Genomic DNA, 144,179 nt, shown 5'->3' with positions numbered 1-144,179 from the left:
GAAAATCCCAGTAGCATGATAGAGCATCGCCTAACGAGTGTAAATTGGCATAGCACCGCTGATTTGGTGATGGAACCTTGGTCGATTTAGGATTCACGGGTCCGGGCCCAAGAAAGGAAATCCTTGTGGAATTAAGTTTTAGAAATAAAATGGATAAATACCTTTTTTTTTATTTCTCCCATAACCGACCACCACCTTCATCTTCTTCCTCCCTTCACGTCAACAGCAGAGGAAAGCAGGAAAAATCGCCTGAATTCTTGCCGTCGTTCATCGCCGATACCGTCCGACCATATTCCGGCCGGCACTGACCAGGTAAGCAAAAAAAAAAAAATTGTTTCATGAGTTGTTCATTTACTTGTTCATGTTAAAAATTATATATACATGTATAGGCTTGAGTTTTGTAGAAAACCCTTGTTTTAGAAACGTACGTTCGTTCGATCTTTAGTTTAAGAAACTAGCAATAATCCCTGACTTAGGAGAGATTTTTTTACATAAATACCTGTGTCTAGTGATAAAATTTTGTTTATGAGCTTTCATGAAAACCAAAATTTATCTTAAAAGGTGTGAATTTTCACAAAATCGGACTAAACCCTCGTTTCAAAGGCGGACGACCGTACAAAGGAATTTTTGTTTTATTTTTAGTTGCAAAAACCGTGAAATATTCACGATTTTTTTATGTTTACGTGAGTTTTGCTCTCGTCAAAAAAAAATTAAAAAAAAATACGTGAGTAAATCACGCTTTTATATATATATATGTATACATATATTATTTTGTTGAAAATCAAATTTTGATTTTGAGTAATCATTGAAAGCAGAAAATTATTTATGATGAAATATTGCCTTGTTGTGAGTTTTTTCATAACATAGTGGTGAATGTTCACATAGTGAAAATTATGTTCATGATTTTATGAAAATCAGGTTTCGATTTTTTGAAAGTCAACGTTTTGTTTATTCTTTGCAGGTTCGAAGAAACGAGCAAGTTTTGAAGTATTAACTCTTGCATCACAATCACTATTGTTAGTGGAATCATAAACAAGTAAGAGTTAAGAATTACCATTTTGTAGATGCTCGTATGAGCATTTTTATCATCCAATTGCTTTATTTCATCGCTTTGTCGAAGTTTGCATCTAGTATGGACGATATGCTGAAGTAGAGTATTGTGTGGATGTTACAGCTACTTCACAAGGATGTCTGACTCCCAAGATAATGATGTCTCCAGAGATGATACATGTATGGATGAAAATGAAGAAGGGGAAGAAGAATCTCCTGGAATCAAGAATATTCCGGAAATACAGAGGATTCTTTCTTCGTAGTTCATCATAGACCTGAAAGGTGTGTCCAGACCCCGGAATTTCGTCTTCTGATAAATCCCAGATATATTTCTCAGAAGAAGCTGGTAACTCCTCGGGCGGCCATCCGATTCTGTCTTCAGTGAAGACTTTTTTCTGCTTCAGTTATTGAATTTAAGCTTTCTCGACGACCTTTAGAAAAGTTTTCTGGATGGGCAAGGCATATGCTGGGATTTCCTCATGTTCGATCCATGCTGGATAGTGCACGGGTAACAAGGCTATTCAAGCATCCGGAGACTTATTTATCTTTCACGATGTGCGAGGTATAGAAGCTCTGCTTGCTCGCTGGTGCATTCCAACCCATACTTTCATATGCAATTGGGGGGAGTTTACCATCACTTTAGAGGACGTAGTTGCTTTATTACATCTCCTAATCACGGGCAATCTTCCTGAGAGTCTTTCGGCAGAAGAGAGGGAGTTCTCTAACATCTTGAGAGCTGAGATGGAGGAAATTAATAAAGTATCCATAAAATGTTTTTATGCTCATTGGTTAACGTACTGGTGGCCGAGAGATAATGCTCCTGACAGGCCTGTCGACGGCACATTATCTATTGTTGCTTTCTTGTGTTTATGGTGTCCAGAGATGTACTTGAAGATAGTGGAAATTTGTTGAAGCCGTTCGTGATTCCCTTTGCCATTAAGATAGCCAAAGGTGAGCAACTTCTGATAGGTAGCCTATTCTTGGGTTCTTTGTATTCTAACTTAGACTCCTTGGTTATAGACTCTGGTGTCTCAAACAGCTTTATGAAGATTGAATGCTATGTCAATACGATGTTTCTCCAAGCTTTGATGTGGGAACACTTCAAGAATTATGCACCCATTCCTCATACTATCTTACAAGGACCCAATGCTGACGCTCATCATGTTTTCTATGAGAAGGATAATGCCAGGATTATGCGCTGGTCCACAAAACAGCCTCGAGTTAAGGCACATCTCGTCGATGTATTAGACAATGAGTCTGAGTTTAATTTTCGCCCATGGGTGTCAATTCATTCTTATATTTCTCAATTGAGAACTTTCAATGCTGGATAAAGTATTATTTTAAAATCTGGTGCGGATCTGAGTGATGGCGAAAGATCTTTTATGCTGAGTTGCACTCCTGGTCACTTAGTATCAACGATATATGGAGATCTTTCAGTGGAAGAATACAACATTGACAGAGAAGCTCGACAAATGAGTATGGATCAGTGTGTTCCAACTATTCGAAGGAGAACACCATCGGTTGAACAACTCAAGACCCGTTTAAACCGTACACATGTACTGGTTTCCTTGTTCTGAACGAATTACGTATGTAACTCCAGGTTACATAGACTTTTGGAATCAACAATTTGATCGCTTATATGACTTCGAGACGGATGTTCAACCTTTGGTGAAAGATCCTCCCTCTGCTGAGATGATTTTTACTCGACCAAGATTGAAGTATCTCTCCGGCGATAAGCGAAATACATCTCCAGGGTGTTCACAAGTATGTATCCTTCTTATAATCTTCATAAGGAAATAGTAATTGTATCTTGATTATTTCATCAATTTTTTTTACAGAGCGGTCGTATCGTGAGACCTCGAATCGATGTAGACTTCTCGTAAACGGAAGCAATTATTCACGGCGGAGAAGGCAGGAGAAAAAATTATAAGATGTTTCCTAACACCATAAAGTCCCCAGTGGTTTCTTTGGTGCGTTGTCAACATTTCTTTCGTCGTGACTTCTTCTTGTCCGTGTAATTAGGATCACAAAACCAATGTTTGTTAGTCCGTTGCAGAACTTTACCCTGTTAAGTATCGATGGCCTTCAATTCTCAGCTGGGCAAACAGTTTCTGAATCGAGTGTTGAAGAAGAAGCTGATATAATTATCTCTTCGCACATTTAGTCACAACGTTTGTGAATGAAATTCTAATTATTATGAATGCATCCAGGAGGATGATGCCATGGAGGTGGAGAGTACTGGTGATGCTCGTTCATCTTCGGAGGATTGTGATGAAGAAAATTCCCAAAACTCAAGACCGGATGAAATCAATGATGCCCCTGATGCTGATACGGGCAATTATGGTTCTTTGAATGCTTCGGAGACCACCCAAGTAAGTATTTCTCTTGTATTTTATTCGTAGAAGCATAAACTTGTTGATTTGTAAATGAATAAATGAATGATAATCCATGTAAATATACGAAAAGTTTTGCGGAAATACGTCACCAGAAAATCCAGAATTCAGCCCTTTAGTAAAAATGTTGTAGAATATTCGTCCGATGTCCGATTTTTACGGTTTACCCCAGTTTTCTTATGCCCAGGAAATTTCCAAGCTTTACGAAGGAATATTTTTAAGTTTTAAGCATGTTTAGAGGTCGAAATCGACGAAACAGTAAACTTCCAGGAGACTTCCAGAAATTATCAGTTGCCATGTAGTCTAATGTTTTGACCACATCTCTCCGCTCGCTTATCCAATTGTCATGAAATTTTGATATGTTGTGGAGGACATCCATACGAAGAGAATGGTATATAACTAAACCTTAGATTCCTCACCAATTTCTCCCAGTTCGTCGTCTTATACAGGGCAGCGTAAAGTCTCTTTAGACGAGCTTGTTGTAAAACGTGTTTTTATGACTTTCACACTATTTTCTCATGTTGTGAATGCATAATGATAAACTTTGATGATGTTAGACCACTTACATCTTGAATTTATGATTGCCGTTGCTTTTCATGCTTGGAGTTCTCTAATCTCATGTATTCATCATATTAGGTGCCAAATGATGAAGTTGAGAATAACCGAGTTGTTGACGACGGTGCGAGCAGCCTTATGAATCAAATTGATAGCACAAACATTCATATACCTCAAGATCGTGAAGAGGTTGTTGATTAATCTATTAAGGAAAGCGAGGCTCAGATCGTCATTACTCCAAGGATAGAAAAACTGCGCCTCGTATGGAAGAAACTGTGATAAACCAAACTGATCTCGCTCCGTCGATGGTAGTAGAAAAAGCTTCTCCAATGAAAGAAGAAAACGCCCCAGAGATGGAGGAGACTTCTCTGGATATAAACGAGACTGTTCCAATGGTGGAGACTCGCATAGTGGTGCATGAATACCTGAGTGCAGGAGTTGCTTTTGAACCTCCATTTGGCGAATTACTCCCATACCACGAACTAGTTGGTGGATTCAGTGTTCCTACTGGATATGCAGGCTTGTACGAGAATATATGGAAGAAGTTTGGTCACATCATCGTTACCAGAGACCCTAAACGTGTTTATTCTTTAACAATGCAAGTAAGTGTTATCTTTCGTGTTATAAATGACATATGCACTAGGGCTAGAAATACTGTTACTCCAGATGTACTCTTTGATTGGGAGTTCAACTTGGAGAATTCTGAGAGACTCGAATTCAACGTAAAGTGGCTTCGTAAGAAGATAAATTCTATCAAGAACTCATGCGAGAATAACATACCCTTTCCCAATGATGTTGTGATGGAGAAGGAAGATAAGATTGCTAGATTGACTAAAGTGCTGGAAATGGAGAAGGCGGCTTTACAAGTCTTTAAATTGCAGAGGAGCAAAAATCTTATTTTGCTGATTTTCTTTGATTTCCTTTCCATGATCTCTTGAACTTCTGAGAGATGTGAGGTTTTATTTTTGGTTTTGATTTTTGATTGGTTTTGGATAAGTATATGATTGCGGATTTTCTTTTGGATTTGATAGAGATTTTCTTTAAGTAAACTGAACTTTGATAAATTGTTGAATTCAAATTACTGAATGCAAGTATTGCAAATGAAAAAGCGGGGGTACAACAACCACACCCAATATTTCGATTAGCAATCTGTATGGACCAACTCCAATATAATTTCAAGAGAATCAACTAGACTCAATATTAATAAAGTATATCAAAGAGTTATATCTCTCTTTGTCAATTCAATTCTTACTCAAGCAAATAGAAATCTGCGAGTCTAATTGAATACAAGAGAAATCACTTGAACAGTACCAAATACCAATGTTCAAGTATCAATCAATTTCAATCAACAACCAAAGGTCGGATTTCCAATTGATTGATCCTAGCGCACAACCTGTGATATTTCAATTATATAACAAAATATAATGCAGAAACGAAATAACACAGACACCAGAATTTTGTTAACGAGGAAACCGCAAATGCATAAAAACCTCGGGACCTAGTCCAGATTGAACACACATTGTATTAAGCCGCTACAGACACTAGCCTACTACAAACTAACTTCGGTTTGGACTGTAGTTGAACCCCAATCAATCTCACACTGATCCAAGGTACAGTTGCGCTCCTTACATCTCTGATCCCAGCAGGATACTACGTACTTGATACCTTAGCTGATCTCACCCATAACTAAGAGTTGCTACGACCCAAAGTCGAATAATTTAATAAACAAATTTGTATCACACAGAAATTTCTAAGATAATAGATAAATTTGTCTCTCACAGAAATACCTACAAGTTTTTGTTCCGTCTTTTGATAAATAAAGGTGAACAGGAACCAATTGATAACCCGGACTTATATTCCCGAAGAAAAACCTAGTATTATCAATCACCTCACAATAATCTTAATCGACGCGGCGAAAGAAGATATTGTGAAATCACAAACGATGAGACGAAGATGTTTGTGACTACTTTTATATCTTGCCTATCGGAGATATTAATCTCAAGCCAATCGTTGCGATTGTACTCAACACGATAGAATATGCAAGATCAGATCACACAACTACGAGAAAGTAGTATCGGTCTGGATTCACAATCCCAATGAAGTCTTTAAGTCGTTAACCTGGTTTACAAGAAGAAACCTAAGGTTGAAAGAGAATCGACACTAGCTAATAAAACTAGTATCACACAGGAGGTGTGGGGATTAGGTTTTCCAGTTGCTAGAGTTCTCCCTTATATAGTCTTTCAAATCAGGGTTTGCAATCAATGTTAGCTTAGTAACAAAGCATTCAATATTCACCGTTAGATGAAAACCTGATTAGATTCAAGATAATATCTTTCAACCGTTTGATCGAAAACTTAGCTTGTTACACACAAATGAGATGCACGTTTTTAGGTTTGTGTAATCGTACCCAAACAAGTACATTTGTTGGTTCAACAGTAGTTAATTAAATGGTTAGCCATATGAGCACTTTCATATCAACCATATTCTTCTTCACCATAACTAGTTCCAATGACTCAAATGAACTAGTTAGAGAGTTGTTCAATTGTATAAATCTTATATAACTATACAAGACACAATCGAAGCAAAAACGATTTGATTCACTCGAATCGATTCATGAACTTTATAGCCACGGTTTCCAATTTGCATTCCTTAGTTTATATAAATATAAGTTTACAGATAATCGTCTTTAGATATAACCAACTCAAGTTCGCAGACTTAGTTCGCGAACTTAAGTTCCCGGAAGGAGTTCATAAACTCTAGCAGATATTCTTGGGATGAGAACCTCCTCCAGTTCACGGACTGGGTTCACGGACTGAGTTCGCGGACTGAGTTCACAGCTCTTGTTCCGGTTTTCCTGATCAACAAAGTACGCATACTTTGGTTAAAAGAATAAGGACTTATACATATATGTATTGCTACACAATGCTTATATCTAACATGGTTATATAATCTAAACTCTCATTTCAATCATTAGAACATTCTTAGAGGACGTTATATAGTTGTTATTCACAAACTATTTTTCGTCAAAGCCATTTTCAAAGTGATTGAAACATAACATGACTTTCGTCACTAGGTAAAGATGAACTTGGCCAAAGAGAAAGCTTACCAACACATATTTCGAGAAATAGATAAACGAGATAAACTCGGCTCGAAATAGCAAATGTGTAAATCAAAGTCTATATAGCAAAAGGACTTTTATCTCAAGATAAGAGATAGAGTAGATAGACTTTTGAGTGATAGATAAGTTCAAGTCTCTACATACCTTTTAGTCGATGAAGTTCCACTAGTTCCTTGAGTAGTTCTTCGTCTTGTATGATGATCGCCATGGAGTTCTTGAGCTCAACTACACTTTTTATCCTAGTCCTAGACTTAGCTATAGTAGACTAGAAATCAAAACTTATAGTTTTGATCACTGACATTGACAAACATGCTTGAGATAGCAACGCATGCGAGTTTGACCGAGCAGTGATCTAACAATCTCCCCCATTGTCAATTTTAGTGGCAAAACTATCAATACATATGGAATACAAAAATAAATAAATAAACTTTTGTAGCTCTTAATCCACATGCCTAATCTTCAACATTACTCGAAATCTTCGTCACTTCCAAGTACTCTAATGATCCTAAAGGTTGTAAGTTCAGCATCATCGTTGTTGAAAATCCGTAGCTATAACAATGAGACAACAAGTATTCTTAATCATTTTTATACAGTGTCATAGTATCATTATGCAACATCAAAGTTCAATTGTATCACAACTTCGACAATAATACTATGGTGATATGTATCGCTCCCCCTTAGTCAATACTCCATCTCACATGGAAACCACTCCCCCTTACATAATGATCCGAAAACCATATGTATTTGTAGTGTGAACTACATATTAATTCTCCGCCTTTTTGTCAATAAATTTGGCAAAGGTACGAAAACGGGATCCTAATGAAATTTCCAAAAGAGACATTTCATGACCAAAAGAAAGCATATATCAACTTGTTTAGATGCAATCATAAATCCGGAGCTAAATGCATTCATCAAGGAGTTATAAAGATACAAGATAACCCCTATAATATTCCATAGCCGCACTCCCCATAAATATTTGGCAATTAAGCACAAGTTCAATTAAGAACTCTCCCCCGTAAAATGTCATTCCCGAAAGAAAAACAAGAGCGACCTTATTTTCAAAAGAAAAGAAGGATTTCTTTGGACATAACAAATCACATACGAATATGAATTTGAATCCAAAAGTACTCAATCAGATTAATCACAAGAGAACCCATAATTAATCTAATCGAAAATATGCAACCAAATTAACCACAAAAAGTGATGAATTTAATTGATCATGCTCTACATAAGAGAACTTACGGAGCCTCACAGTATATATAAAATATGGATCAGAGAAGATCAATACTGCGGAATATACAAGGATTCATTCTATTTTCCATCACTATTCGCACAATGACTTCATCCTATCTTCCATCAATAATGATATAATAGGCTTCAAACTTTTGTGTTGTCAAAAGTCCATTCATTCTTTTATCAATACATGCATATAGACATATGAAAGACTTTACTTTTGACAAGATATGGGACAATCACAGTTCACGGACGCAAACACACATATCCCATAACAAATTGCAATATATGAAACCATAAAGATTAATACTGCAAAAATCATCTTCCAAACAATTTTAGAATTTAAGAAAATAAACCTAAAAACATGAAGATGAAAACGTTGGACATAGCTATGTGTAATCACAATAATGACTATTCCAAACTCTAGTTATTCTTCTAAACGAAACAAGAAAATAGAAGATTTACTAGACATTAAGACCTTTGAAGAATTCTTTATCGTCCCCGAACTCCTTGTCGTCAACAACCATTGGGACATAAGGTTCATGAAGATAGGAGTTAATATCAATAAACCTTCTTGACTGATATCGAACCAGGGCCTTCTGAATCTCATGAGTCTTAAACACAAAATCCTTTATTTATTGAATCTCCTTTTACATCTTCTTCAACACTTCAAGAACATCAGAAAACTTCTGAGAATTTGAAGGAACAACTCTAGGCCTGCTCACATTCCTTTTTTTTCTTTTCAATGTTGGAGCTAATGGAGATTTCTCTTTTTCCTTCATGATTGATGGCTTGACAATCATATTAACATCTTTTCCATCAGAAGACATGATGCTTGGAGTATCCATAAACGTATGGGTTTGTGAGAGGAAATCACAATTTAAACTCAACAAGTAGTCTTGAGATAAAAAGAGGTTCCAGGGAAGGGAAAAGGAATGTAGGGTTATGCAACCTTTTAACAGGTTCGTGCATGCACAACTCTGAACCCTAAAGAGAGTAGAATTGTCGATAATAACCCTCATTTATTGATAGACACAAAACTAAGAAAAGAAGAAAACCAAACTTTTCTTAAACCTGAGAGGTACACAATCTTGTCTCTTTTGATCAGGCACATGAGACAAGATTTATCAATCAACACAATCAAGTTGTGTTGCGGTGAACAAAAATTTGTCCACCATTTTCTTCTTGAGAAGAATCCACAGACCTCTGTCTACCAAATAGATTTGACCATACTTTCTTCTCTAATGGTCTTTTTTATCCATTGGAAACTAACTTCTTAGACGAAGATAAAATCCTACATACCTCAGCGGTCTTCTGAGCAAAGTTTAAGCTTATTTGCTAATCGATTTGCTATTCGTTGAAGTTTGTTGACATGCCTCAATTGGTGTTTGTAATTGTAACACTTTGATATTTCATGACCCTTTGCAGAAAAATATGAGCACGTCAATCTTGGATAAAAATCAGGCATCTGAGATGTCCAAGCAGCTAGACACATAGTGGTACCTGAACCATCACATACAGAGTTTTCGAGAAAAGGGTCAATTTTTTCTTCCATATTGGTTGAGTTTTCTTCTGAAAGAATATCAAGACTGATGTATGTATTGCTACAATTATCAAAATCGATATTTTCACCAAGAAGTACAACGCTTGATTTCTCATCTTCATTAGAATCATAGCTGTCAGACATTTCATCAAGAGTTGCAGCAAGACCTTTGTTCCTAGTGTATTTCTTCCGATTTGGACACTCATTTGCGAAATGACCAAAACCTTTACACTTAAAGCACTGAGGCATATCCTCGTCATCAGTTTTATTTGTGCCCCTGTTTTTAGGAGGAATACGATTATGAGGTTTAACTGATGACTTATGTTTGTCTCTTGAAAACCGTTTACTTCTATTCAATAGAAGATCTCTAAACTGTCTTGTGATCATAGAGACTGATTTGTCAAGATCTTCATCTGATGAATCAGTCTCAGAAAGATCATCCTCAGAGACATCAACACTTTTACTTTTGTCAAGTAATTTAGTGTTCTTTTGTGCTTTGAAAGCATCATCCTTTCCGATTTTGGATGTATGCTCATGATCAAAGATCATTAGCTTTCCAACCAACGTGTTTCTGGAAAGAGCATCAAGGTTATTTCCTTCAACGATGGCATTCTTCTTAGAATCGTATCTAGATGGCAGTGATCTGAGAATTTTCATCAAAATGTCCTTTTCAGAAATAGTCTTACCCAATGCAAAAGATGCATTAACAATTTCAGACACTTTTTGATTCAACTCATCAAATGAATCTTCATCTTCCATACGAAGGTTTTCCCAAACGGAATTAAGGTTTTGAATCTTGGATTCCTTTTCACTGGTATTACATTCGAATACGGTTTCTAAGATATCCCAAGCATCTTTAGACCTATTGCACGTAGTCACATGGTGCTGAAGATCTAGGGTAATGGCATGTATGATGGCATTCAAACCGTCAGAATTTTGCTTTGCAGCAAGTATCTCGGCAGGATTGTATTCACCAATGTCCTTAGGAACGTTTACATTTCCTACTGCCACAAAGAGAGCATCATAACCATTAACTACATATACCCATGATTGAAACTCACGTGCTTGAAAAAAATCTCGCATAGCAATTTTCCACCATAAGTAATTAGAGTCATCGAAGACTGGTGGTACGTTAATAGAGATAACACCTCTGTCCATAAAGTCAGATCGCTACAAACACAGACTTGTAAGGTCTTTAACGTGTTTGCCTGCTCTGATACCAATTGAAAAGGTGGGGGTACAACAACCACACCCAATATTTCGATTATCAATCTGTATGGACTAACTCCAATATACTTTCAAGAGAATCAACTAGACTCAATCTTAATAAAGTATATCAAAGAGTTATATATCTCTTTCTCGATTCAATTCTTACTCAAGCAAATAGAAATCTGCGAGTCTAATTGAATACAAGAGAAATCACTTGAGCGGTACCAAAGACCAATGTTTAAGTATCAATCAATTTCAATCAACAACAAAAGGTCGGATTTCCAATTGATTGATTCTAACGCACAACCTGTGATATTTTAATTATATAACAAAATATAATGCGGAAAAGAAATAACACAGACACCAGAATTTTGTTAACAGGGAAACCGTAAACATAGAAAAATCCCTGGACCTAGTCCATATTGAACACACATTGTATTAAGCCGCTACAGAAACTAGCCTACTACAAACTAACTTTGGTCTGGACTGTAGTTGAACCCCAATCAATCTCACACTGATCCAAGGTACAGTTGCGCTCCTTACGTCTCTGATCCCAGCAGGATACTACGCACTTGATTCCCTAAGTTGATCTCACCCACAACTAAGAGTTGCTACGACCCAAAGTCGAAGACTTTAATAAACAAATTTGTATCACACACAAAAGTCTATGATAATATATAAATCTGTCTCCCACAGAAATACCTACAAGCTTTTGTTACGTCTTTCGATAAATCAAAGTGAACATGAACAAATTGATAACCCAGACTTATACTCCCGAAGAACATCCTAGTATTATGAATCACCTCACAATAATCTTAATCGACGCGGCGAAAGAAGATATTGTGGAATCACAAACAATGAGACGAAGATGTTTGTGACTACTTTTATATCTTGCCTATCGGAGATATTAATATCAATCCAATCATTACGATTGTACTCAACACGATAGAATATGCAAGATCAGATAGACAACTATGATAAAGTATTATCGGTCTAGCTTCACAATCCCAATGAAGTCTTTAAGTCGTTAACCTGGTTTACAAGAAGAAAACTAAGGTTAAAGGAGAATCGACTCTAGCTAATACAACTAGTATCACACAGGAGGTGTGGGGATTAGGTTTCCTAGTTGCTAGAGTTCTTTCTTATATAGTCTTTCAAATCAGGGTTTGCAATCAATGTTAGCTTAGTAACAAAGCATTAAATATTCACCGTTAGATGAAAACCTGATTAGATTCAAGCTAATATCTTTCAACCTTTAGATCGAAAACTTAGCTTGTTACACACAAATGAAATGCACATTTTTAGGTTTGTGTAACCGTACCCAAACATGTATATTTGTTGGTTCAACATTAATTAACCAAATGGTTAGCCATATGAGCACTTTCATATCAACCATATTCTTCTTCACCATAACTAGTCAAATGACTCAAATGAACTAGTTAGAGAGTTGTTCAATTGTATAAATCTTATATAACTATACAAGACACAATCGAAGAAAAAACGATTTGATTCACTCGAATCGATTCATGAACTTTATAGCCACGGTTTGAATTTGCATTCCCAAACAACACGCGAGTTGTCATAACAAGGACACTGAGTACTGAAAATGGTACTTATGCGAATGTAAAATTCATTAACAGCTATTATTACAGGGAGATACAATAACACTTATCGATTGCGGATTTATTTCTGCACCATTGGGGGACATTCATCTTCAAACGCAGTGATCTTTTTCTTTACGAGTCCACAACCTAAAGATTTTACTATGTTAGTAATTATTGTCCTTAACTAAATCATTCTCAGCAATGCTTAAATTCAAAGGGGAATTAAAAAAAATCACCAATTGATAAATTTCATTCCCCTGGCGGCAAAATCTTTTCTTGACTCTCTTACATCCTCCTCATCTTCTATCTGCAGCAGACACATGACACAAAGGTTGTAAGCTAGCTGCAAAGCTTATTCAGTTGCAAAATTCACTATCATGTCAATGCGATACGTGAATTGTGTGTTAATGGGATCCTATAGAGCATCATCAGATACTTTCCAGTGAGAAATCGATTGCTGGAAAGATGGTCAGATACTCGGATATACTTCTCCTCCTATCATATGGGGGAACACCCTGTAGTAAGAATTTCAAGTTAGAATTCAATCTCTCAATTGTTCAAAGAAATTAAGATTAAGAAAGAAGAAATCTCCATAAATATGAATACGAAATCTTTGAAGATTAAAGTTTCCCACTCCAACTCCGTCACTTGTTTGTTCAATGCTAACCATACAAAATCGCAAAAATCAAAAACTAGATCTCAAAAAACTAATAATCCAAACTTAAAAATATGTAAGAAATGAAGAATCACTCATTTGTTACCACTACAAACCCCAATTTTAAATCCCCAATTATAAAAACCTAGGGTTTCATTCTAATGAAAATCCACAAAATCGATTCCACGAAAAAACTAAATTGGTTGATTCTTCAATTACATCTGAATCCAAAACAACTAAACTCAAAACTAATCATTAAACTTACCTTGCTAATGATTTTTCATCAGTTATTAAGAGCAGTAAGTTAGTTGATTCTTCAATTGTTGGTGAACGTGAATCACTGTGAGAAAGAAAGAAGAATGAGAAGAAGAATAAAAAGAAGAAGAGGTTGTTGTTGGTGGTGGTGAGGTCGTGGTGATGGAGGTGGTGGTGGCGGCTGGAGTGAGCGGAGAGGGAAGAGAGTCTGAGTCTATGAGGAGTAAGAAACTAGATTTAGGGGAAGAAACTAAAGGAAATTAAGTTTTGTTGGTTAGTGGTGATGACTGAAGTGAGTTTCATTGTTTTAAAATTTGCTGATTCCGTGGATGAGAAATAAAGTTGCAGATCTGGTATAGATTTAGGTTCGGTGTGAGGGAATGGTGGGATGAAGTTCTCTTCATCTGTGAAGGTGAGAGAGAAAAAGAGATACTAAAGTGAGAGGAAGAGTGTAATATGTTTTCTCTCTCTGCGTTGAGATAAATAAGGTTGAGGTGATCCAGTTGTTTATCACTTTTGAGAGCAAATCCTGACCGTAGAGGTGGAATATCCTACCAAAGAAACTATACTACATGGGTGACGTTGTCTAAGTCAATAAAAGTCATAAACCAAACAACGGTTTGACTTTAATCAAGGACACTATAACTAGTATTGTTGTCTAAGTCAAAAAAAGTCCAAACACAACGACATTTTGACCTTAGTCAATAACAGTTTAGTATGTGGTTGAATCGCGACATTCCCATTTGTGTCATTTCATTGTGTCTCTGATAGGCCATTTTCCACTAGTGAAAGCATTCAATATTCACCGTTGTTAGAGCACTTCTCGGTCGAACTCGCATGTGTTTCTATCTCAAGCATGTTTGTCGATGTTAGTGATCAAAACTATAAGTCTTGATTTTTATCCTATTTATAGATGTCTCGAACTAGGACATAGTTTGTGTAGTTGAGCTTAGACTTCACGGCGCTTATCACTTGAAGACGAAAAACTACTAAGAAGAGCTTGTGGAACTTCATCGACAAAAGGTATGTGGAGACTTAAACTCATCTATCACTTGGAAAGTCTATTTCTACTTTATCTCCTATATTGACACATAAGTCATGTTACAATATAGTTTTCTCTATAAACATTTGAGATTTCGAGCTGAGTATATCTCGCTTACGTATTTCTCAAAATATGTGTTGGTAAGCTTTCTCTTCGACCAAGTTCATCTTTTATCATGAGAAAATTTCCGAGTAACATCTCACATGGTTTGTGTGATACAATCATTTGGTGTAAAACTTGGAATATTTCGATGATGATTATTTCAATATCTTGAAAATTTCTTTGATGCTAATAGTGTGTGAAAATGGCTATTGTCATTATAGAAGAATGTTTCAATGATTGAAATAAAGAGTTGATATTATGTAACCATCTTTGGATATAAGCATATATAGTGTATTCGCACATTAATGAATAAATCCATAAACCGGGAACCAAGAGTATGCATATGTGTGTATACGAAATTGGTGAAGGAGACATGTTAAGTATGCGTACCCTTACGCATACTGGCAGAAGTTTTCCAACCGAAAAATTCTGCTGAGTTTGGGAATTAACAAGCTCTTAACTAGGCACCTTAAGTATGCGTACCCGTACGCATACTGGCGGAAGTTTTCGAACCGAAAATTTCTGCTGAGTTTGGAAACTAAACCAACTCAAATTCGGTTGCTTAAGTACGCATACCCATACGCATACTTAAGCTGGTTACTTTATCAAATCGTTCAATTCATGAACTTAAACATCTAAATTATAAGGAATGCAATCTTTGCAAATCGTGGATATAATGTTCATGATTGATTCAAGTGAATCAAACCGATTTTGCTTCAATTGTGTTCTTGTATAAATCCATGAGAATATAGCAATTGAACAACTCTTTAACTGGTTTCATTTGAGTCATTTGAACTAGTTATGTTTAAGATGAATAAGGTTGATATGAGAGTAATCATATGGCTAACCTCGATTAACTATTTGTGAACCAACATGGTGTACACATTTAGGTACGGTTAGAGGGTACATTTCATTTGTGTGTGACAATCTAAGTTCGATCTAACGGTTGAAATATATTAGCTTGGTTGAATCAGGTTTTTTATATAACGGTGATTATTGAATGCTTTATTACCAAGGTAACTTGGATTTCAAACCCTGATTTGAAAACTATATAAATGAGAACTCTAGCAACTGGGAAACCTAATCCCCATACCTCTCGTGTGTTACTAGTTGCATAACTAGAGTTGATTCTCCTTTAACCTTAGGTTTCTTCTCGAGACCCTGTAGGTTAACGACTTGAAGACTTCATTGGGATTGTGAAGCCAGACCCAACTATTCTCTTTGTAGTTGTGTGATCTGATCTTTTTGTTTCTATCGTGATTGAGTGCAATTGTAAAATTGGCTTGAGATTTATATCTCTGATAGGCAAGATAGAAAAGTAATCACGAACACCTTTGTATCATCGTTTGTGATTCCATAATAACTTGTTTCGCTAGTCGATTAAGTTTATTGTGAGGTGATTGATAATACTAGGCTGTTCTTCGGGAATATAATCAATTGGTTCATGTTCACGTTGATTTATCAAAAGACAGAACAAAAACTCTTGGGTATTTCTGTGGGAGACAGATTTATTCAATCTTATAGACTTTTCCATGTGAGACAAATTTGTTTATCAAGTCTTCGACTTTGAGTCGTAGCAACTCTTAGTTATGGGTGAGATCATCTAAGGAAATCAAGTGCGTAGTATCCTGCTGGGATCAGAGACGTAAGGAGCGCAACTGCACCCTGAATTAGTGTGAGATTGATTAGGGTTCAACTACAGTCCAGTCCGAAGTTAATTGATAGTAGGCTAGTGTCTGTAGCGGCTTAATACAGTGTGGTGTTCAATATGGACTAGGTCCCGAGGTTTTTCTGCATTTGCGGTTTTCTCGTTAACAAAATTCTGGTGTCAGTGTTATTTCTTTTCCGCATTATATTTTGTTTTATAATTGAAATATCACAGGTTGTGGATTAAGATCAATCAATTATAATATCCAACTTTTGGTTGTTGAATTACATTGATTGACTCTTGAACATTGGTCTTTGGTACTGTTCAAGTAATTCCTCTTATATTCAATCGGGCTCGCAGATTTCTATTTGCTGATTGAGGATTGAATTAAGAGTTAGAGATATTAAACTCTTTGATATACTTTATTCTAGATTGAGTCTAACCGTCTAGTTGATTCTTGATAAGCATGTAAATGCTACATTTTATACCCATATTAAATTAGCTAGGAGACAATATTTTAGTGCTTTTGTAGAAAGTACAAGTGAATTCGATCATCCAGTGAATAAACAGCAAAATGTGAGACTTAATGGTGTTTGCGACGAAAATGGCAAAATGTGGTTGGCTTGGTACTTCCATATATCAGCAACCACAATGATGAAATATGGTTGGCCTGGTATTTCCATGTATCAGCAACCACAATGATCAAATATGCTGGCCTGGTATTTCTATATATCAGCGGTACTTATTATGCTGGCCTGGTATTTCCATGTATCAACAACAGGGTTGGCCTGGTATTTCCATATATCAGCAACCACAATGATGAAATGGTTTGGCCTGGTATTTCCATGTATCAGCAATCACGATGATGAAATGGGCCTGATATTTCTACATATCAGCAACTATAATGATAAAATGTAGCTGGCCTGGTATTTTCTATATATCAGCAGCACATAAGCCAGCTCGACACCACCTGCTTGGTACATACGCGGCCAGAGAATGATGGAGTGAGCCAAAGAAATTTGGCTCTATGTATGTGTGATTCACGAAGAGATTAACAGCCACGTGTCCTGCTCTTCATCTTTATATCATTCTCTGTAAGTACCGTTCTTGGTTTATCAAAATCAATTTTGAATCATATGATAAAGTAATAACTAAAATCAAGATACAAAATCAAATCATGAACAAGATTAAGTACAGTGAAATGAAATAGAAATCAACACGAACGTTTAACGTGGTTCGGCATAGCCTACATCCACGGGAGGGTAAACAGACAGTTTATTATGTATTTTGTTCTTTACATTTGGTAAAAACTCATGAGCTCATGGAGTTCAGAAAATGAGAGGAGGAAAGAGGTCTTGTAAAGTGTCGATGGGAAGAAGAGAGAAAAGCCCATCCCCATCAACCCTTAACGCCTTAGCTTATAAAGGTAAGTCTAGGTTTTGCACATTACTCTTCTGCCCTTATCTTCACATTGAAGTATTCTTGGAGTTGATATTGTGCACCGCATTTCCTTGTAGTATGTTGCTCCAGCTATTATTGCATGCCACGTGTATGATGAAGATTATAGTGTCTACAATTTGCCCCTTTTCTTGAGGGTTGTCGATGAAACAATTTTTAAGAAAATCTTCTTCAATAGTTTCTTTGGTCTTGGCTACACATCTGGTCTCGACTGCTCCTTGTTGAAAGACTTTTGCACTCTTCATGGAGGACCTTTGGTGAAGAATATAACACGACAAAGTATTAATACTTGCCCCTATTCTTTACCGAAATTTCGGAACACCCTGAAACAATAAGATTCATACGTACCTTGGATTGATCTTTCTCGGTATCAAATTTTTAGTATTTGGCTTGCTCCATGTATGCTTCAAGTTGCAGGTACGTTCTTCTTCGTAGCTCCAATTTGGCGGCAAGGTATGCTCAACGACATTGATGGGTACACACCTCGGATACACGTCTATATGGCGTCTGGTATGTCCACAACAATGATTCTCCGTCGATCGATCGGTCATCATAGCAACATTGCAGCACCGTGTTTATAGCATGAGCACCAGGTGAGCAATAATAACGAATAGCATCATCGTTTTAACTATGCAGCATCTTGTATACCACAACGATGCCCCATGTTCACAGCAAGATTATGTTCGCGGCAGCAACAGCAACCAGGCCTGCCCCAGCAGTAGCGATGAATCTCCATCGGCACGCAGCGGCTCTAGTCGTGTAACAGCAAAGTATGTACACAGCATCTCCCCCGCTCCGTATCAGCAACGGGTACGATTGTGTTGATTTATGCCACGTATGACTGGATCTTCTGATTCATTTGTCCTCGCCTTTGATGAATGAATGACATTCGTAAATAATTTCTTCTGTACTATGTTGTCTGATTGCCCCGTGCATGCTTCGAGTTGAAAGTGCTTCGCTGCGTTGGTTTCGGGACAGCAACACTCAGCATCAGCTTCGGCTATGCCCCTACACTGCCTGGTGCAATTTCTCGTCGCTTTAGCAATGGGAAGGTGTGCATTGTTGCATCTTCTTGCAGCATGGCTATTCCTAGCATCAACAACAACTTGTACATCACAACGTCATCAGCTTTTATATCGCAGCAACCTTACTTCACTGGCACAGTAGCATCGGGTATGTCACTGAATTCAATAGCATCGTTGGCAGCTAATTTGTATAGGTACTGGGATACAACAGCGTCATTTGCTGCAGGTCCGTAGGTGTATGACATCGTCTCCGGTAGCTTTGTAGGTAGTAATGACAACGGATATGGTCACAACGTAGGTTTATGCCACAGCAACAACGGTGGTCCGACGCAAGTCCGCAGGTACATTGTAGCAGCTTGTCCTATGCCTTCGCCGAGTTGAAAGAGTTCCTCAATACCGGCTGGCAGCAGCTTTAGATACGTCACATCTGGACTTGTTTTGCAGCAACAATGTCCCCGTGAGTGCAGCGTGTAATGAAATATCGTCTTTGCCCGATTTGTCTGTCAGATAGTCTTCGGTAGGTAGCTATTCCAGGAATCCACTCTACATATTAGCAGAAACAATTGTGGTGGACTGTCTGCATCGGCATCGACATGTATGCTTTTATTGATTGTTTGGGATGGGTCTTTATGTGTTTCATGCCGAAGGTAAGCCTCATATCGGAACATCAATTGAGCAGCGACGATGGTTGGTAACTCCAGCCGGTAGTAATAGCTATGCCCATCACTCGGTTGCAGCATCTTGATCACAACATTGGCAGCGCGGTAGCAGGTAGCAAGCATTAGTGGTGTCACCATTCTTATAGCAGGCATGGTACGCAACAGTAATAGCAAGGCGACTTCGGCGGATTTAACGACGGTTGACGACTCCGGTGGGTGGTAATGGCTATATCCATCGCTTTGAGGCAGCCGCTCGATTGCCGTATCTTCAGTGTGGTAGCAAGTAAGAAGCATCAGCACCTCTTTTATCGCGACGCCAACTTGTGTGCAGCAACTTCATGCACCGTTGCAGCGACTAGACTGTCCCTAAAACGTTGTTAAGTAGTGGCGCCATTGCTTCACCAGCTTTTATTCCGCAGCAACATTGCTTCACCGGCAACTTCATGCATCGTAGGCACACCGTCATCGTTTTTATACCGCAGAAACATTGCTTTACCGGCGAAGTATCATCGGCAGCGGGTATGCAGCTCCTCAGTTTTATGTTCGTGTGGTAACTAGTATACCGCAGCATCGGCTTGTTCAAAGCAACAGTAGTTGGAGTCTGTAGTAACTACGCCGTTAGTGCTACGGGTTTGGGGGGATCACCAGGCTTGCAACGTGCATTTGGACTATTGTCTTCAGATCCTTTGTTTGGTTTGTACATTTATCTTTGCTATGTTTCATCAAACCACGAACCCTAAACCTGCGTAAAGAGGACTTAAAAAAAATCATTCTAGACTTACTAGCATCGGTAATAGCAGTTGAGACTCCTTTCGCATCAGCGCCAATGAGTCTTCTTTCATTTTTAGTTCTAAACTGCGGTTGCCTACAAGCTTTGAACTGCGGTTGTGGTTGCAGAAGACTTTCTTTTACTCTGCGACTTATGTGTTGAATGATGTAAGCTTGTTTGTCCTTATTTCGGTTGGTTGACTTGGGTTATGCTCCGCATTCTGCATTTGTACTAGCTGAGGTGCATGATCTTTGCTTGACTGCTCGTTGTTTTTCTTGATAATTCTCGTGTGTTGGTGCTTGGTATCAGATCAAGAGGGACCCATCGTTCTTCTCTTGCTCTTTGAGTCAGTGGCTGTTTCGTCTTATGTCCGTTGCAGCATTTTTCGTTGTCATGAATCGAGCCTCTTTTTTGCTGTGCATTCACACCCTCTACTTGCGATTCTTTGCTGAGCTGTTAATGAAAATCTTACAAAATTCCCTTGCCTCCTGCATGTGTGGTTGGAAGCAACTGTTTACAAATGAAATGAAAAATCCATTAGGGGTTCAATGTCAGCTTCAATGGGTTGATTCCGTCTACAACAGTGTTTATGAGTATGATTTGATTGGTTGTTTGAGATGCCCCATTTGTGTTCCGTGTTGAATTTGAGCTTCACACAGTATAGTCAAGTGAGCAGCATCCGTAGCAAGTACATGGCAGCAGGTGATATCGGTAGTGTTGTGAAGTAGTAGCAGCAGCTATTGGTGTGAGCTCAACAATGGGTAACAACCTGACGTTGTAGCAAGCATCCGTGTGTCATCATAGCACCAGGAGAGAAGTATTAGCGCGAGTGTTATCAGCAGCATTCGGTAACGAGTAGTAGTGATATCTCATTAGCATCAGTGAGTATGATTTCATGTTATATGTAATAAGCGGTAAGATGAGTTCATGGTTTATGTAATCATGAATAAATGTAAGATGCTTAAGCAGTAACAAACTTGTTAAATGTTTATGTGGTTGTTCTTGCCCCTGCCTTGTGCAGACTTATGAATTTGTTATCGCTGAGCACAGTGAGTGTTTGAGACCATAGTGTCACGAAGGGATTGCCTTGTGCTATGTTTGGGACCTGTCACCCCGTTGGCCAATCCCGGGGAAAGAGATTACCGAACGGTGGGAGTCTAGAATTTATACATGATGGGTATCTCTTTCTGCTGGATACCTTCCCCTGGTCATACACTCGTAGACACTTACGGGGGAGTCCAGAGAAATTATACGCAAGTGCTTTCCCCAGTATGATGGTTTGAGACCGATGGTGTTTGCCCCGATTCTCCATTGTATGCATTCAGAATGTAAGAAATGAGTTGTCTTTGAAAAATGCATGAAGCGTTATCCTATAAATGGATGCGTTATTTATAAAAATGTATGTAATGTGTTGACTGTGCAAAATGTATGCAACTTATAAACATGTGTGAAACGTATTGAGTTTACAAAATTTATGCAATTTACAAAAATGTGTGAAATGTATTGAGTTCGTAAAATTTATGTAATTTATAATTAAAAATGGATGAGATTTTTTCATGAAAATGTATAATCATGAGTTTAGATTTGCAAACTCTTTGGTTCTGCGTGATGTACGTGTGCCCCCTTTTGGTTTCGGAAGCTGATTGCAAAGCTTGTGAAAGCAAAAAGTAAATGTCCTTGAAGAGTAATGAGCTTTAGTTGCTACCGAAAATTGCTCCTCCTAAGTTTTGTTCGTGGTGAATTATCTTGTAACAGTCGGCAGGTGTGATAATTTGCCCCAGATTCACGGTATGGTTTGGTACGCCATAGCAGCATTAATGCAGATTTGTCCCCAACAGCATCTAGTAATCCCCATCAGCTGATTGGCCATCGTGGAAATTTCACGGCGTCATGGCATGGTGGTGCGCACAGGTATGTCTGTAACTGGCATATCTTCGGAATAATCACCCCGACTTAGCTTGGTGATCTTCAGCTTTGCGTCGATGAACTTTGGATATCGTAACAAGACTCTAGCTATTCGTTTTCACAGATTATTGTCGTCGGACCATGGATCTTCGTCTGGTGTTGCACCGGTTTTGATCGTTAGTAACAAAATTTTGCACCACCATCATTGGATTTGTTCTTCGGATTTTGTATCATCGTTCCCAGAATTTGCATAGCGGCTGTACTGCAACGTTGGGTCGGACGGAAGCTAGCTGGGAAATCGGAGCTGAGCTAAGCTGCATGCGCTTTGTAATCGCCATATGAAGACTTTGAATGACTCCACAAACTGAACTTTAGATTCTAGGATATCTTGTGCTTTCCAATATAGGGATTGAACAGCATGGCATGACAGTAACTTTCGAAGATTACTTGAACTGCAACTTCTTTTAGTCGTACTCCACTGTTCTTTTAGCTTGGCAATCTATCTTGGAAGCTACAGCATCGGATTAGGGGATCGTAGCTATTGTCCGAGTAAGGGACCGAAGCTGCGTCATCGGGGTTATCAACGTCATCAGATTTGTTCTATAGATACTTATGTCTTTGAACTTGCTTGCACCATCGGGTGGCCTTTGGTTGGCAACTAATCCTCCTTGTGTCAGGACCCTGCACTTGGATCGCCAGCGGGATGTTGGTTGATGTGAGCAGCTTGTATGTCAGGTGACTTGTACGTCTTCATTGTACTACCTTTTGGATGTAATGATACTCCTCCTCAAAGATTATGTACCTACATAAAATCAGAATTGAAACAAAGGGTCTTTTTGCTTGGCTTGATCGTCCAAGGACTTTGCTTCATCGGCACCAGCCCTTGCCTCTTTGTCTTCGGTATTTGCATCATCGTCATCAGCATCGTCGGTTTGCTCACACCTTTGTCATTAGTGACGTCATCCAGCTTTGGTCCATCATCTTCGTATTTTGGCTCTTCATTTTCGGCCTTGGATCATCGTAGCGAGGCTTTGTCTCTTCGTCATCGGAATTGAGACATCACTGCAAGACTCGCATCTTCGGCATCAGTCTTTGTTTCATCGTTATATTTTGCGCCAACCTGGTCGTCGGACTTGAGCTGTGCTAGGCTTGGGTTACGTAGAGGGACTTATATGTGCACGGACCAAGCTTTGAATGCCTTCGTCATCCACAACCGACTTTGGACCATCGCTGCAAGACCTTGTACCACCTTCGTCGTTTGACTTTGTATCGAGTGGTTGATCGGGATTGCATATTCAGACCAAGCCTGCGTTGTCAGACTAGGACTACATCTTCGGACCAAAACTGGGCTTCGTTTTCGCAAGACTCTGCACCATCGTCATCGTTGACCTCCAACTTTGGTTCATCTGCGCATAACCTTGTATCATCGGCTGACTTTGATTTGTCTGCATGAGGATTTATATCATCGGGCTGCTTGCATTTTTGTCATCCTGGTTGGCCTTGGCTTCTTCATCTAGCTTTGCAGTCTCGTCTTGTTTGTAGAAGCATCATCGGCGGTTAGCATGTACGAAGCATCTATATCATCGGCGCCGCAGGCTTCGGATAATTGCAAGTTACTCGTACGTCGAGTCATACTTAAGTTAACTTGGTTCATATTACAACATTTCTGCACGTCGGCTTTTACAGCTCCAAATTTGCAGCAGCAGTGACGATGTCTTGGCTTCATGGTGGCTTAGCTATATCTTTCCACAGCAACGGGTATTTGTTGTGAGTCACAAACCTGCATAGAGAATGAACACGGAAACTTGGACTGACTGAATCCATTAAAGTAAATGTATCACGATATCAGCTTGTATACTTCGTTTTATTTGCATGTCAGCTGCATATTTTTGGTGACTTTGTATTTCAGGTAGCCTGTGTATTCAACTTATACAAGTTGTTGGACTTCGGGTTCACTTGGATCATCGGCATCACTTTGTTCGTCGGAAAGGAGCTATTATCGGCTTCCTAAGCATTTGTTGATCGTCCTACTTGAGCATCATATTTCGGATCGAAGATTTATCATCGGATTTTGGATCGTAGCTCTATCTTCATAGATCCTTCGTTGTGATGTTGGTACTGCTAATTTAAACTTAAGTGATGCACTGCAGTGGAGGGACTATCTTCCGGTTGTTTTTTTCCTCATCGTCGGGTTAAGCTTCGTCGCACTTTGCACCACCATCGTCATCGCCCTTTGCACCACCATCGTCCTTGAGCCAAGGTATGTTGCTGTTATATAGCGGCTTTACTGCAACATTATATTGGGTCGGAGCTATATTGGGAGGATTGGTACTAGCATCGTGATGGAGCTTTCCAGAATCATCTGGAAACAAGACTGTGCTTCCGGCTTTGCGCCAAATTGTGAATACCGTTCTTGGTTTATCACAATTAATTTTGAATCATATGGTAAAAGTAATAACTAAAAGCAAGATACAAAATTAAATCATGAACAAGATTAAGTGCAGTAAAATGAAATAGAAATCAACACGAACGTTTAACGTGGTTCGGCATAGTCTACATCCACGGGAGGATAAACAGATAGTTTATTATGTATTTGATTCTTTACATTTGGTAAAAACTCATGAGTTCATGGAGTTCAAAAAATGGAGGAGGAAAGGGTATTGTAAAGCCTCGCGTTTTTAGGGGTCACTCAAAAGGATTTAGGGGCCAACAATAAAACAAAAAAGGTCACTCAAAGGGAAAATGTAGCCAGCCCTTATCTCGCGTAATTCGTAATGGCAAAATTACCCTTATATATTCGGAGGATATGATAACATTTTTATCCTCCGATTTCAATCGGAAGACAAAAATTTACCCAGACTTCCGATTATAGTCGGTGTAGTATTAGAATGATTTATGTTTCATTTTTTCCATTTCTTTTTCATTTTTGAGTTGTTAGAGTTATAGAGAAGAAGGTGAAGGAAAAAAGGGAAAACCCATTTTATCACTACAAAAATGGATGGATATGAAGAAGAAGGTGAGAATCATGGCGAAGAACAAAATGTTGAGGGTTCACGACCGTTTAGAGAAGACGATTTGGGGTATATGTTGAATGATCCAAACTTTTGTGGAGAGGAAAACCTAGACGACCCTTCCATGGAAGAAAATGGAGAATCGCCTGATATTGAAGCTAATGATGCATGTAAAACACAGGTATTGTGTTAAGAAACTCAAATACTCGATTTGCATGCGTTTGTGTGCTTTTGTAAACAAGAAAAACCGATTATTGCATGCATTGAATGCCATGAACTACCCAGATTCGGTAGATAATTTCTCGAATAAACTTACGAATATAACACACTGAGTACCAAATATGTATATTCGGTAGTTCAAAGATAGTAGTTTACTGCCGAATATGAAAAAAAACCCCAAACTGGTTTTCCAAAAAAATCTACATTCGGTAGTTATGTAGAGTTATTTACCCCCGAATGGCCCCAAAAACGAATTCCTCAAAAAAATTCAAAACTCAGTATTCTTATCCTTTACAATCGGTAATAGTTTAACATTATTTGACTGCCGAATATAACAGTGGACTCAAAATAAAATTTCCGAAAACTTGAAAATCGGATGTTTATCGATTAAAGTTATCTCCTGGTTATTTATATTCGGATGTTTTACTATATATTTTAGCTTCCGATTATATCATTTTTTGCACTCAGTAAACTGTGTACATTCATTTGCATAAATCGGGTGTTCTGGGTAACTGATAGGATTCCGAATATAGTATATTCGGCAGTTTGACTTATTTAATAACCTCCGATTATTGTATAATAATTTGTTGCTTTCATATGCAGGCCGTTGAAGAGTTTGTTGATGATTTCTATTTGAGGTCCGACACTTCCCTATACTATGCAAACGATTTGGTATACTCATTACTACTTTTCTTTTTTTTTCAAAATTTATATGTTAAATAGTTATGCTTATTATATTTGTTTTGTTTTATGCACGTTTAGACATTTGGAAGTAAGAAGGAGGCAAAGGAATGGCTTATGAACAAGGAAAAAGATAACATGTGCGTGGTAGTTCAAAATAATCATGTTAGTGACACTCGATTTGAAATGATTTGTGAGCGAGGTGGGACGCGAAAGAGTCATGAGGGAAAGAATAGTAAGTACGTACGGAAGACGAATAGGAAATACCGAAGCAATACCAAGAAGATAGGATGCCCATTTAAGATTGTCTTCTATAAGCCCGATGGTATTAAAGGTAAAGAGTATAAAATATATAGAGTTGATAACGGTTGTCACAACCATGATGATCCGTTGGATTTAATTGGACATGTAATGGTTGCCAAGTTAAAACCACATCAAATGCAGACGGTGAGGTCTATGCTGATCCAAAAAGCGAGTGCGATCTTAAGTAAAATAAAGGCGTACGACCCCGACAACTTGTCTTCTTTGTCTACAATTAAGTCGGCCCTAGCTACGATCAAAAATACTGAATGGGATGATAGAACGGTCATGCAACAATCGGAGTGGTTAGCGGAGTTACACGGCTACACCTTGAGAAGGGAAGAAAAGGATGGTATAGTGGTTCGTATTTTCTTGGCACATCCCGAAATGATCCAATTGGCTCAATGCTTTCATCAAATTTTGTTGATAGATGCTACTTATAAGACAAACAAGTATAACATGCCGTTGTTGAACATTGCTTGCCATACTTCGGACAAAAACACGTTTACCATTGCATGGGGTTTAATGGATCATGAAAACAATGTGAGTTTCATTTGGATGTTGGAGACGTTGAGGTCCATTTATAACGGTGATAATTTTCCAAGGGTTATTGTAACGGATAACGATCAAGCCTTAATGCATGCAATAGCGGTAGTGTTTCCGGAAGCCCAAAACTTGCAATGTACGTGGCACATTCAATGCAATCTCAAAACCAATTGCCATCATCATTTCCAAGCTAAAAGACCAAGGAAGGGTACCAAGAGGTCAAAGGAAGAGGATGAGCGCATTATTAAATTAACCGTGGAAGAACGTAAGGAATAGGATAGGTTATTTGAAGAAAAGTGGAAGGAGGATGGAATTATTTGGAAAATGTTCATGAAAGCATGGGACAAAATCGTTTGTTTGGTGACCGAGGAAATTTACGAATGTAACTTGAAGAAATTTGAGGATGAATACGGCACGGACTACCCAAAACCTGTTGAGTATTGTAAAAAACAATGGTTAACGATTAAGGAGAGGTTTGTGTTTGCATGGACATATGAATATCGTAACTTCAAGAACGAGGCGACAAGCATTGCGGAGGGGTCTCATGGTCGACTAAAGAAAATACTAATTGGTAGTCAAAATGGAGTTGTGTCGATCCAAGAAGCAATCCATGAATTCACCAATCGTGATCTCGTAAAGATTAGGAAATGTATGCAATTTAGTGTACACCAATTCCCGATGGAACATATTAAGGAAAAATTGCTTCTAAGGGGAGTTGTTCATAAAGTTTCAAGATGGGAAATAAATCGCATGATGAAACAATTGAAGTTATATAAAACTTATGATGACGAGAATACGGTTTGTGTTTGAAAGGATATGATAGGTATTGGACTCCCGTATCGTCATAAGTTGGGTAGGTATGTTGAAGTGATTGACATCAATGATATTCATCCATTCTGGAAGCAATTAAATTTTACTCCGAACACCCCGGTAGTTGATGGTACGTCTTTCTTTGAGTCGGAATTGTATGCACGAATAGCCGAGCGCTACGCTACATCAAACGACACCAAAAAGCAAATATTGATGCATAATTTGGAGGAAGTCCTTCACCCTTGTTTAAGGGAGGTTGATGAACCTATTAAGCAAAAGAACACCGGTATGCCGAACACCGAAGTGTCGAGGATCATCCAAAGAAAAGAGTTGAAGGAGTATTTGTCTAATAAAAGAATATTGTCTAGGCATGAGCGTTCGGAAGCGGAATTTGAAGATGAGCCGGAACCTAAGAAAAGAGGTCGTCCAAGAAATGATCAAAGTGGACCAACCACCCGACAAGTAAGGCCAAAGATCTCTACAGAGCCTTCTCAAGTAAGTCAACCCAATGTTGTCGAAGAAGTTGTTGAGCAAATGAACGCCTCGCAACAAACCCAACCAATGGAAATTCTTACTATAAAAGAGGACAAAGGTACTCTTCGTTGCCCTAGAGATCTTAATGGAAGACCAAATCGATCCACATATACAATATACAAAGAGTATTTGGAACAACTCCCTCCACTTATCATTCCATTTGTTTTGTCGACTGACGAGGTTGATGGGGATGGAAATTTTGGGTTTCACGTTGCTACGGAACAAATGGGTTATTTTAGAGAGGCGGATATCGAAGATGTCACCCAATGCCAATATTTAAGAAATAAGATGGCGGTACAACTAGTGAATGACAAGGGTTTTTATATGGAGATGATGAGGCGAGGATATAGATACAACAAAGAACAAGAGTTCAAAGACTTAGTTGCGCGTGTGAAGTGCCGAAAGGGATTGAAGACAATCGGATCCAAGTATTGGATGACAATGCCTAAATTTGGATATCTCCTAGCGGACGTTTTGAATTGAGTGGTACATTTATTTGTTCCTCCTATGTATGGACTTAGCATGACGTTTGCACCCACAATAACGGCTTGCGACGAGTCGGTTAAAGATAGAAGAATCGTAATGGCATTTGTGAATGAAATGCATTTTATCGGTTTAAGAGTAAAGAAAGATTGTCCGTTACCTCCGTTGAGTAAGTGGCATGATTACTTCCCGATGAACCATTGCAAGGATTGGGTGAAACAATATGAGTCCAACATGGTTGATTGGGATCGCGTTATGGACAACAACTTTCCCGCTGAGTTACTCGAATTGATCCCCTCGGATGATGACGATGTTTGATCGTTTTTTTTTTCGAACATGTAATTTGTACAAGTTTTTTGGAAATTTTTTTGTGAAGGTATATGATTTAATCGGTCGCAATATTATAATTGGTTGGTAATGATACACGTTTTGATTCCGAATGTAGGAATCAGGCTCTTTGATACACGTTTTGATTCCGAATATTATAATCGGTTGGTAATGATACACGTTTTGATTCTGAATATTATAATCGGTAGAACTCTTAAATATCTATCTACCGATTTGGTGGGTATTTCGAGGCACGGCTATAATTTTTTTTGAAACTATGTAATCAGAACAACAGTATTATAACACTTCAATCCGATTAATCATATTTGGGAATTCCATATTTTATCAAACCGCCAATTAATATTAAAAATTTGAATTTACAGCACTCAAACATCACATGTTATTCTTTTTTCCCAGTCCGAGATGCAACAATCAACGCGGCTTCGAAATGTAGAAACGACTCTCCTCTCCACTTGGAATAAGCATCTTGTGCCGCAAACTTGTCGTCTCTGTGCCTAGCAAGAATACGGTTGTACTCGGTGCACAATTTTATAACATGGTGCATGATGAGTGCTAAAAAGTGCATATTTTTATATATTTTCTTGCCATTTAACTCATCTTTTGTGCATTAATTCTACATTTTATCCCATATTCTGTATTTTCATTGTTTTCAAGAATAAATATTTTTATTAATTAATTTTGCATTTTTAGGTAATAAATAAAGACTAGATGAGGTGCGGAGCGAAAAGTGCAAAGACACGGAGAAAGCCGGCGGAAACTCTAGAGGAAAAGAAGTGCAGAATGCGGTATGGAAGACTCAAGGATGAAAATGGGCTCACAAAGGAAGAAATTGTTCTTAAAGAAGAAGTGGGCTCAAGATTGTTTAAGCCCAAACCCATTTTCTAAGCCTAAAATCAATACCCAAACCCGTTTCTCTCCTTCACCGTCAGATTGAATCCATTCCATCATCCAACGGTCGCTCTATCAGAGTGCATCGAGTTTTGATGTTCCTGTCTAACAGTATAGCACCTAACTCCATCTCAGACCGTCAGTTTTGATGTATCCCAGATCCAAAGGTCGCTTCATATCCATTTCCATAGATCCGTTCGATCATTCTTTCATCTTTTCATCCTACGCCTTTCACCATCCAAACATCAAGACTTGATGAGCCTTCTCAACACCCAAGAACCCAAATCTATTAACCCAACCAAACACCCCCTACTCCAAAAATATCGAACCCATCTTCTTCTCCTCCCTTCTCTGCACAGCGACGCTGTCGCCATCACCACCACCTGCTCCGTTTGCCACCACCACATCCACCACCAAAGCCATCATGGCTCCTACCAACTAAACCCATCCCCTATATCCCTCTCAACGACTAATTTCACCCATTTTAACACCTCTAATCCCTAGCTGTGGAGTTGGTGAAATAAGTTGATGAGATGGATGTAATTGAAGCATGGGAAGGAGCAGAAGACGATGAGGAATCATGGGTCGAGACTATTGGGAAGAAATCAGAGCTGTTAGGTGAGTAATTTCGATTCCTATTTCTCAACAGGAAACCCTAATTTTACAAATTGGGGATTCTTAGGAATTGATGATTACAACTAGAAATAGAGGCCTGGGTGAGTGTTATTGAGTAGATTCAGTGACATTAGGTAGGATTATTTTGATTTAATTTTGATTTTCATCAAACCCTAATTTCACTGTTTTGGGGAAAATGGTGTTAACCCTAATTTTGGATTGTTGTATAAATAGGGATGATGGGTGTGTGTTAGAAGTCATGCCTGGATTAGCCAGAGCACCACCAAGAGGCCTGGAATAGCCAGGACCTCAACTGTTAATGTTGTTTCAATTTCAGTTCAAGTTCAGTTTAATGTTTTAAACAATTTCAATTCCATTGTCATTTAATTTCATTATGTTCTAACTCCATTTGCTAGGGGTTAGATGATACTCTTGAATTGTAAGCTAGGATAGTCCTTGTTCATATCACTGTTCTTGTAGTGTTGAAACTAAGTAGGATTGATAATTGGCTAGTTGAGTGAATGCACCTGTGATCAGCTGTGCTGTAAGAAGACAGCTGATTCTAGGGGTGTAAGAGTGAGAGTAGCTAAGGATTCATTCCATTTGAAGGACTGTGCTTAATTGAAGTAGGGAAGTTAGTAAACTTAGTGATCAAATGCACCTGTGATTGAGTGTGCTGTAAGAAGACACTCAATGCTAGGGGTGAACTAGAGAACTTAGGGGATTAACCTTCCACTAATGCGGATTGCTAGATAACTGGTTGAGCAAACAAGCCTGTGATCAGCTGTACTGTGAGAATACAGTTGATGCTAGGGGTAAGTTAGTAAGATTAGTTAAATCATCCATAATCTTCCCTGAGATGAAACAAGAACATGATTTGATTAGGATCTGCCTTAGTTTAGGATCAAGATGTGGATTCAAAAGCCCTACCATGTTCCTGTTTACTTGCTTTACATGCTACTGTTTTTCAGTTCTGTCACTGCCCTTGGCTAACAGCCTTGGTTTGTTTGTCTTTGTTTCACTGTTTCTTATTCACTACCACTGATTTTTCTTGTTAACTGTCACTTGCTTCATCACTTCAATTCACACCCAAGTCTCTGTGGTTCGACCCTGCCTTGCACACTCACTACAACAGACCCTGTGCACTTGCAGGTATCATTTCTGTGACTCTTTTAGAGAGCCACCAAGTTTTTGGCGCCGCTGCCGGGGAATTGGCGTTGTGTGTTGAAGTTTCTTGGCTTGTATCTTAGATATTCTTGCACTTTCTTAGCTGTACTTGCATTTATCTTTTAGCTTTTTCTCTTGCTGTTCATTTGCATCATCACTACATCTGCATCTTCTCTGCTCTAGTAGCATTTGCATTTTGCATCTTCTTTGCATATTGTTCTGCATCATAACTTGCATCCTTCAATTAATCTTACTGCCTCCTGCATTCACATAATCTCTGCACTCTCAACTGAGCTGAACTGAAACTGCCAACTCCACTACAGTCCAAGCATATTTGCATTCTGCATTTCTGAACTGCACCTGCATCTGGCATCTCAGTTTTTGCATTTGTGCATCTGGCAGCCCTTTATCAGTCCAACTTCCTGCTCACTTTGATATTCAACTGCATCAGTTAACTGACTTCAACTGCAGCTCTTTCATTTGGCCTGAACTGCACCTGCACTGCCACTGCTAACCAAGCAATTTTGCAGTTTTGCATTCCATTCAGCTCCATCTGCAACTGCACAACTGCATTGCAGTTCTTCAATTTTGCTCACTTTGCCTGTCTTTCTTGTGTACTGATCACACACATTTGAGTGTACAGGTAGCTGGTGCTGTTACTGAGCAAAGGTGTGGGCTGAGGCAGAAATCAGCCAAATATAACCCAGTTTACTGGGTGTGGTATTCCAAATACCCTGCTGGGCCTGTTGCTGAAGCCTGACCCTGCTTTGCTGATCTGCTGGGCTGGGCTGGACTGGTGTTGTTGGAGTAGAAGTTGTGAACCAACTGGAGCTGCTTGTGGAGTTGCACAGAATTTGAACCAAGCCCAACTGGGCTTGTGCAACAAAAAATAGGGACCAAAGACTAACTGGGCTTCCCTCCAAAAAGGTAAGCCTAAACCCAAACCCAAATTTTTTGGGCTTGTAATTTTTTGTGGGTTTATATTGTTATTCTCTTTTGGGCTTGTAATTTTAATTATCTTTTTGGGCATGTAATAATTATTTTAATTTTAATTTTATTTCTTTCTTTATTTGGGATTGTAATAATTTTAGTTTTATTTTTATTTTCTTTTTTTGTGGGTTTGTAATAATTAGTTTTATTTTTATTTCTTTATTTATTTGGGCTTGTAATTTAGTTGTTTGTTAGGCTTGTAGTTTCTTAATAGTGGGCTTGCTTTAAACTTAACTTTTTGGATTTTGGGCTTGCCTCTTTTGTGAACCAAACTTAACTAAATTTTGGGCTAAAAAAAAAAAAAATTGCTTCCAATTTCAAAAACCAAATTTTTGCTCCCCATCTATAAAAACCAAAATGGGCTTTGCCCCTTGCCCTTAAAAACCAAATTTTCATCAACTAAATAGTGGGCTTTGTGTCACACTAGTTTCCTTTTTTTCAAATATGTGCCAACCTCATGCTCTCCATGAATATATGTTTCCCACAATAAAAATTCCATTATCATGTATTGTTTTACCTCAATCCGATAAATTTTTTAAAATAAATGCAAGCATGATACAAATACTTCCAAAATTTCGAGGGTTCGATTCTGAGAACCCCTACACTCATGTAAGAGAGTTTGAACAAATTTGTCGGATTATGCAACCTGAACATATGTCCGAAGACTCTCTGAAATTGCGTTTGTTTACTTTTTCTTTAAAGGAAAAGGCCAAAACATGGTTTTACGGTTTGAGACCACAATCAATCACCACTTGGGAACAAATCACTAATCAATTTTTCCAAAGATTTTTTCCACATCATAGGACCATCGTTATTCGTCAAAATATCAATTGTTTTGTCCAGTTGGATGAGGAAACTTTTTTTGACTATTTTGAACGTTTTAATGATTTGTTGAGCGAATGTCCACACCATGGATTTGAGAAGTGGAGACTTGTCGCTATCCTCTATGAGGGACTAGACTTTAAATCTCGAGTCATGGTTGAGTGTATGTGTAATGGTGAATTTCTTGATAAAACTGTGGACGATGCATGGAAATTTTTAGCTGAGATTGCAGAGAAAACCCGTCAATGGGAATCCATTAGGGAAACTGAGACACTGTCACATGATATAGGTGATAATGAATTGAACTTTGAAAATAGCATGTTTAGTTCTTCCCATGTGTATGATATTGAATATGAACCTAATCTAGAGGAACATGAGTTGACTAATGACACCACAACTGCTAATAGGGACAAGTATGCATATTACTATGATGATGATGATGATAATGTTATGTTAGAAGAACATGTCTATGCTGAAAATGTTGTGGAACCTTTGGTTTCAAATACATTAGGCTTTTCTGCCCCGACCTTCATGAATGATATTTCTTCTAGTATTCCATATGCATGTGATGTTGATACTGATTTAGATATTGTGCAATTATCCTGTGAAGAGCATGACTTAGGTAAATCTTATGTTGACACTAATGATCCTATGCATGAAAACATAGTTGATGTGTCTGATTCCATACTTAAGCCATAATATATTGCTTCTGTTGATGATAATTTGAATATATCGGATAACCATGATTCTGAATTAGGACTTGTGCAAATTTTTTGTCATGATGAGCATGCTACACATCTTGAATGTGACTTAGATAATGCTGATGTGACTGATAATATTGATACTCTTGATCTCATGCATGTGAGACGCTTAGATGTCACTTTCTTGCCTAAGTCACAATCTGATAGCCTTGCACCTACCTAGATTTGGTTTGTAACAATATTGTCAAACCAATTTTCATGAGAATACCTAATCTAGGCCTGGAACTGTGTGCCTCTCAAGTCCTCTTGGACTATTTTGCATCTAAATACAATACTTTCGAGGAGCCACAGTTAGGATATGCATGTTTGCCCGTCCCTAGCAAAGTTCATTTCGAGCTAGACCTTGTGCATGATGAACCCCCAAAACTGCGTGATTTTGTACCCAAAATTATATCTGTTGAAAAATCCAGGTTTGGGGGTAGCTCATTTTGTTTCACAGCCTCACTTGCATGCCTATCATATTATTATTGTGTGAAGTTGTTGAAATGTCTACACTTTGTCTTTTGGGTTGATCCTCAACTCTTTAGACTGTATGTATATAGTGAATTGTTTGTATATAATCGGGTAGGTAATGTTTAGTGGAATCATATGTTTCTTGTATATATTGTGCTAACCCAATGTGAATTCAGTTGAGTTACTGTTGGGCTTTGCCTTGAATAATGGAGTTCAAAACTTGCTTTCGCCAATATCCGGTAATCTCTTTCCTTTTTCTACACTTAGCATCGTTCTCATGGTATGTGTTATAATCATGTTTATCTTTTGAAACATTGAGGACAATGTTTAGTTTAGGTTTGGGGGTGAAAAGTAGATACTTTGATAACATGCTATAATCGAAAAATAGAACTCATTCTTTTTGAAAAAAAAAATGAAAAAATCAAAATAAAAAATTGAAAAATTGAAAAAAAAAACATAAAAATGGAGCTCATTTACCTTGAAATGTTGACTCTTGTGCAAATATGTAATTTTTAGAATTCTTAGTCTAGATATTTAGGCACCCTGATTCTAACACAATTTACATAGTGATAAGAAACTTGCACGCGCACGATCTACCAATACATGTATAGCCTCGATATTCAAGGTGTTTGATAGGAAGTTAGATTGCCAATCACTTTAGAATACTGAATGAGACTTGACTAGCTTATTCTTTGGTTGGCTGGGATAGAAGTTGGAGGATACATTAAGAAAAGCAACCATAGAATTTGACCGGATGCATTCGATAAGGCTACCTCTTGCTAAGAGTCATGTAATTTTTTGTTTCCTTTGTATATGTATCAAAAGTGTTACCATGTTAAAAAAAAAATATGATGTATATATTCAGAAAAATATCAAAAAAAAAAATCAAAAAAAAAAAAAACAAATATATCAAGTATTTATTTATTCCATGTTTTGTCATGTTAAAGACAATAGTTCTCTCTTGTTCCAAAAATAAAAGAGAGTAATCAATGTAAATAAGAGTCATGTAAAGAGTCATATTTTTGATGTAAATAGTCTTGTAATAAGCAAGGAGGGTGCAGCCATCGATGTATAACGCGGGTAAACTGAAATATCACCAACTCATTGGGTGAACATTCACAATTCTCGTAAAGCCGGACAGCTAGCTAGATTTCGACCTTGGTTCTTAGCCTGAGAAACTATCTCTTGGTGATTAGTAGTCATAACATCCGATCTTTCTTTACACATGTGTAGATACACTTTACACTCTTATCACATGTCTTTATTTGTTATCAGTGCTAGGATTGTGCCTTTGATAGCTAGATTGACATCTCCATTTTGCTGTGAGCTTAAACTGTCTTGCACATGTCACATTTGATGGAATATGAGCTTATATTTTGTCCTAGAACTTTGTAGGTACGTTCTAAGCAAACCTTCACGAGACTTCACTCGTCCACTAGGGACACTTAGTGGTTTAAAAGGCTTAGTGCATATGCTAAATGCATTCGAGAGACCAGCGACAGTGGTATAGGTAGGATTTCCTTAGTTTTGTTTTACTTGAGGACAAGTAAAATTCAGGTTTGGGGGTATTTGATGAGTGCTAAAAGGTGCATATTTTTATATATTTTTCTTGGCATTTAACTCATCTTTTGTGCATTAATTCTACATTTTATCCCATATTCTGTATTTTCATTGTTTTCAAGAATAAATATTTTTATTAATTAATTTTGCATTTTTAGGTAATAAATAAAGACTAGATAAGTTGCGGAGCGAAAAGTGCAAAGACACGGAGAAAGCCGGCGGAAACTCTAGAGGAAAAGAAGTGCAGAATGCGGTATGGAAGACTCAAGGATGAAAATGGGCTCACAAAGGAAGAAATTGTTCTTAAAGAAGAAGTGGGCTCAAGATTTTTTAAGCCCAAACCAATTTTCTAAGCCTAAAATCAATACCCAAACCCGTTTCTCTCCTTCACCGTCAGATTGAATCCATTCCATCATCCAACGGTCGCTCTATCAGAGTGCATCGAGTTTTGATGTTCCTGTCTAACAGTATAGCACCTAACTCCATCTCAGACCGTCAGTTTTGATGTATCCCAGATCCAAAGGTCGCTTCATATCCATTTCCATAGAGCCGTTGGATCATTCTTTCATCCTACGCCTTTCACCATCCAAACATCAAGACTTGATGAGCCTTCTCAACACCCAAGAACCCAAATCTATTAACCCAACCAAACACCCCCTACTCCAAAAATATTGAACCCATCTTCTTCTCCTCCCTTCTCTGCACAGCGACGCTGTCGCCATCACCACCACCTGCTCCGTCAGCCACCACCACATCCACCACCAAAGCCATCATGGCTCCTACCAACTAAACCCATCCCCTATATCACGTCATATATCCCTCTCAACGACTAATTTCACCCATTTTCACACCTCTAATCCCTAGCTGTGGAGTTGGTGAAATAAGTTGATGAGATGGATGTAATTGAAGCATGGGAAGGAGCAGAAGACGATGAGGAAGCATGGGTCGAGACTATTGGGAAGAAATCAGAGTTGTTAGGTGAGTAATTTCGATTCCTATTTCTCAACAGGAAACCCTAATTTTACAAATTGGGGATTCTTAGGAATTGATGATTACAACTAGAAATAGAGGCCTGGGTGAGTGTTATTGAGTAGATTCAGTGACATTAGGTAGGATTATTTTGATTTAATTTTGATTTTCACCAAACCCTAATTTCACTGTTTTGGGGAAAAGGGTGTTAACCCTAATTTTGGATTGTTGTATAAATAGGGATGATGGGTGTGTGTTAGAAGTCATGCCTGGATTAGCCAGAGCACCACCAAGAGGCCTGGATTAGCCAGGACCTCAACTGTTAATGTTGTTTCAATTTCTGTTCAAGTTCAGTTCAATGTTTTAAACAATTTCAAATCAATTGTCATTTAATTTCATTATGTTCTAACTCCATTTGCTAGGGGTTAGATGATACTCTTGAATTGTAAGCTAGGATAGTCCTTGTTCATGTCACTGTTCTTGTAGTGCTGAAACTAAGTAGGATTGGTAATTGGCTAGTTGAGTGAATGCACCTGTGATCAGCTGTGCTGTAAGAAGACAGCTGATTCTAGGGGTGTAAGAGTGAGAGTATCTAAGGATTCATTCCATTTGAAGGACTATGCTTAATTGAAGTAGGGAAGTTAGTAAACTTAGTGATCAAATGCACCTGTGATTGAGTGTGCTGTAAGAAGACACTCAATGCTAGGGGTGAACTAGAGAACTTAGGGGATTAACCTTCCACTAATGCGGATTGCTAGATAACTGGTTGAGCAAACAAGCCTGTGATCAGCTGTACTGTGAGAAGACAGTTGATGCTAGGGGTAAGTTAGTAAGATTAGTTAAATCATCCATAATCTTCCCTGAGATGAAACAAGAACATGATTTGATTAGGATCTGCCTTAGTTTAGGATCAAGATGTGGATTCAAAAGCCCTACCATGTTCCTGTTTACTTGCTTTACATGCTACTGTTTTTCAGTTCTGTCACTGCCCTTGGCTAACAGCCTTGGTTTGTTTGTCTTTGTTTCACTGTTTCTTATTCACTACCACTGATTTTTCTTGTTAACTGTCACTTGCTTCATCACTTCAATTCACACCCAAGTCTCTGTGGTTCGACCCTGCCTTGCACACTCACTACAACAGACCCTGTGCACTTGCAGGTATCATATCTGTGACTCTTTTAGAGAGCCACCAGTGAACCCTTGAAGAAACATGGGATGGTTCATAATTGTGGCGTGGCTTCTGGTACTTACCAACAAAAGGACCCAATGAAACGTTAATCCAAAATATACGATCGTCCTGCTGTTCTTTGGGTAGATCTTTCACAATGTAATAATTTTTTATCCATTCGGTCTCTTCCTCAACTTGTTTTAATCTTTCTCTATGATGGAATTGTTCTTCACCTCGCTTCTTAGCCTTGATTTCCTCTTCCTCCTCCTTCGTTGCCACTAACGATGGTTTAATTTTTTTGGGTTGTTTGTTCATTTTTTGTATTTCTTCTTCCATTGCTGCAATTGATGTAGTTGTTCGCTTGCATCTTCGAAGTATGTTGTCGATTGATGATGGACTTGCCATTGAAAAGGTTTTTCATTCTGATTTTTTACTCAATAATAACTGAGAGGGGTTACCCTCCTTATATAGATTAGAGTTCCAACGGCTCTAATTTTTGAAAATATGGTCGTTGAGGTTTCTGAAAATATGGACGTTGAGGTTTCGTATCAATGATGCACCACAATCGGTTGCTAACGATACACGTATTCCCTCCGAACAAGACATTCGGTAGCGAACTTAAATTTTTATCTACCGATTAGGTTGGTATTTCTAAAAACGACTATATTATTCGGAGGATAATGTTTTTTTGTAAAGTCCCGAATGTACGATGGCCCAAAAATCAGAATTTGGGAAAAACTGATACTTTTCAAATTTTGAACTTGAAATAATCGGAAGTTAACTTAGTTACCCAAACTTCTGAATATGGGTTGTCTAACCTTCTATATTGGCCCCTGGAACCACCTAGAGCCATGGCATGGTTTGTTTTGAACTTGTAATATTCGGAGGATAATGTTTTTTTGTAAAGTCCCGAATGTACGATGGCCCAAAAATCAGAATTTGGGAAAAACTGATACTTTTAAAATTTTGAACTTGAAATAATCGGAAGTTAACTTAGTTACCCAAACTTCCGAATATGGGTTGTCTAACCTTCTATATTGGCCCCTGGAACCACCTAGAGCCATGGCATGGTTTGTTTTGAACTTGTAATATTAGGAGGATAATGTTTTTTTGTAAAGTACCGAATGTACGATGGCCCAAAAATCAGAATTTGGAAAAAATTGATACTTTTCAAATTTTGAACTTGAAATAATCGGAAGTTAACTTAGTTACCCAAACTTCCGAATATGGGTTGTCTAACCTTCTATATTGGCCCTTGGAACCACCTAGAGCCATGGCATGGTTTGTTTTGAACTTGTAATATTCGGAGGATAATGTTTTTTTGTAAAGTCCCGAATGTATGATGGCCCAAAAATCAGAATTTGGGAAAAACTGATATTTTTCAAATTTTGAACTTGAAATAATCGGAAGTTAACTTAGTTACCCAAACTTCCGAATATGGGTTGTCTAACCTTCTATATTGGCCCTTGGAACCACCTAGAGCCATGGCATGGTTTGTTTTGAACTTGTAATATTCGGAGGATAATGTTTTTTTGTAAAGTCCCGAATGTACGATGGCCCAAAAATCAGAATTTGGGAAAAACTGATACTTTTCAAATTTTGAACTTGCAATAATCGGAAGTAAACTTAGTTACCCAAACTTCCGAATATGGGTTGTCTAACCTTCTATATTGGCCCTTGGAACCACCTAGAGCCATGGCATGGTTTGTTTTGAACTTGTAATATTCAGAGGATAATTTTTTTTTGTAAAGTCCCGAATGTACGATGGCCCAAAAATCAGAATTTGGGAAAAACTGATACTTTTCAAATTTTGAACTTGAAATAATCGGAAGTTAACTTAGTTACCCAAACTTCCGAATATGGGTTGTCTAACCTTCTATATTGGCCCTTGGAACCACCTAGAGCCATGGCATGGTTTGTTTTGAACTTGTAATATTCGGAAGATAATTTTTTTTTGTAAAGTCCCGAATGTACGATGGCCCAAAAATCAGAATTTGGGAAAAACTGATACTTTTCAAATTTTGAACTTGAAATAATCGGAAGTTAACTTAGTTACCCAAACTTCCGAATATGGGTTGTCTAACCTTCTATATTGGCCCTTGGAACCACCTAGAGCCATGGCATGGTTTGTTTTGAACATATTCATCAGTTAACGTTCCATTCTTTTCCTTCTCCAAGGTGCCTCGGAACATATTCATCAAAGCTGTAATGTTGATCTGTCTTGTTCTGTAACTTGCATGCCTCCTAAACTCTGCTGTTGTTGTCTCTTCATCCCAACCTAAGTACTTTTTAGTTAGAGCATAAAGTTGTGCCCAACTTAACTGCTTTGTGTAGTTAAACTTCACAGCTGTGCCTTGGTCGGGAAGGTTAAGAATCTGCACAACATCATCCGGAGTAATCGTCATCTCCCCAAACGGCATATGGAAAGTATCGGTCTCAGGATACATTCTCTCCACGAACGCCGATATGGCCACACGATCATGTTCTAACAATGAATTCTCGGTGGCATTAGCTAACCCCGAGTCGGCAACAATTGACTTGAACCTTTCACATTCACCGGATAAAGGCCACGCAAGCATTTTTGTTGGTGCGGCGGTAGGTTTGAGTAGACGGACCACATCTTGATGATCCTATTAAAGTACATAAAAAAATCCTTAATACAAATATTACGATATAACACATAGACAATACATTAATAAAAAATAGTAATTTTATTACCTCGATTTTATATATTTCTCTGGCCCATGAGTCTTTGTATCCAAATAGCAATTTTCCTCCATCCGCCGGTAGCCCAAGGATTGTGCCTGCTGGAATACCCTTCTTCTTCAAGTGCTGAGGGACAAGATGTGATGCTTTCTTAGAAATATCCTTCTTTACACCATCTTTTTCTTTTTTGGCTTTTTGGGTACCACTTGGTTGTCCTTCTTCTTCTACTCTAGGCACTGGATCAACTGGTTCAATTTCATGGTGGGGTGTAACTTGTGGAGCAGTTGGTTCTGCACTTTGTTGAGCGGCTTGTTCAACACTTGGTTGCACCCCTTGTTCACTGCCTTTTTGTTCTACACTTTGTTCAGCACTTGGTTGCACTCCTTGTTGACTGCTTTGTTCTTGTAAGCTTTGTTGAGCACTTGAATTATCTTTGGCACTCCTTTCCCTCCTAGCACTAGCTGTCACTTTCTTCCTCCTTTCTCGACTTTGTCTAAACAACAAAGAAAGGAACAATATTTACAAACTATACAATCGGAAGACAAAGTATGGAAATATAACCCGAATGTACACATTCAGACGTAAGAAGACACATATTGTTCCCGAATACAAAACAATCGAAAGCTAACTAAACATATTTACAACCGAATATGCATCAATTGGAGTTCAGAAGCTCTAAATTTTTCATCCTACACAATCGGAAGACAAAGTACACAACTATAACCCGAATGAACAAATTCGTAAGTAAGAAGACACATATTTTTTTCGAATGAAAAAAAATCAGAATATAACTAAACATGTTTACAACCGAATATTCATCAACTGGAGTTCAGAAACTCTAAAATTTTATCCTATACAATCGGAGGTATAAAACATTAAATTGTCTTCCGCATAAATATTGGCCCCAAAATGGGATTTTTCCTATATCAGAAATTTTGAGATTTTTTTAATATATATATATATATATATATATATATATATTCGGTAGTGAGTGTACTTTCGAATACTGTGTGTCTACTTAAATATATTCGGGAGCCAAAAAATTCATTAAACTACCAATTATTACCAGTTTGTATCCAGGAAGATATGGCCAACAATATTCGGCCGATAACCATCAAATATTTCTCCCGAATACTGTCGATGTTCTTGAGAAATGAAGAACACGACTACATTCGGAAGTAAATAAGCATGAATATCTCCCGAATCTGGATAAATAACCGAAAACCCTAGAAAAAATTTTCTCGATTCGTCGAACTAAAGCGAAATAAACCCCAAAAATGATAGATTCTTACCTAATTGGGGCCATTTGAAGTTGACGAAGTGTTTGATTATCGGAATCGCCACCACCGACTACATCGACGGGTACTTCTTCTTCGCGTTCTTCGCGTTCTTCTTCATTTGCAGCAACAATTTCTTTATTTCTTGCTAAAATCTCAATCTTTGGATCGATACCCCGAGCAACGTTTTTGGTTTTAGGTCTATGGGTTTCATTTCCCTTATCCATTGTTTTATAAACGAATCGACGATGTTTTGATTTTACGATTCGCGGCGATGTTTCGGTTGAACACAAGAACGAGGGAAAGTTTTTTTTTCTTCCATAATCGGAAGATAATATGAAACTGGAAGAAGAAGAGTTGAAATGGGTAGAATTTTTTTTGATTTGGTTTTTATACAGTTTTACCAGAAGGGCATTTATGTAACTTCAATATCATATAGGGTACCCCTTAACTAGAGTTTTTGGCTGGGTATAAATTGATGCCCCTAAATCCTTTCGGGTGGCCCCTAAAAACGCGAGTTTGTAAAGTGTCGATGGGAAGAAGAGAAAAAAGCCCATCCCCCAACCCTTAAATCCTTCGCTCATAAAAGTAAGTCTAGGTTTTGTACATTACTCTTCTACCCTTATCTTCAGAGAGAAGTACTCTTGGAGTTGATATTGTGCATCGCGTTTCCTTGTAGTATGTTGCTCCAGCTATTATTGCACGCCACGTGTATGATGAAGATTATAGTGTCCACATTCTCAGTGGAAAGCAAAAGAATTTAGCACTCTTTTCTTTGTCAAATGAAATCAAAAGAGAGTTGCATTTCCCAGTTCAAGCAGCTGCAGGCTAAACGAGGCAGAGGGTGTTGATGGAAATGTCGCGGAAACAGCAGCGGGTAGAGAGGAGAGTAAAAGGCATGTTCAGTGGTGAATCTGAAATGCAGCAGCAAAGAACTTAGTTGGCTGTTTGATCGAATGGAGATTTTCATGGATGCAGTCAGTGGTGGGTGTGATCGTAGACGGAAATGGAGTTTCGAAGCTAACTGGTTGGAGAAGGGAAGAACATGATGAGTGTATGGGGTATTTGCTCGAGTCTGGCTAGCTTGGCCTGAATTTAATTACCGAGGAAGCAAGGATTTTATCACTTCTGCTGGCAGTTTACAACAAACAACAACAATGGGTTCGATCGAGCTTGGAGGTGACTGAGATATTTCTGTGTGATTATTTTTGAGTCGTATGAAAGGATTTGTGGCTGATATCCAGACGGACAGGACACAGAAGGGTAATGATTGCAGTTGTAGTTGTTCTCGTTTATATGCAATGACGGTATTATCTCGAGGCAGTGAGTTGTGCAGATGGTAGTTTACGAGTTCTGCAATGGAGTTTGGCTAAGTGAGAAGATGCTGACACCGATTAAGAAGTTCAGGGAAAGCTGGACCTGTGGTCGGATATTTAGAAAGTTCAGGGTACATGGTTGCTGGTCCGAGATTCATATGGATTATGTTTGGTCGATGGTTGCATTGCAGAGAAGAATGGTGTCGGGCTGGACTTCCGGGTGATGCTGTTTTAAGCAGCAAGTTTGCTGATGGAAGAAGCTCGAGTTGGTGGTTGTTGATGGTCAGATGGACCCGAACCGGGAGTTCAAACAAGTGGAGTTGGGTGTTGAGAAGGACTGTATGATGGCTGATGATTAAATGGAACTGTTCGTGATGGACACGAACTGTGGTGCTTTCGACTAGTATGAAGCTACTGGTTTTAAGTTGTGTACAAGAATTTCAAGCTGCAATTTCGAAGACGGACAGAATTAGGAAATGCTGGAGTCAGGCAGTGTTCGGAAGTTGGTTCATTCGGATAAGATAGATGGCTGAAGTGTTGGCAGGGTGGAGTTTATATTCTCATACGTTCGTTGGTTGCTTGTGGTAATTAATGGATTCATTTTGAGAGAAAAATCAGCTAAAATGTTTGTTGAGTGCCGACTGAATGGGTTTTTGTCGGTAGTGGTGGCTGGTTTGAATTACGAGCTCTTGGTTTTGTGCAAGCTTCAAACTGCACTGAGTGATTACTCGAATTGTGTTGTTGTACTGAAGTGCAGGCAGCCGAATGGACAGAACAGCAGCAACGTCTATGGAGTTCTTCCTTAAGGTGTTGTCAAAGGACGGTACTGTAGGTGGGTATTCTCCAGTGGAGAATGGATGAGTCGAAGTAACTCTTGGCAGTAAAATGGAAGGAGATGGCAGGGATGTGGCCAGACGGTCGGAGATCAAAGGCGGTGCCCGTGGTTGGCTGTTGCAAGAGACGGGACTCGGATATTAGTGGACTTGGTACTGGCCTTAACGGAGGCTAAAGCTGGTGTATGATTGGGCCTTGAGCACCTGTGTTAGGTCCAGATAAAATTCTTCAACAAGACCTATATTTTGCGAAGAGAAAGAAACAGGGGAGGCCGGCTGGGTGCGGCTACGCAACTGTGAAGAGGAGAAGAAAAGGGTTTATTGTTTTGATTTTCCTTGTTCTCCATGGTTTGCTAAGTTGTTTGTTTGGGTTTAGATAGAAGCCAATTTAGTTATATAAACTCTACGATGATATTTTTAATAATGATTCATTGATTAGTAATTTCTCTTCATATAGCTTGGTATTTAATCGATTATGTGATTTTCTTGATTATATATGTTTTTCAATTGATATTTCGTGCTTTGGTTAAATCCCTTGACGTGATATGCTTTAGGATTGATATATAATGCTTTAGAATCACTACCCATGAAGCGAAGGAAGTTACAACGGAGAAACTATATTTTATAATTTAACATACCATCTTCTGAGACATGAGATTGAATTCAAAATTTGTCTTGAATAACAAATAGAGATTAGTAGAAGTATATAATTGAATTGGTGGAAATCGAAAACCCAAATAACCCATTACATGTTTCGATTATTTATTATTTCATTTTGTCCGAATTTCTGAAAACTTTCGAAAATATTATATTGTTGATTACTTAGCTTTTGATATTAGTTAGTAGTAGTATTTCACCTTCCTCGTGGGAACGACCTGTATTTGCCATTGTTCAACTAGTTAGATATTGTGCACTTGCAGTATTATTATTGTAGGTTTTAGAGCCTATCAATTCTCTAGAAAGTGTATTGGAGTAAGTCCTCTCAGATTGCCAAACGAATTGTTGGTGTGGTTGTTAGACCCCTGAATTTTCAATTTGTATCAGAGCAGGAAAACACATTAAAGACCTTACAAGTCTGTGTTTGTAGCGATCTGATATGGACATAGGTGTTATCTCTATAAACGTACCACCAATCTTCGATGTCTCAAATTACTTGTGGTGGGAAATTGTTATCGTGCCTTTCTTCAAGCGCGCGATTTTCAATCATGGGTTTATGTAGTTAATGGCTATGAGGCTCCCGTTGTGGCGATAGGTAATGCAACCGTTCCAAAGAACATTGGTACATATGATACTGCCGAGATACTTGCTGCAAAGCAAAACTCTGACGGTTTGAATACCATCATACATGCCATTACCCTATATCTTCAGCACCATGTACTACGTGTACTCTGTCTAAAGATGCTTGGAATATCTTAGAAACCGTATTTGAAGGAAATACCAGTAAAAAGGAAGCTAGGCTTCAAAACCTTAATTCCGATTGGGAAAACCTTCGTATGGCATATGAAGATTCATTTGATGAGTTTAATCACAAAGTGTCTGAAATTGTTAATGCATCTTTTGCATTGGGTAAGACTATTCCTGAAAAGCACATTGTGATGAAAATTCTCAGATCGCTGCCATCTAGATACGATTCTAAGAAGCATGTCATCGTTGAAGGAAATAACCTTAATGCTCTCTCCAGAAATATGTTGGTTGGGAAGCTAAAGATCTTTGATCATGAGCATACATCCAAAACTGGAAAGGATGTTGCCTTCAAAGCACAAAGGAACAATAAATTACTTGACAAAAGTAAAAGTGTTTATATCTCCGAGGATGAGCTTTCTAAGGCTGATTCATCAGATAAAGATCTTGACAAATCAGTCTCTATGATCACAAGACAGTTTAGGGATCTTCTATTGAAGAAAAGTAAACGGTTTTCCAGAGACAAACCTAGGTCGTCAGTTAAACCTCACAATCGCATTCCTCCTAACAACAGGGATGTTGACGAGGCTGATGACGAGGATATGCCACAGTGCTTTAAGTGTAAAGGTTTTGGTCATTTTGCGAATGAGTATCCGAACCGTAGAAAATACACTAGAAACAAAGGTCTTGCTGCAACACTTGATGAAATTCTGATCACTATGATTCCAACGAAGATGAAAAATCAAGTGTTGCACTCCTCTGTGAAGATATTGATTTTGATAATTGTAGCAATACATACATCAATCTTGATATCCTTACATAAGAAGACTCAACCACCCTGGAAGAAGAAATTAACCTTTCTGTTGGAAACTCTATGTCTGATTTTTCAGGTTCCACTCTGTGCCTAGCAGCTTGCACATCTCAGGTGTCTGAATCATCTTATCCAGTGACATGTTCTTATTGTTCAATCAAGGGTCATGAACTTTCAAAGTGTTTCAAATACAAACACAAGATGAGACATGTCAAGAGACTTCAAAGAAGAGCAAATCGCCTAGCAAACAAGCTCAAACTTGTTCAAAAAACCGTTGAGGTATGTAAGATTTTATCCTCTTCAAAGAAGTTGGTTTCCAAAGATAAGTCAAGGCCACTAGAGAAAAGAGTACGGTCTAAACAATTGATAGACAGGGTTCTATGAATTCCTTTCAAAAAGGGGATGGTGGACAAATTGTTGTTCACTGCAGCAAAACTTGATTGTGTTGGTTTCGTGCATCTCGTTTCATGTGCCTGATCAAAAAGAGACAAGATTGTGCACACCTCTGGCTTTAAGAAAAGAAAAGTAGTTTTTCTTTTTAGTTTAAAAGAATAGGTGTTGCAATTCAAAAAGGTCTTGCGGCGCAGCTTGTTGCTCGCTTGCCTGCTATGTAATTTTTACTTTAAATTCTAGGTGTATTGTTTTTTTATAAGAATTGTATAACGTTTTTAGTTTGTTTTTTCTTTGGTTTTAAAATTTGGAATTCATCCTTGCCAATTGGTTTTGGAAGAGACTTCCATGTGTATTCAATAAAAGAGGGTTATTCTCGACAATTCTGCTCTCTCTAGGTTGTGAATTGTGCGTGCGTGAACCTGTGTTGTTTAAGGTTCCGTGACCCTACATCATTTTTCCTTCTCTAAAACTCTTTTCATCTTAAGACTGCCTGTTGAGTTTAAATTGTGATTTCCTCTCACAAACCCATACAAGTATGGAGGCTCCAGGCATCATGTGCTCTGATGGAAAAGATGTTAATATGATTATTAAGCCATCAATCATGAAGGAAAAAGAAAAATCTTTATTACCTCCAACTTTGAAGAGAAAAAGAAGGAATGTGAGGAAGCCAAGAGCTATTCCTTCAAATTCTCAGAAGTTTTCTGATGTTCTTGAAGAGTTGAAGGAAGCAAGGGAGGAGATTCAGCAAATAAAGGCTTTTGTTATGAGAACTCTCGAAATTCAGAAGGCCCTGATTTGACATCATCATCCTAGAACCTAGAAGGTTTGTTGGAATTGACTCCTTTCTCCATGAACCTTATGTTACCATGGTTGTTGACGACAAGGAGTTCGGGGACAATAAAGAATTCTTCAGAGGTCTCAATGTATAATAAATCTTCTTTTTATGTTTTTAGAAGAATAAATAGGGTTTGGAATAGCCATTATTGTGAGTACACATATTTATGTCCAACGATTTTCATCTTAAATTTTTTTAGATTTATTTATTTAAATTCTAAGTTTTTGGAAGATGATTTTTGCAATTTTAATCTTTATGATTTTATATATTGCAAATTGTTATGGGATATGTTGTTTACGTCCGTGAACCTGTGACTGTCCCATACTTGTTCAAAAGTTATCTCTACTATGTCGGCATGAAAGTATTGATATAAGATAGAATGAACTTTTGACTTTACAAAAGTTAAAGCCTTTTATGTCATTATTTGATGGAAGAAAGCATAAAACTTTTGTTTACAGGGATTAAGTCTATTGTATGTCATTGTGCAGATAGTGATGGAAAATAGAATGAATCTTTGTCTATTCCACAATATTGGTCGATCTCCGATCCACATTTTTGTGCATATATTGTGTTGCTCCATAAGTTTTCTTATGTTTGAGCATGACCAATTGAATTGATCATTCTCTTGTGGTCAGTTTAGTTGTTGCTCTGTAAGTTCTCTTATGACGAGCATGACCAATTGAATTGACCACTTTTGTGGTTAATTTAGTTGTGTAATTCCAATTGAATTAATCATGGGTTTTCTTGTGGTTAATTTAATTGTGCATTTCGATTGGGTTAATCATGAATTCTTGTGGATAATTCAATTGAATACTTTGGATTTAAATTCATGTTTTCATGTGATCTGATTATGTCCAAAGAAATCATTTTTTCTTGTGAAAGTAAGGTCGCCTTTGTTGTTCTCTAAGGAATGACATTTTATGGGGGAGAGTTCTTTTTGAACTTGTGCTTAATTGCCAAATATTTGTGGGGAGTGCGGCTGTGGAATATTATAGGGGTTAACTTGTATATTTATAAACTCCTTGATGAATGCATTTAGCTTCGGCTTTATGATGGCATCTAAATAAGTTAATATGGTATTCTCTTTTGGCCATGAAGTATCTCTATGAAAATTTCATGAGGGTCTCACTAGTTTTCGTACCTTTGCCAATTTATATTGACAAAAAGGGAGAGATTTAATGTGTAGTGTGATACTACAAATACATATGGTTTACGGATCATTATGTAAGGGGGAGTGGTTTTCATGTCGAGATGAAGTATTGACTAAGGGGGAGTGATACATATCACCATAGTATTGTTGTCAAAGTTGTGATACAATTGAACTTTGATGCTATGTGATAATACTATGACACTGTATAACAATGATTGAGAGCATTTGTTTTCTCATTGTTATCGCTACAGATCTTCAACAACCATGATGCTGAACTAACAACCTTTAGGATCATGGAGTACTTGGAAGTGACGAAGATTTCGAGTCGCGTTGAAGATGCCAAGGAGATAAAGCATTTGGATGAGAAGCTACAAATTTTTATTTATTTTGTAATCCATATGTATTGATAGTTTTGTCACTAAAATTGACAAAGTGGGAGATTGTTAGAGCACTGCTCGGTCGAAGTCGCATGCGTTGCTATCTCAAGCATGTTTGTCAATGTTAGTGATCAAAACTATAAGTCTTGATTTCTAGCCTATTTATAGATGTCTCGGATTAGGACATAACCTGTGCAGTTGAGCTTAGACTTCACGGTGCTTATCACTTGAAGAAGAATAACTACTAAGAAGAGCTTGTGGGACTTCATCGACAAAAGGTATGTGGAGACTTAAACTAATCTATCACTTGGAAAGTCTATTTCTACTTTATCTCCTATATTGAGACAAAAGTCGTGTTACGATATAGTTTTCTCTATAAACATTTGAGATTTCGAGCTGAGTATATCTCGCTTACGTATTTCTCGAAATATGTATTGGTAAGCTTTCGCTTCAACCAAGTTCATCTTATATCATGAGAAAATTACCGAGTAACATCTTACATGGTTTGTGTGATACAATTATTTGGTGTAAGACTTGGAATGTTTCGATAATGATTATTTCAATATCTTGAAAATTGCTTTGATGCTAATAATATGTGAAAATGGCTATTGTCATTATAGAAGAATGTTTCAATGATTGAAATAAAGAGTTGAGATTATGTAACCATCTTTGGATATAAGCATATATAGTGTGTTCGCACATCAATGTATAAATCCATAAACCGGGAACCAAGAGTATGCATATGCGTGTATACGAAATTGGTGAAGGAGACAGGTTAAGTATGTGTACCCGTACGAATACTGGCGGAAGTTTTCCAACCGAAATTTTTTGCTGAGTTTGGGAATTAACAAGCTCTTAACTAGTCACCTTAAGTATGCGTACCCGTACGCATACTGGCGGAAGTTTTTGAACCGAAAATTTCTGCTGAGTTTGGAAACTAAACCAACTCAAATCCGGTTACTTAAGTACGCATACTCGTACGCATACTTAAGCCGGTTACTTTATCAAATCGGTCAGTTCATGAACTTAAACATTTAAATTATAAGAAATGCAATCTTTGCAAACCGTGGCTATAATGTTCATGATTGATTCAAGTGAATCAAACCGATTTTGCTTCAATTGTGTTATTGTATAAATCCATGAGAATATAGCAATTGAACAACTCTTTAACTAGTTTCATTTGAGTCATTTGAACTAGTTATGGTTAAGATGCATAAGGTTGATATGAGAGTAATCATATGGCTAACCTCGGTTAACTATTTGTGAACCAACACGGTGTACACGTTTAGGTACGGTTACATAAACCTAAATGAGGGTACATTTCATTTGTGTGTGACAAGCTATGTTCGATCTAACGGTTGAAAGATATTAACTCGGTTGAATCAGGTTTTTCATCTAACGGTGATTATTGAATGCTTTGTTACCAAGGTAACTTGGATTGCAAACCCTGATTTGAAAACTATATAAAGGAGAACTCTAGAAACTGGGAAACCTAATCCACACACCTTCTGTGTTACTAGTTTCATAACTAGAGTCGATTCTCCTTTAACCTTAGGTTTCTTCTCGAGACCTTGTAGGTTAACGACTTGAAGACTTCATTGGGATTGTGAAGCCAGACCCAACTATTCTCTTTGTAGTTGCATGATATGATCTTGTTGTTTCTATCGTGATTTGTAAAATTGGCTTGAGATTTATATCTCTGATAGACAAGATAGAAAAGTAATCACAAACACTTTCGTCTCATCGTTTGTGATTCCACAATAACTTGTTTCTCTAGTCGATTAAGTTTATTGTGAGGTGATTGATAATATTAGGCTGTTCTTAGGGGATATAAGTCTGGTTTATCAATTGGTTCATGTTCACCTTGATTTATCAAAAGACGGAACAAAAACTCTTGGGTATTTCTGTGGGAGATAGATTTATTCAATCCTATAGACTTTTCTGTGTGAGACATATTTGTTTATCAAGTCTTCGACTTTGGGTCGTAGCAACCCTTAGTTGTGGGTGAGATCAGCTAAGGGAATCAAGTGCGTAGTATCCTGCTGGGATCAGAGAGTAAGGAGCGGAACTGCACCCTGAATTAGTGTGAGATTGATTAGGGTTCAACTATAATCCGGTCCAAAGTTAATTGGTAGTAGGCTAGTGTCTGTAGTGTCTTAATACAGTATGGTGTTCAATCTGGACTGGGTCCCGGGGTTTTTCTGCATTCGCGGTTTCCTCGTTAACAAAATTCTGGTGTCCGTGTTATTTCTTTTCGCATTATATTTTGTTATATAATTGAAATATTACAGTTTGTGCGTTAAGATCAATCAATTAGAATATCCAACTTTTGGTTGTTGATTTACATTGATTGACACTTGAATATTGGTCTTTGGTACCGTTCAAGTAATTCCTCTTATATTCAATCGGGCTCGCAGATTTCCATTTGCTGATTGCGGATTTAATTAAGAGTTAGAGATATTAAACTCTTTGATATACTTTATTCTAGATTGATTCTAAATGTCTAGTTGATTCTCTAGAAAGTGTATTGGAGTAAGTCCTCTCAGATTGCCAAACGAATTGTTGGGTGTGGTTGTTAGACCCCCGCATTTTCAACTGTTAGACGAAAACCTGATTAGATTCAAGCTAATATATTTCAACCTTTATATCGAATCTTAGCTTGTTATGCACACATGAAATGTAACTTCATTTAGGTTTGAGTAACTGTACCTAAACGTGTACAAGTCGTTAATTTAACGGTAGTTAACCATAGGTTAGCCATATGAGCACTTTCGTATCAACCTTATTCTTCTTTACCACAACTAGTTCAAATGACTCAAATGAACTAGTTAGAGAGTTGTTCAATTTCTTAATTAGATCTCATAGAAGTATACAAGACACAATCGAAACAAAAACAATTTTGATTCACTCGAATCGATTCATGAACATTATAGTCACGGTTTGCAAAGATTGCATCCTTAAAATATAAATGTTTTAGTTCACGAATTAAACTATTTTTAAAAATTTACGGGATGTGAACTTCCAACTGTACGCGTACTTTAGTTCCGGTTATCCTAAGCAGCAAAGTACGCATACTTTGGTTCAAGTATATTGAACTTACACACATATGAGTTGTCTCACAATGTTTATATCTAACCATGGTTATGTTCTCTAAACTCTCATTTCAATCATTGAAACATTCTTAGAGAACGTTATATAGTTGTTCACAAACTATTTTTCATCAAAGCGATTTTCAAGTGATTGAAACTAATATGACTTTCGACACTAGTAAATATGAACTTGGCCAAAGCGAAAGCTCACCAACACATATTTCGAGAAATAGATAAGCGAGATAAATTTAGCTCGAAATAGTACATGTGTATAATCATAGTCTATATAGCAATACGACTTTTGTCTCAAGATAGGAGATAAAGTATACTTTTGAGTGATAGATAAGTTCAAGTGCCCACATACCTTTTTGTCGATGAAGTTCCACCACTTCCTTGAGTATCTCTTCGTATTTGCATGATGAACACCATGGAGTCTATAGCTCAACTACACTTTATATCCTAGTCCGAGACTTAGCTATTAGTAGACTAGAAATCAAGACTTATATTTTTGGCAACTAAACTTGACAAAGAAGCTTGGGGTAGCAACGCTTGCGAGTTCGACCGAGCAGTGCTCTAACAACTTGAGGATGGGCATCAGTGGTCGTATCAGGAGATGAACATTCCACTACTTGAGCTCCCAAAATTTATGTCAAATCCACCATGCAGTTGAAGAGATTATCAATTGCTCCCTTCAGCCGATTCACAATTCTTGCCAGAATCTCTTGCCTCCGTGCCAGTTTGGCCAATGTTGGAATTTCTCTTTCAAATGCATCAATAGAGAGGAAGGGAATGGTAAATATGAGCGCTGACTATTACCAAAATTGTTCAAAGGAGCATGAAGAGTATCTTTATTCGAAATATTTTGATCAGAATCTGGAGTAGCTAGATCAGATCTAAGACCGTCCATCTTTGTGAAAATTGAAATTACAACCGAGAGATTAATGTCCCACTGTGGTCGCCAATCTGTTGATGGGACAAACGATTTGCTGGTTTTTTAAGAAAGTGAATACTCGAGCGTGCGGACGGGGACTCATCGATCGAGCAAATTTCATAAACCTTTTTCAAACAGATGCACTGCACGTGAGTGATTTGTGTTCGAGAGATCAATCTGCAGTACTTCGGCCTAAACCAAGACAATGGACGTTCCAGAATCAATTCGGTCACAAAAAGGGAAGATGGTCGATCTGTAGGAGGGAAGCTGAGAAGTGTGTATGAGATCAATGATGACCAAGGATTGTGGATGTGTTGATGATTTCTGCAAGTTGGTGAATTGTTGACTTATGAGATAAGTTTTGATAATTTCTTGTTGGTCTAAATTTTTGTTGTTCAATCGTGGATTCAGAAACTTATTTGTATTGCAAGAATAGTAGACACGTTGATCCAAGTAAGTGTGACGGTTGCTGGAGTGAAAGAGTTGGAAAGTAGGAAATCGTGGTTAACCCAGTTCCACGTCGTGCAGAGACTTGGGTGATTGTCCATCCACTACTTTTTTAACTCCCTCAACTGCTTGCACGACTTACTCAAATTTCTCATGGTGGGTGTACACACGTGCCATAGGCCGCCAGACCAAAACCCTGGTGAATATCCCCCGTGTGACGTGATTGATGTCTCATGAATAGGGAGTCTGCAAGGCAGACATGTATTTAATTAGTCAGTTGTTGACTTGACTAGACGATGATTCTTAGCCTTGATAAGTCGAGCATAATGAATGGATGTGATATGCTCTGAGACTCATGGATTGAACATAAGGTGTCTATTGAGACAGAATAATGGAAAGACGTTGAGTATTGATGAATTGTGATATATCATTTTACCAGTCGTGGTAATAATGATATTTTGATAATTTGCCTCGAGCGTCTGATGAGATTGCTCGATCAAGGACTTATTTTGATATGTCGAGTATTCGACAGGAAATCAAAGATATTGTTGAATTATACAAAATGTACATTTCTGATCTAATATATCATGAATGATCGAATGACAAAGTAGGAATCAAAAATATTGGATGGTCGTCCGTTCGAACCATGTTTCTCAGTCGAGCAAAAATGTTGGCAGCATGACCAAATATTAAATATAAATAAGAATATTGATTGCTGGATCAATAAAATTCTCGAATGTTGATAGTTGAATTGACATGAGGAATATTGGTCGGTGGAGCAATTGATAGTTGAATAAATGAGTTATGAACTTAGTTGATCGTGTATTTTGATAACTTAAGCAATTTAGTGTTGATAAATGAGCAAATATTGCCCGTTTGAGTAATATTGCTCGATTCATGGAATACTGGTAGCTGGACCGAATATTGTATAATTAATTAGGATGTTGATTTCTGGATCAACATAAAATTATTAGTGTTTGAACTTGCTCGGAATTATGGTTTTTGCTGAGCATTTGGTTTGAATCCCTAATTTTGATCAATTGTTGATCAATTGATGATTTACTAAAAATCAACCAATGAGTGAGAAAGGGATCGGCTACATGGGATGATGGACCGACCATGTATTTCCTGGGTACTAGAATGACCATGCACCAAAGTCCTTTGTAGACCAGTTGGTGAAAGAATGATTAAATGCTCGTTTAATCATTATTAAAATAGTGCTCGTCTGAGCATTAAGTAATAAAACTTAATTATGGAGAGATGAGACCGTCCAAGGGGTATAGATCCGACCCTTGGTGGTCGTGGGACCAACTGATGGTCGATTGATAAAATTCCAAACTGTTTGGAAAGAGTTTGAACCCAATATGAATTATAGATGATTGATTAGGTCAAAATCATAAAAGGGTGTGGGATCGACTTTTGCAAGCCAAATGGTCGAGCTTGGTCGTTCAAGGTAGCATTCCCATGTCATATTGCCAGTGACTCAATTATGAGAATTTTGATATTTTTTGGTGCGCGTTCGAGCAATATTTTGGATTTTCAGAAGAGTTTGATCTTGACTGAAACTCTCGATTTTGCTTGAATGAGCAAGTAGAACTTTGCCCGTGCGACCAATATTTTGTGAATATTAAAATAATGATATTTTAATATTTACCCTGAGAAGCCCGGATGGTCGTGTGACCATTTGACTTTTGGTTTTTTGGTGGTTTGAGCAATATTTGAGAAATATGGAAAAACCAGGTTTTTGCTAAAACGAGGAAGTTTTACGAGATGAGAGAAGAAATAATAATAATAATAATAATAATAATAATAATAATAATAAAAGGAATTAGGGAGGTGTGGGACCGGCCACGGCATGGCCGGCCGGCCGGCCAGCATGCTCGGTCCCGTGCTCTTCCCTAATTTATATTATTATTTTCATCATGTGAGGAAATATGGAGAAACTAAGAATTTTGCTCAAACGAGGAAGTTTGCTCAAACAAGGAAGTTTTCATAAGATAAGGAAAATAATAAAATGGGTGAAAATAAAATAAAGGTAGACACGGGACCGGCCGGGCAGTGCGCCCGGTCCCGTGCGCCTCTTGTTTATTTTATTTTTATATTATTTTCTTTTGCTTATTTTGCATAGGTTTCCTCATTCGTCCATATTTTTGAATGCATTTGGATGCTCACTTATGCATATTTGGGTACTCATTCGTGCATTATTGTTAAGTACACTCGCACCATTTTCTCGGGTTTTACTCGGTGAAATTCAGAAAAGTGATTATCTATTATTAATTCGTGGAATTCAACTGAAAATAAGCCACAAAATGGAGTAATGAGACAGATTGAATATTTATTACTAATTCATGGAATTCAGCTGAGAATAATCCATGAAACGTAGTAATGAGATGAAATAGATTATTTTCTAGGAATTCAACTGATGAATGTTGCGCTAGAATTAATCTATGAATTGCGTTATACTAGCATGCAACATGTCTAGGAGCGTTTATTCGAGAATCCAGATATGAGGTGATAGAGACATCATACTCGTTCTGAATATTAGTTATGTATAGTCAGGGAACATTGAAACATCCTGAAGATGTTAACGCTTTATACTAGCATGCAATATGTCTAGGAGTCGTCCAATCATTATCGATTCCTATAAAGAAGTATTGATGAAATATGCGAAGTGTCGAAAGCTCAGTTGAGAGGCTTTTCAAATCACATATTCATGCATGCTCTGAGAGGATGTACGCTCGATCAGAGATTGTGAAATGAGCTTTCACGAATCCTAAAATATGAGTTTCACATACGTGCCTGAAGTCGTGTCAAAAATATACAAGATCATGATTTTACGATTTTATGCTTTGTCGAAAATCCACCATCAACACCTTCATCTTTATCTTAAGACGGAAACCACAAATAAAATAGACTTATCTGTGAGAGACATATTTGTTTATAAGTCTCTGACTTTGGGTCGTAGCAACTTCTAGGCTGTAAAGGACGTTGGATAGGGGAATCAAGTGCGCGGAGTCTTGCGAGACTCAAGAGGCGTAAGGAACGCCTATGTACCTTAATCGGTGTGAGACTTTCTTATGGCTCAACTACATTCCAGTTCGCAGTTAACTTGTAATAGGATAGAGTCTGTAGTGGCTTAATACAATGTGGTGTTCAAGTCTGGACTAGGTCCCGGGGTTTTTCTGCATTTGCGGTTTCCTCGTTAACAAAATTTCTGGTGTATGTGTTATTTCTTTCTCGCATTATATTTTTGTTATATAATTGAAATATCATAGGTTGTGCGTTGTTCAATCACAACTGATAAATCCGACCTTGTTTGTTGGATAGAACTTGATTAACACTCAAACATTGGTCTGTGGTACCATCCGAGTTATTCTCATGACAATCAGGTTCACGGATTCCTATCTGTTTGATTTACTGATTTTGTTGAGAAAGAGATAAATCTCTTTGATATCTTTCTTGATTGAGTTTCATTAAGTTCGTGCTCTCAAAACTATATTGGAGTTTAGTCCATACATATCGCCGAACGAAATAGTTGGGTGTGGTTGTTGTACCCCCACGTTTTCAGTAACCTAGAATACAGTTTTATGAAGAACCTAGGTTATACAAGATGACTCTAGCTTAAATGCTAGGACACAAGAGTGTCAGGGATTAAGAAATATTGTTGCAAGAGTTTCTCTATTTATATATTTCCAAGGTTTCGGGTAGCTTTGACTGCGAGGGTTGCTTGGAATTCAAGCAAACACTTTTCCAGTTTAAATGAAATTCTTATTAGGAATTCATGTAAGTGCGTAAGATGTCTGCCTTGAAATTACATAGTATGCATTATGGCATAGGGGTTTGAAATTGTGCATAATGACATACCGACTAAGTATCCCTTGAACTTACAACCACATAATGTTGTTCAATAACACTTAAGACTAATCAATGACCCACAAACGCAAAGTGATTTAGTGAATAAAGTTGTCTTAGACGTGTCTATGAGAGTTGTAGCAAAAGCGAAGATAGTCATATAGAATAGTTCGTTTACTCATGTTAATACTGGAACTAGATAGGTTTATAAACCTCTGACAGTTCTTGAAGTCAAGGCATAATGGTATGCAAATCTCTGTAGTTCACGAAAGTTAGGTAGTAGAGGTTTGTGAACTTACCTCATTTCATAACTTAGATGTGAATGGTTCGCAAAATGAATTTGCAAACCTATACTAGTCATGGAATTCAGTCCGACTTTGGAAAAACATACAAGTGATAGCGCCAAATATTTTTTTTCTTCATAATTAAGATGAATTATTCCCAATAGACATAAACAGTATGCACTGTTGCTTGGGCAATTTCCGAATGCTAAAGTTGAAACAAAATAATGTATAAAACATAAATTGTTTTAAGTAAGGTTGCTAAGGATCTACAAATATACATTGCTTGATAACGCGTTATAATCTAGCATGATATTATGATGAAAAAAATCAAAATTATGATGCTCCCCTAACCGGCGCCAATGAAGATACATATTTTCCTATATGGAGATACATACCTACGCGAGATTTATATATGATTGTTAGTACGTATTTATCTCATGACTTAATCTGATTATCGATCTTCGTCTGTTGATTACTTAGTTCTTAATCCAGTTAGGCTTCACCAAGTTATCTTTATGTCAGTTAACACAGTTGATTTCTAAAGGAAAGTAAGAGGGAAAACATATAAAAAAAATTAATTCTTATTGATCAAGTTAGACTGAATAATATGTCTTAGATTACAAAGTGAGCCTTCTTAGGCTTATATACCATATGTGCGTATTATGATAAGAATATGTTTAATAGGGACCACTCGTATATAACCGGAGATGACATCATGATCCACTCAGTCTTTACCTCTTCAGTAAGTTTATAACTCGACCCGTGATCTTCATTTACAATCGATATCTATAGGTCTTGACTCTGATATCCTCGGTCTTGTCTTTACTTCTTGCTCCAGAACTTATGAATCGCACGTGTCACGATATTAGCTATCCCGTCTCATTCTCTGTTGAGTCATCATCTTCAGTTCGCGCTCGAGCTGAGAAGATAGTATTTTGACTCGATATGAACTCTTGCTTTGCACCAAGCTCCAGAACCTTACAACTTTCAGTTGTTTGGTGGATGCTATATTTTTTCATATACACTTGGTAACACATGAACAATCAATGTAGAATAAGAAGAACAAAACCCTATTTTCATGCCAAATCAAATATAAATTGTTGGTTAAGGGTGTAGTAGGTAGGTGTATTCTTATTCGTGATTTATATTTTACAGTTTCAGAGGAATGATAGCAGTCTATCGCTGGAGAAGGCCCATGTAGAACCGTCGAATCAGGAAAAAAGTATATTTGCCTGTTGTATTATAAATATGTTTTTCATACATTGGATTTCATTATCAATGATTCGCAATACTTAATACATAAATTACCATAACACTTAGGCTAAGTAACATGTGCACAATTTCAATTCTTAATAACGCGTTTGAATACCAGAAGCAGAAGCGCTTCTAAAAAATATTTTACTTCACAAAAAATTACCTTTTTTTATTTCTAGAAATCGTTTTGAAATTCTATATTCAAACTAACTTCTTTCTTTTTGACTTTTAAAAGTCAAAAAGTAACTTTGGGAAATAAAAAGCAATCTCCAGAAGAAAATCCAGAAATAAAATATTTTTACTTGAAAAGAGGTTAACTTTTTCGTTTCTCAAATTAACTTCTGATTTTTTTTTCATTTTTAGAAGTCAAAAAACAACTCCAGGAGTCGTCCAGATCAGGCTGTATAAGAGAAAAAGCCCGTAATGCTATTTTATGAGGCCCGTTATACCCGGGAGCGAACGAGTCAACCGGTCAAAAGATTAGTGCGTAGGTAAATAAAAAGATTAAGAAGGACAGTTTGGTAAAAATAAGAATCATAAGTTCATAACTAAAACCTGAGGTATCAGTACTAGAGAAGAGAGAGTTTGTTTTCTTTTTTCTCACGAGAGCAAATCAGAACAAGAAATCTTCTTCTTCACTCTTTTATTAAGAAAAAAAATAAAGGAGAATAAAATTAAAAAAGTGAGAGCGACCCAGTGAGGAAACAGAAAGCCACCGGAGAGAAGAGAGATTATCATTCATTCATTCTCTCTTTTCTAGTATTCGACGACTCTTATTATTAGGGTTTTTGAAGTGATCGTTTCATCGGAGATCCAATTTTCTTAATTTCTTAGAGATCCCAATCAGCATTAGAATTAGTAGATATTATTAATCAGCATCTCATTAGGATTTCTATCAATCAATCACTAATTATTTTTCATTCATTCATTAATTTTTTTTCCTCTTTTAACCTAATTTTTTTTGGGTTATTTATTTATTGTTTGGATTCTATATAAGAAAAAAAATATTCCTCTTTTTACAAAGAATTGGTGTTTTCTGATTAGAAACTCTTAAGCATGGTAACCACCGCCACCACAACATCCAATAGTATCCATTCATCATCAACTTCTAATGGTTTGAGTAATAATGCAAATATGAATAGCAGCATTAATAATCGTAATGCTTCTGCCGCCGCTGGTGCTAGAGTGACGGGTTTATCAGCAACATCTTCAGTATGGGCGAATATAGTTAAAGGTGAACCTAACGTGGTTGTGGCTGCTCCTCCGCCTACTTCTTCTCCCAAGAAAGCCTCCTCCTCCTCCTCTTCTGTCTCTCAGGTAAATCAGAAAATTGACTCTTCTGCTACTGCTAGTGTTGCTGATGATTCTAACACTACTGATGTGAAATCTGCATCTACATCCTCATCAAAATCCTCTTGTAATCATAATGATAACAATATCAATTGTACCTCCGATGGTGCGACAATAATGGGGGTTACGGAGAAGGAACCATCTGGTAGCCCTTCCTCTCATACTGCTTCTGATTCTGTTGTTGCTGACACCAATGCTGCCGCCCCTGCGGCATCGACTCCTTCAACTACTACTGCTTCTGTAAAGAAGCCTGCGGCAGCAGCGTGGAAGAAGCCTTCTTTTAATGGAACCACTACTGCTAATGCTGAAGCTGGACTTGTTATTGGTGATGCGTTCTCTTGGCCTGCTCTCTCAGAATTAGCTAGTAATAATGTTAGGGGCTCAGCAAAGTCTCCTTCGCCCTCTCCTACGCCCTCTTACTCTCCTTCTCCCTTGGATTCTTCCTTGAAACCTCTGTCACTCTCACAGGTCAGTTGATTAACTTTCCTTGTTTCTCTGTTGTTTTGATTATTTCTGCATTTCATTGATTATTTCTGCATGTATGTTTGTCTTCTTTATTTTGCCTCTATCAGGTCTCTCATGTTGCAACTTCTTCTTCACAAACGCAAAAACAAAGTACTAATCATGCAAACCATAATCCCACTGCCAATCATGCATCTACTAATCGTCAGAGATCTACAAAGCGTGGTACTAATACCACTAGTAATAGTAGTGCTGGTGCATTAGTGAATGGTGGGTTACCATCACAATCGCAATCTTCATCAGCTGGGGCATCAGTTGAGAAGCCCCAGAAGAATTCTTCTGGAACACCAGCTTCTACAGTTCCCGATCCTTCAGTGAAGGACTCTTCACACAAGATGAATAATTTGGAAAGAGGATCAAAGGGAAGAGGTGGATTTGCACCCCAACCAGATCAAAGTTCCCAGCAGCATAATTCCTCCTTCAGGAGGGGAAGTGGAGGACCCCATCCTCGTGGAGATGGGCATGGTTCGTACCGTCAAAATCAAAACCATATGGGAAGGCGAGAACATGATCACCGTGACTGGAATTCTCATCGCAGCTTTAATGGTAGAGATGCTCAACAGCATCAGCAGATGCATCCGAGAATGGTGAACCCAAGAAACAACTACATTAGACCTCCTCCTGGTAATGTTAATGGTGCATTTATTCCTCCCCCTCAGCCTGTTCCTCTACGACCCTTCGGGAATGCATTGGGATATCCTGGTAAGCTACTGTCTTGGTGAAACATTTAATTCTTATATTTAAATTTGGTTATACTGACTATTATCTGTTGCAGATATGCCGTCTCCAGTTTATTTTGTTCCTGACCCTCTAAGGGGTGTACCCTTCCTTCCAGCTGCTCCACTCCCTATGTTTTTTCCTGGCGCAGACCCTAATTTATACTCCACAATAGCGAAACAAATAGAATACTACTTCAGGTGTATTTAAATTACTGCAATGTTTAAAGCTGATGAATTTCTTTAGCTAATGATCTTCATCAATGTTTGATGGGTTTTAGTTTCTTATGTATCACTTATTTGTTAATTCCAGCTCAGTAAATCTATGCAAAGATATTTACTTGCGGCAAAACATGGATGAACAAGGCTGGGTTCCTGTTTCTTTAATAGCAGGCTTCCACCGAGTAAGTTATCTATTGATTAACGTAACAGTTATTTGTTGTTGCTGGTAGTGGTTTTGTTTTAATATACATAATATATGGAATATAATGTCTTATTTGATTGATTTTGCTATTTTTGACCTGTGTAGATTAATGCTCTTCTGATGTAGATTGTTTAGTTAATGTAGATTAATCTATGAGCCTGGGTAGGGGAGTCTTGTCAGCTTCTAGCATAGCTGATAATATCTGTGTGACCATTTGTTTCCTTCTGAGTTTTGTATCTCAGTTTACTTTTGAAACCACCAAGTTAAAGAGAGATTATAACCTGTGAGGTATACCATACAAATGATATCTTGTTGTCCCAATAGGAAATGTAAATCCGTGTATACTATTTATCTTTCATAAACTGAATCGAGATGAGTTAATAGTGGCTCAGCAAAGCCTTGCTGATACTCGTATATTGAGCAACAAAAAAGGGCTGCCTGAAGGATTTGAAGTCCACCTTTCTCTATGGCATGAGCCCCTGCACCAGTTTGTTGAGACCCTCCATATATGCACTTGTGCTTAGCCACGTTCGTGTATGTAGTTCTCTATATGCTTTCAATGTAATGGTTGTGTCGTATGCATGAACTTTTCTGAAATTTGCTAGTTGTAAATTCTAACTTTACAGCTAGACATGAGCTGAGCTTATTGTTAGTAGGGTATGCTCATTGATTTGGTTAAATCTTACCCTTCTTCATTATTATTTTACTTCTGCTGCTATATATTATGAAGGACAGCTCAGCAAATGCTTTACTCTTCATGTACTATGCTATCCTATTAATCCAGTATTTTATATAGTATGCGGATTCTATTGTGTCATTTTATTAAACGGAAAACCATACTTAGCCCGTATAAGAAATCTTATGCCTTATTGGGTTTTAATCCTCTCAAGGACGTGTCAGTTGAAGTTCAAACACTGTCACTGGTTTGTGGTTTATGCCTTTGTATTTCCTCTCTGTATTTTACGATGAGTAGAGGTCAATAACATTGGTGTATAATTATTATAAAACCTTATTTGTGTGGTTTCATATGGTCTTGTATGACAACATTTTTGCAAACATTACATACTGCACATGCATGTCTTCAAGGAATCATCACTTTACGTTTTATTTGCGTGGTTTTATATTTCCTCTCTGTATTTTACGATGAGTAGAGGTCAATAACATTGGTGCATAATTATTATAAAACCTTATTTGCGTGGTTTCACGTGGTCTGGCATGACAACATTTGCAAGGATTACATACTGCACATGCATGTCTTCAAGGAATCATCACTTTTACGTTTTATTTGATTGGGAGCCTCCAGTTTTTTAGCCACTAAGTAACATATTTTATTTCTCAGCCATTAGGCAACTCATTTGTTCAACCATGTAAGGATTCTTCTGCTTCAAACTTAGTGGCCTTAACAGCCCAGTTACACTTTGGTTCTGCTCCTTGCATTAAAAGTACCTTATTTTGGATATACAGCTTTATGAAATGTATTCATCGTTCAACTTCTTCTACTCTTTCTTTCTTGTTTGATGTGTTCATGCAGAAATGTCCTGATTTGTAGGTTGAGCAATTAATGAAAGGAATTCCAAACAGTATTCAGTTTATATTGGATGCAGTGAGAGCATCAACAGTCGTAGAGACTAAGGTAACTTTACTTTAAACATAATGAGAGTGTTGTATGAGTTATTAAGTGAAAACTTGGGAGTCAGATTTCGTTTTTCAAAAGAAGAACTGCGAGGGTCCAAAACATGAATAAAAATGGCAATACCTTCTGCTTTAAGTTGTTCGTCATATTCTTTATGCTTATTTTTAGTTATTTTCTTGAGTGGCTGTTAAATTTTTTATATCCAAGTTGCTCTTCTGTTTTGGTACTTGATGCAGGGTGATATGATAAGGAAGCGCAATGACTGGATGAATTGGATCTTGCCTCCGACAGCAACAACTAATTTCGCTCCTATTCCTGTGCCTCAGTTGGCAGGTGTACCAAAAAGTGGCAACTCCGCAAACTCGGATATGAACAACCATTTGCATAGTTCCAATGGGGAGGGGACAAGTGAAGGTACTCTTTGAGCAGTTTCTACTATCCAAAAGCATAACCCAGAGTGTGTTATGCTAGGGTAGTTTTCTATCCTGATAAATGTTTTGGTTGGATAAGGCGAAAGAACTGAGAATGGGTGAAGAACGCACTTACATAAAGCATTGCATTGTTGTTCGTTGTTTATCAAAAAAACGAAAAAAGAAAATAAAGAAAGAAAGTAGGAAAAAGGACACCGAAAGGCAATATAGTCTTATGGGGTAGTACTGTTTGGTCATGGAGTTGGATGCATTTGTTTTTTGTGGCTCAGTTATTGCTGATGGTGTTTACTTATGTCATGGGCTGAGTAGCAAATTTTGAAGTTACTCCCCTATCAACCTGTTGGCTATGTTTACTTTTGAGTCACATTAACTGCACTAGAGGTAGAAGAGTTGCTATGGAAGCGTTTTTGAAAGATCGGTGGAATGATACAGTTTGGTCGGTTCTACTGGATACTGCTGCTGCAACTGCACTCGCCACTACTCATATTTTTGTCCTTGGTTTGTTTTATTTTACTTTTTCTCTTGTTTCATATATAATATTTAGTCATACATTCATACACATATACCTTTTCTTCAAGACTCATTGAAGATTTCAGTGCATAAAGTTATGCAGGTAGAACTTTTTGATATGTTTTAAGTTGACAACTATCTAGTGATCTATCTGCATTTCGTCGTAATTGTTTTGAAATTATAGAATCTCATGCTTTACAATTATCCTCAGTGGGTACCGGAGTTCTCTGATAAATAAAAAATGGACAACAGCTTTGTTTTCTTACTAAATCTTGTAAACTGTTGTGTCCTCATCTGAGTACCTGGTAAACTTGTAATGCGTTACCTATCGTACAAAACACAAATTGAATGCTGCTGAATCTGTATCGTAATTTTAACTACATTCACATAAGAAGAATGCTATGATTTTGTGGACACACAAATCTTCGTTCATTTCGTTAACAAACATAATCAAACATGGTGTTATATTATTGTAGAAAACAAAACACATGAGTAAGTCTTTGTGACCGTGTTGATGGTGTTCAGAAAGTTGAATCTGCCGGCATTGAAGCTTTATCAGCACCATCGTTATCGTTAGTCTTCAACAACTTGCCTTGGCTTGGAATCAAGCAAGGGATCCCATCAACTATCTGTGAAAAACAAAACATACGGAGTATTTCCTGTGTTGATTGACAGAAAGATGTGGAATCCAAAAAACTAGAGAGTGATTTATACAGTGAGAAAATTACTCACTGGATACGAAATGCAGGGATATGCGTCACTGAGTAGAGAATCCTCTGATCCTTCTTCCCCTCCATTAGATGGCCTGTGCGTGAACGAGCAGTTATACAAGTAATACCGTACTCCATAGTATGCAAAACCAAGGAGAAAATACGTAAAAACACAGCTTATTTTATACTCCCTCCGTTCTTTTTTAATAGGCCATTTTTGTTTTTAGCGAAATTTAAGGAAATTAAGAGAACTAATCATTGAAAGTGGTCCTCATGACACTTGTCAATAAAAGAAGTGAAGTGAAATGATCCTCATGACACTTGTTAACAAAAGAAGTAAAGTGAAATGGTCCACATGACACTTGTCATCAAAAGAAGTTAAGAGAAAAATGGTCCCAAAAAATTAAAATAACATTTGACTTTCCCAATTAAAAAACTGGCCTATTTTTTTGAAACTTTTATTTATAGAAACTGGCCTATTAAAAAAGAACTGAGGGAGTATTTACCCTATGCTTCTCCTCAAGGGTTTCCTAGAGAGTGGACACATTAGAATCTCAGAACACCAAGAAGGAACATTAGCATCAGAAATCTTCTGCTTGCCTGCTGTTGATGCTGAATCTGTGCCCATTTTCTTACTGCTCTGAACAAAAATTGATCTAAGAGAATAATAGGGCATCCTCAATAAACTACTACCAGACTTCCTCATTGCCATTTCTTGCTTCGCCCCAAAATTCCAGTAATTTGTTAGGTCAAATTTGAGATTTCTGCAATTTCCCGTGCTTATTTTTAAGAAGTTAGAACAGAAAACGAGGGATTGGAAATTGGAAGAGGAGCTCCGTTTTGACTTATAGTCATAGATGGGCTTTTTTTAATTATTAGGCAAGTTTTTCAAGGGGTTATTTTGAATAAATAACAAAATAGGTCACCAGGAGGATATAAGGTGTTGGAAAAACTTTTCCTTTCTTCCCCGCCTAAAGTAAACCCTAAAACCTAGCATCTTCTTCGCATTCGACTCTAAGCAATCCCCTCCTCACCTAATCTTCATCATCAAGGTAAGGTACACTTTGCACTTCGGTAAAATTAGCTTTTAATCGATTAAAATTTGCACTCCTCGGTCCGCACTCACTTTGTCTCTCATACAGTATCCGTTGGTTCCGTAGCAGTTGCGACAAATGGATCAAATTGGTGATGTGTCAGCTCCTAGATCATCCTCGTTGGTTAAAGCCACACTCTGCCTTGGTGAGGAAAAGTATTTTGTCGATGGAACAAACATTGATGCTGTGCTGCTGTCCGATCAATTGGTTTCGATGAAAAAAGCGAGTATGTCGATTCTCAAGGAATTCATCACGAAACACAACATTCCCGCTGATGTACCTGATGAAGCTGTTGAAGAAGAGGAAGAGGAAGAGGAGGACAACGGTGATGCAGCTCCTAAGAACGGAAAACCAAGAAGCGAAAGTGAACCCCATATCCAATCATGCTTTTCTTTTTCAGTCTTTAGGAATTAAGGTGCTGTTGAGTTTTTAGAACTCGTTGTTTACACATTTTTAAGCGTGTGATCTCTAGGAAAGTATCAACTTAGGTGGAATTGTAAATTCCCATGATGGTGGGACTTGTTTGGTGTATTTTCTTTCTGGTTCATGATTTATGAGGAATTGGTTGTTAGAAATGCATTTTGTGTTTACCTGTTTGCTGAGTTGCCTGCCTTTGGTAATTCTTGCCGTGGAGAAGTGTACGTTTTTTTATGACCAGTTTATTCAAAATCTATTACCAGTTTAGTGGTGGGTGGATATGCAAGCAGGATGCTAGTTAAGCAAGAATACATGTCTTCTGCGTGGATTTTATTTTTTTATGCATTTTCTTGTGCCTATACAGTGATTCTGAATCTTCTTTAATTTTGGCGAAAAAAGATTAGACAGTCCAAACAGGTTTGTTGTTTGATTCTGTGATGATAAATATTGTGGGTAATTTAGATGTCATAAGACTGAGAAGTATTTCATGGTGTGAAGCGTATTACTTGCTATTATTTTTATTGCTAATGCAGATCAGGCTTCCGGGAAACTGAACAATTAAAATTATACTTCCCGTTACTTGCTATGGTAGTGGACAATATTTTCGCTTGTTCAGGAACTTGTGGCAATTACAAATGCGGTTCGGACCTTATACTTCCCGTTACTCCATGTTATCGATCCAAAGAGATCACGTGTCACCGAAGAAGATGATGAGAAGATCACTTGGTAGCTCTGCTTGTTGCTGCTTTTTGTGAACTGAAGCTTCGAGGGTACCACTTTCACTTCCACCTCTTGTGGTGAGTTCACCGTAACCGTGTAACTAGTTTCATCCTCAGGTCCAACATTTGTGACTGTTCTTATGACATTCTTGCTCTGTTTCCCATTGAGTTTGGAAATGGCAATGGAAGGGTAGTTGAGCTGGGAGACCAAGTTCTTGCTAGAATTCTTTGGGCAGTCGAATCCATTTGGGACATTTGAGGAGATGAGTTTGATTTCGGAAACTTTGTATCCGTAGTTACACAGAAACAACAAGTAGTCATCTGCATCGGTTTCATAAACCAAACCAGGTTGCAATGCTCCTGATGGGTTTACTTCCCCTGCACCATAATCATAAGGTGTTGCTGTGGAACCCGAATCTGTTGCAAGCATGGCCTGCTCGTTATTTGTCTGAGTTGCTGTGGACAAGTTACGGCATTCACATGTTAGTAAACAGTTCCCAGGTACATCGTAAGTTGTTACTACGAGGAATGCTTCAAAGAAACTTCATGAAGAGTTACCAGAGTAAACATAATGGCTAACTGTTACAGATGTATCCTAACTGACCTGTTGTCATAATAGCTGATCTGATAGCAGAAGGACTCCAGCCGGGATTTCTTGCTTTGATTGTTGCAGCAATTCCAGCTACATGTGGACACGACATTGAAGTTCCTGAGAGCAAGTTGAATGGGGATGGTTTCTGGCCAGCTGGAGCTTCTGAGGTATCATTAGTTCCTATCCATGCTGCTAGAATATTCACACCTGGTGCGGCAATGTCTGGCTGTATGCATGCAGAAACAAAACTCAAGCTATTAATCTATCCTTACTGGCGTCACAGTTAAGAAAGATAAGTAGTGAAATTGCAGACGTGCAGCAATAGTTGATGTGTATATATATATATATATCAATTATTTAACAGGCTTGCCTTGAGAAGATTGCTTGTCTGAAGAGAAGGTCCTCTTGATGAGAAGTAGGCTACTGCAGGCGCTGGCTTATATTTGGTCACAGTTACAGTTGGCAGAACCGTAGCAACCGGATTTCTTGAAAAGGCAAGTAATGCTGCTGTGTCAAATTTATGGAAATATATGTGTGTGTGGATGTGATACTCTATGGTTATTCTCTTAGAAAAAAACAAAATATATGGCATATTTTGACGTGATTTAGTATAATTACTTACTTTGTGGAGTTGATATAAGAGAGAATTTCAGTGGATTCTCTTGAGGAGACAACAGTGAATGGGAAAGCTCCATAAGGGAAAGCAACAAATCTTTCTAAGTCATCGATCAAAACCAATCCTATTCCTCCCTTCTCCTTCACTTCCTCCATCTTTTCCTTTTTTGTGTAGCTCGAATCAGAATGCTCACACACCACAATTGTTCCGTTTATTTTCCTCGATTCCAGTGAATCAGGGTTGCAGTTTCTGAACCACCCACAACTTGTCAGTCACCGCTAATGTTCAGCTTTTTATTTAATTATAATTTATTAACTTACCTCGCTTCATCTTCAGAGCTTGAATCTGATTTTACTGAGCCTGCATGTATTAAAGGATAGACTGGGGACTTTTTCAGATTAGAGAAATTTATGGATTCGCCCTGCAGTAGAGAGTACATTAGAAACTTGAGGAAATATATTGGTTAAGTTGTTAATAAATCATTTACTTTCATGTTTGATCTATATCACTTCTTTCTTTGAGCAATTAAAGCAAGCATTCCTGGTAGTTTTACAGCGGCTAAGTTGATTAGTTAGGATTTATTTGTTTTAGTAATGAATTGCGCAATACACTTACCTTGATGACTTTGTTTGCAGCATCACCTACACCACCCAAGATGACATCAGACTCCAAATCACGGTCAATGGTGGTAGCAGCAACAGTTAATATCCATGGAGCAGTGTTTACTACAGTAGACGACGTGGGCCCATCATTTCCTGCGGAACACACGACGATGATACCCTTTTGGACAGCGTGGAAAGCTCCAATTGCTATGGGGTCGGAAGAGAAATCCGGCCTCATGAAAGCAGACGCCCCAAGGGACAACGACAATACATCCACACCATCTCCTATGGCGTCGTCGAATGCAGCCATGATGGAGGAGCCATGGCATCCGCTGGATGTGCATACCTGATAGATAGCAATCCTGGATCCAGGGGACCCACCCTTTGCTGTCCCTGTACCGAGGCCGTAGTAGGATGCACCAGCAACAGATGCGCCAGCAGCAGTGGACGCAGTGTGGGTTCCATGACCAATCATGTCTCTTGGTGAGTTCTGCTGCTCATCTTCAGTACTATCATTGTAGTATCTTGCTCCTATCAGCTTTCTGTAGAAAGCATACAAAGTAATTGTAATCCGTTTAATAAGATATGCATGAAAGGGGTCTCCACAGCATTCTCTTAAATATGATGGATACGAAAGAATAAAGGGAATGAAAACCTGTTACAGTTGGTGGAAGCAATGAAATCATGTCCTTGCATGCACACTCCCTTCCACCGGGATGGTATCTGTCCCATGCCTTTGTCATTAAAACTTTCGGATTCTGGCCATATACCTGCATGCATAAAGTTGTACTTGAAGTCAATGTAACACACTTGCCTCTCTTTGTTACCATACTGCGGCTTTTGTATATGTATATATAAAATACTGATGTCGTTTCGACTCATTATCTGTCATCAAACCTGTATCCAGTAAACCAATGATGGTGTCCACTCCTAGGTCGTCAGTCGCAGTGGGCTTCACTGATGAATCGTGATGATGGTCATGTAGATTTGCAGTAGCAGTAGCATGCTGATCGTAGTTCTTACTATTAATTATAAGATCAGTTTGAAGCTGAAGGAAGTCCCAAGATCGAGTGGTGTGGAGCTGAAAGACAGGGTCTACAAACACAGAAACAACTGATGAGCTAGATGAGCTTTTTGCTCGAGTGGCCTCTTCTTTTGTCAAACGGGCAGCAAATCCTGAAAATCCATGGCTGTAACTGTGCACCAGCCTCTTCTCTGCTTCAGCTGCTCCATAGTGTATCGACTGCTTCACCTTCCTGCATGTATCACAACATGAGCAGTTTTGATGTTATATGTAATCAAACATGTAAGTAAATTAGTGATGATTAACTTCAATTTATAGGTGAAATATATGTTCTGTCTATAAAGCTAGGTGATGTTGTGGGACGGAGGACCTGTCTACTTGTAAAAATGAAGCAAGAAGCTTTAGGTGGTGTTCTCTCAAGCTGCTAGATGTTTCTCTCCTTGCCTGGGTATGTTGCTGTGAAGTTGAAGCTGATGGCACTGATCCCATGTATATAATGTACACACTTAATTTGTTATAATTATCATTACTATTTCGATAAGAAATCTTATTCTCGGGCAGGTATTGATCTGTTCTCTCTCCAGTCATCACTGCTAGACATGATAATGACGAGGTAGATAGTAGAAACAAGAAAAACGATATACATGAGAGAAAGCCTGGAAGTAGGCGGCCAAGGTTGCTGCTGTCACCAATCATCTTGTTAGTTTTTACTAGCTTATGGTTGAACTATATGGTTGAACTATCTAGTACTGATGTATTGTTTTTTGCTATATTTAGATACAGAGGGGATTGCAAGGAATGATGAAGTTGGTGTGTTGGAACTGTCGAGTCAGTTGCTGCTATATATATACATAGTTTTTTGCGTTGTGATATTGGTTGGTGAATACTGATAAGTGTTGTTTATTAAATAGTAGTAGTGCCTGATCATGAATTTATCAGTGCTGAATACACTACTACATACTGAGTGGGGTATTTATAAGTGGGTGTACTAGTTACGTATGCTCTGGACCATCCAGCAAGACGATTAGATCAGATCAGATCGGATTAGATGAAATATCTTGCTTCCAATTGCATGCGTACCATTTAGTTTACTTTATCCTGCCTCTCCACAAGCCTAACCCATTGATCAACCATATTAACGGAGAACTTTTCTTTGTTGTTGCTATCATTTTTAGAGAGAAGTACCTACCAAGTGAGTGCTAAGGTAAGCTTTTGATTTCTTACCTACTATAGCCTGAATTCCCACTTATCAGTGTCATGGTGTCCTGCCGATTGTTGCAATTTTATTCATTTAAAAAGAAAAAAGAGAGAAGAAGAGACATGTGCAATAAAATTAGTTGTTTCCACTTTTGAGAGTGCATCTTCAAGGCCTAAAAACGAACCCATTGGCATTATTGACCTCACTTTATCCCTTAATTTGTTAATAATAGCACTCTGACTGTTTACATGACTTAAAAAGATGGCATCCTATTGTACTGTTTTCGTCTCAATATAATAGGCTGGTTTTATGCGTAAATTGCACATAAAGCCGTCATATTATTTTGAAACAGAGGGAGTAGTAATTTTTAGTTTCGCTTGTAGAGGAAGGATCCCATCACATTCTTAAATTTACACTATCTCACATTTTGGGAGACATTTTTCTTATCAAACCTTACACGGTAGCGTGTTTGAAGCTAATAGTTTGGGGATATTTTCGTCTTACAAAGTTCTACATATCCATAAAAAATCGGCAAATTCCAAAACGTATAAGTCCCCTATCACTTTGAAAATCAGCCATCGAAAATCAACGAATTTTCAACCGTTAAAATCAAGATTGATAGATAGTGAGGTTTGCTATTTCGGGATCTGCTCGTTTTCTTGATTACATGATCGCTTACAAGAATAACAAAAACATGGCCTATGTCACTGTAATACAATGGTAAAATCATTAGGTGACGATACCAGTGACCTGAGTTTGAAACTCATCAGCCCCAATTCTTTACCAATCAAAAAATAAAAATATAACAAAAACATCAAAACAAGATAATTGGAACCCTAATACAGTTAAAGATATCAATTACAAAAAGAAAGAGCCATAAACAGTAAAAGATACCCAAATTTTGTTTATGTATTAGGGAAGAATTATGGTATTATCCGGAATCAAATCCGACCATTTAATCTGATTTTCTTTTTCTTTGATAAGAGATGCTCCTAATGGAAAGGAGTTTTTTTCCAGTAATCTTGTATACCCAAACAAACCTGGATGACGTAAATCTCTTAGATTGAGAATAAATTCAAAGCGATATCTTTTTAGAGAATCGATGTTTTTTGAATCGAGAATAACAAGTCATGATCCAGCCATGAAGATTTGAACAAATCGCACTCAAAGCGAATAAACAATCTCCCCAAATGACGAAGGAAAATCGGTCCAAATAACGAAGAAATGTGTTGAAAGACATCAAAACATTAGAAAACATGTTTTATTTGATTAACTATTGACTAAAAAGATAAAAAATAAAAAATCTTGTTCAGACCTGGTCCAAAAAGGACCAAACCTGAGCAAGAGATTGATGGAGGCGGTTTTTCTTTTTTATTTTGGAGAGGAAGAAGTGAGAGAGAAAAATAATTGGTCACCGGTCCATTTTTAATATAATGGATGGCATTCATCTCGGAATACGCTCATTTCGGTAGGAACATAGAGCTTCGTAAAATAAACATATTGCCAAAATATTGACTTCAAATAAGATACAGTTTGATCCTTATTTACGCGTTCAAAGTGTGAAATAGTGTGAGAATTAAAGTGCGAGGGAATGCTCCCTCATTAAATGTGATCAACTGGTGATCCTAATGAAACAAACCAAGAAAATAACCGAGGTGAATAAATTGCAAATTGTGGATTCAGTTCTTACTTAGAATATTTTGGTATAGAATTGGAATTTAGGGGAAAGATTATAATATTAATAAATTGTAATTAGATTTTATGCCCGTGCTACGCGCCGGGCGAACCTGAAAAACCATCCACCGTTATTTATTTTTTTCTTTTAACCATATTTTTGGTTTCGTGTGATGTGACTTCGCTTCGCCTATCGTGTATTTGCGATCTGATGTGGCTCGCGTTACACTTTTTATTTGGCGTGGCTCGGCTTCGCCTCGCCCGTGACTTAAGATTTTTGATTTGCTGTGGCTTGTGGCTCAACTTCGCCTGTCCGGATGCATTTTTTATTTGATGTGTCTCGACTTCGCCTGGTCCCGTCGCTATGTATTTTTGATTTGGTATGGTTGGGTTTCGCCTCACCCGTCGCTTAAGATTTTTTATTTGGTGTGTCTCGACTTTGCCTCCCCCGTCCTGATATTGATACATTATTTATTTGGGGTCGTCAAGTTTCTACATAAAGTTGGGTTGCCGGAAAATCTTTGGAATTACCGGAATACGGCCAGAAAACCGCCTGAATAGACAGTCAACGCAACGGTCTGAATCGTCTTAGAGGTCTGAATTACTGAGTTGACTCGGTAGAACAGAAATCCGGCCAAGTTTTGTCTATTTTTCCGGCCAAATTCAGTTCCTTCCCTGCAAATTTTCAATTCCTAACATTCATCTAATGACACATTAATTAGATTTGTGCCTGTGCTGAGCACCGGCCATATTAAACTTCACCACAGTTCATAATCCATTACCATTCGTAAATATGATGTATAACTATTTCCATGAGCTGAATTGTTTGCCTAACAATGATATTTGAACCAAGAAACGGAGACCACCAATAGATCTTAACCATAGGGCTCAATACTCCTCCGCAATGCCTGTTCACATAATTAACACCTCCTGATTAAACTCTTGGTCTCTTTAAATGGTCCCTGTAATTGGTCCAAATAAGTGTGATCTAGACTCCTAATTGGTCCAAATAAGTGTGATCTAGACTCCTAATTGGGTCCTGCATAACAACACAACTAATATTTTTATCAAAATTAGGTAGCTAGATACATCCAAGTATTACAGAGTCAGAGTTATCATCCAAGTAAATTTGGCTCACTTTACACCGACACTCTCGTCAGCAACAATGCCTCACACAAGTAAGGCATTGATCCAAGTATATTTCTGGATCCTACAGAGCGAATGCCATTTGACAACAAACCATAGTGATCATTGACATTGAACCTATCAAGTAAGGCAGCAGTTAGCAATTACCTGCCCACCATTCCGAAATCACATAATTTTACACTAAAAAGAAGTTTCCCGAGCAATTGGTACTCCCATTCTTTTTCGACGATGACGATTCTTAGCCACCTTTAGAAAGATTGGTATTCCTGAATATGCCAACTAATTGCACCCGAAATTTAGAATCAGTATCATAAACCATGTTTAATGCTTTCTCAAATAATCTCAAGACATAGACCCGGGTTTAGGCCGAAATCCTTACTGTCAGCAGCGGGAGCGTAAGCAAAATCAGGGACCTGAAAAAGGATGAATAAATTTAGCAACCAAAAGGGAAAAAATTCAAATAGTTGAAACTGAAAATAATTTATTATTGTTGTTTTCGGGAAATGAGTTACAACGCGGGGCATGTCACAGCTACAACGCGTGCTATTCAAATAGAACGAATTTCATCCACCTTGGGAGTGATACCCGTGAAAAACCTTCAACTTAATCCGAATCAATGAAGCCTCCTTCACTGAAAACATTATTGTACACAATCCAATGGAACAAATAACTCCAATTCCAGTTATTCCCCACTTCCAAATATGCAAACCACTCCCATTACTTTCTTCTAAGTTTTTTTTGGTCTTTTTTCGTATCTGAAACCAAATAATTCTTTTAAGTTAAGTAATGATACATAATTCCATGTGTATTTTTACCTTTTATTTCAAAGTATACATCTTATTCTTTGAAAATGCTCGGGCCATGGCATCTAGAGCCTCCATAGCTTCGTAAAGTTGTAGATATATCTTTCTTTGCCCCTATTTCTTTAATCTTTTTTGTTTCCTCTGCAAAATCAAAATTAGAACTTTGTTATAGCAATCATGATATATCGGTCCAAGCATGAATGCACTAAAGGAGCTGTAGAGACTCATACTGTATCAGCGTCGATCACATGCTCCAGAAGTTCCTTTTCTACCATGGGATGGCTTTGAATCATAACTTTCCTATCATGATCATGACTAACATCTATAAGCACAAAACATAAATTAAGTTTCCCAGATGGCATAAGTTGCTAAACATGACTCTTAATCCATAGAATACGACCCAAAAAGCCAGCAGCAAGAATCACTTATTATAGGCATTGTAAATTCCATCCTTTTTCTATGTTTTGAAGTGAGATTTGAATATTATCAAGAGATTGTAATATTAAAAAAAATTAAAAAAAATAAATAAATACAGGCAATGAGTAGGGTTACATGGATAGCGAATCTATAGATTAGAGAGCAAAACCAAAATCAAAAAATCAACAACAAAAAAAGAGCAAACCCTATTCTCTGTATAGTTGGGAAATACGAATTCAAATATCAAAATAATATAATGAACAACAAATCACAGAAACCCATATCTAAAAATTTAAAGAAGAAGAATCCTAACCTCCAGAGTTGAGAATGGGGAAGAATTCAAATGGTTAGACTTAACAATCATGTAAATAAACCTTTTCCAGATTCAGCTGTAATCGCACCTGTAAATAAACCGAACAAACAATAATTAGAAGGAAAAAAAATCAGCAATAGGAACACAGTGCAAAGACAGTTCTTATTTGGCCAACCAAGCTACTGTATTTGGATGATAAGTTAATCAAACAATTAAGAGATTACCCTGAATCAAAGGGATTGAAGTCATAGCAAATACTGGTATTGGTAATTGAAAAGGAGAAAGGGATATTTTTCGGAGGAGAGATTTTTTTCCTTTTGTGTGATAACTGAATAAGGCAAGATAAATCAAACCTAATGGTACCCAAAATTAACAAAACAGAAAAAGAAGATTGATCAACAGTACAAAAATCAATTGATTTTTACAAACAAATCAGATATATATTCAACATATTGAGTTTTGGAAACCCTAATAAAAGAAAATTAATGTCAGTGTAAATTAAGATGAAGAAAATCTCACCGAAGAGGATAGTCCAGCTTCTATTGCTTCGAATACTTTCAGTCCATGATTGATTCGCCATTGAAATCTTCGACTTCTACTTTCTTCTGAGTTCAGAAGATAACCATGGCAGCCGCTTTTTTACGGAAGAACCGAAGAAGAAAAATAAAAAAAACGTAACCCGAGAAGAAAATTAATTTGAGAATGGAGCGAGTATGTTAAATTTGAGATTGCTCTAAATTTTTATTACTATCTCCGTCCAGCATACAAAGGCATGATTTTGAATTTTAGTCCACCAGTTTTTGTTTAGTGTCCGGACGACAATTAATTTAAAGCAAATGTTTTGTTTGAAAAAAAAAGAAGAAAAAAAAAAGAAAAAAGTTTTAGATGATGATAGTTTCACGGGCGTGTTGTACACTTAACTGACGTCAATAATGTAAGTTTTTAGTTAGGTGTAAATCCTCACATAAGTGTTGTCTACCCACGTTTTTGTTAACGATGTTATTAACGGACAGTTAAATACAAGGTGTAAACAGAGTATTATTGATGTTTTAATGTCTCGACCGATAGAATCCCATCACTTGTCGTCTCCAAGTATACTAATGCCTAAAGCTTTTATCTAGTTTAATTTGAGAGGGTGTCACACTCACCGTGTGACGTGGGAGCTCATATGACTTATGTACAATCATCCATGAAAGTTATAAACCATCTTTTACCATAGTGGTTTGGGTTGAACTCATGTCAACTAGGCTTAACTGAATTAATTATAAGGGCTTAGAATTACTCTGAACATTTGTGCTAAAAGATTTTATAGCATATTCATTTCACTTTTGTGTTCAAGATCCAAACTGAATTTGGGTACGTATCCTATGCTAGGCAGCCTATGTTACGGTTCCAAGTCTACCATGCAAAACATTCAAAGACATACAAAAGAAAGCATAAGAATCAACTATGTTCACTTCATCAGATTTTTCTTTAAACTTATATAGACCCTAAGTCCTATAATTGTTGCCTAAAAAATCAATGTCCTTAGTTATAACAAGTTTTCCACATGTAATTAAGATCTTCAGTCTTTTACCATCTTCAAGAGAACAAGATACAAGATTCTTTCATATGCTCGGAACATGAAAACTTCATCCAGTGTGAGAATATTACAGATATGAGCTTATGCTCGACCTTTCCCTTTTATGCAACCTCTGTCGCAGATGAGTTACTCATATAGAGTTTCTCGACATCCCTTATCCTCTGATAAGAGGTGAACAGGTCTTTGTCTCAACAAACATACTTAGTGGCTCCAGAGTCCACCCACCAGTCTCTCACATTTGTTATTAAAATAACTTCCGATATCATGTCAATGAACTCGTTCTAATTTGTTTCAACTAAATTAGCATTAACTTTCTACTTACTAAGGTTTTATGTTGTCTACACTTTACTGCCGTATGACCAGGAATTTTACAAACATAACAATTACCCTTAATTAAAGTAATGCCGGATTCAGTTTTACGAAACATACCTTTCTTATGAAGACTACGCTTAGAGTTGTGTTTGATGTTCTCGCCTTTGTCAGCTTTGGAAGACTTGTGTTCATACACATGCGCCTGGTAGCCATGTTCCTTTTCAATTTCATGTCACAAACTTCGTTTATACTCTGACCACGGACACGGTAATTTCCCAATCACCTAATACACCACATCTCAGAAACCTTAGTTCAAATAAAATATGAGTTTTGAAGATAATATCTATATTTATAAACTTCGTTTGAACCACCATGTCAAAAAACTCATGGTTACCCCATAAAAACTACTTTAATTAACAACAAAATTCTGACGGGCATATTTTTTCAGAAACGTTTCTCTGTTTTGTAAAATATCAAAAAAATACTTTTACAACTCCAAAAATTCTGAAATTTTACGTGGGTAACTATCAGGATGTCTACTACGTTGTGTCAAAAGGGTTCATCGAAATTCCTTCTAGGTTAACAGATAAACTCAAAACTCTACAGCTGACCAAAAATTCGTTTTTGTTTTTCACTCCACAATTAACATCCATGATTCACAAACCAACCAACCATTTTCGATTATTTAATGTCTTATGATTGTTGGGTACAATAATCAAAAACAAGGAAAAATCAAATAAGCAAAAGTTACTGATACTTAGCTCCTTTATAATGGAAGTGATCGATTTGATGAAGCGGACGAGTTCCCCATATCTCCGCAACAGAAACAAGGCAAAAATTTGGAAAAACAGAGTGAGTCACGTGTTCAACACGTTTCCCTTAAGACATTAGCGCTGGCTACACTCAAGAGTGATGCTATAGCCCTCACAGGACGGATATCTCCAAGATAAAACATCCTACTACACCTACTACTAGCATATGTAGTAGATGCTCAACTTGAGCTTGGCAACTCCGAAAAAAATATAAAGGAAAATCTCGAACAGTTGAGAAAACAATATAAAATATTTTTTCCCTTAGGGGTCCCTCTAAATATAGAGCAACCCCTTTCCCATCGATTTTACAAAAGTAGTGAATTTGTTTATACAATTGACAAATACAACTTAAGAAGAAAAACTCCCCGATGTGGGACTAAAAGGTTTATATAGTTTCTTAAAACTACAAAAAATTGGAAACTCCACAATGTGGGACTAATAAGTTTCATTCACAAAAGAACACAATAAATTATAATTTTTATTAAAACTTTAAAAAATTATTTTTTATTAATCGTTTTCCAACAATCCCCCACATGAATGAAAACTCAATAAAACATGAAAACACAGATATATATTGGTAAATCAACATCCCAATATCACGATCCAAACAGACTGATCGTGCAAGTGTTGAAATTATACTAGTCATTTCTACGTCCTCTCCCTCACACAAAAGTGTGTTGACTACAGGGTCATACTATGGATTGCACAAATCATAATAGTATTGAGAGCTTTCATCTTTAGTTCTCACATGGTGAGACTATAGGTATCTTTCACCAAAGTGAAAAAGCATGAACTAGTGAACCCTTAGTGACCTTTAGGTCCTAAGTTCCAGTAATACCAAAACCATCAAAATGAAAATCACATAAAAAGCGTAGGAAATACCATTTTAGGCAGAGGTGTCCATGAGATCTTGAACCTTTGCTTCGTGAGATATTACCGGAATTACTTGCTAGAGACATTGAACTATGTCTTGAACTGCTAGCATTTGATGTAATTCGCGATAACAACCGCGGGTGATATCTCCAAGGTTGCTGCCAAGCTCGTGCCGTTTTGTCCAATTTGGCCCTGGACATATCCTATTTCTCAGAATGCTCTAGAGAATCAAAGCACATATTCTCATAGGAAGCGGCCCACTTCCTCATTCAGATAGGTGAGTTTCCATAAAGAGTGTTACTGATACACCCCACTTCAATCTTAAATTGAAACTATATAACTCATTAAGACTTCCTAAAAGTCATCCTTCACATGCAGTCACACTATCATGTCTACACCATAGGGAAGGGACAGAGAATAAAATTCTTAGATAGTGTTTACCTTTACCCACCACAAATTAGTTGTCTCATTTGAAACCTTGATCTTGGGATCTCCAGTCAGCAAGGTTGAGTATCCTTCATGGAAAGTTTAATTTATGAGCTTAAGCCCCTTCCCCTCGATGCATTTATAACTATCTCTTGGGATAAACCTTTCGTCAAAGGTTGCGCGATATTCTCCTTGGGCTTTATCCAATCAATAGAAATAACGCCGATTGAGATTAGTTATTTTCAGCTTTAGCTATTATAACTTGGCTAACACAATGTATAGATATAGCTGGCACATGCCTATGCCAGAAAGGAATGTCTTCTAAAAAGCATCTTAGGCACTCGGCCCCCTCTCGTGCTTTATCTAACTCAATACTCTCAGATTCCATAATGAATTGAGCAATATATGTTTGTTTGTATATCTTCCAAAAAAAAAACCTCATGCTAGATTGAAACATATCCACTCGTAGACTTAGACTCCTCTGAGTCAACTATCCAGTTTACATCACAAAGTCCCTCGAGGACAGCAAGATACCTTTCATAAATCAAATAAAAGGTAATAGAGTATTTTAGGTACCATAATACTCTACTCAGTGCATCTGAATTCTATTGCTTTGGACTACAATTATATCTACTTAACTTACTCATAATATAGGCAATGTCTGGACTCTTACATTTCATTAAATTCATCAGACATCCTATAACTCTTGAGTATTCAAGTTAAGATACTCCATTACCCTTTTTTTTCTTGAGTCTACAAGAATAATCGTACAGAGTACAAGCAGGCTTACAATCACACTGATTGTATCTCTTAAGCACAAATTCAACATAATGAGAATGACTAAGACTACATATGTTAGATTATTTTCTAATCCTCATCCCTAAGATTACATCAACATGGCCTAAGTCTTTCAAGTCAACGTTCTCATTCAGCGCATGTTTTTAGTGGAGTTAATCACATCTATGTTTGTATCAAGTATAAGCATATCATCAACATACAAGCATACAATCACACAGGCATCCTTAACAAGTTACTTGTAAATATACTTATCAGATTCATTAACTTAAATCCACTACACATGATCAAATTTTCCATGTCACTGTTTACGTGCTTATTTTATAAACCATACAAAATTTTGTTCAACTTACAAACTTTGTCATCATAATCTTTCACTACAAAGTCCTCAGGTTGGTATATGTAAATTTCTTTATCTAATTCACAATTTTAGAATAGCTGTCTTAACATCTATCTGAGGTATCTCTAATTTGTTTATGACAGCAATAACAATTAGCATCTCAACGGAAGTAAATCTCGTCACATGTGAATAAGAATCAAGGAAATATACACCTTCTTTTAGTTTATATCCTTTAGCTACCAACTGTAAGGACCCTCAAGCTCGTCAACGCTATTAGCCGATAGTAACTCAACTAGTTTAACACGAAGGTTAACTAATAGGAACTAATATAACAACAATCTAGATACGAGACTAGTACCGTTGGATAGACCTCGAAAAGTTAAGCGAAATGGACTGCTCGTACGTGTCATTCGGACACTGGGGGAAGAAGATATCAGTATAACCGACTTGGCAGTCCTTATCCAAGTTTTGGGCGCCTCAGTATTTTGGTCGGCTTTATCAAGACCAAGTCGAGCAGATAAGATCGTTCAACCTTATTCTTTCTCTTTCCTTCTCGTTCTTCTTCTTTCTCTTCTCTTTCTTCTGTTCTGCTTCTGTGAGATGATTTTTGAGGTAAAGCTTGAGAGGATTGTTTATTGAGCATGAGCAGATTAAGTAGAAGATGTTGATGATGTTTTTGAGTGGCTGAGGGTGACGTTGTTGATACGGTTGTTGATTTTGGACTTCCCAAAAGAAGGTAAATCAGAGATCGAATTTAGGGTTTCTTTTCAAATGAAATTGAAGATGAGATCGAAACAAGAAGAGGAAGATCAAAGATGGGTCACTGTTAGTGATGATTGTTTTGTAGCTTTTGTAAGATTGAAGTATTTTCATGGATTAGGGCTCTTGGAAGAAATCGAACTGAACTGGTAGGTGCTTGCTACCTTAAGAAGAATTGGATGAAATCGTTAAATGGGTTGGTTTAACTATTGGATTTAAACTTCATAGATTAGGGTTCTTGTTAAAGCAGTGACTTAGAATTTGTGGGATTGAGTATTAGTTGAGAGAGATGGAATTTGGTGGTGAGAAGATTAGCTGAGCAAAGATGAGTTGAGGTAATTGTTCTTCTGTGTTGATTGGTGAAGTTATTTAGTTTTGTTTGATTAGTGATGGGTTTGACACGAATTAAGATTTAAGGTAGAATATTAGCCTAGAATCGATGATTTGAAGTTGTTATAAAATTAGGGTATGGTTCTATGGTTAAGAAGATGATGGAGTTGTTTCAAATAATCGATGATGGTAATTACAGAAGTTTAAATTGGGCACTTGGTGTTGATTGAAGCTGAAATGAGTGGACAGTGAAGACTCAATTTCTTGAGCAAAACTGATTTGAGGTAATTATCTTCTTAATAACTTTTCTAAGCTATTGATTTCAGTGAATGAGTTTATGGGTTTGTTGATTTGCAAGTAAGTTGGTAGAACTGGTGGTTTGTGAATATTAGGATTGGAGATGGGTTATTAAGAATTGATGGATTTTGCTGAAGTTATAGTTGTTGAAGATGGTGTTAGTACTAAGTCTTGAATGGGTTGGTGATGTTGTGTTAAATTGCAGCTGCAAGATATGAAGATATGACTGAAGTTTATTTGGAACGGTAATGATTGGTTGGTACTGTTATGATACAGAAAAGGAGCTGAACGTCTATTGGAGTTATTGTTGTCTGAGTAGATTGAATTTGGTAGTACAGGAATGAGAACTATGGTAATTGCAGGTACAAATAGAATGATCTAGTGCTGGTGCTGAGATGGAGTCGCAGGTTATGAGGGTTTGGTGAGTATAAGATTATGGACTGGTTAAGAGAATTGAAGTGTAAAGTTTATGTGGTAAATGTGAGATGCAGGGTATGAGATTTGTACTAATGCTGGGAATATGTTGAGTGATAAGGAGATTGGTGGAGATGGTGATTACAGGTTGTAATGATGGTGATGAATTGAGTTTGACATCAGTTAAGAGGTGTGTTTGGTTGTCACAGGACATGAATGTTGCCTTGAATGTATATGAAGTTGTGGATGGTGCAGGTTTAGTCAGATTCAGAGTTTAGAGATGACGTTCTTGTTTGTATGTTGAATTGAGAAAGTAGAGATTATGTGAGAGTAGTGATTGTAGAATCCAGTTGGGTAGTCTCATTGGAAGCTTGGAGCTGCAATTGCAGGTAACCAGTGTTTGTAATTGTATTTGAGTTTCAACGTTTGCTTATGAATTATTTTTGAATGATTAAGACTAGATTGTAGTTTAAAATGGAGTTGGAATTGAACTATGGCAGGGAAGATTGGTTACTCAGCTTGAGCTTAGTTTAGTTGAGTCTTGTGATGCACTAATGTGGTGCAGTTTAGCTTTTGGCCTTTGCATAGGCTTTGGCCTTGAGTGTTCCTGCCAATCAGATGTCAGACTTACCTATTTAGCTGACTCAGTTAATCTAACTGAGTAAAATGTGAAACTGACTCACCTGAATCAGTCTTGTAGACTGAGTTAACTCACTGAGTTTCCTTATCTTGACCTGAGTTGAATCATTGACCGATTCATGTTTCACTCATTTGACCATTGACCCTGGACTTGACGTGACGTGGACTGTTAGTAGACCTGTGACTGTTAGTGACCGTTTGTTGGCCTAATGGACTGGGCCTTAGGTTAATGGGTTGGTTAAGTAGACTTGGGCTTAGGGCCATTCTTCTTATTAAACAAGAATCAGACCTTTGTGGCCTGAATTAGTCTTCGACTTCTCCTGCAAAGTTGTAGATATTCACAGGACTTATCTAGTGGACTAGAGAGACAACCTAATTGAGTTAGTAAATCTTAGATTTACTAAAGATGGATAAATAAATGGTGTAGGACCTTATATGGGTTTAGAACCATTAGATAGACTTGTATGATTCTTGTGTGAGCCATTTTGGCTAAATTCTTAAGATTTCTTGTATGATTAACAGTTAGTCTATTATCAACGATCGATTCAAAGGATGAACCAGCGGATCGTGGTTCTCGAGGTAGGTGTGGCTTGTCATCAAAAGAGGTGGGAATACATTTGACTCTTTGGTAACAATTATTGTTTTCCTTTACAAAAGTTTATGTTTAACAAACTCATGTATTTTTGTTTGTGCGTTCTATCCATTGTTTAACTTGTTTTACGATAATTCTGTTGATTTTGTTAATCTTTCTGTGGTTTGGAAATGACCTGTAATGTGTTGTGGTCAATATGAATTGTTATGGGAAATAAGAATTTCCACGTGTGGTATATAGGATACGCTCATTCACATTTATACCTAGAGCTTTTAGGATATATTGGTCGACAGTTTGCGAGTTCGGAATTGTCTACATCCATATTTACGATTAGGTGTGGATTTGCGAGTTCGGAATTGCACAACCATAGTATGCATTGTTTGAAGAATGAGTTTGTCCATATACATGTTTGTTTACTTCTGTGAGGATATGCTATTTCGCATTTATACCTACATGAATTCAACTTTTATGCTTATATCGGTCGACAGTTTGCGAGTTCGGAATTGTCGACATCCATATTTACGATTAGGTGTGGATTTGCGAGTTCGGAATTGCACAACCATAGTATACATTGTTTGAAGAAAGAGCTTGTCCGTATTCGTGTTTGTGTATCTCAGTGACTTGGTCACTACTTAATGTCTGAGAAAACATTATTGTTTTTTCTTAATCTTGTTTATGATTACTTAGAAGTTAAATGTTAATTATTCCCACTTTCAGCTTTCAGAGACAGATCAGAGTTGTGCAGCGAAAGACACAAGTGTTGACTCCGTTAATTAGTTAACTTCCGCTATGTTTATTATGTTGTTTATTGTATCTGTAAACCAATTGAATATTATATATGTATCATTTGAGAGAAGTTCATGTATATATATTCTGAGCGGGGTTAGTTTTGGGATAAATTTTGTAGCAGATTTCTTAATTGAATGTTTAAGTATTTGAATTAGATTTGTAGTGCCTCTTTATTTAGTTAATCTCTTGGATTAGTCAGTTGCTAGCTTAGGGGACGCTACACCAACTTAGCCTAATATTTTTCCACAGTTCCATATACCTAATGTTCCCTCTTAAAGACTCATTTACATCTCATGGTCTTACTCTCTGGAGGTAAACTAGAAACCTCCCAAGTCAGGTTCCGACGGACTGAGTCCATTTCACTAAATGAAGCTTCTTACCAGAGTGGGGTTTCAGTAGATGTCAAGGCTTCTTTACAAGTCCAGGGCTTAGACTAAGCCAGGCATGTTATGAAGTCGGCTTCATAAGAAGTCTCAAGTCTAATTGTTTTACTTCTCTTAGGCTCAACCTTAACTTCATCTTCCTTTAAGATCAGTTCTGACTATTTGAAAATAAATCTAGGGGATCAACAACACATCTCTAATGAGGTACAGGTTTAAAAATAAACATGTTCAAGGAACTCAACATCCTTAGATTATGTAATAGTATTAACAACAAAGTCAGAAAAATCACACCAAAATATGAAAAATCATAACACACAACCAAAAATCTATGTGTAGAAGTATACTCAGCATACCCTATATGAAGACACAATCAACATTTTTGGTTTCTATCTAGTTCTTTTAGGAAGAGGAATGACAATCTTAGTCAAACACCCCCACACTTTGACGCATTCATAAGAAGGTCATCTACCTTTCCATAAATCGTATGGAGTTTCATCTGATCCTTAAGGGTACTATATTCAGGATATACTAGTTAAGAGGACTGCCTCCCCCCACAAGCCTGCAGGTAATCCTGAACTAATCAACATGGCGCTTAACATCTTCTTAGGGATACAGTTGTTATGTTCAAGGCTTCTAATTGGTTTTGAACTTCAAGTTTATACATCTTAAGGCTTCTAAGGCATCATTCTTATCCCTAAGAAAGTATACAAGATAGTACCTCGTATAAACATCCATGAAAGTTATAAACCATCTTTTACCATAGTGGTTTGGGTTGAACTCATGTCAACTAGGCTTAACTGAATTATTTCTAAGGGCTTAGAATTACTCTGAACATTTGTGCTAAAAGACTTTATAACATATTCATTTCACTTTTGTGTTCAAGATCCAAACTAAATTTGGGTACGTAGTCTATGCTAGGCAGTTTATGCATTGACTTATAATTTTACGGTTCCAAGTCTACCATGCAAAACATTCAAAGACATACAAAAGAAAGCATAAGAATCAACTATGTTCACTTCATCAGATTTTTCTTTAAACTTATATAGACGCTAAGTCCTATAATTTTTGCCTAAAAAATCAATGTCCTTAGTTATAACAAGTTTTCCACATTTAATTAAGATCTTCAATCTTTTACCATCTTCAAGAGAACAAGATACAAGATTCTTTCATATGCTCGAAACATGAAAACTTCATTCAGTGTGAGAATATTACAGATATGAGCTTATGCTCGACCTTTCCCTTTTATGCAACCTCTGTCGCAGATGAGTTACTCATATAGAGTTTCTCGACATCCCTTATCCTCTGATAAGAGGTGAACATGTCTCTGTCTCAACAAACATACTTAGTGGCTCCAGAGTCCACCCACCAGTCTCTCACATTTGTTATTAAAATAACTTCCGATATCATGTCAATGAACTCGTTCTAATTTTTTTCAACTAAATTAGCATTAACTTTCTACTTACTAAGGTTTTATGTTGTCTACACTTGAATTTTACAAACATAACAATCACCCTTAATTAAAGTAATGCCGGATTCAGTTTTACGAAACATACCTTTCTTATGAAGACTACGCTTAGAGTTGTGTTTGATGTTCTCGCCTTTGTCAGCTTTGGAAGACTTGTGTTCATCCACATGCGCCTGGTAGCCATGTTCCTTTTCAATTTCATGTCACAAACTTCGTTTATACTCTGACCACGGACACGGTAATTTCCCAATCACCTAATACACCACATCTCAGAAACCTTAGTTCAAATAAAATATGAGTTTTGAAGATAATATCTATATTTATAAACTTCGTTTGAACCACCATATCAAAAAACTCATGGTTACCCCATAAAAACTACTTTAGTTAACAACAAAATTCTGACGGGCATAATTTTTCAGGAACGTTTCTCTGTTTTGTAAAATGTCAAAAAAATACTTTTACAACTCCAAAAATTCTGAAATTTTACGTGGGTAACTATCAGGATGTCTACTACGTTGTGTCAATGGTTCATCGAGATTCCTTCTAGGTTAAGAGATAAACTCGAAACTCTACAGCTGACCAAAAATTCGTTTTTGTTTTTCACTCCACAATTAACATCCATGATTCACAAACCAACCAACCATTTTCAATTATTACAAATTTTAATGTCTTAAGATTGTTGGGTGCAATAATCAAAAACAAGGAAAAATCAAATAAGCAAAAGTTATTGATACTTAGCTCCTTTCTAATGGAAGTGATCGATTTGATGAAACGGACGAGCTCCCCATATCTCCGCAACAACAACAGGGCAAAACTTTGGAAAAACAGAGTGAGTCACGTGTTCAACACGTTGCCCTTGAGACATTAGCGCCCGGCTACACTGAAGAGCGATGATATAGCCCTAACAGGACGGATATCTCCAGGATAAAACACCCTACTACACCTACTACTAGCATATGTAGTAGATGCTCAACTTGAGCTTGCCAACTCCGAAAAGACCATAAAGGAAAATCTCGAATACTTGAAAAAACAATATAAAATGTTTTTTCCCTTAGGGGTCCCTCTAAATATAGAACAACCCATTCCCATCGATTTTACAAAAGTAGTGAATTTTTTTATATAATTGACAAATACAACTTAAGAAGAAAAACTCCCCGATGTTGGACTAAAAGGTTTATATAGTTTCTTAAAACTACTAAAAATTGGAAACTCCACAATGTGGGACTAATAAGTTTCATTCACAAAAGAAAACAATAAATTATAATTTTTATTAAAACTTTAAAAAATTATTTTTTATTAATCGTTTTCCAACATCTTTAAGAACTTGTTAGGGTTTGATCTTGATATTGATTTTGATTTTTAGTTTTAAATTTTAATTTAGATTGAAGGGTACTTAAGTATTTTCGCCCCCAAAAAACACCCCTGAACGGACACTGTTGGATGGGATTAGTAATTCATATCCCCAATTAAAAAAAGTATCCCCCAATCGCGCGTTCCATTTTAATTGATTATTACTAGTATAAGAAATATGCATAATTTGATACCCATGTTTATATTCGTTATGTAGGGTTTTTAAGTGCTTTTCAATGGTATAATGTTTACGAATATCCGTGGTATAATTTGCGAGATAAATTATTTTTAAATTTTGCTAAAATTATTCATAGGGGTATAATTGTAAAAAAATACTTACAATTACTCTCCTCTTTTCTCATCCTTAAAAGTTGGGTAAACTTGAATCAGGTCATCTATTAAGGAGGGAGTACTTATAACATACTAATTAATAGTTATACGATATACACAACGATTTGATTTTCCTGGCATAATTACATAGAATATATATGTATAAGAAATAAAGTTTTATCAACATAAATTACTTTGACAGATTAAAAAAAAAGTGTCTTTGTGTCCTTGAGTGCGCGGCTTAGCTAGTATGGAGCCCATCTTCATACTTTGGGTGTGAAACCCCTTCCATATTATTTACACCTCATGTAAAACAATTACTAAATAATTGTTTCTTTTTAATGTGTCAAAGTCAAACCGATTCTAAACATGGGAGCATATAAGTGATGAGGTGTCACTACATGGGAAGGGATTCATATAAAAGGAAATTTGAGCATGTTGGAACATTTAGTTGGGTGAATCATTGATAAATTACACTACATTTTTACCGTCGCAAAATAAATCTTCCTTGTTTTATCCAATTCTTCTTGCTCATGTATGTCAATCCAATTCTTCTTGCTCATATATGTCACTGCACTTTAACATTATTGGTTCTTTATACTATGTCTGAGCTTGTTGTATAACCCGGTTCAAACTGAAACTCATTAATCACTTAGTTTTTAACAGGGACTACACCAACTCTAAGTTCGATCATGTTTCCTTCTTATAAGAAGCATCAATCCAGTAATGGCCAGCACTATGTTGGGTACCAATCTCCATAATTATGGAGTTTTCGTTCCTACCTTTTTGTCGTTATGTTGTGTTGCATTATTAAGAAAACAGGCATTCCATGCTTAATCTGGTTTTTAAAAATGATATACTGACGGGTAGGGTTTAATTCCATCAAACATCACCGTGTTCTTATATTTCCAAATTGACCAACTTCTGAGTCTACAGATCCATGACTTTTTAAATCATCTACACCCTCATTTGAGAAAATTACCACCCAAATGAGGACAAAGGATTTTTTAATACAGCCAAACATGCTTAACTAAAGCACACCGGATAAACAAACGAGCACTTTTTTTCCTTTTTTTTAGGAGGTGCCTGACTTGTTCGGTGGTAAGAGACATTATTGAACCAATATCCTCAGCTTTTCCATGATCACTTTATTCACAAGCCGTTTTATAAACTTTTATGGATTCAAATGCATTAATTTTGTTTAACATACTAGTTTATAACTTAATTTTATAAGATGAGTTATTATGGAAATCTAAACAAAATTTCAATTGATAAGAGTTATTCTCAATCGCGTTTGAAGTTTTCTATCAATATGGATTTGGTCAGTGATTCTTAAACGACTTTATAGCATAAGAAAATTACTATCTTTTTAGAAGATAGATAAACATATGCTTCATGAATCATAAGTGAAGTCTTTCAAATTCATACCTTAAATATTGAAGATCCTTAGGTGTTTCAAACTTTGCGACAAGATACAATACGTATAGAAATTAAGTGTGTTCTTAATGTCTCCAGTTTACAATAATCGATCAAGGATGGGCTGTTTAAGATGTAAGCGATGAACTTCTTGCAACCTAAGTTATTTCTCAATTTCAAAATATATGTCATTTACTAAGATACAAAAAATTGTTTCTTTAGTTAGGACTTGACTTGTAATGATGTTTTTTCCATGGTTTGAAGTATTAGACACTTTTTAGCTCAAGTAACTTTCATGAGAACAATTACTACAAAAGATATCCTCAAACTACCAAGAATGGATAATGTGCAGACAATGTGACAACTGCCTAATAAAATATTAAAGAACTTGAATTTCAAGTTAAATCGATTCTTGGAAGGCACAAGAACTTTCCATGCAGATGAATAAGCTAAGAATAATAATTCGTAAAATGTGAAAAATTAGCCCTGAAGATCAAAGAAAAATGGTTGAAACCAAACCAACAGTTTATTTGGAACGCGCAATTGGGGGATACTTTTTCTAATTGGGGGATATAAATTAATATCCCCATCCAATAGTTTCTGCTAAGGGATGATTTTTGGATATTGAAATACTAAAATACCCTTTGGTATTTTAACTTACTTTCTTCTTCTCTTTCCCTTCTCTTCTCCTTCTCTGTCGGCTCCTCTCTTTGATTTTTATTTTCTCCATCATCGATTTCAAAACGATTTCATCGTTGTTTCAAAAAAAATATTTGACGATTAATTTATTATATAAATATACCTCCTTGAAAGAAACCTAATCTTTGATTTGTTTTAAAAGAATTCGTTCGTTTAGGTTAGAATCAAAATTTGTAACTGAAAATTTTCAGTTTCAGTTAATACCTGCACTGTATTCATAATGCAATGTCGGTTTTGAGTACCGGCATAGTTTTAGTATTCACCATGTCGTTTTACTATGCCAACACTGTTTTTAGTATGAATACCATGCCGAAATTATCAATTGCCGGCACGCTCGATAGAAATCTATCAATGTCGATATCCAAGTGAAAAAAACTAAAGTTTCTGGGAAATTCGCATCATATGCCGGCACAACAAGCTAAGGAATGTACCATGCCGGCACCGCTACCGGCATGCTCGGTAATGAACTTTTTGTGCCAACAGTGCACTTAAGGAGCATTTTTTATATTTAAAATTCCGACTACAATTTTAAAATTGGGGGATATTGTTTATCGGCATGGTGAAAGTATGAATACCATGCCAATTTGGTCCCTACTGGCATGGTATTCATACTTTTACCATGCCCACACTGAGTTTTTCAGGCGTAACAATGGCGAATTCAATGAAAAAAATCAAATTTCAATACCTTAATACCTATATATACGAGTAATTGGAGCACTTCTATGTTCCACCTAAACCTTCATGATCATAAATATATTGATTTAATGTTGTTGCATCAACAATTTCAACGATAATGATTTATACTAATCATTATCAAACTAATCTATTAACTAAGCTAATTATAATTAACAACTAAACATGATTAGTGAGGGGTAGATTAAAAATTATATCAATTATCCGGATAGGGGAGACCTTGTTTGACTATTTAAATCTCATTTTTGTCTTTTTCCTATATCCCCAATTGCGCGTTCTTTATTTGGCCCTAAAAGTTATTTGGGTTGGACAAAATAACTTTTAGGTTTGTGAACTCAAAGAGTGAGTTCGTCAACACATAAAAGAAATAAAAAAATACTCGAGGTTCGCCTACTCAAGAATTTAGGTTCGCAAACTCAAATGTCAAATAACATCAGAAGCACAAAGCCTTGTTATGTTCAAAAACTCAAATGAGAAAATATATTAGGAAGATAAAATCTTTTGTTAGGTTCACAAACTTAAATGTTTTAAAGTCATCAGTATAAGTTTTATAGAAAAGGTTTGCAAATTCAAATGGTTAGAAGCCATCATTAGAAGTTTCTTATAATATGTTCGCGAACTCGTGTGACTAAAATTCATCGGTAAAAGATTTTATATTCTAGGCTCGCATACTCGAACGACTACAAAGCCTTTTATGTTCGCGAACCTAAAATTTAAGTTTTGGTATGTCAACTCTGTCGTTGCAGGTTTAAGGAACAGTTTTGGTGTCTAAATTTGACAACAGAGTTGAGATATCAATGTCTGAGGGGTCAATTGATTCGCTTTAACAACTTATTTCCAGAAAAAAGTGACAATATTATTGTACTTAGTGGGGAGTATAATTGACTTAAAGATTGTTTTTTCTATTGTCAAACTTTATATTTGATTTATAAAAAAGAAAAACCATTCATTTTTTATTTTTTAAATTTATAACTTTTAATATATAATCTAATTGTTTGAATTGGTGTATTTTATTGATGAATTTCCAAGCTTTTTGGCGTTGTTTTGAATCTATTTTATCAAATGATAGTGATCAATGATGCTCGCTTGATATTTGTTTTTTAGATTTTGTTAATGTATTTTAGAATGGCTACTTTCTTCTTAAAGAGGGGATGGATAAAAATGTTAAATGAAAGAGAAGTTGACAAAGAAAATAAAAAATATAAGTTACCCACGGTATTAAGTTTATATTTTAAGAGCAAATCTCCTAAATTTTAATTTTCACTATATTTCATGGATTAAAACATATTTTCCTAGAGCAGATGTTGAACCAAAATTATTTTATCTTTAAACAACGGCTTACCTGGAGTTTAACCAAATATCACAAGCATTGTACTTTTATAGTCTTACAACAATAAATAAAAGTACAAATAAGAATAAATAGACATCATAGTAAATAAATCATAAGCATGGATTTAATGGCATCAATTTTTTTAGATGAAGTGAAGCACCTGTTTATAGCTATAAGTGTCCAACAATTGAACTTCGCTTACATCAGGATGGGCAAAAAAAATTCTTTGCCTAGATACCCGTGTTTGTGGGTAACAAGTATCTTCTTATAAAAAAGGTTGCCTAAATAATATAAAATAAAATAATTATGGTTTTGTAAACCTAGTAAAATAATAATTATGAGCAACTTTGTGCACCCAGTCCTCCTGTCCTTGTTTACCAGGTTTAATGGAGATCAGAAATTAAGAATTCATCTTTATCCCATATTTTATTTAGAAAAGCTCACAACTGAAAAAACAAATGTTAAAGTTATATTCCATGTTTCTTCTCTTTTATTCTCCCATTAGATATACTTTTCTATTTTTCCTCTCTCATGAAGTTCCTTCATAAGCAACTAAGATCACTAAATTTTGTTAAAAATGGAAAAATCATAGAACTAAAAACGGGTTAATTAAGGGAAGCAAATTCAAAAAGGATTAATAGGTTTTATTAATATTTGATCGAATATGTTAAATTTGTAACCACTAGTTGTTAGTGTTTGTTTGTTTGTTTATTTTTGGATGAATCTCACAAAGTTTCTTCATGATAAAATAGAGATCACATGAACATCAAGATCAAAATTCAAAATACAATTAAAAGGTACTAATAAAGAGTAATTTGTGAAGAGGAGTAATAAAATACCAACAAGAGTACCAAGCAATCCGAAGATTAAAAAAATGGTTTTTTGATTATTATCCAACCATTTTGATAGATTTTTTCTTCTAAAAAAAGAGATATTCTCATAAAAATAAAGTAATATGTCCAGACTCTTGAATCTTGATCACCACACTTGAACCTCCATTCATAACCTCAGTTGAAATCACAAAGAAACGCCATGAGAGCGCATAAAGAATCTCCATAAAAGAGAAGACACAAACAAAATGGGTAAAACACCTACAAAAACACCATGAAAAACTAATAAAAGTAATGGATATTGAAGCAAAAACGTGAACTAACTTACACAACTAGCTAACTACAAAAACAAGAAAATGAAAGAAATATGCTCAAATATGGCCCTAAATGGACCTGATATGAGTAGTAGGGATTAGTGGTGGTGAATTTTTTTTTTTTTACATTTTTGGGAAAGGGCTAGAGAGTAGAGAGGCATTAGAGTGAGTTTCTTGACTTCCTAGTATCAAATCATTATTTTTTTCCTTGAAGTCAAAGTACTGGTAAATCCAATGTTTTAGAGGCAATAATTGATAGAGATCTTCTACCTGCTGCTATTTTGATAGTTATATGAGGAGACCATTATTTTTTCAATTATTGTAGAGTAAACATAAATCTAATGGTGAAGCAGATGAAGAATATGGAAAGTTCTTGTACTTTACTAATAAGAATTGATACTCGCACGACGATTCAAACCGAAAGATTTTATATGTTAATTTTACTTTACTCTTAGAAAACTTTGATTATGGATTTGTGACATATTTCATAATGATTATTTTTTTTCAAAAATAAAACAAAAATCAGAACTCAATTAATAACAAATTTCGTTTTTAAAGCCACTACTAGAAAAGTACGAAATATATATCCTGGTAAAAGTGGGATGTACAAAATCACATTATACTACTTTTCTCGTAAAGCTTATTGGTAGTAACCACTTTCTTATAGTTTAAAAAAGAAATTTAAAAAATAATCATGGACCATGGTCTATTATATACCTAGTATACATGTGTGTATATATAATTTATTTGCTTTATTTAGATGCGTGTATGTATATGTTTTATGGGCGTGTATAATTGAGGAAGATCCGAGTTTTACGTGCGTGTATAACTTGTTTCCTTCTCTCCTCAAACTTGAGGATAGGAAAAGACTCTCTCTCTATTCTCATGGTAAGATAAACACTTTCACGGCGAACCTTTTTCTGCACTTTGGAGCAGATCCGTGGAGGTAATTTCTCTTCGATTATCCTACTTTTTTTTTTCTTTCTTAATTTCAACACTTAGTTTCCGGCCAGGACTTGATTTTTCTTGATTTTTTAGATCAAATTATAAAATATTTTTTAGATTAAATCTCAAACCATGGTTGTTGTTTGTTTTTTTTCTTTTTTTGATCCAGGTTATTTTATTTCTAGGGCTTTGCCTCGTTTTAGGTTTTTATTTGGAACTCTGATAACTAAGTGTTTTTTTTTTGTTGTTGAAAATGATCAAGAATAACATCAAACTTTTCAAAATATGTCTAACATTAGCATAAGGATCATCTTCTGAGACACAAGCAACATCAAGAGCACCAAAGATACCAACAACGCATAAATTCAAAATAACGATTTTTGATTAATTCTTGGTCTGGTTCAGCCCTAGAATAACCAATTTTGGCTATTTTTGTTACCTATATTATTATTGTATGTTTGGAAAAAAAAATGTTGACTATTAATGGATATGTGTTACTATACCTTGAAGTCAATTTTGAGAAATGGTTGGATATTTGGATCCTAACATCTCTACTCTTTAGTAGTTTTGATGTGTTAATCTTTATCCAAACCAAACCATTTAAGCGTCATATGATGATTAGATTTTTTTCTTCAGATTAAATTCTGAATCAACATTGTAAAATAGTCTGAATGTGGTTATTATTTGTTGTTTGCTGAAAATCCCCGACAGTTTAGTAGCCAGCCCGATTCTTAATTAGGGTATTACCATTGTTGATATTTGAAACTGTACCATTTTTTTCCAGAAAAATAAATAAATGAAAAATCAAATTTTTATATATTTTTTCCAAGTAAACCAAACTTGAGAATCATCTACATATAAGAAAAATATACTACCACGGTTTCTGGCGAAAATGAGAAGTGATAATATCTCTTATCTTGAAACGGGGGGAGTAAATAATAATTTCGTGTGGTCCCAAACTTATTTTTATATGGAGATTTTACGCTAGATAACAAATTTGTGTTCTCGCAAAGTTATTCTCAATAATTTTTCATAATAGAAGCAGGTTTTGTTACCAAGTCTGAATAAATTCCTTTGTTCACATAAATAACGATCAATTTTCTTGGGACGACCTTTTACAGCTCTGATAGTTTATCTCTTAACATTACAAATGTTGGGGGTTGGATGCAGTTAAGCTTTACTCTCATCTCTCACTCCTTCTCAAACCTAAAATATTCTTCATTGCCGCCAGCCCTTCTCCAAATTTCTTTCATTTTTTTTCCTTAGATAATTATATAGTAGTTTATGCTAGGGTGATTTAGGTTTTTGCTTTGATCTCCACTGCTTTTAAGAAATTTTAATGGTGTTTTTGTATGCGTTTTAACATTTATCCGTATTTTCTCTTTACTTTAGATTCTCTATGCCCTCTCGTGTTTTCTCTTTACTTTAGATTCTCTATGTCCTCTCATGACGATCTTTGCAGTTTTTATGGACGTTTTGGTGGACATTTTGGTCGGATAACTATCCCGATATCATTCATTTAGTTTTTGGATTGCTTGGTATTCATGTTAGTATTTCGCTACTTATCTTCACAAAATACTCTGTCATTAATACCTCTTGTCATTGAATTTTGATTTTGATGTTTTTAAAATCTTGGCCATCTTTGTTTTATCACTAATAAAGTTTTATCCGATTTTATCAAAAATAATATTACGGGTTAATTGTGAAGATTTTGGTGTCCATGCATGTCATTGACAGTTGAAATCAACCTTTGAACCTTCGCCAAATACAAACAGTAAACTTCTCAAAACAAACAGGTTTTAATAGAGTTAGAACTAAGCTTTACACACCTTACACAAAACCTACCTCCACTTTAGAAAAGAAAATAATATAGTAAAACAAAGCCAACCACAATTCTTTAGAAAAATAGCAGTAAAGGGCAAAGAAAATGAAAATTTACCAGACTATTTGTCGTAGTTTAGGTTAGGTTTGCACCATCAATTTATATCCATTTTGTAGGGTAGATCATACTCACCTGGTATGAGTCGGTCCAAACATCTGGACCCTGTAATACTGCAAAATTATGGTGCATATAATATCCAAGGGAGACATTTTTTTAAGGTTTTTGTTAACTTGTATACCCATATATAAGTAAGGTTTAATAAAGAAATATTTTATTTTTTTGAAAATTGTGTTTTTTTGTCTTATTTTATTAGAAATTGTTTTTTTTTGCACAATAATTTTTGTTCCCAATGCAAAAAATTATTGTTTTAAATGCAATAAAACAGACAAATCTTGTTTCCAATGCAAGAAATTGTTATTTTAGTAAACCTTAACATGCATACAGGTATACAAGGTAACAAGAACCTTTTTTCAAAATAGTGAAATTAGACAAAATTAGCACCGTAAAAACACATTGGATTCCTTGAAAAACATTTAATGAGAAATAACACAATTATATTTTATAACAGAAAGAAAAAGAAACAATAAATGCACGGTAACAAAATATTCCAATCTCTATCACAAAATTCACAACACCAATCAAATCCAACAGCTCTCGTCGCTCTGATCGCCATTAAAACACAAATATTAGCGCGTGATACTCGGGAGTGACACCTATGATCTCACTATACGTGGATACCTACCGCAACATCTGAACCACTAATACTCTTCCACGTTTCAGATCACTCCCCACCAACTACTAATAATTTCATCACTTTTACTAGGAGTACTGTAGTACAACTTATTTTCTAGGGGTTTGTCTGTCTTATCGTTTTGGGTTGAAATTTTGGCGGGCAAAATTTCGACAAAATTTTAAAAATTCACAAAATAAAAACGCAAACCCTAGGAGAAGGAAACAAGAAAGAGAAAAGAGGAAGAGAGGAGAGAGGCCCATTTTACATTTCCCACCTCTTCTTTCTCTCTAGGGTTTTGCTGTTTGGCCGTGTAAGTTATCGATCTAGCTATTCAGCCTCTGCTGCGAAACCCTAATTATCATGTAAGTTCTCTCCTTTTATCTCCGTTCCTTAAAAATGATTACTTTCTGTCTATAATTTTGATGGATCTAACTCACACACACTCTCAATCGATTATATGTTTCAGGTTTTGATGTTTAATGGGTTTTAATTTAATAGTTCGTCAAAAAAAATTGGCGTGGAATTAGTTAGGGGATTAATAGTATGTGAAATTGGGGGAAATTTTAATTTGATTTTTGATTTAATTTAAGTTATTAGTATGGGGAAAGTTGTCCCTAAGACTAAGGAATTGGCGACGGGGAGGAAGCAGAATAGGAAGAGGGGATTGAGGGGTTCTTTAGATGTAAAAAAAGAGTATGTAAAGCCTGGTGCATTGGCTCAGCTAAGGTGTAGCAGTAGGGCGAGTTCTGCTAAGTTATGTACTGATTTGGGTAACAAAAGGGTTGTGGTGTTGGATTCATCGCCTTTGTCGTCGAAAACAAATAGTAGCAGTAGCAGTGGTGATTTGGCTCTTCCTACTGATTTTGTTGTTCAGACTCCACCGACTAGGTCACCTGAAAGGGTTAATTTGAGTCCAATTGTTGGGTTTGGACCAGTGGATCTTGTGGTTAATAGACTTAATAGAGGGCCTAGAACGCCTAAGACACCTCGATGGGAACATCTGGAGTCAGACTCGAGGCTGGAATCTCTTCCAATGGACCTACTGGTATTATTCCTTCTTCTTCTTCATCTATTCTCCTCAATATACAGATTGCTTTGTTATTTCGTTTTCTTTTATTATGTTGTCATGTAGATTTGCTGTAATACCTAAGGTGGTTTGTTTTGAATTCTCACATTTATTGTGGCAATATTAGTATTTTGTATTGTTGTCTACATTGCATAAACGACTTGTTACTTTGTTGTGTATTGAGCTTAAATCTTTGTTTCGCCACTTCTGCATGTGCTTCTTAGCTTGTTAATGTGAGTGACTCTTTAATTTGCGAAGGGGGTGATTTGTCTGTTCCTCTTGTCTGCTTTGAGTGATGTGTTTTTTAATATCTATCCTTTTACCTGAGTTGTCAGTTTTTATTAACAGAGCATGACTTGTTTAGTTTAGTTTAGATATGTTTGCCCAAACACTGCCAGCATTCATTTTTGGGCCAGTGAATTTGTATGGTTACTGATTTATCTCGTTTCTTTGTTTCTTGAGGTTAAACTCCTTTGCCACTTGCATCATGATCAGCTAAGACCTGTTTTTCATGTTTTCGCAGAAAATTAGAAAGGCGGTAAGTCTCTCTCTCCATATATTTTCTCCTTTTATTCAATTGAGATTAATGTTTGGTGTTTATTTTCATTTGAGATTGCAGAAATGAGTGTTGATACAATATTTTTGTGTTATTTACCAGGTCCTGATGGCTAGGCAGTTTCACTTCAATTACACAACCCCAGATCGTGTTCGGCAGGAGATGCTGAGAACAAAAACACCTCTCCCCACTGAACATTGGCCATTTGTGAGGTTGGTATGACGGACGTTAGGATTCAAACTTTATATAAGATGGTTCTTTAGCATTTTTTAACTAGTTCATGGGTATCTTCCTTTTGTAGTAAAGGAGAAGGTAAGGATGTTTTTCGTTCCAGCCCCCACACACCCAAAGCACCTAGACATGGTCCTCGGCCTCCTTCTCGTTACAAGGATGCAGAGGTCAGGCAAATTGCAGCAGTCCTCTTCCAGGAGTCGGCATTAACATCCAAGTTTATTGTTCCCCCAAGCTTGTCCAAGTCTGTATGCAAATCTCTTGCATCGACTAGGGCGTTATTCTGTGAGGATGAGTTATGCCATGCTGTAGCTCAGAATAAGCTTCGTTGAGTTTTATTCCAAACTATCTGCTTTTTTCTCTCCGCTCCCTTTTTTGTTCTATATGTACATAAGTTTGTCTTTCCATTATTTGGTTTTCTCATATAGGTATAGTAGTAAAGATTGCAGTTCTGGATTTTGTGATTGTGGTAGTCCATCTCTTATTTAAGAGATGCTTCATTGTATAGTTTGTTATTATGATATTTGCAGTTGCAAGTGTCTGACAATCTCCAACAAGACATTAATAAGAAGGGGAGGCTTCAGAGTTTTTTACTTTTGTTCTCTTTGCCGTCAAACCACATTAGGAAGGCCCTACCTACCTACTTCCTACTGGAAACAGCAGCTGGTACTTTGTCCTTCATGACCTGTTCAAGGTTCCGCCTTATTTGTATGTTGTGTGTCGTTCTGTTCTATGTATTAATGGAACTCTGATCTCTTTTTTCTAGTTCACGCACTCTCCGACAGACGAGGTACTCTGGTCTGTTGTGTGGCTGTCTATTAAGCAAGTAAAGTGGGGGATATTCATATATTATTAAGTTCTCGTTGATTCAGCATCACTGAATTGAACCTTTCTCTGTGAATTCTCTTACTTCCAAATGTGCAATTGACATCGTCAAGGAGTGAATGACATTCAGCATTGCGCATTCTAATATTACCAGCTGATTCTGGCATTCGAATTCCCATAAGTTACCAGATATGCTATATTTTACTCCTTTATTATTGCAGCAGATTGGCATGTTATTTCAAAGCTTATTCCAGAATCCTATCAGCTCTTACTTTAGACGCCATATTCTTTCAGATTAAATGAGCAGGGCACTGAGCTGCTTCTTCCCATGTTAGTTCCATCGTTTTCATATAATGGGCGAATGAGCCTTCGACTCGATAGCTTTGGGACACAAATGAGAGATCTCTTCTAAGGGTTTGGCTGCAATGACTCGAGACCCGGAGAGCAAGTCCAAATGGGGTGATAAATGAGCAAATTTGCCTTTTTCCCCCCACGATGGGCAAAGGTTCAAATTTTGAACATTTGCCTATCCCGTTTCAAGTTCAGGCAATCAGTTGAATCTTACCCGACTGGCCAAGTCTAGGATGAGGCTTGACTCAAGTAAAGACGATCGGCCTAGGCCGATAACACAGCTAGTTCATCTAACGACTTTAATTTCTTCTTCCATAAATTCAATTCTTTACGCTTCAAAAATCACACCTTCTACGCCCATAATCTCGAACAAATATCTTCCAGTCTTAAACTTTCTATGTGAGCCTATACCAGAAGAAAAGAAGTTCTCAAGAAAATGACAGGTTCATCACAAACACAAAATGCTCCAACAGAAAATGCTTCATCACCAAAAATTCGTGGTCCATATAGTATGAATGAAGATAAAACTATTTGCAGCGCTTATGCAGTTTTTACGCTAGGTCTTATCAATGATGTTTAAAAACTATTTTTGAACAATTTAGTCATGAATATGGGAATCCGAAAAATCGTCATGTTGTTGGGTTGTTAATTCGTTTTAATACAATCAGAGAAGACATGGACAATTGGGCATCTTTGATGATGCAAATGAGTTGTTGCAAAATAAACTGTGAAACTAAAATTGATATGGTAAGTCGTATTTCTAAATTTGTATAATTGATACTTAATGTTACGTTTGTTATAGCAACCAATTTATAAAAAATCCAAACTCCAACAGCGAAAACTCGAGATTAATGGTAAAAAAAATAAGAGTACTGAGTTGCATGTACGAAGTCTGTTTCCATATCCTTATAAAGTTAAATCGATATAACCATGATATGTTGACAGGATATCAAGTACCAAAGTTATCGTTATATGAAACTATAAATTGTATTCAACAATGTGAGTCTCCTTAATTTAACCCGAAACAAACTCAAATCCTCAACTCAACACAGGCGGAACCCAACAAGATAATTCTAATATTAATGGAAATAGAAATGTTGATAGTAGATTGGATGGATCGGGTGTCAAAATAGCAAATAAAATAAAATAAATAATGATAGCTCAAGATGCCACATTATCACAACTTCACGATTCAACAAAAAAGGATAGCTCAAGAATTATTAAAATAAAATAAATGGAAATAGAAATGTTTTATCTACGTAATACTTAAAATTCCCTTCTCGAGAAATGATTGTTCTTTATGTTAGAGTATCGATAGATAAAACTCACAAGATTTGGTACGTCAAGCTTATTTCCAAATTTAGTTGAACAAAACTATATCATGATTTATAGCCTACTAAGCTCAGACTCGGACTTGGAATAGAGCATGGTAGTTGAGTATCAGAATTCACCAATTCACCTTTAAAGTTGAAGACTGGAGAGCAACAAAGACGTCTAAAACAACGAAGGGATGTGAAGACTGAATATCCTATTACTCAAATTATTAACCATTCTATCTACTGAGACATGTCGTATGACTTTGTTATTATGATGAACACTGCAAAGAACAAATCAAGCAATATATAACTTATCACATAATGAGTTGAGAGCAATTTATTGTTCAACAATCACAATTACGTATTGAGTTCCTAAGGAGTCATCAATAGTTTTCATTTCACAAACTAATTTTCTCAGTCCAACAACTTGAACTTATAAACAATAAGACTTGATATATTTTTCTCTAATTAACTCGCGTACACGAACTGACTTTATCAGTCCGCGAACTGGCTCTAGATACTTTTTATTTCACTAGACAGTAACTGATTTGCGCAGTTCGCAAACTGGTTTATTTTAAGAGGTTCCTGGACTTTTTTTTTGTTTGAGTACACAAAATGATTTGGAAAGTTCACAATCTTATAATAACAGAAAGTTCATGAACTTCGGGACGATAAAACATATATGAACTGATCTCCTGAGTTATGATACTCCATTTTATGATTGTCGGTTCTTGAACAACTAACTATTATCCTTGGGCTAACTACTTAGTGCACAACGTGTATTTAAAATAGTATATGGTTGTACATTCTTCTTTCTAAATCATGAAAAACATCTAACATGCTTACATGATCAATCTATATCGAGAAGTTAAGTTTGCTTGGTAAAATAATTCTTAAACATGGAAACAAGTTCACGAACTTAGCTTTGTTTGTAAGTTACCAAGCCATGTTAACCAATATAAATTGAGGACTCCCTACATAGTAGAATCTCAATCCGGGCACTTTTATGTCCTAGTTGAATCCAGTGTCATCCTTTAGAAACCTAGGTTTCATCTGGATTAGGTTACGACTTTTAAAGTCTTCACTAAAGGATTCGTGAAGCCGGGTCAGACTATCTTTTACCTGATCTTCCGGATCTTATTCTTATTAATTATTGTAGTTCCCGAACTATAAACCAGGAACAATATAGATAGAAATCACAAAGTACTCTTCGTCTCAGACTTTGTGATAAAATAAGATAGATATCTAAAATTTTCTTCGATTTGTTTGGATCGTTATTGTGAGGTAGAATCGATTAGATATTTCTATAACATTTTGAAGAGAGTAAGCTGTTAGAGCATAGCTCGGTTGAACCCACCAAGCGTTGGTATGTCAAGTTTGCTTGTCATATTTTAGTGAATCAAGACTCATCTAAGAGTCTCTTGATTATGTACTAGAGAAAACTTCGTGTAGGTTAGACTAGAAAGTCTAAGATTATGAGACATATGAGTATTACTAGAAGACCTGAAGAATGTGAAGAAGTAACGAGCTATAACGACGACATCATCCTTCCTATCGAGGTTAGTAATATTTGACTTGATCTGTTTCATTCCTAACGTATATTTCAAGTCGTGCTATATTGAAAACATAGTTGCGAAGCTGTGAATGATTACTCTAGTAGTGAGACATGGAATTAGGATACGAAGTATAACGCTTATCTTTTGAACTTCGTATATATGGCATCGACATAATCGTGTGAATGCTATTGTGATTATGTGTATGGGTAAAGGTGAAGATTTCATCCTAGGAAACAATGTTTACATTTGTTTACAAGAAGTACATTCATGAACTTGTTTTATGAATCGAAAGGGAAATCGCTAGGCTTATTGGTATTGTTATTCATCGCATATCTTTGGATTACCAATATGTGTGAGTTAGTAGAACTGATCATCACTTGTTTTGTATCTTGGTATAACTAATCACAGTGCCTGACCTATGATTGGTGTGACTTTTATTAGTGTAACCGATGCAAAGTAATCACCTGAGATGGTATGATCGATATTTGTATTTGGTGTGACCGATCATAGTAATTGGAGTGACCGATCACAAAAGAGTTGTGTAATCGATCCTTGTAATTGGTCTAACCGGTCCTGGTAATTGGTGTAACCGATCCTAGTGACTTGTGTTACCGATCACAAGTAATACCATGAGTATATGGTAACCAGTCCTGGTAATTGACGTAACCGGTCCTGGTAATTTACGTAACCGATCCTGGTAGTAACCCTATTGAGGTAGAACCGATACTTGTGTTTGGTAAAACCGTAAACCCATGATTAGTGAATTGATATTTGATCAATCACATAGTTGTCTTGGAATACAGATGAACCAATTCTAAACTTGTTTGAAAGTGTGGTATAATCAATTATAAGATTGTAAATATGAAAGAGGATTTACAAAGAAAAGATGTCAACATACTTTGAACATGATCAGTAACTCTTATCTTTTATTGTTCAAAGATATTCCTTAATAACTCAAGGATATCCCGCTTCGAAATAAATTAAGAATCTTTTAATTAAGGTTGTTAGTTTTATATGCTTTAATTACCAGCAATTAAATGCATATCTCTAGAAAATAAAAATTGGTAATGTGTATTTACTAATTGGAGATTTACTATTGGGATATTTCAGAAATATTGGACAAAGCATTTTCAGGAATTATGAAAACTGTTTTCGGCATTTATTGCATATCTTGAGAATATTCGGTTTTGGAAATTCCTTGGTGTCCAAACATCCTTGGTCTATAAATACCTAAGTTTGCATTTCTAGCAAACTATCCTAAGAGCAAGGCAAACTTCATCTTTTTGTTGTTTCTGGTGGAGCCGTCTATCCGGAGAGGAAAGTACCCTAATTAGGAGAAATATCTTACGACCGCTCGTTTAAAGACTTCAGTGGGATCAAGAAGCTCTACGAGTACCATTGGTGGGAAACTAGATAATTGCATATTATTTTAGTTTTCGATTGATGATTAATGATTTTTCATGGTTGTAGTAGTGAAGTTCAAACTCTCGGACTGGTGAAGATTAAATTTAAAGATTTGATAAAATTATATACAAAAATATTAACAAAGTGGGCGAGAGGTAACCAAGACACTAGATTCCACTATTATGCAAAATTGAATGATAAATATTTCAAAACTCTATTCAATTCTTAAGTCCTCTTTTATCTTTAATTCACTATCAATCATATAGATTCTCAAACATTATTTGTAAACCTTAAGCATAGATTATCAAGAGATTAAACCAATCATAACCTATCAAACTGAATAACAAATAATTAAGACAATCATTCAAATAATTTAAAACTCTGCAAAAGCAGCGATTAGGTGAATTATATAATTAAATGAAATAGTTACCCATTTATGTTGCGTGAATAGCTTCCTCCATTGTCTTGGTTATAGGGGTGTACAGAATTCCCGGAAGCCTGCGGCCTGCCATGTACCGCCCGGGTCCGAAGGAGCCCATGGACGCCCGACGGCCTGTAATGGGCTGGCCCGGCCTGCCCGATAATTATAAGTGGGCGGACCCGGGTTTTTGTTCAAAAATTAGAGCCCAGCCTGTTTACCTGCCCAGTAGCCTGTTTAATTACCCGACCTGCCTGATAGCCCGGTAGCCTGTTTAGTTACCCGACCCGCCCAATAACTTATCTAGATAATACCAAAATTATATGCTTTAAAATATTAATACGTATAAAATATTAAATTATACGGAAATTTGACTTTCCCTTTCTCTCGTTATCTCCTCCTAATACTTTCCCTTTCTCTCATTATTCTGTCGTCATTTCCTCCTAAAAACTCTAGGTTAGAGAGATTTGAGCCAAAATCTTGTCTGTTATTAGTATAAATTTCACAAATTCAGAATGAATTTTTATACGCTGTGCAGAATTGATTTCTCTTTTAATCGTTCTGCAACTGCAATTGCCTTCTTTATTTCTAGGTTATTTGTTATCGTCGATTCATTCGCTACTGTTAATTTCTTTTGGAGAAGAAAAGGTTGATAAAATTGTAAGTTCTTTTCTTCTAATCTAAATCTATTGCAGTTCATGTTTAATTAATTTAGTTATGTTCTATGCTTTTATTTTGGATGGTGACGGTGTTAAAAGCATGATACTTTAGGATTAGTTGATTTGGTTTTCATGGTCCCGATAGATTGATACTTAAAATATTGTGTCATCTCCTGTTGGTATAAATTCAGAATGGTGTTTAACCTTCTATTTTGAATGGTGTCGGAAGCATGATATTTTGGGTATTGGTTGATTTGGTTTTTTTGTTTATTGTCCTGATAGATTTACATTTGATAATTAAAATTCAATTTTATAACTAAGATTTGTTAGTTGTATGGTTCTTTTGATCAAAAATTTAATTTTAATTGATGTTTTTTTGATAGTTTTGTGACACTTACTGAACATAAGTTTACTAAATTTTTTTTTTGGTTGACCAGGTTTGTAATTTTTCTCTAATTTGAAGCATGGATGTTTCTGATTTGGTTGAAACAACACCCACTTCAAATGTTACAGACTCACAATTACCATCCCCTGCTACCGGTGGAACTAAAAAAAGAAAACTAACGTCAATAGTATGGAAAGGTTTTGAACAAATTGAAGAAGTGGATCCAGATGATCCACAAAAGATAAAGAGGTTGAATCTTGCACAGTGCAAGATATGTGACCGGAAGTTTTCGGGGGATCCAAAAGCAGGCACTTCTCATCTCAAAAGGCACATGGAAAGCTGTTTGAAAAAGAGCCAACCTGCTGATGAAACACAGACATTAATAGCTCAAACTGGGTCAGGTACTTTTACTGCATTTCGATTCTGTCAAGCAAGAGCTAGAAAGAACATTATAAAGTTGATTATTTTGAGGGAGTTGCCATTTCAGTTCGTAGAAGATCCATTTTTCCAATGGTTTATAAATGATAGTTTTCACCCTGGATTTGTGAAATTTTCTCGAACCACTGTTAGGCGTGATATTTTAAAAAAATTTGAAATGGGAAAACAAGTTTTAAAGAGAACTTTATTAGAGGCACCTGGAAAAATATCTTTGACACCAGATTTGTGGTTGTCGTGTCAGAAGTTAAGTTACATGTCTATCACTGCTCACTTTTTAGACAAAAATTGGGTCTTGCATAAAAGGATAATTTCTTATACTTTACTTGACAAGTCCCACACTGGAGAACATATTGTTGAGTTACTTATTCAGAAACTTGCCAATGATTGGGGGATTTCTAAGAATATTTTCTCATTATCCTTGGATAACGCTAGTGCAAATACTGTTTCGGTTGAACGGTTAAAAGTGATGCTGCCTGACTTGCCATCGAAAGGAGACTTATTTCACGTAAGATGTTGTTGTCATATCTTGAATTTATTCATAGATGATAGCAGGAAGAAAGTTAAGGATTTTCAAGAAATGAATTCTCATGTTAAATCTAGTTTATAATTCATTTTTGCTTCATCTGTAAGATATGACCAGTTTCGAGCTTTGTGCAAATCAATGGGTTTGAAACCAAAAAAGCTTCAGCTAGATGTCAAGCACAGGTGGAACACTACTTATTTCATGCTAAAAGATGCACTTCCTTATCGTGCTGCAATTTCAATCTTTCTCGCTGATAGGACATGTTCTGATTTAACTGATTATGATTGGGATATTGCTGAATTATTATGCAAGTTCTTGAAGCCTTTCTATGATGCAACCAAACATTTTTCTGGTGTCGATTATGTGACAAGTAACTCTGTTCTTAATTACTTATTTAGAATTTGGAGGGTCTTACAGAAACACAGGCATATGAATCAGCTCAAGGACATTATTGTTGTTATGGAAAATAAGTTTGTCAAATATTGGGGTGCGACTCCTATTTTATTCGGCATTGGATGCATTCTTGATCCCCGTCTTAATCTCAGAGGATTGGAAACTACATTAGCTGATATAGAGAGTTGTTTTAGTACTTCTGCACATGTCATTCGTTGTCATGCCGAGCAAAAATCTTTGATAGTAGCTAAACTTAAAAGTTTATTTGAAGAGTATATTATTATGTTAAATGAGCAAATGCAGAATGGTTCTAGTATTAACTCAATTTCTACTAGTGATCAACCACCTTTACAGAGTGTTCTACAGATGCAAGAAGACACAATCTCTGACGACGAAGATGACTCCTTTTGGCAATCCCGAAGTCAGAATAGGAGGGATCCCCTTTCTACAACATCAGAAGAACTGACGAGATACTTCGCAGAGCCAGAACCAACTTTTGAAGATATGAAGAATTTTGACATATTGGGTTGGTGGAAAGCTAATGAAAAACGATATCCAGTCCTTTCTTGCATTGCACGAGATGTACTAGCAGTCCATGTCTCCACAGTTGCTTCTGAATCTGCGTTTTCTCTCGGCAAGCGTGTGTTGAGTGATTATCGCAGTAGCTTAACACCGCAAATGTTGGAATGCTGTGTGATTCTAAAAGATTGGTGGAAAGCTGAACTGAAAAATCGTATGATGACACTAGATCCACTAAACGACGATATTACTCCAGTTGATGATGAGAATGATGTCTCTGAATCATCATGTGTCTCTTTAAGGTAAAATTTATGCAATTTTTTCATTTTATTTTCATGTCTATGTCTGACTGTTCTATTTTCTTATCAACTCTTTAGATACAAGCAGGCTATAACTTGATGCGCACTGAATTTACTTCTTCTCATCTCTTTAAATACAAGCATGCTATAACTTGATGCGCACTATTACAATTTGTTCATCGATATTATTTTTTGTGTTAATTTATGTTATTTGAATTGTTGATTAAATTTTTACTTTTCTTGATCTGTGTAGGTAGACGGTAGAGAATCTGAAGTCATGTGGTGTCAGTGGTGAAGAGCTAGACAAAGAGGAATAAAGTTTTTAACCATTTCATTGTTTTTTTTAGTAAGATGAAATAAAGTTTTGGAGTAGTAGTGTTATGAATTTGTTTGCTAGTTGCCTAGTAGTGGTGTTATGAATTTTTGTTGAAGTTTGATTTGAACAATCTACAATTTTATGCAATTTACTGATTTGAAGTTTGCTAGTTATTATCTTCTCATTTACTGTTGTCACTTGTCAAGGCCTGATACCCGCCCGGCCTGGCCTGGCCCGTCTTGTTTCACAGGCTTGGACAGGCCATGGGCAGTAAATTTCTGCTGCTGCCCGGCCCGGCCTGGCCTGTGAAACTTAATGGGTAGTTAGGTTGCTAAGCCCGTCCAGCCCGGCCTGTGATATATTCGGACTAGGGCCGGCCTGCCCGGCCCGATGTACACCCCTACTTGGTTACGAGGGATTTAGCTCATCATAGTAAAAATGATCTCAAAATAATTTATTATGGCTCAAAAATAGTTTACAAATGATGAGAATATGAGAAATACAATAAAACCAGAGACCTACGACCCTCAGTGACAAAATAAGACTGCTGCGGCTGTGTCGCAAACGCTGTGGAAAATAAGACTGCCTGATGTACGACCCACATGTGTGAGTCGTTATCACTGTAGACAAACGACTGCTGTTGCAGGTCAGTTCTTCGTGTTCTTCATGTTCATCATCAGCAGCAGCAGTAGAAACCGAGTTTGGGAAAACTCGAATTTCTTCTTCTCTGGCTCTCCTCATCCTCCCAGACTCTCGACAACCTTTCTCTGACCTCCAAGGACTCTATTTAAACCCGAAGCATGCATCGAATCTCCTCCATAACTCCACAAATCCTCGGCAGTGAAAGAAAATATTTTCGGATATTTTCTTTCCTGTTTTAGCTTTTCACGCGTTTTCTCTGGTCCAGCACGCTCCAATTCGACTTATTCACGCCTCAACACTCTTCCTACGCCAGCAGAACTCCCCCATGCACACAAGAACTTCAATTTTGCTCGTGTTACAGTCCACGTGCTCTGTTTTGGGTGTGTGAATCATACCAAAAATTCCAGCCAAATTTGATCGATCATGTCACCTATACTATGTTCCTTAACCTATATCACATCTCTATACCAAATTTCAGCCATTGAATCGACCCATAACCCCTTCATTTTGACGATCGAAATTCTGCCAGAACTGTTTAGAAATTTCCCGCCAAAATCGTTAAAAATGGGGAAGAAACTGGTATCCCCCTATCTAGAGTAGGGGTGCGAATAGTATCTGCCTTGGGGGTGACCTTGGGATGCCCCTTAGTAATTAGGTTACCCCTTATCCAAAAGCGAGAGTCTGAATAACACTTTGTCCTCCGGGTGCCAAAATCAACTTTTCAAGCCGAATTTTCCAAAAATGTTTATTTCCTAAAAATACATAAAAACACAATATTAGTACAAAAATAGAGTTCCAACAATACGGACATTGAGGACAAATTAGACACAAAAATGTGTCTATCAAATACCCCCAAAATTATTATTTGCTAGTCCTCGAGCAAAACTAATAAAATAATAAAAAAATAAAACCGAGTTAATCTCGGGAGGGTTTACCAGAGGTGTTCCCACAAAACCATTACTCCAGACCCTAGCTTATCTATGCAGAACCTTGGAAGGCACTAAAGAATCTCCTTGGTTGGCTTACAATCACTGACTACAGGAGGAAGTACCCTGATGCAAAATTCCAATTGTTGTACACGAGTTTGCACTCAAGCATACTAAAATTCATATAAAGTGACAGAGCTCTACTAAGATAGTTGCACTATGGACATCATATTCGGAGTCAAACTAATCATATGGATAGAAAAAGGAGATGGAAATAGAAACATGTAGATGGTTTTGATGTTAACCAAATGATCGATGTTTCACATATCTGTCTGAAGGCCACTGCCAGAATGAACCTATCCTAATGGACTGAGATACCGGTCTGACTAATATCAACACAACTGGCATATACAAGGGAACCAGTGGTTAATAACTTAAATCCAGATCAACAAACTGGCAAATACAAGGGAACCAGCAGTTGACTACACAGAACAATAACCATTTTTTTTTTAACTTAACGGCATGAATAGATCTTTTTGATCCAAGCGCATGCTTCTTGTCAGCAGATTACACGATAGTTCCCACGGGTCCTGCATTCCACGCTTGCTTAGGCGACGGAAACAGGGAGAACACACGCATATTGCTATCCAAGTGTTAATACTTATTCCGATTGGTCTAACTGGTCGAGTCTTTTTTTTTAGTAACTCAGTCACTCTAATTCACCCTAGCAGTGGTAACAACTTGAATCGTGTGCCCCACCTAATCACTTAGAGAAACATAGTTTAAAATGAAAAAATAAAATGAAAAAATAAAATGAAAAAAAGAAATGAAAAGGACTCAACGAGATATGGTGCAACTATCATGTTATTTCTAACACCTGAGCTCTGTGCTTTTATGAATAGACTCTATAGATGTTTCCATCTAATCAGATTGGTTCCTCAACTCCTACAACCAAGATGTTCCCATCCACTTAGATTGTTTAGTGCAAACCTTAATAGGCATAAATTTCTAGGATCTGGAGTTTACTAATTGCAACTAAAAAGTTTCTCCCATACCCCCAAACTTAAATCTAACATTGTCCTCAATGTTCTAAAGATGAAACTAAAAGCATGAACAAGGAGAAACTGTTACCATTTGAAGCAAAAAGAGTTAAGGAAGGATATTACCGTGTTGCATGAGATTGGGTTACCTCCCAAGAAGTGCTAAGTTTAATGTCTTCAGCCAGACGTAGGAAAGGTTTAGTCAACTCGAACCGTATAACAGTAGCCGGAATAACTGTGGGTCTTTAAAACCAAAAAGAGCTGACAAAAGGAAACTGCAATGAACCAACGAAATGAACAACACTAACATGCCCTTACCTAGTTTCCTGATAACTATTGTTAATTGTGGTTCAGGTTCAGGTTCTATGAAAGGGTCTAAATAGAATATTTTCATTGGCTGCGTTTCTTCATAGGTTGGATCCAAATTATTAGGTCCTAGAGTCTGGAAAAACTCAAATATGATCTTAGAAGCGCACAATAATAACCTAAATAACTGAGGATCCTCTAAGTCAATAATATTTGACTTACATAATTGACCAAAATGAGAGTAGTGGTCATTCTTAAGCAAATGTGTCGATTCTAATTTCCTAAAGCATTTAGGTTTAGTCTCACAACTTAATATTCGACACATTTGGAATATAAACGTTCCCACAGTTGGAAGAAAACTATTTGGTGGGAAAACAAAGTCAATCTGGGGATCATAGCTTGGGAAAACCACATCAACCAGAGGATGGGTTTCTAACGATTGAACTCCTTCATGGACATCATTAGGCTCGGGAAAACGAGTATGAAGGTAATCTTGTAAAATGGTCGAGGCACAGATATCAAGTCCTAAGTGTGGGGACTTTATGAGAGTTAAAGGTAAGGCACTAGGGAAGTGATAATCACCCCCAAACTTAGAGTTTTCAGTGTCTCTAGATAGACCTCTAATTATTTCTTGAATTTCCGTATCTTCAGAGTCCTTAAAATATTCAAGAGATTCTTCTAAGTTATTATCAGGTAGTGCATCTTTACTCATCTCTACGGGTCTATCTTCTTCTTCCAAGACTATTGTTTCTAAGTCGCTAGACTCTAAAACAGTATTTTCGAAATGAACCCGTTCCTCTAAACCACTATCGGCTTCGTAATTAAAAGGAAAAACTACATCGTCTAAAACGGTGGTATCCCTAGTCAAATCCTCGTCCTTTTGAATAGGTGAATAATCATAAAATTATTTGGATTTGAACTAGAAATAATATAATCATTATAAAGCTCAATTGGATTAATAGATTCCTGATCACTATGCCTACATATTTCAGATTCTTCATTACTACTATCCTCATCATCATAATAGTACAAAGATGATTGAGCCTTATCTAAATAAGTAGTGTCTTTTATTCTAACCTCGTCCTCTAGATTGGGCAAATATTCACTATTGATATCAAGGGTAGAATTGGAAACACTATTTTGGAAATTTAGATTATTTCGAGCAGCATTAGCTAACTGTTCATTTTCTGCCTCTAGACGGGCCTGAATTTCACTGAGCATAACACTTATACGTTCACCACTCTCGTTTATCATCTCAGAATATCGTGTACACTCTTCTTTTGAACTATTCATTGCAACTAAACGTTTATACGTCCTTTCAATCCGTTGTTGGGTCTCTTTTAGAGATGGAACAGGTTCAGAAATATCATAATCAGGACTAGTTTCCAAAAACGAGTAACTAGTACTACAGTGTTGCTGATTTTCTTGCTCGTAAGACCAATTCGCGTGTGGATAGTAATTGGGCTCACCATGGTATGAACCATAACCTTGAAAAGGTTGGCGTTCCCAACTACTATTCCCACCATGGTCATAAAACTGATGATGTCCATATTCAAATTCAGGTCGATACTCATTGTATTGGCTTCTATCATACCAGTTCGACATTCTTAATTGCAAGGGAATCTACACAACCACAAACAAGGCCGACTCGACTCTACCAAAACAAACCTAAAGATTTCTAGCAAACAAAAAGCATGATGGCTTCACTTAGATTGTTTTCTAGACCAGCTTTTATTCCTTCGAAAAGGAATTCGTTACAATTTGAGAACACCCCTCTAGAATCAATCCGAGCTAATGTAAGTTGAATCGAGGCGAGGGAAGCTAAGTAGAGCTTTGATACCCAAGGCCTCACCGCCATTAGAAGGCGGCGCAGTCACGCATTCAACTCACAGAAACCATTATGAACTTTGAAGTGTGCTTAAAGAGCAACCAATATTTTTCGAACGAGTTTGCTATTAAGCTCGTTACCCTATCGGTCTCGTTCTATTCCAAATTTTAAAGCTTGGCTTCGCGTTAGGTTTCGTTTTCCTAAGGCGGGCAAGAAGGGAGCGGTGATGAAATCCGAACCCTTATCTTGTATTGGCCAGGCCTTGCCCTTTACTAGGAATTTAAAAACAGTCCAAATTCGTCCTCAATCAATGAATCACCTTAAGGAATACAGTAAACCCGCTGACAGGAGATTCACGAGTGTTTTAATGGACTTACCTCCCGTACCAGACGGGGGATGAACCGTTGAAGTCGACACGGGCCACGACTCCTATGTCATGTACGAACCCGAGGGGCCGAGACGATATAGTAATCGTCGTCCTTCCCTGCACACAGTTTATATAATTTTTTTTTAATAATAATACCCTTCCGTAGGGTTAAAAAAAAGAATAAAGTCCAATTGTCCAGAATAAAGTCCAAATAAAAAGTCCAAAAATTATGAAAAATAAAGCCTGTTTACAAATCCTAAAAAAAAAATTATGTCTTTTTATTTCTTCTCTTTTAGATTTTAGCTTTTAGCTTTAAGCTTTTAGTTCCCAAGTCCTTAGTATTCCACTTCGAGCCTGTAAATCAAAGACACAAAAAGAAACGTAAAAAGGAACAAATAATAGTAAAAAAAAATAATAAAAACCTAAAAATTCTACCTAAGCACAAATCCGCGTCGGCGGCGCCAAAATGATTAACGATTTTTCATGGTTGTAGTAGTGAAGTTCAAACTCTCGGACTTGTGAAGATTAAATTTAAAGATTTGATAAAATTATATACAAAAATATTAACAAAGTGGGCGAGAGGTAACCAAGACACTAGATTCCACTATTATGCAAAATTGAATGATAAATATTTCAAAACTCTATTCAATTCTTAAGTCCTCTTTTATCTTTAATTCACTATCAATCATACAGGTTCTCAACATTATTTGTAAACCTTAAGCATAAATTATCAAGAGATTAAACCAAGCATAACCTATCAAACTGAATAACAAATAATTAAGACAATCATTCAAATATTTTAAAACTCTGCAAAAGCAGCGATTAGGTGAATTATATAATTAAATGAAATAGTTACCCATTTATGTTGCGTGAATAACTTCCTCCATTGCCTTGGTTACGAGGGATTTAGCTCATCATAGTAAAAATGCTCTCAAAATAATTTATTATGGCTCAAAAATGGTTTACAAATGATGAGAATATGAGAAATACAATAAAACCAGAGACCTACGACCCTCAGTGACAAAATAAGACTGTTGCGGCTGTGTCGCAAACGTTGTGGAATATAAGACTGTCTGATGTACGACCCACATGTGTGAGTCGTTATCACTGTAGACAAACGACTGCTGTTGCAGGTCCGTTCTTCGTGTTCTTCATGTTCATCATCAGCAGCAGCAGCAGAAACCGAGTTTGGGAAAACTAGAATTTCTTCTTCTCTGGCTCTCCTCATCCCCCCAGACTCTCGACAACCTTTCTCTGACCTCCAAGGACTCTATTTAAACCCGAAGCATGCATTGAATCTCCTCTATAACTCCACAAATCCTCGGCAGTGAAAGAAAATATTTTCGGATATTTTCTTTCCTGTTTTAGATTTTCACGCGTTTTCTCTGGTCCAACACGCTCCAATTCGACTTATTCACGCCTCAACACTCTTCCAACGCCAGCAGAACTCCCCCATGCACACAAGAACTTCAATTTTGCTCGTGTTACAGTCCACATGCTCTGTTTTGGGTGTGTGAATCATACCGAAAATTCCATCCAAATTTGATCGATCATGTCACCCATACTATGTTCCTTAACCTATATCACATCTCTATACCAAATTTCAGCCATTGAATCGACCCATAACCCCTTCATTTTGACGATCGAAATTCTGCCAGAACTGTTTAGAAATTTCCCGCCAAAATCGTTTCAAATGGGGAAGAAACTGGTATCCCCCTATCCAAAGTAGGGGTGCGAATAGCAGCTGCCTTGGGGGTGACCTGGGTGTGCCCCTTAGTAATTAGGTTACCCCTTATCTAAAAGCGAGAGTCCGAATAACACTTTGCCCTCCGGGTGCCAAAATCAACTTTTCGAGCCGAATTTTCCAAAAATGTTTATTTCCTAAAAATACATAAAAACACAATATTAGTACAAAAATAGAGTTCCAACAATACGGACATTGAGGACAAATTAGACACAAAAATGTGTCTATCAATTGATTTGATTGACTAACGGCTGTTGAACTTTTATTGCACCTATCTTGTTTATTCTTGAGAATCTTCTCTTCTGATATAAGATTCACTCAAACTAGATCGAAGTGTCGACGAGATCTTTAGTATTGTTTTTAGATCTAAAGATGTCTTGTGATAATCAATTGTTAACAGACTCCGTTCTGTGAGTGATTGATCACAAGATATTCAAGTGGTGTTGTGCAGGTGTTTATTGAAGATTAAAGAATATTTGAAGACAAAGAAGATTTCTGATTTGGTTTCTATATCTTTGGGTGTGCACAAACCTTGATCGGCTGGGATCCAACTAGAATCATATTTATTCGATTGATTAGTTGTGCGATATCGGCATCACCTTATAGTTTTTTGTTTGAATCTATATTGATTGATTGAAAATATAAACTCTGCTACTTCGGTAGTTTTTGGATAGATTGATCTAACCAAGCAAAGGAGTTTATTGGTCAAACGGAAGAGCCTTTGCATATGACTTGAGATATCTTCATCTGGAAGAATCAAGAGAGTTGTTACCAAACATATTTGTTGTACCTTTACTGTTTGGAATACGATCCAAAGGAATTGTTCCAGTGCGTGCACTTATTGAATGTCGGAAGTGCAGGGATACTGAAGAAACTAAGTGAACCAAGTTTAATTACTTGGTCTCAACTATATGAAGTTGGTTTAGATTTTGTATAACGACTTAATTTTGAGAGTAATCAATTCTGGAATAGGTCCCGGGGTTTTTCTTCATTTACGGTTTCCTCGTTAACAAAATTCTATGTCATTTACTTTTATTTTCCGTAATTATAATTGTTGTTTCTATAATTTAAAGTAAGTTACACAAACGTTAACTCCGTATTACTTGATAGTGATCCTGTAAAGTTTGGTTAAGTCCGAACATATTATCAAGTAATCACACTTTGATTGTTGTATTGTCTCGATCTCGTATCCATAGACGATCACACAAAGTGTGAATACCGAATTGTCGTATTGTCTCAACTTTGTCCATAGACAATCACTTTCGGTAAGAGGACTTACAGATGGATATTTTAAAGATTGTGGTGTATTTGGGTACCCTCGTCTTTTCATAAGCTATCATGATTGTTGAGGTTTTCTTGATTTCTTATTTACCTTGAAGATCCCTCATAAGCAAACAAATTTCCGTTACCTTGATTGAATATTTTCTGAAGGAGATCAAAATGTTATCTGTTAGAGGCACGATAGTTAAAAATATTTACTTAGGTTGAATCCTAAGCATGTTATCGGCTTAATACAGTGTTGTTCAAAATGAAATTGGTCTCGGAGTTTTTATGCACATTTCAGTTTTCCTCATTAATAAAATTTCTGGTATCTTGTTTTATTTTTCTTTTACAAGTTATATTTTTTTATCTTCATAATAGTTTTATCACAATTAGTACGTTAAACAACCTAAACAGTTTTCAATCTTAAACTGTACAAAGCATACAAGATTTATTCTTGTGAATACGTCATATATTTAAATATAGATTGCATGACTTATTCTTATTGGAATTTGGTTCGTACAAATATCGGGTACATACTAGGTTGATTCTTGGATAATTATTTTTTGAGATCGTCCAAGTAAACTTATTTATAATTCAGTTACGTGATCTCATATGTTGATATATACTAGTGATTGTGAAAAAGTTTATCCATATAGGTTTCCGAATGAAAAAGTTAATGGTTTACTTGGTACCCTCTCCTTTTCAATTGGTATCTGACCAGGCAACAACCGAAAGAACCTAATTAGTATATTTTTGTAGCGACCGGAAATTAATGGAAAAAATTTCTATCTTTTTATTTATCAGGTAGAACATTGTGTTTATATATTCTATTAACGAGTGTTGATCACCTTTATGGTCAGAACTTGATGCACAATCGTTTGTTCCCACAAACAAATCTATTAACAAAAAAGGTCATGAAAATGTTTATCCCTTATGTCTTATTGATGGGTCTAACTCATATGTTGAGAGGGAAGCATCCCAAGAAGATGTTGAGGTCATCAAGCACTTGAAATTTAATTCTTATGAAGTCCTATGGCTAAAAAACAAGGTCAGTGCACTTATTGTTAAGACTGCTGAAAAAGATACATGAATCAAAATCTTAGATGGAGAAAATACTTTGTTGAGAAACATAGTAAAAGACCTGGAATTAAGATTAGAAGAAAACACATTGGAACTTATACGTCTAGAACACGTTCCTCGAATCTCTTGCAATCACTTTGTAAATGAGTAAGATAACACTTTTTTATCCAAGGCTACTGAAAAAAATTTAAGGATCTTGAGGAAGAGATAGTTCAATGGGTACATTAATTATATACCCATAGTTTCGACACCCTACAAATATACCCTTTCACAAAATAATTATAACTTTCCTCCTTTCAGAAACTAAACCCCCAAAATATCAAATTACCAAACTACCCCTATATATTTCCTATTATAACGTTATAACTCATTTGTTTCCCTACCCGTTTCTCATTATTTCTATTTCTTCTTTCTCCCGTTCTAATATGAAAACATGATATGAAAATTCGAAAAAAAAAACTGAAAAAAAAAGCTATCGATCTACAAAAGAGAAACAGAAATCACTATAAACTGAATCATTAAGATCATTTGAAGTTTGAAGAGAACAAAAATCGTCACATAATATCATCGAAATTAGGTTTCATCTTCATAAAATCGATTTATTAAGTTTGAAGACTAAAAGCAAGACTCAAAAGGTAAAATACTAATTTCCTCTTATATTTATTGTGATCTTTGACGATTTTGATTTTGATTTATTACAGTTTGATTTTGAAACCAAATTTCACTTCTGGAAAAAAATTGATGCATGTATAATTTGTTATCGCTTACTGTTACTAATTAGTTTGATTTGGCATGGTATCTAATTAGATTGATTCATTCGTATTTTTTTTGTTTTTGATATATTTTTTTTAATATCAAATCTGTACGGATTTCTTTTTTTTTAATCGAGAGAAAAATTGAACTCCGATGTTATAGTTACTAAAGGAGGAAACTTCAAATAACACAACTAAGTCGATTTGATTGTTTTTCAGTAATTGCATGTTATTGTTCCTTCTGTGTGTGTTTCAAATGATTTTGGATTTACGATGATTGATGATATTAAAAATTCAGTTAGTGAAGGTTTATTTGATGATCATTTTTTTCCAGTTTTATTTGCTGTAAATGTTACAATTGTTCGACGCTTAGATTAATAAGTAAAAGAATTTACTGCCAATACAATATTTTCTTGATGTTTGAACGAAAATTGATAATGACTCCGTTTGTGACTGAAAGATCACAAGCAGAGTACATAAAGTATTCTAGAATAAAATTTATTGGTGGATCAGTTCAAAATTTATAAAGACAATGTAAATACTGATTTTGTATAGGAATAAACCGTTTGTTGGTATTAGGATAACTTAATAGATTAAGGAATTTGATGTTGAATGTAATCTGCTGGTAGTTCAGTTTATTTTTTTTTATTATTTTTAACAATCACAAAGGTCTAATCTTGATACTTTGTGAAACACATTTGGAACACATCGTATCTACTAAATTTGCATGCCACTAAATCGTTTGTTGACGAAAATACCTTAAACAATTCTTAGTTATGAAACTGAATAATCTAGTAATTTAGTTGCGAATTCATGACTTTGATTTGATTGTAAATGAATGAATAAAACTGAAATCCAGGGACATGTTTTCCCAGCAAATGGTGTCAACAACCAAAACTGGCACCAACAATAGGAGTTGTAACCATAAAACTGAAATCCAAGGATATGTTTTCCCATAAACTATGTGTCAACAACCAAAGTTGACACCATTAACTGGGATTAACAACTTAAGTCAATATCAAAAATCTACTTGAAAAACATTACTTGCTAATATATAAATAAGAATATTAACTATTATTATTCTTTGAAATAAGATTGACAAAAAAACGAGGAGATCAACAAGGAAAAAAAACAAGAATCAAGAAGATGTATCGTAGGAGATTAAGAAAGTTAAAGAACCAAAATTAAAGGGGAATAATAAGAAGATATTTAAAGAAGAACCAAAATGAAAGGGGAAGAACAAGAAAATAATTGAAGAATCATAAGAAGAGAAGGAACCATAGAAAGCTCTCAAAGGAAAACATATTGATTTGAATATGTATGTTGGTAAATCCTTAAGTTGTTTCTTTCTAAAAACAAATGATTGAGTTGTATGTATGCAGGTAAATCGAGGGAGAAGGAAAGTAAATTCAAGGATGGTGTGAAGCCATTGGTTGAATTGGGAGGTTTTTATTTGTTTGAAGAAAGGATGAAGAAAATAAGATGAACAAACCGATCCTTTCATAAGCACTGAAGACATGTCTACTCTGGGAATTCTCCAGCCCGTTACACAGAAATGATGTTATTTTTGATAGCAAATGGTTAGATAAAATTCTAATTGAGATACAGCTGATACTTAATGGATTCAATAGTGAAACCAGTAAGTTCAAATTTGGAGATTCCAGACAGTGCTCTCTAACATCAACAGACTTATAGAGAGTGCCAAAGTGAAGAGGATAATAAAATGAAAACCCAGAGTTGAACATAATGAATGGTTGAGTACAAAGTTCAGACCATACCAAGAGCCTAATTGTAAAGATAGGATAACAAAGTCATAAGCTTTAAAGAAATTGAAAATCACAGTTGAATATGAGAGTGATCCGAAGCACCTTTTGCGGTTATTTGCTATGTGGTTATGCACGATTCTCTTCTTCACAGATTCTGGAGCAGCGAGCTTCTTAAAAAATGGTCACCTCACATTTCCCTCATGAAAAAAGTATGGCGGCCAGACCACATTGTGGAATATCTAATGTCGAATATTGAAAAACAAAAAGTACATGATGGAACTGTTGTTGGATGCACGCCTCTTATACTGGTAACAAAATATGTTTATTTTGTAAAGACTAAAATGTTTATATAAAACGTATATCTTTTTGTTTGAAAAACTAACCTCTTTGTTTCTCTGTATGCAGTATTGGTTATGTGAATATACTGGACACTACATCACGAAGAGGGGTTTTGAAAGTTCAACTCTGAGATTCCTAAGATGGAGTCAATATACATTGTGCAAAAAGATTGTAAAATATTTTAGCAAAAAGAATCCCTGGAAAGAAAATCGAGATGACGTGGTTCACATATCAGGTAAAAAAAAAACTTTTACTATCTTTCTAATTACTGGTACGTGATAGCATTCCATTTTTTTGGTGTCAACAATTGAATGTGATCTCGGTAAATGGTGTCAACAACCAAAGTTGACATAATAACTGAAAAATATTCTAGTTTTGTTGCGTCAACAATGGAAGTTGATCTCAGTAAATGGATTCAACGACCAAAGTTGACACAAAAATTCAAAAATATTCTAGTTTTTTTTGTCAATAAAAGAAGTTCATCGTCAACAACCAGAGTTGACACTATAATCTGAAATCCAGAAAATTACAATTTCACTGCAAATCAAAAAAATAAAAACAAAAACAGCCTAAACTAACCTAAGCTACAAATTTAATTACGCCACACCTCACTCGGGGGCTGCACCCCATCGTGAAAGATATATTAATAATAAAATGTGAGAATAAAAAATTATTTTATTATACATTGCTTTTCTAAAAATCCAGAAAGTATTTTGCTCACTATATTGTACAATAGTACAATGCATTGTAGTTTCATCAACATTGTGTTTATCCAATATCATAAGATGAGAACTATTTGATCGGCCTAGCAGCACCTACAAGGGAATTAGAAGAAGACATGAAGAAGAACAAGCTGCTAGAGGAACATAATTTTTTATAAGAGAAAGAATAAAAAACAACGTTTATCAGCAGCATGATCTTCTTGAGAAAGATGATTGAAAAGAACAAAGACAAAATTCACTTGCAAGCTGGAGACTCGGAGAAAATTGCAGAGATTGAAAAATACTTGAAGGAATGGCAAGAAAATGAAAGGATTTTACAAGAAACAAGCAAAAAAAACAAGCATATTAAAGGATGCATAAAAGGAGTTTGAAGCAGCAGCAGAAGATTACTTGCAAACTGAGTTCACGCAAAATCAAGATGGAGAGACATTTGAAAAGGGAGATGAACATGAACTGACATTGCAAGGGATGATCCACAAACAAATGCAACTGAAATGAGTATGGAGATCAAAGTCGAAGATTCAATGACTGTGGATAAAGAAGCAACTCAAGTCGAAGATTTAATGACTGTGGATAAAGAAGCAACTCAAGTGAGTGAATAGTCGCCAGATGCAAGTACAAGTAATTTGGGAACTCAATATTGGGATAATGGATTTGAAAGCGGAATGAGGTTGCAGGAAAAACCATTCACCATGCTATCTTTGGGGGCTTGGAAGGTGGACTATGATGCAGGAAGAAAAGAAAAAATAAGGGAAGAAAAAGATTTACGAATCAATTCTCTCATCCCAAACATTGGAAAATCAGTTGCATTAGTATAGAAGAATGCAGTTCAACAAGAAAAGAAGAGTCCAAACATGGGGGGAGGGGAGTTGATGGTAGAGATGGTTTTCTATATAACTCCACAAATTTCAGCTATACATCTAGTTGCATCTGGGTATGTGCCTACCGATACTACCCTAAACTTCAATGCGATAACCGCTGTATTAGTTGATACTCCGACACAAGAAACAAAAAAAGGATCTTTTTGCAACTCCAATGGAAGATGTAATATCACAAGGCTTTAAGGTATTATATTATGTAGATTCCGCTGAAGGATCAACTGAAGAAGAAGATTCAGATAACCAATGAGATGATTCAGAAGCATCACAGAGCCTTGAACATCTGTTGATTTCTATTGCAAGAGGATTGAAAAGTAACACAAGAACGAGGAAGAGGCCAAGTAATCTACGAGAGTTCACACCTCAAGGTATAGTTAAAATGACGAACCCAATGAAGGAGGGGAAAGGAGCAAAGAAGAAAAATGGAGGAGGTGTTCAAATAATTTACCTCGATTGACGATTAAATTGACGTAACACCACCTGAACCAACAAATCTGAAGAAGCCAGAAAAACTAAAATTCTGGATATCATGGGAGAAGAAAAACTCCTTCGACCATTCTTTGAGAATGCGACAGAACAATATGAAATTTGTAAGAGCATTGCTCGGTCGAACTCGCATGCATTGCTATCTCAAGCATGTTTGTCAATGTTAGTGATCAAAACTATAAGTATTGATTTCTAGTATATTATAGCTAAGTCTCGAACTAGGATAGAAAGTGTAATTGAGATCAAGGACTTCATGGCGATTCATCATACAAGAAGAAGAACCACTCAAGGATTCGGTGGAACTTCTCGACAAAAAGGTATGTGAAGACTTGAACTTATCTGTCACTAAAAAGTATATCTACTCTATCTCCTACTCTTTGAGACAAGAAGTCGTATGCTATATATATAGACTTGGATTATACGCATTTGGTATTTCGAGCCGAGTATAGCCCACCTATTTATATCTCGAAATATGTGTTGGTAAGATTTACGCTTCGATCAAGTTTATCTTTACCATGTGACGAAATTCATGATATGTTTCAATCATCTTGAAAATTTCTTTGACGAGAAATGGTGTAACAACTATATAACGTCCTCTAAGAATGTTTCAATGATTGGAATGAGAGTTTAGATTACATAACCAATAGTGGACATAAGCATTGTTGTGGAAACACATTTATGTACAAGTCCTATTCCTTGAACCAAAGTTTGCGAACTTTGTTGATCAAGAGAACCGGATGAATGGCGTGAACCAAGTCCTCGAACTCAGTCCGCGAACTGCCGAAGTTCTCAAACCCGAGAATTTCTGCTGGAGTTGACAAACTACTTGCATGAAGCTAATTCCGCGAACTCAGTCCGCGAACCCAGTCGCGAAGCAGCGAAGTTCTCAAACCCAAGAATTTCTGTTGGAGTTTGTAAACTCTGCCCGGTAACTTAAGTCCGCGAACCTAGTCTGCGAACTTGAGAAGGTTATATATCTGAAGATGATTTCTGAACTTAACTTAAAAAAGACAAAGGAATGCAGTTTTCAAACCGTGTATATAAAAGTTCATGAACCGATTCAAGTGAATCAAATCATCTTTGCTTCAATTGTGTCTTGTGTAGTACATGAGATTTCCTTGCAATTGAACAACTCTCTAACTAGTTCATTTGAAATCATTTGAACTAGTTATGGTGAAGAAGAACGTGGTTAATATGGAATGCTCATATGGCTAACCTTTTGGTTAACTATTGTTGAACCAATAAGTGCATACGTTTGGGTACGGTTAACAAACCTAGAAGCATGCATTGTCAAGTGTGTGTAACAAGTTAAGACTTCGATCTAACGGTTGAGAAATATTAGCTTGAATCTAAATCAGGTTTTCATCTAACGGTGGATATTGATTGCTTTGATAGGCCTATTCCTATGCACATGCCAAAAAAATGGTGTTTGGCATACCAAGTGGCATGGCAAACCATTTGCTCCACTATGGGAAAACCAATAAGCGACGGACTTTCTAGCGAGAGATATTCTTAATATCGCCGGCGATAATGACTGTATCGCTGGAGATAATATTTATATCGCCACCGCTATTAACTCTAGCACCAACGGCTAGTTCTTCTTCGTTATAAATATGTAACTTTCACACTCAAAACTTACCCCAAATTTTTTACACAAAAAATTTCTCTTCTTCTCATTCTATTCTCTATTTCTCAATCTAATTTATTTCTTCTGTTTTCTCCAAATGGCACAATTAACCCAACTTGATTCGGCAACGCAACTTGATTTTTCTGGAGTAGTGCTTGAAGGTGCCGTTGAGAAGATATGTGATAGATTTAAAGAAATAAGTAAGAAGCAAAGAAGTCTCCAAGTTTTGGATATCAACCAAGTCAAAACCGCAACTAAGAGAAGGCAAAGAAAGGTTAAAGGCAAGGAAAATCAAGGCAAAACAAATTTGAATCCAAAGAAGAAGATAAACAAAGGAGACTCCGTTCATGAGCGCATTGATTGGAAATTTGGTGAAATGAAGAAGATTAACAAGATGAAGAACATTGTCCCAAATTTTTATTTTTAAAGTCTAGTTATATTTATTTTGGAACTTTTATTGTCTAGTTTATATGTCTTGTAAAAATTACTATTAAGAAATTTGAATTTGAAGTTTGAATTTTGAATTTGAAAATTTGAGTATTGTTGAAAATTAAGCTTAATTCTATTCGTAATCCAATCTTGAATTTTAGTTAGAGTTAAATATTAAAACTTTTAGGACTTGACAAATAAGTGGACAATTAAGAAATTTTAGGACTTGACAAATAACTTTTACCACATATAAATTGGACAATATTTGGGCAATCAACTTAAAATCTCGAAACAACTTCCATATTCGAAGTCTTGTTCGTAGATGCGACGATATTCCGGACGACACCTTTGTTTAAGTTCCAAATAGGTTTCACCACTCCTTAAATTTGGACCTTCTTGCTGAAGTAAAAGAAGATACTTAGTAACATCACGACTGATTATAGTGAAGCGATTACTCAACCCTGTAACATCACGATGGTTGGGATGCATTGTTTGTTCTTTAAATCTCCTCAAAACCTTATCCCAAAAAATAATTTGACGAGATTATTTTGCGAATAAAGTCTCAATACAATGAACATAACTTATGCAAATACATTCATCTTCCGCAATTGTAAATTTTGGTACTCTCCTCCTAATTCGAACTCTTTGATTTTCCGCAGCATGTTGGTTTGATATGAAATCATCCATGCTCGCATTATCAGCCATGTTCTATGAGGAATTAGAATATCAGAAAAGAATTGGAGATTGAGAAATTCTGGTGTGAGTTAAAATGGGATTGAAATCAAGTATTTATAGGGTGAGAATGGTAGTCGTTGGATGAAGATCTGATAAGCGACTATCATAGAAGCGAGCGACGGCAGGACTGTCGCTGTCAAATTAATGACCATCGAGAGATTAATTGACCATCGAGCGACCGAGACTCTATCGCTCGATGGAAACTCTGTCGTGTACGCCTATATGCCAGGAAAAACATATTGGCATATGAGTTTGGAAGTTTGGCATACCCATAGTGGGTGCATATATGCCAAATATCATGTTTTGGCATGTGCATAAGAATAAGCCTTACCAAGGTAACTTAATTGCAAACCCTGTTTTGAAAGACTATATATAAGGGGAACTCTAGCTTCTGTGCAAAAGTAATCCCCACACCTCACTGTGATACTAGTTTGCATACTATAGTCGATTCTCCTTTAACCTTTGGTTTTCTTCTTCTAAAACCAGGTTAACGAATTAAAGACTTCACTGGGATTGTGAAGCCAGACCGATACTACTTTTATCGTAGTTGTGTGATCTGATCTTGCATCTTCTATCGTACGAGTACAATCAGATTGATTGGCTCTAGATTGATATCTCCGATAGGCAAGATATAAAAAGTAATCACAAACATCTTCGTCTCATTGTTTGTGATTCCGCAACATCTTGTTTCGCTACCATACGATTAAGATTGTTGTGAGGTGATATGATACTCTAGGTTTTTCTTCGGGAGTATAAAACCGGATTATCAATTGGTTCATGTTCACCTTGATTATTATCAAAAGACGGAACAAAACCTTTAGGGTTTATCTTTGGGAGACAGATTGATCCTTTGATAAACTTGTCTTTGGGAGACAGATTTGTTTATTGTCAAAGCCTGCGATTTTGGGTCGTAGCAACTCTTACTTGTGGGTGAGATCATATAAGGGAATCATGTGTGCAGTATCCTGCTGGGATCAGAGGCGTAGGGAGTACAACTGTACCTTGGATCAGTGGGAGACTGATTGGGGTTCAACTACAGTCCAGTCTGAAGTTAGCTTGGAGTAGGCTAGTGTCTGTAGCGACTTAATACAGTGTGTGTTCAATCTGGACTAGGTCCCAGTATTTTTCTGCATTTGCGGTTTCCTCGTTAACAAAATTTCTGGTGTTTGTGTTATTTCAATTTCCGCGTTATATTGTTTTATCTTTATAATTGAAATAATACAGGTTGTGCGTTAGATCATAAATTAGAGTAATCCAACTTTTGGTTGTTGATTGTCATTGATTGATCCTTGGATATTGGTCTTTGGTACCATTCAAGTTATTCCTTATATTTGATTAGAACTCGCATTTCTTGCTTGAGTAAATAAAATCAAGAAGAGAGATATAAACTCGTTGATATACTTTTAATTGATTGAGTCTTGTTGACTCTATTAAAAGTATATTCGAGTTCGTCCATGCAGATTGATATACGAAATATGGGTGGTGTTGTTAGACCCCCGCTTTTTCAATTGGTATCAGAGCAGGCAAACACGTTCAAGACCTCAAAAGTATGTGTTTGTAGCGATCTGACTATATGCACCACAAAGTCTCATTTGACGCCTCACCAGGTTTAAAAACCAATCGTAGGAAAAAGTCTGATAAACTAGTTACTCTTCAAAAAGGGTTGGATGAACAAATCCGGATCAACTCTGGTCTTGTTGCAGAAATTGCAATTCTTAAGGATTTGATATCTGGTAATAGTCCCTTGGTGAATCTGAAAAACTCCAGTTGTTCCTATTTAAAGAATATTCGCAAATCATATGGTAAACAACGATCAAATGTTGTGAAAACTGATATGACTAGGAACCACTCAGACAAACTGCAAAATATTGGCTCGTGTTGGTGTTGTGACCCCTTCGATCACATTCGACAAGTTCATATGTCTTTTGAAAAGAGTCTGAATGATGCGAGTAATCCTTGTAAGAAAACTAAACAACTTTTTGTTATTCTAAAAAGACATACAAAACTATCAGGAAATTCTAAACAGAAAAGTACTGATAGTACGGGTACCTTTGCTTTAAGTCCTACATCTCCCTTTCAACGGTTTCTTGATAGTAGATGTAGTTATTTATTACATATGATAGGCGATTCTCCATGGTGTATGTCATCTATCGACTATGAAGGCAGAAGAGATTCTACAGCCAAAACAAAAGGACAACTTCAAAATATGTGCAAGTTTGGTTGTTATGTTTCACAAGTAGAACCAGAAAATTCTGATGAAACTTTGAACGATCCCCTTTGGATGAATGTAATGCTTGAAGAGTTAAATCATTTTCAAAGACAAGACGTGTGGGATCTTGTACCATGTCTCTCCAATATTATTGGTTCTAAATGGGTATTCAAGAATAAGTCTGATAAATTAGGCACAACTATCAGAAACAAAGTCATACTTGTCACTCAAGGATATTCACGGATTGAAGAATTTGAGTTTGACGAAACCCTTGTTCCTGTGGGATGCCCTGAGTCCACTCTACTTTTGCTAGCTCATGCTTGTTTTCCTAAGGACAAGCTGTTTCGAATGGATAATCGTCATAGGACCTATGAGACGAGTATTTCCAGAATCAAAAGGAGGAGGATTTCTGCTCACAAAACAAACCTTGAAAAATTCACGATGTGATAAACAAGGGGAGCTTTTGGCTCACAACGTCTCTATCTAACTCCATAGACATTCACATCCTCATCTTTAACTTGAGAAAATGGGGTTTTGCATCTTTTCGGCTCAAGTAGTATTTTCTTGGTTAAAAGTTTTGTTTAAAACTATATAAATAATGAACTACAAAAGTCTTGTTGCCTTGGGTTTTTAGTCGTTCGTAAACGTTGTGTTATTTCCAAAAGGAATCCTGTTTTATGGCTCCTGTAACTAGAGGCAGCACAAGTAGGGATGCAGTTGAAGCAGCTAATGTACGTCGGTGTACATGAATTTCCTCCACAAGGGTGAAGAAAGTGAAGGCTGCAATTAATGGTAAAGGTCCTTCCTCAAACTGGTTCTTGTCATTTTATCAAATTGATATTAACTTCATGAACCTGGTAAAAGAATTCATCAGCAAAAGAAACGATTTAAAATCTCAAATCGCTTCGTCTTTGGAAAAACTAATTCACTATGAACGGATGTTGTTTCTAACAACGAACACCGTATGTAAACTGAAAAGAGAACTTAGTAAGTTGACAGTTATTTCCAAAGAGTTGGAAGAATTGAATGATCCCATTATAAATGGGTTTTTCAACAACAAGAAGGAATTCTATGAAGAGGCCTTGGGAAAGCTTCATGTTGCCTAGTATGTCTTCTTTTTGGTTTAGTTAGAAGAATAACTAGTGCTTGGAATAGCAATGATTGTGACTACACATAACTATTATTTTTTCATCTTCTTTTTTAGGTTTATTGGTTTAAATTCTAAAAATATTTGGAGGATGATGTTTTTGCATTATTAATCATTATGATTTGTTATATTGCAATGTGTTATGGGATATTGGTGTTTACGTCCGTGAACTATGTTTGTCCCATACTTTGTCAAAAGTAAAGTCGTTCATGTTCGGTATTCACGTACTGGTAAAAGAATGAATGTACTTTTGAAAAATACAAAAGTTAAGCCTATATTGTCAATTATTTGATGGAAGAGAGGTTAAAATATTTTGTTTTCATGGGTTATGTCTATTATTGTCGTTATGCAAATAGTGATTGAAGATAGAATGAATCCATGTGTATTCCGCAGTATTAATAATCCCTGATCCATATTTTATGTATTATTGTGAGGCTCCGTAATGTATTTTATGTTGAGCATTATACAACCAAGTTGATTTCTTAGCTTAGTTGTTGTTCCGTAAGATATGTTATGTCGAGCATATTAAACTAAATTAATCATCTTGTTTGGTTATTTAGCTATTGCTCTGTAAGTATTCTTATGTCGAGCAAAAAAAATGAAAATTAAATTGATTACTTTTGTTAGTTTGGTTGTGTATTCCAATTAGATTAACTATGGGTTCGCTTGTAATTAATCTAGTTGAGTATTTTCGTGACTCCATAAGGTTTTCTTGTGTTGAGTATATGAATGGTTAAGCTAATCATTATCTTATGGTTAACTTAATCGTAGCTCTGTAAGTTATCTTCTGTTGAGCACAATCAATTGAATTGATCACTTTTTGTGTTTAATTTGGTTGCGTATTCCGATTAAATTAATTATGGGTTTACTTGTGATTAATTTGATTGAGTTTTTGGATATAGAAAATAATTCTCATGGTTTTTGGTGTCCAATAAAAATCCTTCTTTTCTTTTGAAATTAAGGTCGCTCTTGTTGTTCTTTCGGGAATGACATCAAATGGGGGAGAGTTCTTTTGAACTTGTGCTTAATGGTCATATCTTGAGGGGTGTGCGGCTGTGAAATTTTATAGGAGTTATCTTATATCTTTAAACTCCTTGATGAATGCATTTAGCTTCGGCTTTATGATTGCATCTAAATTAGTTGATATGTATTTTTTTCTTTTAGTCATGAAATGTCTCTTTCAGAAATTTCATTATGATCCCGTTCTTGTACCTTTGCCAATTTTATTGACAAAAAGGGGGAGAATTAATATGTAGTTCACACTACAGATACATATGGTTTACGGATCATTGTGTAAGGGGGAGTGGTTTCCATGTGAGATGGAGTATTGACTAAGGGGGAGTGATACATATCACCATAGTATTATTGTTGAAGTTGTGATACAATTGGACTTTGACACTGTGTAATAGTACTATGACACTGTATAACAATGATCGAGACTGATGCTTTCTCATTGTTATAGCTAAGGATCTTCAACAACGGTGATGCTAAACTTACAACCTTTGGGATCATTGGAGTACTTGTAAGTGACGAAGATTTTGAAGAATGTTGAAGATTAGACATGTGGAATAGGAGCTATTAAAGTTTCTTTATCTTTTTTTTCCATATATATTAATAGTTTGGTCACTAAAATTGACAAAGGGGGAGATTGTCAGAGCATTGCTCGGTCGAACTCGCATGCGTTGCTATCTCAAGCATGTTTGTCAATGTTAGTGATCAAAACTACAAGTCTTGATTTCTTGTCTATTATAGCTAAATCTCGGACTAGGATAGAAAGTGTAGTTGAGCTCAAGGACTTCATGGCGATTCATCATACAAGAAGAAGAACTACTCAAGGAACCGGTGGAACTTCTCGACAAAAAGGTATGCGAAGACTTGAACTTATATGTCACTCAAAAGTCTATCTACTCTATCTCCTACTCTTTGATACAAGAAGTCGTATGCTATATATATAGACTTGGATTATACACATTTGGTATTTCGAGCCGAGTATACCTCACATATCTATATCTCGAAATATGTGTTGGTAAGCTTTTCCCTTCGATCAAGTTTATTTTTACCATGTGACAAAAGTCATGATATGTTTCAATCATCTTGAAAATTGCTTTGACGAGAAATGGTGTAATAACTGTATAACATCCTCTAAGAATGTTTCAATGATTGGAATGAGAGTTTAGATTACATAACCAATGGTGGACATAAGCATTGTTGTGGAAACACATTTATGTATAAGTCCTATTCATTTAACCAAACCTTGCGAACTTTGTTGATCAAGAGAACCGGATGAATGGCGTAAACCAAGTCCGCGAACCTAGTCTGCGAACTTGAGAAGGTTATATATCTGAAGATGATTTCTGAACTTAAACTTAAAAAAGACTAAGGAATGCAGTTTGCAAACCGTGGCTATAAAAGTTCATGAACCGATTCAAGTGAATCAAATCATGTTTGATTCAATTGTGTCTTGTGTAGTACATGAGATTTCCTTGCAATTGAACAACTCTCTAACTAGTTCATTTGAACTAGTTACGGTGAAGAAGAACTTGGTTAATATGGAATGCTCATATGGCTAACCTTTTGGTTAACTATTGTTGAACCAATAAGTGCATACGTTTGGGTACGGTTAACAAACCTAGAAGCGTGCATTGTCAAGTGTGTGTAACAAGCTAAGATTTCGATCTAACGGTTGAGAAATATTAGCTTGAATCTAAATCAGGTTTTCATCTGACGGTGGATATTGATTGCTTTGTTAGGCCTATTCATATGCACATGCCAAAAAATGGTGTTTGGCATACCAGGTGGCATGGCAAACCATTTGCTCCACTATGGGAAAACCAATAAGAGACGTACTTTCTAGCGAGAGAGATTCTTAATATCGCTGGCGATAATGACTGTATCGCTGTAGATAATATTTATATCGCCACCGCTATTAACTCTAGCAACAACGGCTAGTTCTTCTTCGTTATAAATATGTAACTTTCACACTCAAAACTTACCCCAAATTTTTAACACAAAAATTTTCTCTTCTTCTCATTCTATTCTCTATTTCTCAATCTAATTTATTTCTTCTATTTTATCCAAATGGCACAATTAACCCAACTTGATTCGGCAACGAAACTTGATTTTTCTGGAGTAGTGCTTGAAGGTGCCGTTGCGAATATATGTGATAGATTTAAAGAAATAAGTAAGAAGCAAAGAAGTCTCCAAGTTTTGGATATCAACCAAGTCAAAACCGCAACTAAGAGAAGGCAAAGAAAGGTTAAAGGCAAGGAAAATCAAGGCAAAACAAATTTGAAGCCAAAGAAGAAGATAAACAAAGGAGACTCCGTTCATGAGAGCATTGATTGGAAATTTGGTGAAATGAAGAAGATTAACAAGATGAAGAACATTGTTCCAAATTTTTATTTTAAAAGTCTAGTTATATTTATTTTGGAACTTTTATTGTCTAGTTTATATGTCTTGTAAAAAATACTATTAAGAAATTTGAATTTGAAGTTTGAATTTTGAATTTGAGTATTGTTGAAAGTTAAGCTTAATTCTATTCGTAATCCAATCTTGAATTTTAGTTAGAGTTAAAATATTAAAACTTTTAGGACTTGACAAATAAGTGGTCAATTAAGAAATTTTAGGACTTGACAAATAACTTTTACCACATATAAATTGGACAATATTTGGGCAATCAACTTAAAATCTCGAAAAAACTTCCATATTCGAAGTCTTGTTCGTAGATGCGACGATATTCCGCACGACACATTTGTTTAAGTTCCAAATAGGTTTCACCACTCCTCAAATTTGGACCTTCTTTCTGAAGTAAAACAAGATACTTAGTAACATCACGACTGATTATAGTGAAGCGATTACTCAACTCTTTAACATCACGATGGTTGGGTTTCATTGTTTGTTCTTTAAATCTCCTCAAAACCCTATCCCAAAAAATAACTTGACAAGGTTCTTCTGCGAATAAAGTCTCAATACAATGAACATAACTTCTGCAAATACATTCATCTTCTGCAATTGTAAATTTTGGTACTCTTCTCCTAATTCGAACTCTTTGATTTTCCGCAGCATGTTGGTTTGCTATGAAATCAGCCATGCTCGCATTATCAGCCATGTTCTATGAGGAATTAGAAGATCAGAAAAGAATTGGAGATTGAGAAATTCTGGTGTGAGTTAAAATGGGATTGAAATCAGGTATTTATAGGGGGAAATGGTAGTCGTTGGATGAAGATCTGATAAGCGACTATCATAGAAGCGAGCGACAGCTTGACTGTCGCTGTCGAATTAATGACCATCGAAAGATTAATTGACCATCGATCGACCGAGACTCTATCGCTCGATGAAAACTCTGTCGTGTATGCCTATATGCCAGGAAAAACATATTGGCAAATGAGTTTGGAAGTTTGGCATAACCATAGTGGGTGCATATATGCCAAATATCATGTTTTGACATGTGCATAAGAATAAGCCTTACCAAGGTAACTTAATTGCAATCCCTGATCTGAAAGACTATATAAGGGGAACTCTAGCTTCTGTGCAAAACTAATCCCCACACCTCACGTGTGATACTAGTTTGCATACTAGAGTCGATTCTCCTTTAACCTTTGGTTTTCTTCTTCTAAAACTAGGTTAACGACTTAAAGACTTCATTGTGATTGTGAAGCTAGACCGATACTACTTTTATCGTAGTTGTGTGATCTGATCTTGCATCTTCTATCGTACGAGTACAATCAGATTGATTGGCTTGAGATTGATATCTCCGATAGGCAAGATATAAAAAGTAATCACAAACATCTTCGTCTCATTGTTTGTGATTCCGCAACATCTTGTTTCGCTACCATACGATTAAGATTGTTGTGAGGTGATTGATAACTCTTGGCTGTTTTTCGGGACTATAAGACCGAATTATCAATTGGTTCCTGTTCACCTTGATTATTATCAAAAGACGGAACAAAAACTTTAGGGTTTATCTGTGGGAGACAGATTGATCCTTTGATAGACTTGTCTGTGGGAGACAGATTTATTTATTGTCAAAGCCTACGATTTTGGTTCGTAGCAACTCTTAGTTGTGGGTGAGATCAGTTAAGGGAATCAAGTGCGCAGTATCCTGCTGGGATCAGAGGCGTAGGGAGTACAACTGTACCTTGGATGAGTGGGAGGCTGATTTGGGTTCAACTACAGTCCAATACAAAGTTTGCTTGGATTAGGCTAGTGTCTGTAGCGGCTTAATACAGTGTGTGTTCAATCTGGACTAGGTCCCGAGGTTTTTCTGCATTTACGGTTTCCTCGTTAACAAAATTTCTGGTGTCTGTGTTACTTCAATTTCCGCATTATATTGTTTTATCTTTATAATTGAAATAATACAGGTTGTGCGTTAGATCATCAATTAGAGTAATCCAACCTTTGGTTGTTGATTGTCATTGATTGATCCTTGGATATTGGTCTTTGGTACCATCCAAGTTATTCCTTATATTTGATTAGAACTTGCAGTTCTTGCTTGAGTAAATCAAATCAAGAAGAGAGATATAAATTCGTTGATATACTTTTAATTGATCGAGTCTTGTTGATTCTCTTAAAAGTATATTCGAGTTTGTCCATGCAGATTGCTAGGCGAAATACTGGGTGGTGTTGTTAGACCCCCGCTATTTCAAAATTTACTTCGCAAAAACTTATTGATACTGTCAAAAATCAATGTTGATCCCATAAAACTTATCTATTATGTTATTTCATGATAATAGTATTTTCATTTGTTTTTCTTCTTCTTTTGGAAACACCGTGAAAGAGCTTATAGCTTTTATTTCTGCAACAGTGATATAAAACTAATCGTCAATGGATGACATATCCAGTATGTGATGGATAACGACAGCATTCACGGTGAGATTATTGTTTACGACATCGACATTCTGCACTCGATGATGGAAAATCCAAATGAACCGAGATACAACAAGCAATTAATTCTGTCAAAAACTGATTATGTAATTAACAAAAACTTTTAATTTATTAAATGGGATTTGTAATTGACCTTTTAGCATGAAATAAGATACCATCTTATTTAGGTATATAGTTGGTAGCTGGCATCTTAGTTAGGCCTGAAAAAACATCTTAGTGTGATGGGAATGGTACAAGTATACAAATCTTCATACAACATGAACGCATGAATGAATTATTATTGGTTTGTTATAATACAAATATATTACATAGATGATTATGAAGATAACTTTTATATATAGATAAAACCACGCAAAGCTTTTTTTTCTTTCCTTTTTTGAGTGTCAACATCCAAAGTTGACACATATAAATTGTGTCAAAAATGGAAGTTTATCCCATAAAACCGATGTTATAAATGGAAGCTGACACTAAAAATCTGGAATCCAGGAACACTGTTTCCAGATTATAGTGTCAACAACCAAAGTTGACAACATTACGCTAGTCTGTTTTCGGTAAAAGAATTTCTTAATTATGATATACTTGTTGTCCTCTAATTAAGATGAATCGTAATATGACAAACAAAAAAAATGTGAAATATTGATGCAGTTAATATTGAGGAACATAATAGCCAGCAAAGATACCAAAAAGTAGTGAGATGCGGGTTGCAGAAATCTTATGGAAGGATTACACAGGGGATGTTGAAGACTAATACCCTCCAGTACCAATGTGCATGAATGATGCGTCAGGTAAGGGATGGTGCTTGTGTTGCTAAATGGAAGATGGCTAATATTTAACTCTGCAAACCACAATCCAGATACAATGTGTTGTATCTTGTGATGATAAATCCATTGACTGAAGTGCTAAATGCAATGGGCAACAGAGATCCCGTAATAGGTGGTGAAATAAATTCACAGTTTTACCACTACCTGTACCATTACAAGAGGAACTGGATTGTGCATAAAATTCACATTTGCTTGTACCTGAAGTGTTTAATGAAGCATGGAAACTGTGAGCACTTATTTGACATTACTGACTTAGATGAGAGGTTGCAAAGGAAGAGAGAAAAATGTCAGCAAGAGTCTTGAGAGAAATAGGTGCATAGAATAAGGAACAAATTATTGACTCAATTGAAGAACTTAAAGAAGACCGACAACCTACCGACTCGGTTGAAGAAATTAAGGAAGACCCACTCACTGACTTTATTCAAGAAATAATTCAATTATAAGACTCAGTGGAAACATTCACTAGTGTAACTCTTTAAGTGGTAGCTAACATAGTGTGTTCATGGTATGAAAAAAGCATATTAGTGTAGTTTAAATATCTTAAAGTAAATGTAGGTCTTTTCATTGGTCTGAAAAAGAAAACATCTTAGTTATTAGAATGTAAGTCTATTTATGGTCTCAACAATGTGAATGCTTTGTTAGTAATGATTTGTTATGAATTATTGCTTTACAACAAAACCGAATTGTTACCACTAATTATTGGTTTGTTATGAAGTGAATGTGTTAGAGCATTGCTCGGTCGAACTTGCATGCATTGCTATCTCAAGCATGTTTGTCAGTGTTAGTGATCAAAACTATAGGTCTTTATTTATAGTCTACTATAGCTAAGTCTCGAACTAGGATAGAAAGTGTAGTTGAGCTCAAGAACTCCATGGCGGATCATCATACAAGACGAAGAACTACTCAAGGAACTGGAGGAACTTCATATACAAAAAGGTATGTGGAGACTTGAACTTATCTATCACTCAAAAGTCTATCTACACTATCTCCTATCTTGAGACAAAAGTCGTTTTGCTATATAGACTTTGATTATACACATTTGCTATTTCGAACCGAGTTTATCTTGCCTATCTATTTCTCGAAATATGTGTTGGTAAGCTTTCACTTTGGCCAAGTTCATCTTTACCTAGTGACGAAAGTCATGATTATGTTTCAATCACTTTGAAAATTGCTTTGATGAAAAACGGTTTGTGACAACAACTATATAACGTCCTATAAAATGTTTCAATGATTGAATGAGAGTTTAGATTATATAACCATTGTTGAATATAATCATTGTTGTGGAAACACATATATGTCCTTATTCCTTGAACCGAAGTTTGTGAACTTTGTTGATCAAGAGAACCGGAACAAGAGCCATGAACTCAGTCGGTGAACCCAGTCCGCGAACTGGCGGAAGTTCTCGACCCGAGAAAATCTACTGGAGTTTGAGAACTCCTTCCGGGAACTTAAGTCCGGGAACCCAGTCTGTGAACTTGAGTTGGTTATATCTAAAGACGATTGTTTGTGAACTCATGTTTATATAAACTAAGGAATGCTAATTGCAAACCGTGGCTATAAAGTTCATGAACCGATTCGAGTGAATCAAATCGTTTTTGCTTCAATTGTGTCTTGAGTAGTTACATAAGATTTCCTTGCAATTGAACAACTCTCTAACTAGTTCATTTGAGTCATTTGAACTAGTTATGGTGAAGAAGAAAATGGTTGATATGAAAGTGCTCATATGGCTAACCATTTGGTTAACTATTGTTGAACCAACAAATGTACATGTTTGGGTACAGTTACACAAACCTAGAAACGTGCATTTCATTTTTGTGTAAAAATCTAGGTTTTGGATCTAACGGTGAATATTGAATGCTTTGTTACCAAGCTAACATTGATTGCAAACCCAGATTTGAAAGACTATATAAGGGAGAACTCTAGCAACTGGGAAACCTAATACCCACACCTTACGTGTGATACTAGTTGTGTAAGCTACAGTCGATTCTCCTTTAACCTTTGGTTTCTTTTCTAAAACCATATTAACGATTTAAAGACTTCATTGGGATTGTGAATCCAGACCGATACTACTTTCTCATTGTTGTGTGATCTGATCTTGTTGTTTCTATCGTACGAGTACAATCGCAAAGATTGGCTTGAGATTGATATCTCTTATAGGAAAAATATAAAAGTAGTCACAAACATCTTCATCTCATCGTTTGTGATTCCACAATATCTTCTTTCGCCGCGTCGATTAAGATTATTGTGAGGTGATTGATAATACTAGGCTGTTCTTCGGGAATATAAGTCCGGGTTATCAATTGGTTCCTGTTCACCTTGATTTATCAAAAGACGGAACAAAACACGTAGGTATTTCTGTGGGAGACAGATCTATCTATTACCGTAGACTTTTATGTGTGATACAGATTTTTTTATTAAAGTCTTCGACTTTGGGTCGTAGCAACTCTTAGTTGTGGGTGAGATCGGCTAAGGGAATCAAGTGCGTAGTATCCTGTTGGGATCAGATACGTAAGGAGCGCAAATGTACCTTGGATCAGTGTGAGATTGATTTGGGTTCAACTACAGTCCAAACCGAAGTTAATTTGTAGTAGGCTAGTGTCTGTAGCGTCTTAATACAGTGTGTGTTCAATCTGGACTAAGTCCCGGGTTTTTTTTTGCATTTGCGGTTTCCTCGTTAACAAAATTCTGGTGTCTGTGTTATTTCTATTCCGCATTATGATGAGTCCTAAAAAGTGCATATTTCTATATATTTTTCTTGGCATTTAACTCATCTTTTGTGCATTAATTCTACATTTTATCCCATATTCTGTATTTTCTTTGTTTTCAAGAGTAAATATTTTTATTAATTAATTTTGCATTTTTAGGTAATAAATAAAGTTTGGATGAATAGCGGAGCAAAAAGAGCAGAAAAGTGGTGGAAGCCAAGAGGAATCACACAAGGAAGCCGCGAAGAATGTTGTGCGCAAGACCAAAAGGCTAGAACTGGGCTTGAAGAGGAAGAATTGTTCTTAAAGAATATATGGGCTTGGCATACCCAAGGCCCAAAACCCTCACCCAAACCCATTTCCAATATCCATACCCGCCTTCATATTCAGCCGTCGGATTGGATCATCTCAGCATCGTACGGTCGCTTCATCATAGTGCATCAAAATCTGAAGATCCTGAAAAACACTATAGCACCTAACTCCATCTTGAGCCGTCAGTTTCGTTGCACTTCCGCATCCAACGGTCGCTCCTCGCTTCCTTCCATATCGTCATTAGATCGATCCATCATCTCCACATCCCACGGCTCATCCTCGCTGTTCATCCAATTTGCTACAACCGCCCAACACTCGAGCACCTAATACCTATACCCATCAACCAAACACTCCCCTCCTTCTTCTCCATCGACTTCACCTCCCTCACCTCCGTCTGCAACAGCCTCACCTTCACCACCAACTCCGCCAACTCCACTGCCTCAACCACCACAATCAACCACCAAAAGCCATCATGTCCATCCCTCACCGAAACCCATCATTCCCCTAATCTTCTAGCCATCTATTCTCTCGATTTATTCCCTGATTTCTCTCTGAAACCCTAGGTAAGAAACCAATAGAATAGGTCGAGTTAGAAAAGCAATTGGAAGGCATGGAGAGGAGCAGGAGAGTCATAAGAAGAATGGGTGGAAGGCTATGAAGCAAATCAGAGAAGTATGGGTAAGATTCAACAAACCCTAATTTACTGTTTTTGGGGATTTGGGGAAAACTTGTGTAGAACCCTAATTGAAGCTTGTAACTATAAATAGGGGATGTGTGGGAGGATTAGAACTTATGCCTGGATTAGACAGAGCATCATTAGAATAGTTTAGTTTTGTTATTTCCATGAACTGTAGCTTTGAGGGTTATCAATCTTTTCAATTCCATGATTCTCAATTCAAATGCATTGTTAATTTTAGCTGTTCTGAACTCCAACATGTATTGAATTTGAGTGTGTGATTGTTATAATTTATATCAAGCTCCTGTTCATGTTTATGTTATGTTATGTTCTTATGATTTGTTCTTAGGATAGTCTCATTCTAGTGCACTGTTGAATGATGTATTGCTAGGATAGTTATCTTGATGCCTGTTTTGCTTGAGCAATGGGAAGTAATCAGTGCTCTGGTATGCCTGTGATTGATTGTGCTGTCAAAAGACAGTCAATACTTGGGGCATATCAGTGAGCAAGCTGATTTTCCTCCCATTCTAATATATGCTCAAGGTCTTCAACTCAACCTAGAATTGCATTGCTTGATTAGGTCACAAGGTGGATTCTAAGCCTTGGCTTAGCCACAAATCTTTTTACAGTCACTTATAATTTCAATCCTGTTTTGATTCCCTGCTCAGTTAAATTTCTTAGCCATCTTGTTCAGTTTTTCTTGCAAATTGTAGCTGTTGTGCATTGAAATCAGTGCACAAACTCCTCCCTGCCCTTGGCTTAAAGCCTTGGTTCTTAACTGTTTTGCCATATTGCTTTGCATCTGTTTTGTTTATTTTGCAACTATCACTGCCCTGTAAATACCATTGTATATGCCACTGTCACCTTTAACTCACCTTGTGTAGGCCCTGTTTTGCTCTCTTTGCTTCATTGTGTCATTGTCACTCATTGCATTTAGATTAACTAGTTTAGGAAACTTCAACTTACACACCCTAGTCCCTGTGGATTCGACCCGTATTTGCACAAGCTACAACCGACACCGTGCACTTGCGGTTATAACATGTAGGCTTCCTCTTGCTCTTATTTTCTGTCCCCTTTCAAAGCCTACCAAGTTTTTGGCGCCGTTGCCGGGGACTTGGCTGCTGTGTGGTTGAAGTTGTTACTGCCCTGTAACTTAGTTTTTCAGCATCTTAGTGTAACTTAACTGTTTTGCATTACATCTTAGGTTAACTGCATCTTAGTGTAACTTGCATTAGCATCTTGCATATTTCATATTAGTTTGCATCTTAGTTTGCATATCACTGCATACCTGCAAATCATCACTGCATCTGTAGCATTGCCCTGTTGCTTTGCTCATTGTCTGTGATTTTCTCATTTTGACATTGGCTTTGCTCATTGTCTGCATATTTGGTCACTGCATTTGTAGCTTTGCTTAGCCCCGTATCTGCAAACTACTAATGTGGCTTTGCTCATTGCTCTGTAGCCTTCCTCTGAAATATACCTACAAAGCATCACTACATCTGAAGCATTGGTGTGCATCTTAGCAATATCACCTGTACTTAAGCATTGAGTCTTATCATTGCAACTACCATTGAGTCTATGTTAGCTGCAGTTGTCTCCCTGTAGTCAGCTGCACCTTCCCTTTGTTAGTATATCCATCTTGATGTGCTATGCTTCGCTTCAAAGAGACCGATCTCCTCTTTTGAGCCAACAGGTGCTGCTACAGCCAGCCTCTGGTGCTGCTGCTGTTTTCTGTGTTGCTGCTGTACTCCTGTTGTTGTTCCCTGTTCATGTTGCTGCTGCCAGCCTCTGCTGCTGCCAAGACTGCTGCTGTGCTGCTGCTGCTGCATGTTGCTGCTGCTGAGTGCTGTGTAGCCCTGCTGTTGCTGGTGCTACTGTGCTACTGTTGCTGGTGCTGGTGCTACTGTGCTGCTGAGCCAAGCCCAACTAGGCCTCAACAAAGACAAAAGCTTAGGATGATCCAAAGCCCAACTGGGCTTTTGCAACCAAACAGAACAGCTGGGCTGTGCTACAAGAGTAAGCCTAAACTGTGGGCTTGTGTAAAATTTCCTGGGTTTGTAAATTAGATTGAACTGAACTGTGGGCTTGACCCAAACAAAAGTTGACAACCCTTTTCAAACCCAGTTGCACTTCTTTTTGGGCTGTGTAAATTCTAAAAGTGATTATGGGCTTGTGAATTGGACTGTGGACTTAGTTACATTTTGGGCCTCAAACTGATATTTGTTTAAACTGTGGGCCTGAACCAAACTTCTAGTGGGCCAAACTTTCAAAATTCCAAAAAACCAACGGTGAGATTTACTCACCAACAGTGGGCCTAAGAATCAAAGTTTTTAAAACAAATTTGGGCTCCAAAAACAACCCATCTGGGCTTCAGACCAAGCTTTGCCCCAAACAGTTGGGATCTTTTATTCAAAACCTTTTGCTGGGCTCAATTCAAACTGATTTGTTGGGCTTCACTTCACACTCAGCTAGGCTTCATTTTGCACAGCAGTTGTGGGCTGTTTTCAAATTTCTAGTGGGCTGTGCATTCTTCCGCCAAAGTGGGCTTGGTCTCCTTATCCCATTAAAAACCAAATGTTTTTCTCCCATAAAAACCAAAGTTTTCCAAATGTTTCCCTAAAAACCAAAATTTTTCTTTTTCCCATCAAAACCAAATGTCTCCCGACAAAACCAAATTTTTCCCAAAAAGTCCAATCCCATTAAAAACCAAATTTTCTTGTAGATAGTTTCTTAGTTAAATCTTTTGTTTCTTTTGTATATATAGTGCTAATCCAATATGATCTCGGCTAAAAAAATGTTGGATTTTTGCCTTGAATAATGGAGTTCTAATCTTGCTTTCGCCGAAATCGGGTATTCTCTTTCCTTTTTCTCTACTCAGCATAATCCTCTCCATATGTTGTATTATAATTCTTTACATTTTTTGAAACATTGAGGACAATGTTTAGTTTAGGTTTGGGGGTATAGAGTAGATACCACGATCACATGCCATAATTGAAAACAGAACTCCCTCTTTTTGAAAAAATTTAAAAATTCCAAAAAAATTAAAAAAATGAAAAATCATAAAAATCGAGCTCATTTACCTTGAAATGTTGACTCTTGTGCAAATATGTATTTTTATTAGGATTCTTAGTCTAGATATTTAGGCACCCCTGATTCTAGCACAATTTACATGTGATAAGAAACTTGCACGCGCACGATCTACCAATACATGTATAGCCTCGATCTTCAAGGTGTTTGATAGGAAGTTAGATTGCCAATCACTTTAGAATACTGAATGAGACTTGACTAGCTTGTTCTTTGGTTGGCTGGGATAGAAGTTGGAGGATACGTTAAGAAAAGCAACCATAGAATTTGACCGGATGCATTCGATAAGGGCCACCTCTTGTTAAGAGTCATGTAATTATGTTTTTCTTTTTGTTCATGTATCAAAAGTGTCACTATGTTGTAAAAATCAAAGTTATTTCTTAAAAAAAAAAAATAAAATAAAATAAAATAAAAAATCAAGTACTTATTCCATGTTTTGTCATGTTAAAGACAATAGTTCTCTCTTGTTCCAAAAATAAAAGAGAGTAATCAATGTAAATAAGAGTCATGTAAAGAGTCATCTTTTTGTTGTAAATAGTCTTGTAATAAGCAAGGAGGGTGCAGCCATCGATGTATAACGCGGGTAAAAACTGAAATATCATCAACTCATTGGGTGAACATTCACAATTCTCGTAAAGCCGGACAGCTAGCTTGGCTTAGAATTCGGTTCTTAGCCTAAAAACTATCTCTTGGTGATTAGTAGTCATAACTTCAGGTCATTCTAGAAACATGTGTAGATACACTTTACACTCTTATCACGTGTCTTTATTTGTTATCAGTGCTAGGATTGTGCCTTTGATAGCTAGATTGACATCTCCATTTTTGCTGTGAGCTTAAACTGTCTTGCACATGTCACATTTGATGGAATATGAGCTTATATTTTGGCCTAGAACTTTGTAGGTACGTTCTAAGCAAACCTTCACGAGACTTCACTCGTCCACTAGGGACACTTAGTGGTTTAAAAGGCTTAGTGCATATGCTAAATGCATTCGAGAGACCAGCGACATTGGTATAGGTAGGATTTCCTTAGTTTTGTTTTACTTGAGGACAAGTAAAATTCAGGTTTGGGGGTATTTGATGAGTCCTAAAACGTGCATATTTCTATATATTTTTCTTGGCATTTAACTCATCTTTTGTGCATTAATTCTACATTTTATCCCATATTCTGTATTTTCTTTGTTTTCAAGAATAAATATTTTTATTAATTAATTTTGCATTTTTAGGTAATAAATAAAGTTTGGATGAATAGCGGAGCAAAAAGAGCAGAAAAGTGGTGGAAGCCAAGAGGAATCACACAAGGAAGCCGCGAAGAATGTTGTGCGCAAGACCAAAAGGCTAGAACTGGGCTTGAAGAGGAAGAATTGTTCTTAAAGAAGATATGGGCTTGGCATACCCAAGGCCCAAAACCCTCA

At 36.5% G+C, this 144,179-nt stretch overlaps 4 protein-coding genes, 3 long non-coding RNA genes, 1 other non-coding gene and 1 pseudogene across 11 annotated transcripts; 5 read left to right on the top strand and 4 right to left on the bottom strand.

Annotated features, from left to right (window-relative positions):
* Nucleotides 1-33,628: 33,628 nt before the first annotated feature.
* Nucleotides 33,629-33,732, bottom strand: LOC113330764. Its single transcript, XR_003350484.1, has one exon. It is a non-coding gene; the product is annotated as a small nucleolar RNA R71 (small nucleolar RNA).
* A 26,342-nt stretch (nucleotides 33,733-60,074) lies between these two features.
* Nucleotides 60,075-65,294, top strand: LOC113330449 (la-related protein 1B-like). Its single transcript, XM_026577257.1, has 6 exons — nucleotides 60,075-61,322; nucleotides 61,427-62,078; nucleotides 62,152-62,293; nucleotides 62,406-62,496; nucleotides 64,066-64,149; nucleotides 64,386-65,294. Exons 1-6 carry the CDS (start codon nucleotides 60,561-60,563, stop codon nucleotides 64,572-64,574), a joined length of 1,920 nt encoding a protein of 639 aa, XP_026433042.1. The 5' UTR covers nucleotides 60,075-60,560; the 3' UTR covers nucleotides 64,575-65,294.
* Nucleotides 65,295-65,451: 157 nt separating this feature from the next.
* LOC113330528 lies at nucleotides 65,452-66,851 on the bottom strand. Its single transcript, XM_026577330.1, has 3 exons — nucleotides 66,307-66,851; nucleotides 65,823-65,895; nucleotides 65,452-65,719 (listed from the first exon to the last, which is right to left on the bottom strand). The coding sequence occupies exons 1-3, from the start codon at nucleotides 66,510-66,512 to the stop codon at nucleotides 65,612-65,614; spliced, it is 387 nt and encodes a 128-aa protein (XP_026433115.1). The 5' UTR covers nucleotides 66,513-66,851; the 3' UTR covers nucleotides 65,452-65,611.
* A 94-nt stretch (nucleotides 66,852-66,945) lies between these two features.
* On the top strand, nucleotides 66,946-67,491 carry LOC113330529. Its single transcript, XM_026577331.1, has one exon. The coding sequence runs from the start codon at nucleotides 66,973-66,975 to the stop codon at nucleotides 67,306-67,308; it is 336 nt and encodes a 111-aa protein (XP_026433116.1). The 5' UTR covers nucleotides 66,946-66,972; the 3' UTR covers nucleotides 67,309-67,491.
* A 168-nt stretch (nucleotides 67,492-67,659) lies between these two features.
* Nucleotides 67,660-71,589, bottom strand: LOC113330526 (CO(2)-response secreted protease-like). Its single transcript, XM_026577329.1, has 9 exons — nucleotides 71,235-71,589; nucleotides 70,738-71,096; nucleotides 70,496-70,610; nucleotides 69,854-70,382; nucleotides 69,559-69,659; nucleotides 69,245-69,487; nucleotides 68,993-69,107; nucleotides 68,635-68,848; nucleotides 67,660-68,486 (listed from the first exon to the last, which is right to left on the bottom strand). The coding sequence occupies exons 1-9, from the start codon at nucleotides 71,558-71,560 to the stop codon at nucleotides 67,924-67,926; spliced, it is 2,565 nt and encodes an 854-aa protein (XP_026433114.1). The 5' UTR covers nucleotides 71,561-71,589; the 3' UTR covers nucleotides 67,660-67,923.
* LOC113330530 lies at nucleotides 70,191-71,732 on the top strand. The gene is made up of 2 exons (XR_003350305.1): nucleotides 70,191-70,323; nucleotides 70,748-71,732. It is a non-coding gene; the product is annotated as an uncharacterized LOC113330530 (long non-coding RNA).
* A 3,065-nt stretch (nucleotides 71,733-74,797) lies between these two features.
* On the bottom strand, nucleotides 74,798-77,212 carry LOC113330656. Of its 3 annotated transcripts, none has more exons than XR_003350391.1 (5): nucleotides 76,935-77,212; nucleotides 76,416-76,503; nucleotides 75,916-76,007; nucleotides 75,698-75,826; nucleotides 74,798-75,295 (listed from the first exon to the last, which is right to left on the bottom strand). It is a non-coding gene; the product is annotated as an uncharacterized LOC113330656 (long non-coding RNA). The 3 variants fall into 3 exon arrangements; XR_003350392.1 differs by having other exon boundaries at nucleotides 75,916-75,985; XR_003350393.1 differs by lacking the exon at nucleotides 75,916-76,007.
* A 4,884-nt stretch (nucleotides 77,213-82,096) lies between these two features.
* LOC113330654 lies at nucleotides 82,097-85,438 on the top strand. 2 transcript variants are annotated; one of them, XR_003350390.1, is made up of 3 exons: nucleotides 82,097-83,744; nucleotides 84,517-84,599; nucleotides 85,304-85,438. It is a non-coding gene; the product is annotated as an uncharacterized LOC113330654 (long non-coding RNA). The 2 variants fall into 2 exon arrangements; XR_003350389.1 differs by lacking the exon at nucleotides 85,304-85,438 and having other exon boundaries at nucleotides 84,517-84,720.
* A 9,608-nt stretch (nucleotides 85,439-95,046) lies between these two features.
* LOC113330381 lies at nucleotides 95,047-100,191 on the top strand (annotated as a pseudogene).
* Nucleotides 100,192-144,179: the final 43,988 nt, after the last annotated feature.

This window comes from Papaver somniferum, unplaced genomic scaffold, assembly GCF_003573695.1.
Source record: "Papaver somniferum cultivar HN1 unplaced genomic scaffold, ASM357369v1 unplaced-scaffold_118, whole genome shotgun sequence".
NCBI lineage: Eukaryota > Viridiplantae > Streptophyta > Magnoliopsida > Ranunculales > Papaveraceae > Papaver > Papaver somniferum.
Note: the sequence above shows the minus strand (reverse complement) of the source record. Positions and strands in the feature narration are given on the sequence as shown.

Excerpts from the sequence above, each read along its gene's own strand:
- LOC113330449 (XM_026577257.1), top strand. The coding sequence starts at position 60,561 with ATGGTAACCACCGCCACCACAACATCCAATAGTATCCATTCATCATCA. Across the intron at positions 61,323-61,426 it reads AACCTCTGTCACTCTCACAG|GTCTCTCATGTTGCAACTTC; the intron begins GTCAGTTGATTA and ends TGCCTCTATCAG. Across the intron at positions 62,079-62,151 it reads GAATGCATTGGGATATCCTG|ATATGCCGTCTCCAGTTTAT; the intron begins GTAAGCTACTGT and ends TATCTGTTGCAG.
- LOC113330528 (XM_026577330.1), bottom strand. The coding sequence starts at position 66,512 with ATGGCAATGAGGAAGTCTGGTAGTAGTTTATTGAGGATGCCCTATTAT. Across the intron at positions 65,896-66,306 it reads CCCTTGAGGAGAAGCATAGG|GCCATCTAATGGAGGGGAAG; the intron begins GTAAATACTCCC and ends GTTCACGCACAG. Across the intron at positions 65,720-65,822 it reads ATCCCTGCATTTCGTATCCA|ATAGTTGATGGGATCCCTTG; the intron begins GTGAGTAATTTT and ends TGTTTTTCACAG.
- LOC113330529 (XM_026577331.1), top strand. The coding sequence starts at position 66,973 with ATGGATCAAATTGGTGATGTGTCAGCTCCTAGATCATCCTCGTTGGTT.
- LOC113330526 (XM_026577329.1), bottom strand. The coding sequence starts at position 71,560 with ATGATTGGTGACAGCAGCAACCTTGGCCGCCTACTTCCAGGCTTTCTC. Across the intron at positions 68,849-68,992 it reads AGACAAGCAATCTTCTCAAG|CCAGACATTGCCGCACCAGG; the intron begins GCAAGCCTGTTA and ends GCATGCATACAG. Across the intron at positions 68,487-68,634 it reads ATCAGCTATTATGACAACAG|CAACTCAGACAAATAACGAG; the intron begins GTCAGTTAGGAT and ends ACTTGTCCACAG.